The 130,873-nt window shown below is 45.4% G+C and overlaps 3 protein-coding genes across 3 annotated transcripts; 1 reads left to right on the top strand and 2 right to left on the bottom strand.

Annotated features, from left to right (window-relative positions):
• Window positions 1-64,608: 64,608 nt before the first annotated feature.
• LOC135366986 (histone-lysine N-methyltransferase SETMAR-like) lies at window positions 64,609-65,631 on the bottom strand. The gene has a single exon (XM_064600064.1). The coding sequence runs from the start codon at window positions 65,629-65,631 to the stop codon at window positions 64,609-64,611; it is 1,023 nt and encodes a 340-aa protein (XP_064456134.1).
• A 5,057-nt stretch (window positions 65,632-70,688) lies between these two features.
• On the bottom strand, window positions 70,689-90,781 carry LOC135400293 (uncharacterized). The gene is made up of 6 exons (XM_064632098.1): window positions 90,523-90,781; window positions 89,894-89,975; window positions 84,922-85,104; window positions 81,784-81,891; window positions 79,106-79,499; window positions 70,689-71,446 (listed from the first exon to the last, which is right to left on the bottom strand). Exons 2-6 carry the CDS (start codon window positions 89,954-89,956, stop codon window positions 70,833-70,835), a joined length of 1,362 nt encoding a protein of 453 aa, XP_064488168.1. The 5' UTR covers window positions 89,957-89,975; window positions 90,523-90,781; the 3' UTR covers window positions 70,689-70,832.
• Window positions 90,782-94,647: 3,866 nt separating this feature from the next.
• LOC135378372 (uncharacterized) lies at window positions 94,648-128,239 on the top strand. Its single transcript, XM_064611405.1, has 10 exons — window positions 94,648-94,842; window positions 96,126-96,333; window positions 97,828-97,934; window positions 98,159-98,358; window positions 101,926-102,097; window positions 108,917-109,088; window positions 109,564-109,664; window positions 110,122-110,266; window positions 113,953-114,207; window positions 127,649-128,239. Exons 1-10 carry the CDS (start codon window positions 94,720-94,722, stop codon window positions 127,771-127,773), a joined length of 1,608 nt encoding a protein of 535 aa, XP_064467475.1. The 5' UTR covers window positions 94,648-94,719; the 3' UTR covers window positions 127,774-128,239.
• The last annotated feature ends 2,634 nt before the right edge of the window (window positions 128,240-130,873 follow it).

Here is a 130,873-nt window from a genome sequence, read left to right as displayed (position 1 = left end):
GGCCTTTCTCAGTTCACTTTTCTAAAAAAAACTATCTTGTATTGTTACCTGGAGGATTGGACAAGTCGCTATGCAAATTATCTTGTGCAAAAGTTTGTAGATGAGGTAGTGTTCCTCTACAGGAGCCCTGATCGAAGATGGTTGAATGTCCCGGAGGGCCCGATGTCTTGGGAACCTCTTCAACCCGTTGCTTCACTTCAGCACATTGCCGATAGAACTGGCTGGCTTGTACCATGGCGCGCGGTAGTGGCGCGTCGTCGTCCACGAGTGTGGCAGTTGGTTTACTGATCTGCGATGGTCTATTCACAGACGAGATATCAGGGAAAAGTGACGAACGATGTGTAAACGCCTCCTTACGAAAATTTTCTAGGGATACTATAGTGGTCTTGAACATCTTCCAGTAAAATAGCAGGTGATATATTTCTGACAAATATGAGAAAACTAGCCCGTCTAGGTGGGCTAGTGTTCACACGTTCCGTAATCTATGTGCGACGTCTGACTAGAACGAAAAAAGAAAAAAAAAACACAATTTCACGCGCCAAAGAAATATTGCTTGTGCTTTTACTGGAAGACGAATATCCGTGGAAAATTTCTGGGTATCAATTGGGTTAAGGTCTTTGCTGCGGTTGAAGGCGCTCAACGACATCTCTAACACTTTCCTCTCCCCAGCGAACTCGCTCACCCTCTACGCATCTCCAACCTTCATCCTCCATTCGCCATCCGTCTTTTTCTTTTTTCCTTTTTTTTTTTTGGCTATAGTCGTGACGACGCCCACTTCTGTGTGGCCAACAACGGCAAGCCGATCCTGCCATTATCCCCCCCCCCCTCCTACGCGCTATGTGGAACACGGCCTGAATTCTTATTTATTAAAATGCAGTCGCGACTCGATAAACAGATTTACTAATGCAACTCCTAGTAAAGTTTACAGATGATGGTGGTGGTGATGGAACTGCTTGCAGTAGTCGGCTATGCTTAAAGTTTACTGATTTCTCATAAAAGCAGACGAGTGAACCAATACAAGCTGAGACGCAAATTTTTGGATTTGATTGGACGGGATAGAATAGCAATAAAATCAGGATGACGATTCCACATATGTGGGGCCGGCTATTCCAGAGCACTTGAACACTACCACCTGGATAGAGAAAGCCTGCTTAGACTCGTCAACGTGACGTAAGAACTAAGAGTCAGTCAATCAGGATCGTGTTTTCAACGGGCGTAGCCAATCACGGACGTGCTTTCAGCTGTCGTAGCCTAGGAGACGAGCCACTGTCAGCCGCATGGGCGGCCACTATCGTATGCGAGTATAGTGAATATCTCCGATGACTAAATGGGAAAACAAAATAAAACGCAAAACGGTCCTTTTTTTATTTTTTCAAAACTGATTTTCTGAAAGCGTGTTGCACTTTTTGTCTACGGATTCAGGTCTACGGGTTCCAAGTTAGCTTCAATCATTTGCGAGTTCTTGAATTCGCAGGACGGCGAATCGCAGTAGCAGACGAATCATGACTTGATATGTCAACGTGGCGAAGGAGGGAAATGAGGCATTAAGCAGGCATTCTGTATCTTGGTGGCGTTGACTTGAAGCTGACTGCTCAGCGGCAGCTTGGCGTTGAGACGTTAATAATGAAATCACAGGAGAGAAAATCAGAAAGCGAACCAATAAAAAAGGTATGAGACAGCTCATGCGTGTGAGAAGTTCTACTTGCATCTGATGTCGCTATGCGGCAAAACTTGGTGTCCGCTTGTATGTCCCGGAAATATTTGACAACGGCGCAGGAACAGGAATTACTGCACGAACGCGAGCACGCAGGTTCCCCTGATTTAATGGCAAACGTTCCCGCTACGTCACTTGCAGTGGTGCACGTACGTTCGTATGACAGTACTGAGGTTGAAGCTGGTGCTTTGACAATATCATCCAAGTTGTGTATTCCATGAAGCGAGACGTCCAAGTGTCCACGATTTGGGAGCACAGCACCTGAATACGAGATTAATATGATAAGCAAAACATGTGCATGCCAAGAAGAAGTTCGAAGCCTGCGCATCAAGATGTCTGCCGCCGTGTGTCAATATTGGAAGCTGACATGTTTCCACTTGAAGGGTGTACAGGTTATGCGGGCAACTTCCTGAGTTTCCTTCCTTCAACTTCCTCAGTCCTGATCGGGCAACAGCTGAGTATATGGCGAAGTAGCGCTGCAAACTCGGACTTCACAAAAGCCTTGAGGCTTAATTGTCTGTCGACGAATCTCCCTCACAGCAGATGCTAGAGCATCTAAAGTTCTTGATGACATGCCGAGCCTCATCTGGCTGCAAGAAGTACAAGCTTTGCTCGCAGTTCAGTTCATGGTGAGTGATTTCTACCAAAACACCCGATTGCTAGATCACCACGCCATTTCCTTTGAACAGCAAGCGCTTCAATCCAAAATAAAGATATATTTTACGTACTTGGCTCATGGAACTTTGTAATATAAAGTGATGGGTGCAACTTTACAACTAGAAAGGTATTTTCGAAATGCGTCAGCCAGCACCTAATTTGTCTATACATCTGTCCGTCCTGACCGGGGGAGACCGACATGAAGTTCTGTCGCCGCCTGGAGGATGTCTTGAGTTGCTGTGTGTTTTCTGTTCTCTCTCTGTGGTGCGTTGAAAAAGCTGGTTAGTGTGGCAGTGCGACTTTGACAGCGGAAAGGTCGAAAAGTTCGCCAGGCAAGGTGGCCGGAGTACGCCAGATCAGCCGCGACACCCGTGGTCCTCCTTCAAGGAAGAGCGCAAGTTCAAGAAGGTGCTGGAGAGCAGTTCTGCACAACGAGAAGTGCATTCTGTGGCTAATATCGAGGTCTTTTAGCCTCGTACGGTGTCTTTCGACCATTCCTGTCCTAGTGATGACATGACAGGATCCAAGAAAGTGGTAGGTGACTTTAAAGCCGGGAGAAGGCTGCTGGAAACCAGCGAGCGTAGTGCTGACGAAGGTCTGGGACGCTGTATCCGCCAACATGCTTGGACGGACTCGGGACTCCGTCTGAACCGGTCGACGAACGCAAGGAAATAAAAGCTAGGAAGCATGGACGGAGGGACGTGGTAAGGTCCTGGCAGGGTCATCCTCATTGTGGTGTAACCTGGCACCTCTAGGTTTGAAGTGACCACGAGTGGTGTGAAGGCGTGTAACATTTTGAAACTGCTCTGATGTTGCTTTGAAACGGCGGTAGTAACATTACCGGAAAGTGTGACAGAGACCGATGATATTGCCGATAATACTGCTTACTCTACAGTAGCAATGCAACACCTGAAAAACAGACAGAGCGGTGTTTTTTGTGAATTATTACCGTTTCACTCTCTAGAGTCATGTTTTAGCACTTACTTTGCGCATTAGTAAATTTATTGCTCTTCATGTAATAACAGAGCTAGAACATACGCATTTTGAACCAAGATTGCCTAAGTGCCCCGATAGTATGTCGTAAATAAATAAGCAAATAAAAAATAGCTGCATGTTAGCGCATTCTGCCAAGCACGTTTAAATGCGGTAGCTTTATAGGGATATTCCGATAACCGCACTCCTTTCGGCGCCATTGTAACTTCTTCCTTCATCTCTAATTCTCTCTCTTCTCTCTCCACAACTGTTACGGAGGGACCTACACGGATGTTGACGTTGGTGGGCCCTCTAAAGTTATCTCTTGAAATTCTAATGCCACCACCACTGACTTTGTCATTACCTAACAATCGCTATCACCTTTCCTGAACGAGCCGCAAATACTTAAACGATTCAAGGGAAAGCAGTCAAGAACTACATGAAAGAGAGAGAACGAGAGAGCCAAAGCGTGAAAGCGTCTTTGAATCAATCTCCACTGTCAAGTTGTGGTCCCGTGGAAAGGTGAGTCGTGGGATTCTACCGCCAACACGCCCGATAAGCCATCTAGTTATAGTCGTCGTTCCGATGGTCGACGCACTCGTACAATATCTGCTCCAATAATATTCCAACTGTGTCGTACATTAAAGCCCACTCATGCTTGCCAGCGGTGCCTACGACGGGCACCCACTTCAATGTGGGCAACCAAGACTGACCAAAACATCGAAAAGAGTGATGAATCGAGATGTACAAAATGTTTTGTGCGTCACAACTTTGGGCAAGCGCGACTGAAACGATGAGGGTCCAATAAACGCGCGGCTGCGTTGCAGAACTTACTCGGGTCGACCCGAGTGTAGGGAGTAGCTACTCTCCGCGTTCCAGAACCTACTCGATGACTCACGACCCCCGTTCAAAAAGGGAGTTGCCTACTCTAGAGTAGCTACTCGAGATCGACTCGCTCTGCTTCCCAGCAGACGGGGGTAGCTAAGGGTAGTGACGTCAGAGCTGTCGTCTGCATTGAAACCTATGGCTTTTGCTGCTGCTCGGCTGCATCATAGAGGACGAAGAAAAGTTCCAGTGCGGATATTGCGACCTGATGTTTTCTTCAGAGCAACAGGGACGGTACCATACGCACAACACACATGAAATCGTTGCATGTGAAGGTCGAAAGCTGCTTGCTTCTATGCGTTTTAGAGCTAGCTGCGGACCAGAACAGAGCTACTGTTTCTCGGAATGCGCGGTAAATATTCCTACTTCATGGCGTTAATGTTTTACGAACACACGCAGATGACCCCATACCGAAGTCAACACCGTCACACTAAAGCGAAGCAGCGGCTAGCGGTTCTGATGTCCCGGAGCCCAAATGTCACTGTCGTCTGCTGTCGCCATGTCGAGAATCGAGGCGCCCTTTCCACAACCTACCCGAGAGCAGGCTCCAACAGCTCCCCATAGAGCCCATGGCTGCGTCTACTAAAAAAGCGCCGACAGCACCGGTAGGGGGCAGCGTTAGCGACAGCAGGCGCTGGTTTAGTAGACAAGCTCGCTGGTTTTGCTGAAAATGGCGGTCAACGACGAGATCCCCGATGGTACCGCGCAGTCGATTACAGGATGTTCTTATTTCCGAAGCCTCCGAGACAGATGAAGAGCTGTGTATAACTGGCGCGCTTTCCGTCCTTACTACAAAAAGGCAAATAGACTAAGAATCCGAGGTCATGCACGAGAGCCGCCTTCAGGTTAGTCTCGCCGAAAGCGTATCTCGGTTCAACCCCTACCACTTCCAGACCGATTTTAGAATGTCACCAACATCGTTTGAGGTTAGTTCATGTATCCACGACCCGTATAGGCTGCATGTTAGCGTTGGGTAGCCACTGTGACAGTGATGAGCCCAGCAGTCGATGTGGACGCCATGTTGAAACTACGCGGCGGGCGATGTCGTCTGCTATCGTGACGTCACACAACCAGCAGCAGCGCGCTCAGCGGCTCCCGACCTGCTGCCTGCGCTGGCCAGCGGGAGCAGCGGCGCTGCGGCAGCACGTTGTCTACGAAACGAGCGCGCTGCCCTAGTAGACGGAAACTTGCCATCCGCTGACAGCGCTGGCAGCGGCGCTGCTTTAGTAGACGCAGCCCATAGTTTGAGATAATTCACACAACACTGGGCACACGACCAATAAGAGTGCAACGTTGTAGAAATTATGCAATGCCAGTCGGCCAATCAGGAGCCTTAACTTTGGCTGACCTTTCGACCGGTTCTGGCTACCATCGACTTCTACCGGATTTCACGCCTACCGCCGTTACCCGATATTCAAAATAACTGAAGCTTCTTTTGGCTAAAAGAAATATTTATTTGACACAAAGCACTGATTCAAAGATCTGATACATGGGTGCACTGTGAATACAAAGTCCACTGCGTTGCTGACGCACTTTAACAAAGTTCGAACTTGAAGCAAAACGAACACAGCTCTCGAAATCCGACGGGGCCCGCGCTTGTTCTTCACTCTCCAACCGCTCCAACTCACGGAGCATTCCAGTTCTGGAGTTGATAGACTGTTCGTGGGATAATAGTCGTGTCCAAGAACAGCACAACACACGTTGAATCACATCGACACATGAATAAACAAGCGAACACTTCTACAAACTGTTCTGCCGATTGACATCACCGAAACACGGAACACAACGGGACGCCTTGCCGGCCCATGTTATGATGAGCATATTCTTTCGTTGTTTGCGGAGCGGAAAAGACGCTTGTGTGGCACGTAATCGTAACCCTGTCTTTGTTGTCAGGCCTCAAAATCCGACGGCGCCCGAACGCGTTCTTCACGCTCCAACCGCACCAGCCCACGAAGCATTCCAGTTCCGTAGTTGGTAGACTGTACGTGGCATAATAGTCGTTTCCAGGAACAGCACAACACGCGTAGAATCACAAACTGTTCTGCCGATTGACATCACCGAAACACAGAACACAAGAGGACGGACGCCGTGCCGACCGATGGGAGCTATTTCGAAACTATGCTGAAACGGCCGCCGGGACGCTGCACACACATGCGCGCGTACAAAATGCGATTTCAAAACGTTGTCGACCAATCGGAGCGCGCACACAGTCTGGGCCAATGAGCTTGCAACGTTGTAGATTGGCGCAGTGGTACATACTCTACAGCCGCATCCTCGGTTACCTGAGGAGGACTGCCTGGCTGGTTTGTCGTCCCTTCAGATGACGCACCCCGAAAGTCGCTGGGGAGGCGTGTTAGCTTAGCTCAATTGGTAGAGCCCTGGACCGGTAATCCAGAAGATGTGGGTTCGATCCCTACAGCTGGCTAACCTCTTCAGTGACTTTCATCTTTCATCGTTGATTTCTTAGGCAATTTGAGGCTTTGTTTGTGTCTGTCCCCTCTATGTTGTTCCAGCCTCAGAACATCAGTTTATCTCTTGTTCCCCTACTGTCAGGGTCACATGTAGAACTCTGTCACGTGGCCAACTCCTACTCGAGAGTTAGTTGTGGAACGCTGCCCGCTGCCGCGTTAGCCAGTATAGGAAAACAAATGGAATGTTCCACGGTGGAGTGGGTTTACAAGGGGTCTACTCGATCACAATGGAAATTGATGTTCTGAGGCTGGAACACAGAGGAAAGGTCAACACAACACACAAGCCTCAACGGCCTAAGAACAATAAAGGTTCAACTATGTTCAACAGATGCCGCTTGCGTCGCCCTGTCGTAGGAATGGTGTGTGAGTGACAAAACATGGAAGAAAGTGGAACAGTGAGTGAGTGGATGTGCTTGTCCCTTCAAATGGCATATCCCTGGAAGTTGTTGGCCGGGGGGGGGGGGATGTTAGCTTAGCTCAATTGGTAGAGCCAATTGGACCGGCAAGCCTTCGGGTTCGAGTCCTACAGCTGGCAAACCTTTTCAGTGGCTTCCTCCTTTCATTGTGTAATCGCTGCTTAATTAACATATATTTGCAGACAATGATCTACAGGGCCTTACCGTATAAAAGTCTACACGCGCTGGCATGCTGTGCTCGCCGATTACTCAATGCAGGTGGGACATTGTGTTGTTTACATATAAAGCTTATAAGGATATTCAATCATGACAAATATCGAAGTGATTGAGCACCGCAATGCGAAGTTATAGCACAAAACGTGCGATTCCCGTAGTCAAAACAACCAAGATGGCGGTGTTGCGAAGCTCAGTTGACACGCAGCTCCCCAGATGGCGACAAAACAGAAAGGGCGCAGACAAGCTGGTGCATACTGAAGGCTGGAACCGGAGACACGCAAACGGAGGAGTAAGAGAAATTTGTCGTCTCCGTGTCTCCGGTTCCAGCCTTCAGTCCCCAGACGGCGACGTGTCGCTTTGGCAGGCAGAGACGTCTCCGCGTTATGTTATTTCACTGCCTTTCAGTATAAGCGGACGATTTCCCTTTTGGTTGTCGTCTGCTAATTATCTTGGCAATTCCCTTCCGCACGCTGCTAATTTCGGAAGAAAAACGCGACGCTTACACGAAAGCTAATGAAAACCGCAATTCCATCCGGCTGGCGGGATATGCGACACGTCGCCCTCTGGGGAGCAGCATGCCAACTGCTTTTCACAACGCCGTCATCTTGATTGTTTTGAGATACAGGAATTGCACGCCTTGCGCAGCGCCTTGCGCAGCACCTTGCGCAGCGCAGCTCGGTCGCTTTGGAATTTACCACCATTGTCCTTATCAGCTTTACACGTAGACGACACAATGTGCAACCTGCATTGAGTAATTAGCGAGCACGGCATGCCGGCGTGGGTAGACTTTTATAGGGTAAGACCCTGTACATAGTGTTGCTAGGATGTCTGCCTACTTGTCCCAAGGTAGCGTGTTCGACCCCGTCCGAAGATGCCAGCAACCTGGTGGCAGGGTACAAGTTGCTTAGATACGTGGCCTTCCGCGAGGGACGTTAAAGGTCAGCTACGCCGATTTCCCGATGTGTTAAAACGGTTGTGATATTCAGAACGAGCACGTCCAACTTCCCCCGAAACGCACCTTCGTTTCTAAATTGTGTCTTCCTATTACGAAAATTAGTTAATCAAAGAAACCAAAACAAGCCATGGGCGCAGCCATTTTTGTGACGTAGATGGGAAAAACCTGCTCCATCTACGTAGATAAAGAATCATGCTTCTGATTGGATGAAAGCTGAGGCCTTCTCCGACTTCCCTTGCGTCTTCTCCCGTTTGCGAGGAAATCCAGTTATGGCCGCAGGCTACGATGAGCGTTTCTTCCCAGGTAATCCCGAGAACTATTGAACGATGAAAACAACAACTGCGAACTCACCTCAACAACATTTTCGGCGTGAAATTGTGATTATGTGCTCGAGAACTTCGCAGTTCAATCGTTCTGCTGCCATTAACGTCGATCCGTTTGCTGCTTCCACTACAACTGCAGGGATGGGAGCGATTGAGCAACAACGTGAGCCTTGGTGGTCGTTTGAGCATATACCTGCAGAGGACTGGTCTTCAAAGAAAGAAGACCGTATTTCTGCCCATGCACATCGTGCGATTGCCAGGCTTGTTACACGAGATACATATATTGTGCAGCATCATAGCGTGACCGCAATGAACGATGTAGGAATGTATCGTGACCATTCGAACTGCATTCGTTCAACCATTCGTCGGTTATATGAAAGTGGTCATTAGAGTTGCCCCGCACAAAAAGTGTTGGATATAGTTTTGTAGTGTGTTGTTTATCCCGTAGAGCGCATCGCGGCATGTAGATCGAGAGCCCTTATACGTATTTTTTGCATGTTTACTTGAGTGTGCGCATTGTTCTATACCACACAGGCCATATTTCATTCATAATAGTTTCGCAAATAAACACGTACGGGTCGATCTCATACTGCTTTTGAGTTAGGCATAGTGTCTTCAGATGAGGGTATATGTATCCTGTTTGCTGGGCCCAACAGATGTTATTAAGGGTAGTGCAACATTTCCCACTTCTTGAACCATGCCAACATTGCCAGAATAAGGAACATTACACTGTGCTGTGTATTCCACACTCAGTTGTCTCGCGACGTAAACCCCCAATTATTATATTGTGTACTCCACATGTTCAACCAGGCAGCACTTCTCATGCCCTATTTTTTTTTTGTACATGTACTTAAAATTGCACAACTGTCACTCAAGTAACTTTGCCACCAAATTAGTCAGTGACAAAAGGTATATGTACTTCATCACAAATTTAATAACCTTGGTGGAAATGGTTGATGCTGTCCTCTGCCTTGTACGGTGCACTTCGTAGCAAAATACACAGAGTCCAAATGTTTTCCTTGTTCACAAATGCTCTGTCAAAGCTGAAAGACCCTTATCAAAATGGAGAAGCCCGGGCTTGCTTGTCCAGAGAAACAAATATGAAACTGCAGCGCTCAACGTAAATAACTGCAGGCTCAGCAACTAAGGCTGGTGATGCCGAAGACCTAATATTTCTAGGTTAAAAGGAACGAAGGAGAAAAGACCACTGCGGCGTATTAATGTTGTTTCAAAAGTATAACACCACAAAATTTGTGAGAGTCAGTTGGTGTATTTAGTTATGTTGGTCACGACCTGCACCACTTTTTAATAAGGTTCTATTGCGTTGCTACCAACCAGGACCTAAGCCTGACATATGATCTAATAATAATAATAATAGTATCTATCTATGACCTATATGGACCTTCAACACTAGTTTGGTCTATAGGTTTCACACGTGGCTTCTAGTGAAATTCGAAGCTGCTTTGTAGAGATGACAGGAGACTTGCAGAGTAGAGAATTTTTTTATTTATATTTTCCAAAGAACATGTAAAAAACAATGTGCTGTACCAACTGTATTCAAAGAAATACAAATATACTTTGTTTTAGCTATGTGCATGTTAGCAGATTACAGGTGACCGATGACACACAATGGGCGTCAAGGGTGAGAACACAAGAATACTACCACTGCAGGCACTGTCCTGAAATTCTAAGTCACCATTTGTCAGAAAGCAATGACCACGCACAGCCTAAGGATCATATTGAGCTCCTTCCATTATTCTTTTTGTTCACAGCATGTTGGCTGCCATTCTGTTCATGAAAGTAACCTTTATCGTTGAAAGAACGGTTCAACAGTAAGCGAGCTGGTGATAGTGTCCATGATGGCAAGACCTGAAGAGGAGATACACACACTATGTTGAGACATTGTGTATGTCCCTTCCTGTCCCTCGTCTCGGGGTTTTTCGCTATGGACCTTCATGATGTTTCCTTCCGGAAACTTTACATATTTTTATGTAGAATTATGAAAGTACAGCCAGGCGTTGTTAGCAAATCACACAGTACTTTTCTTGAAACAAGAATTCATAGAAGGTACACAGTCATCTTCAGCATTGCACACATCTATGGGACATGGTAATCACTTTGGAATGTCACAAACATGTCATGGAGACCGGCACATGATTAGTGGTGTTGAACAGACAACTATTTGTCATATTTTAGGCACAAAAAGTACCTGCACCTTTTTTGGCACCTGCATGTTGAGACAGATGTAGTATCTCTACATACTTTGCCATGACACAAATACATGAAGCAACAAATGTACTCTCTACTTTATTATGGTTATTAGTCAACACTGCCAAGAATGTGGCAACACAGTCTTGTACCACCAACACTCTTCAAAATGACCTTCACACATGATACACTGTAGGTAAACGAGACTCCAGAATGATGTCCTCTCCCTCTCCATTGGCTGAAAATATTTTTCTACTACTTTGTATAAGGGGAAGTTAGTACAAGGAACGCACACGTTCCTTTTTTGAGCAAATCAGTATTCAGAGCGTTACCATACTGTGGTGGGCCTGCAGTGCAATACGTGGTACAGCACACACTGTAAAAAATTTCATCGTGGAACACGTCCCTCGGTCGAATGACGGTCTTCTCCAGTTTTTCAAACTGCCATTTCCCATAGTGCTTTATGGTATGACACAATATTTCTAAATCTTTACTGTAGTTTACCGGTTGTAGCAGAAAAAGATACCACTGTTTCCGATCACAGGACGCAAGCCATAAGTGCTACGGCAACAGTACATGCTGCTGTCTAGCAGTTGTTCGTGTTTGGACATGGTATGGTGCATGCAGGGTAAATTCCATGGTTAAAATATCCAAACGCGAACAACTGTTAGATTACATGATGTAGAACGCTGTATAGTACAGTAAAACCTCCAAAGTCGAACACCTCCCTACCTCGGACAACTCCCCATGTCGGACAAGATTTCATTGCACGGGCAGGCTCCTATTGAAACTACATGGCGACGAAATTCTCTATGTCGGACACCTCCCTATCCCGGAAGTAGGACGGGGTTTTCCCTGCTAAGTCGGACAAAACCCTGGCCAAATTACCTCAATCTCGGACCATCTTTGCACCAAAAAGACCCAAAATGAGCCAGTGGCCTTGACTTTCGCCCCCCTTTTCCCCTATACTGGTCTCAGCATTTTGTTGCTTTAGTTTTTCGAGTCCAAAAACAAGTGCTGTCAGTCTACATTGTAATTCTTTGTGTGAGCACTTGTCTTCGGTTTGTCTACAGCCTTTGAACGCGCACTGCACCAAAGCAATGAAAAGCGGGCTGACGCTTCAGAGACAAGTCCTCGCTGCTCGAAAAGCTCCAGAGTGGAATCTGAACGGAATTGAATCTACCAAAATCAGTAATAATCATCAGTGAAGAGTGCGTAGAGGTACCACTACCACCAGGTACCACTAAGGACCATAAATTGAAGAAGGGGGACATTTCTGGCAACACAGCTGTGATCTTTTCCATTTTTTCTATCCCTCATATTCTGTAACTCCGACACCTTTATAAGTAGGACAATCTTGAACTAAGCATACCAAGGGGTAGGGCACCTGAGTGACAGGTTTATCTGGAAGTAAAAATGTAAATGTTAGCTGAAGTCATTGAATAATTAACATTATCAATAAACTGCTGAAGGTCATACCAACAATAGCACACAAAATGTTCCGATATGTTCTGCAGGAATGTCTCTGTACTCACAATATTAGTACAGCAGCTACAAAAAGACATAAAACAAGTTTTTGTATACATGATACCACTTGAATGCAACACAAGCTTCTGCTGCATTGCCAGAACACAACAGCGGACAGATTTACCTTACTCTACCTGAGAAAAAAAAAAAGTACTGTTGCACACATGAATATATATGTTGTTGTTGTTGTTGTTGTTTGAATGTAATCCTGAAACGTCTCGAAAAACACAATTTATGACCGAAACACATCAACTGGAAGATTTCGATTTACCTTACTCAAAACTGAGAAAAGGTATGTGCTGGTGCACACATGAAACTGTTTGAACTGCCCTTGAGGGCTCTGGTAGAACACCATTTGTGACCAAAATACAACAGCTGAGCCAACATTGTAATTTATACCTTACTCAAAATACACAAGATGTGTTGCCGTGCATATGATACGATGATACTACTTAAATGTACTCTGAAAGTGCTGGAGTAAGAACACAAACACCTCAGGCATGGTTGCTGTAAGCTAGCGAGCAACAGCAAGGGTATACGAACACAAAAAGTCGAGCACAAGTGATGCAATGCACTTGATTCATCAGAAAATGAAATGTCTCAGAACCAGGCGTCACTGTTCCGTCAACAAAAACAGATGAACTTTGAAGGGGCGTCAGGTTGGCACTGGTGACAGCCTTCAGCTTGAAACCCAGACGGTGATAGTTGAGATGTGGAGTGCAATCTTTTCGGTGGTGCCAGAATGCCCGCGAAATCATTTAACAAATAAGGCAATTCCAAATCTGTACTGAGAATACACTCGCTGGGGCCTAATCTCTAAAGGATGAAGATTTTTCTTTTCTATGTGATGGCATTTTCACCGTATGACTGACTTGTCTAACATTACGCGTCTTACCTTTATCTGCTGCCTAGTCCTGCCCCTGCAATCTCCTGCTGCAGATAAGGTTGGCACAGCATCCCGGACGAGACAGCTTCAGCTTCGTGTGAAACAAGTTGCGCATTGCTTCCGTAACATTCGTATGAGCGAACAGAACAAACATGAACATGAACAGATCAAATCGCTGCTTTCGAAGGTGGCACCCAGTCGGAGTTGTAACCGATTGTTGCAGTCAATAGCTTTTTCTTTCACCTTTCGGAAAGTTGTGGTTTGAAACATTGGAACTGCATGCTGAAGTGTTCTTTGAGACGGGAGCAAAACGCTCACGCATTCTCGGCACGCAGCACAGAACACGGCATTCCTTTGGTAGGCGTCACCATTGGAAAGTTGGCTTCACCTAACACTTCTGTGTACTGCGGGCAAGCCCACTTCAACGAACGCTTATTGTTGCGGGAAGGGAGTTGCCTCAGGACAGAAGCCGCCGATATTTCGAACAGAGACTGTTCTTCTTCTGGGCACCGTCCTCATCATTGGCATGGTATTTAAAGGGTTAGGTGTGACGTGTTTAAAGGTTCATGCGAATTGTGGGTCAACAGCCCGGAGGGAAGAAAGGTCCGTACGGGTTTTTACGGCGGGAGTGAATGGCTGCTTTGTTAGAGTGTGGAGGTGATTATGTGAACGTAGTGATCGTAGTGACCGGTTGCAGAAAAATGGAAGGTTCACGAACACGTGGACGAAACGGGACAACAGGCAAGAATTCGCAAGCATAGCGAAAGATAAGGAGGTTAGTGGTTACGTGGGGAAAATTCCAGAACGAGCATTTTTTATATATATATATATATATTTGTAATACAAAGTTGTGGCATGCAATAAAGAGAGCAGAAAGCAGTGGCCATGCAGAACATAACAGATGATCATGGAGGTAGATGGGAAAAGCATATTTTATTTGTGAAGTGTTTCTAGGGTGCCTTGTGATTTGTTGATACCGGACGGGTGAAGAGCGTTGAACTTGTATATGAGATAAGACTCCCTATCACGTCTGTCACGTGTGGATCTAAACCCGGTTTCTAGAATATATAGTTTAATGTTGTCAAAATTGTGACCAGGAACGTTAAAGTGTTCGGCGACTGCTTTGGGGAGTTTGTTGGACGTGTCGGTTCTGTGTCCGGTAAGGCGGTTGTTCATTTGTTGGCCGGTTTCACCAATGTATTGCATAGAGCAGTCGCCGCATTCAATGCAGTATATAACATTGGAGCTTGTGCATGTGAATGCGTGGTTAACGGGGTGGGTGTAATTGCTCGCAGTGCTTTTGATGGAGTTAGCGTGTTGAACGTGCTTGCATGTTTTGCAGCGCGGGAGGTTGCAGGGTCGTGTTCCCGTGTACGGGGCGCTCGTTTTGCTGATTTTGGCATTGACCAAGGAGTCTGCCAGGTTTCTTGCGTGTCGGTATGTCACCTGTATGGGATTTGTGAATATGTTGTTAAGTCGGTCACTGCTTTGGAGGAGGGGCTCGTGCTTCTGCAGAATGGCTTTGATGTTTGGAAGTGCGTTGGAATATCTTGTGATTAAGCTTATTTGGCACGCGTCGGGATTTTTTCGGTTTTCCAGAACCTCGTTTCGATCGAGTGTGAGTGCCTTGCGACTGTTGCGTATTGTTGCGCAACTCAACAATACGCAACACTACCTCAAACTGGACCATGACCCAACAAAGGAGTACACGGCGCTAATAACCCATACCATACAGGACCTCCACGAACGAAAGCTCATCACACGTGATGACCTCAGATATCTCACCCCATCAAACACAGACGCAGGTCGTTTCTATTTACTGCCCAAAATCCACAAGGTACACGCCAACGAGCTCTATACGGCTGACATCCCCGGCAGGCCAATTGTATCTAATAACAACACACCAACAGAAAGGCTCTCGAAATTCCTGGATCACTATTTAAACCATATTCCGACAACACTGCCATCGCATGTACAAGACACACCCCACCTCCTCAGAATAATCAGAGATATAAACAACACTCGTACATTTGGTAGGGACACAATACTAGCCACGCTGGATGTGACATCACTGTATACTAACATCCCACACAACGACGGAATCACAGCCCTCTGCAATACCCTTTCTACTACAAACACCAGAAAAGACACGGAAACCATACTCGCTCTAATGGACTTGGTTCTTAAACTGAACTACTTCGAGTTCAATGGCGAATACTACCTACAAGTACACGGTACAAGTATGGGCACACCTGTTGCACCCACATACGCAAATATCTTCATGGGGTTCCTAGAAAACAAAGTTCTCAGCGCCCTCTCATTAAAACCCACGGTGTACCTTCGATACATCGATGATATACTGATAATATGGGAACACGGGGAACATGAATTTCAAAAGTTCGTAGATCTACTGAACACCGCGCATAGCAACATAAAGTTCAGTCAACTCACTTAATTAACTTCCTCGACACCACGATATCACTAGACAACGGCAACCTCGTCACAACCCTGTACAAAAAGCCAACTGACAAACAACAATACCTTCACTTCAAGAGTCACCACCCGCGTCACTGTAAGGTTGGAATTCCTAATGGGCAGAGTGTAAGACTACGCAGAGTTTGTTCAAACGACACAGATTACGCTGAGAAGCTTGACGAACTCTGCAGTACACTTGCCCAAAGGGACTATCCAGACTCCCTCCTAACCGAATTCCGTCGCAAGGCACTCACACTCGATCGAAACGAGGTTCTGGAAAACCGAAAAAATCCCGACGCGTGCCAAATAAGATTCATCACAAAATATTCCAACCCACTTCCAAACATCAAAGCCATTCTGCAGAAGCACGAGCCCCTCCTCCAAAGCAGTGACCGACTTAACAACATATTCACAAATCCCATACAGGTGACATACCGACGCGCAAGAAACCTGGCAGACTCCTTGGTCAATGCCAAAATCAGCAAAACGAGCGCCCCGTACACGGGAACACGACCCTGCAACCTCCCGCGCTGCAAAACATGCAAGCACGGTCAACACGCTAACTCCATCAAAAGCACTGCGAGCAATTACACCCACCCCGTTAACCACGCATTCACATGCACAAGCTCCAATGTTATATACTGCATTGAATGCGGCGACTGCTCTATGCAATACATTGGTGAAACCGGCCAACAAATGAACAACCGCCTTACCGGACACAGAACCGACACGTCCAACAAACTCCCCAAAGCAGTCGCCGAACACTTTAACGTTCTTGGTCACAATTTTGACAACATTAAACTATATATTCTAGAAACCGGGTTTAGATCCACACGTGACAGACGTGATAGGGAGTCTTATCTCATATACAAGTTCAACGCTCTTCACCCGTCCGGTATCAACAAATCACAAGGCACCCTAGAAACACTTCACAAATAAAATATGCTTTTCCCATCTACCTCCATGATCATCTGTTATGTTCTGCATGGCCACTGCTTTCTGCTCTCTTTATTGCATGCCACAACTTTGTATTACAAATATATATATATAAAAAAAAATGCTCGTTCTGGAATTTTCCCCACGTAACCACTAACCTCCTTATCTTTCGCTATGCTTGCGAATTCTTGCCTGTTGTCCCGTTTCGTCCACGTGTTCGTGAACCTTCCATTTTTCTGCAACCGGTCTGTAGCCTAGATCACTACGTTCACATAATCCCCTCCACACTCTAACAAAGCAGCCATTCACTCCCGCCGTAAAAACCCGTACGGACCTTTCTTCCCTCCGGGCTGTTGACCCACAATTCGCATGAACCTTTAAACACGTCACACCTAACCCTTTAAATACCATGCCAATGATGAGGACGGTGCCCAGAAGAAGAACAGTCTCTGTTCGAAATATCGGCGGCTTCTGTCCTGAGGCAACTCCCTTCCTACATCTCTACCGGTTCGCTGGATTTCTACCCATCTACTTATTGTTGCGGAATTGTATGTTTCTTGTATGTATCTTCAGTGTCGGTTTCTGTATTTTGTTTATGTGATCTACAGGACTTGACTCCCATCTTCGTATACGAATTGTATGTTTGTAAATTTTGCGGAACTTTTCTATTCATTTATTTGTGTTGCGGGAAAGCCAACTTCAACCTGACATCATAGACATTGTTTAGAAATAAGTTAGGTTAGATTAGTGGCGGCTGTGGCAGCTTGAATCTCCCTCCCAACCTCATTACCGAAGCAACTTTGTGGGCAAAGCAAGCTGCCATGGCCCAATTAATCTAACCCAACTTCACTAAACTAACCTAAGACATCATGGACTTTGTTTAGTGATCAGTTAGGTTAGATTAGTGCGGCTATGGCAGCTTGCCTCGCCCTCCCAACTGCATTATCGAAGCGGCTTTGGGGGCAAAGCAAGCTGCCATGGCCCTGTTAATCTAACCTAACTTCACTAAACTAACCTGAGACATCATAGGCTTTGTTTAGTGATCAGGTATGTTAGATTAGTGCGGCTATTGCAGCTTGCCTCGACCTCCCGACTTCATTATCGAAGCGGATTTGGGGGCAAAGCAAGCTGCCATGGCCCAATTAATCTAACCTAACTTCACTAAACTAACCCAAGACATCATCAACTTGGTTATTACTGAAAATGAAGAAAAAATCAGCAAAATCACGCTAAACAGCGAGGAAACGAAGAGTTCAGCAACGCTCAGCGTTCGTTGAAATGGGCTTGCCCGCAGTACACTGAAGTGTTAGGTGAAGCCAACTTTCAAATGGTGAGGCCTACCAAACACGAAACACACCAGGAAGTCTGTATTGGCCTAGCAAATGCCTTGCAGTCGAAGGAAGCAAAACTCACGTTCCTCGTGGGTTCAGTGAAGTCCAGAAATTTACTGGCTCCCTAATAGCGAACTGTTTATCACTTCCCCAATATCAATCTGCGCAGCAGACGGCTCGGCAGAAGAAACTGGCCGGCTTGGCGGAAGAAACCAAGCCAAATGTCATGCCAAGCCGGAGCACGGCCAGACCACGAATGTGTCGTCGACAGAGGGTTTGCGGGCCACAAGACGGAATGTCAGTGAAACTAAAAATTCGCTTTTTCGAAAAACCGCGAGGAGTTTGGGATAACTATTTTGCACACATAATCAGTGTTCCCTTATGAACACATCGTGTGAGTACCATTCCATTCTGTAACACTCGAAAATCGGCATAGCTGAGCTTTAAATACGGTGTGTTGAGATTTCGGCACGCGTTATTAAAGAACACTTAAGCGAGAAAGTTAATCCAGAAGCCGGCCACTGTGGCACCGCTTATGATAGTATAGTTGCCTCGCGACTCAAAGCCACGACTTATCAATTATTATACAGGGTGTTACCCTATAAAAGTCTACCCGCGCCGGCATGCCGTGCTCGCAAATTAGTCAATGCAGGTGGTACGGTGTGTTGCCTACGTATAAAACTCATAAGGACAGTCCATCATGGTAAATATCGAAGTTATAGCGCAAAACGTGAAATTCCCGTAGTCAAAACAGCCAAGATGGCGGTGTTGTGAATCGCAGTTGTGACACAGTTCCCCAGACGGCGAAGTGTCCCTCTGGCAATCCATCCATCCGTCCATCCAGGCAGCGTCGTCCCCGCGTTATGTTATTTAACTGCCTTTCAGTAAGCAGACGACATCCCTTTTGGGTGTCGTCTGCTGAGTACATCGGCATTTTCGTTCCTCACGTTGCTTACTTCTGAGCAAAATATGACAGTTACACGAAAGCGAAATGAAAACTGCAGTTCCATCCGGCTGGCAGGATATGCGACACGTCGCCGTCTGGGGAGCGGCATGTCAACTGCTCTTCTCAACCCCGCCATCTTGATTGTTTTGACTACGGGAATTGTACGTTTTGAGTTATAACTTCGTGCTGCGGCGCTCAATCACTTCGAAATTTACCAAGATTAAATGTCCTGATGAACTTTATATGAAGACCGCACAATGTGGCTTGCATTGAGTAATTGTCGACTACGGCATGGCGGCACGGGTAGACTTTTATAGGGTAACACCCTGTAGAATGCGGTAATCAAGAGACACGTCGACGACCATGTAAAATCGTCAAGAGTAAGATATGTTCTGGAGTTCGGGATAGCCTGCGCTGCCTACGAAAAGTCAGATAATGTTGTGTCTTGGTTGCGAAGTTGTCTTAGTTACACATTGGTCTAGCCTTGAACCTGCCGAAGCCTTTCCTGAAAAAGTCTTTCTGGCATCGCTACTGCAGATACTTGTTGCTTGCTTGCATACTTTGTTCTGGTTTGTTGTTGGGCACAAGGCAAAGAAGCAAGCCAATGTGCATATATCTTACGAAAACTAATTTAAGATTTGGTATAGGTAGTTCAGGAGGACTACCCACCACAGAAAACATGCGAGCATCCCTCAGTAGTCTTCATTGGGATGCTCCCTGTACCACGGTAACCGCCAGGATTATTGGCGAAGTTACCCCATGAACCTTCGGTGTCAGCCGCACACGGTCACCATAGCTCGTCGCAGTCCTTTGCCTCTGCTGTGAAGTAAACGGTACCACAAGCCGCACGCAAACTGCCCAAGGTCACAGGACGACGGACCCCTAGTTCTGCCGCACAGTCGCCCCACGTGTCCGAGGGACAGGACACCATATCTGGCATAATTGTAACAATGCTTTTCACCGCCTTACGAGCCATTGTCCACCAGCTCCCACCAGCAGCACACTTACCTGCAGTCCAAGCTGTGCTTGCCCTCGAACCGCTCCTACGCAAAGGCCCATCCCATCATACGTACAATGAATAACGGTCGCCCTCGCATTACACTAGCCCACTACCAGACAAGCACGATATTTCAATGGAATTCACGCAGCTTGCCCTCGAAATTATCTGACTCCCGCCAGTTCGTGTGGGGCCATAAATTCCCGTACTGTGCACTTCAGCGTGTGTCATTTTGGGCAGACTTTCGTCTCTCAAACTACCTCACGTTTGTGTCTGAGCCTCGTGGACGGACTAGTCGTGCCGCGATTTTGTCCGCGCCGAGTGATCCAACGTGATCTGCAGATGGATGGCGTCGGGGGCTATATCTGCTGCTTGGTTCGTGTGGGTTCACTTGACCTCACCATCGTCTCTCTATACATCACAACATCAGTCAGATACAATATGGCCGAGTTGGGCCTCCCTTCACCTTTCGTGCTCTGCGGGGATTTTAATGCACACAATACCGTCTGAGGCAGCACGCGTACGGATACCCGCGGCCAGCGGCTTGCAGACCTTTTTGCGGACAGAAACATCTGCGAATTAAACGACGGCCCGCCAACCTTCATCCATTCAACCTATGTCTTTCCTCCTGCCTCGACCTCACCGTCGCGTCGGCGACCCTAGACCACCGGCTTCACTGGTGTGTCAATGCGGACGCTCTTGCCAGCGATCACTTACCTGTCGTAGTTGGTATCCCACGCGCCCGCCGCTCGCCTATCTCTCACTCCGTCAAGCGGACCGATTGGCACCCCTTCGCAGGGGCACTCGAGTCAACCCTTTCAAGTGCTGTATATGGCACTGCTCGGGACTTCTGCCACATTGTATCAAGCGCAACCCGAGCAGCTACCAGGACCTACCGTGTCCCACTTCAATTCTCAGCTGTTGATACAGAATATGAGCGGCTTCGAGCCCTTCAACGACGTGCCGAACGGCGGGAACGACGCACCCTCCAGCGTCAAGACCGGCAGGCGCAAAACGCATACAAAGAGCTATACAACGTCGTCTGCAGAAGCTCACATGGGGCAGCTGGCGTCGATTTACGTCGTCCCTTTTGCCCCGTACCCCTCTGTCGCGGATCTGGGGTATGCTTAAAGAACTCTCGACTCCTGTAGTACTACTTAACCCGTTCCGCTCCCTCTCTTTGGCCATGTCGCGCACGGAACTGCAAATTGCGGAGGACTTCTGTGCCCGCCTCACCTCTTTGCCTGCGTCAGCCAAGCTGTTCCTGATGTAGTGCAATGTACGAGCAACGCAGCCCTAGACTTGCCGTTTACTCTCATGGAGTTGGATGCCGCACTAGGTGTATCACCACAGCATACCTCCCCAGGGACGGACCAGATCTCGTACAATGCACTTCAGCATCTTCCTTATGCGGGGCGACTATGTCTGTTACGCCTACTCAAAGACAGCTAGCGGCAAGGGCGATTTACCGAGGAATAGAAGGCCGCAATGGTAGACTCCTTGCTCAAACCCGGCCAATCTCCTCACCACCTGGACTCCTTCCGCCCGATAGCCCTTATCAGCTGTGTGGGGAAGACCCTGGGACTAATGGTCTTCATCAGGCTCAGCTGGTACCTAGAGAGTACCGGCTTTTTCTCGGTCACAATGATAGGGTTTTGCCCAGGCCGGTCGTCACTTGATAGTGTCCTTACCATATGGTCAGTGAAGTGCAACAGGCTCGTGCGGATGGCTTCCTGTCAGCCGCTGTTTTCTAAACGTTAAGAAGGCGTATGACAGTATACAACATAATGCAATTTTGCGAGCTCTCCAAGGTGCCAACGTAGGAGGTCTCTTCCCTCCATGGCTCCGACTTCCTCACAGACCGTTCTCTTTCTGTACGCACTACGGAGGGGAATACTGCTTCGCACCAAGTTCAACGAGGTGTCCGGCAGGGCAGCGTACTCAGCCCCATATTGTCATGGCCTCCCTGCCAGCACAACTGCCAAATCACACTCACGTCACACTCTATGCGGACGATATTTGTATTTGGACGTCTGCTACATTCGTCGTGATGCGATCCAACGTCGTCTGCAAGGCCCCTTGGACACAATATTTCATTATCTCGCCGACCGAGGCCTAACGATATCACCTACCAAGACTGTAGCCATGGCCTTTTCACGAAAGTCATTCCACAAGTACCCACTATCCCTTGCTGGATCGCCCATCACATCTGTCTCAACCTGCCGTTACTAGGGTTTTACCTTTGACCGAGGTTTGACATGGTCTCCTCACGTGAAAACACTTGTTGCTGAAGCTTCAAGCCTGGTTAACGTCCTTAAGCGTGTCGCAGGTGCGTCCTGGGGCCCCTCCTGCCGCGACCTCCACCGAGTCCATACGGCTCTTCTCTTGGGCACGCTACGGCTAGCCTCCCTCTCCTCAGTGGAATAAGCGCTACCCAAGACCGAGAGAAGAGTGTTATTCCGTTGAACGCACAGCCTTGGAGGTACAGCCTTTGTTGTGTTTTTCGGGACGTGTCTGGGGACGGTATGCCCGTGTTTACTGCGATGACTGTGGCGTTCTACTGCTTTTGCGTGTTTCATTCTCCCTGCCCTTGCCCTCCTTGGTTTGATTGTGTGCAATAAAATTTCCTTCAGTTGCGAGTAAGCAGTTGCGTCGTCTACTTGTCTCCTTGTTTCGTGTCTATGCTGCTTTGTGCTATAGTTTCATTATGTCTGTCTACCAACTAACCGGCCTTCGTACGCTTGCGATATTATAAGAAGGCTTGATCCACCTGTCCTAAGTCTTTCGACCATTTTGAGGAGCTCTGCTTGTACTGTGAGAAGCTTGGCCTCTATTGTGAGGAGCTTTGATTCGGTTGTACTGCACCTTCGGAGAAGTTCCATGTGCGGATGGTCTTCTCTAATAACTTCAAGCTCTCTAGGTTAAACCCCTTCTCAAGATTCGGCGATTGTCCCACCAAACACAGAGCCCCGGATGTTGACTGTATCAAGAATGTCGTCTATTCCAGCCCGTTCTCATGTGGTGCCAAATATATCGGCCAAACCTCCACTTGCATCAATAACGGACTCCGTGCACACAAGAGTAACGTAAGGAACAACTGTAAACCGTCAGAGGTCGTTACGCACCAGGGACGGCGGTACTTTTCCCAATTCAGGGCCCAATTGAGGGACTTTAAGATGAGTGCTCTCTGTGCCGCCCCCTTTGGCGGGAAACCACTATTGTTTGCCGGGAGAGCAATGATAAGAAACGTGTCTTCCGTGAGGCTGCTGCCATTGGGACCACCGAGGAGTGCGTCAGCATAGCCTCGATCTCCATCCCAAGGGCGCTGCAGGAATTTGTTCGACTTGGGTGACCTGACCTCAATGAAGTCAGTGCTGGTTTTGAGCCCTGTGTGTGTGTGTGTGTGTGTGTGTGTGTCTGTGTGTGTGTTTGTCCTCTCCGTCATCAGGCTCAAGGTTTCTCCTGATGCATCTACACCAGCTGGCCGCCATCCTTTCAGTTTTATGTACTGCACCTTGCTTCATAAGTGAGGGGTGTGAGTTTGCTTACATTGTGATGACCCTGGATTCTATGTGATGTGGATTATAGTGAGCTTTGCTTCTTTTATATAATACCTTTGATCGTATTGTAAGTACCCTGGGCTTTATTTTGAAGAACCTTCCTCCTATTATGAGGAGCAAAACTTCTATTCCAATGAGTCTTGCTTGTTTTGTGAAGAACCTTGCTCCTATCGTCAAAGCTCTGCTTCTGTGCAGGCCCATGCTTTTATTGCGGGAATTCCAGCTTTTGCTGTGAGGAGCCTTCATTAGCTCGTGGCCAGCTTTTCTTCTGTTGTGCTACCGTTTCTATCGTGAGAGTCTTTGCTCATATATTGTGAGAATCCTTGGTTCCGTTATGGGTAGCCTTGTTTCTATGCCGAAGAACCTTGACTGAATTGTGGTTAACATTGCTTCTATTGTATATAGCTTTGCTTCTGTGGTGAGACTTCTTCATTCACTTGTAGTGAGCTGTGCTTCTATTTTGAGAAGCCATACTTCGGTTCTGAAGAGCTTTGTTTCTGTTGTAACTTGCTTGGTCCCTGGCCACGTACAGCCCACCAACGCTCTGCCCTCAAAGCTCTCTTTACCTTTCTAGATACCATGGGACTTCAATCCTTATTGTGAAGAGGCTCATTATTTCATTCCCCGCGTCACCACCAGCATAGGGGTAGAGTATCGCCCCTGGTGATGAAAGTACCCATTCATCATCTCACAATAAAGTTGTTGTTGGCTCCTCCGTTGTGAAAAGCCACGCTTCTATTACGAGAGGTTTCATTTTATTGTAAGGATCCTGTGTTACATTGTGATGAGCCTTGCTCCTATTGAGATAAGCATTCTATTCTGACAAGCCATGATTCGGTTATGCTTAGGCTTTGTTCTTTTGCGGGTAGCCATGCTTCTCTCGTCAGGTGCCTTGTTTCTATTGTGAGCAGTCATGGTTTTATTGTGAGGAGCATTGCTCTAATTTCGAGTCGCATTGCTTCTGCTGCAAGGAGTCTAGCTTCTGTTGTGCGGAGTCTTGATTCGCTTGTGGTGAGCCCTTCTTTGGTGCCCTTCGAATCCCGGTGCCGGCTGTGCTGTCTGGGGTTTTTCCTGGGTTTTCCTCAGACGCTTTCAGACATATGTCGGCACTGTTCCCTTAGAAGTCGGCCCAGGACGCACATTCCCCCAGGGCGTGAGTCGTGACGTTGCCCACACACGTGAGGCCGACAACGGCAAGCCATATCACCACCACCACCACCACCACCTTCTATGATGAACAGTTTTGATTATATTGCGGGGATGCTGTGTTTTATCGTGACGAGCATTCCTTGTATTTTGAGAAGATTTGCTTCTGTTGCGAAGAGCGAAACATGTATACTCATGAACGATGAACGGATCGCGAGGAGCCCTGCTCCTGTTGTAAGGTGTCTTATAATGAGTTTGCTTCTGTTGTTATCAGTCTTATTTCGATTATTGTGAGATTTGCTTCTGTTTTTGACGAGCTTGATCCTATTGTGGGGTGCCACATGCGCCTTTAGTGAGGTGACATGTTTCTATTGCGAAATGCTTTGCTCATACTGTGAGGAACCAAGCGAATATTGTGAGAAGGCTGGCTTTTACTGTGAGTGGCCATGATTCCTTTTGAGTCCGTTTTATCACCGCGACGCAACTGTGGCTGTGAGCGATGCACAGACGTGGACAGACGGAGAGAGGACAGCAGGAAGGAGTGGGGGGGGCAGGGGGGTTAGTATGCATCCTGGGCCGACATCAGGAGGAATTGTACCAGCTCCCGTGGCATAGTGGTTAGGGTGGTCGCTTTCCACGCCGAGAGTGGTACGTGGCACGGGTTCGAATCCTGTCACCGCTGTGCTGTCTGAGGTTTTCCCTGGGTTTTCCGAAGACTTTCCAGACGAATGTCGGCACAGTTCCCCCTGAAGTCGGCCCAGGACGCATACTAACCTCTCTGTCCCCCACTCCTTCCTGCTGTCCTCCCTCCATCTGTCCACGTTTGTACGCCGCTTATAGGCACAGGTGCTTCGCGGTGCTAACACGGAATGTGCCGACATTCGCCTGGACAGTCTGAGGGAAAAGCCAGGAAAACTTCAAACAGCACAGCCGGTGGTAGGATTCGAACCCACCACCTCCCAGTCTTTAGAACGACTTTGGAGTAACCACCAACGAGTCGACTCTCATGCTTCTATGGTGAGGAGCCTTGTTTCGATTGTGAGAAGCCTTCACTGCCTTGTGGCGACTCTTGCTTCTGTTGTGAGCAACCTGCATTTGGTTGTGATGTGCCTTGTTTCTGTCGTGAGGAGGTTTGCTACTATTGTCAGGGTTGTTGCTTCTATTGTGATAAGCCATGGTTCCAGTGCGAGCAGCTTTACTCCTATGGTGAGTGACATTGCAGAGGAACTTTGCTTGTCCTTCCATTGTGAAGAGGCGAGTTGCCTTGATTCCGTTGCGCTCAGCCTTGCTTCTACCCTCACGAACCATTGTTCTATGAGGAGATTTGCTACTCTTGAGACGAGTCGCGTCGGTATTTCAGGTTCATTGATTCGGCTGTGATGATAATTGTTTCTATTCTCTGGTGTGCCATGCTCCTATTGTGAAAAATTTGTTTCGGGAGCCGTGCTTGCGCAGAGAGGAGCAATGTCTGTATTGCACCGTTGCGGATTTGAAATCCGGATTTGGATGCAATTTGGACTCAAATTCACATGACAGAAACGTGGATTTGCTTTAAATTCGACTGTAGACAGATAGAATATGGATACAGATCAAAACTTTTATTTGCACATAAATACGAATTGCATCTTTTTTTTTTCTTCATAAAGGGATTTGAATCGGGTTTCTGCAGAAGGGGCGTAGACTTTTGAGTTGAAGCACCTTGTACATGTAGACTTCAGTTGTATGACTTCGATTCGTATTATAATCCACACTGTCCTATTGAAAGTATAAGGTTTTAGGCCACTATCTTGCTAGACCCACTGACCGGATGGAGGCCTATACAGCTGGGTCTATTTACTGTTGTTGTGGGGTGTCACGAAGACGACCTTCGGCCGAGTAGACGATACGAGTACATTGGTATCTAAGCAGCGAATGCGTCTCGTACATTCTGCTTACTTGTTTCTGCTAAGGGTAAGAGTACTATAATATTTTTCCAGTGGTATTTCGTGGCTCCAGGGAAACGCTTAAGGGACGGTTTCGACCCCACATGTAAAGTAAATAGGCCTTATCAGATGAGTCCTTATATCTTTCCGAGCCACCATGTCAAACATGTCGTTTACATTTAGCTCCGAGAATTTGTAATGCAATTTTCAACTTGCATCTTTTGCCGCCGTCTGAAAGCCGCACTTCGAACAGTCGTGACGCCAGGAGCGTTCTCTTCCGGCCTTTGCGACGTCTGCTTGGCTCCTCTCCGCGGGCTCTGTGTTGTGCTTTGTGCGTCGCTGTTCCTAGTTCCTGTACTTTCAATATGCATGGCATTCCTGCTTTTCATTAACGGTGACTGGTTACTGAATATGTGACGGTGTTGTTGAGCTATGAGGCATAGGTGTTGCTTAGTGCATCGTGAGAACAAGAAGAAAAGTACAACATGCGTGTCGTTTTTCGGATTTGCGGAGACCGAACCCCTAAAACAGTTGCTGATACCCAGTATTCAGCGTCCCGGATAAAAGCTCGGTGCAGTACCAATGCCTTTGGAAGAGACAAGTAAGTAGGTAAGTTTTAAAGGGACCGAAAAGTGAATATAAACCTATCGAAACTTTATGTTCAGCGAAAAGCTTGAACCTTCAGAAGTTCAAATGTCAAAGAACTCCGCTGAAATCGCTGTAGTTTTTCTGTAATCGAATTTTCCATAATCGCATGTCCAGGGACCTAGTAGGAAACCGAGCAGTCTGTCAACAATGGCATGACCCCGCGCCATCTGTCGAGGACGCATGTAATACGCGCACTTCCGGGCGCTAATCCGGCGAAAACGAAAATGGCAGTGGGCATTTGTGACCGCTTTCTACGTCGAGAATGTCGACCCTCTTGGACATAAGTGCGCTGGAATTCCGCATTCGAGAACTGCCACTCACACAGAACTGTTGTTCGTGCGTTAGCGTGCTGGAAAGTGTGTTCTTCGCAGCAGAAGATTCCTCGTCCAGAGATTAATCGGAGTCACATTCGTCCTCAGGGGTAGCTCACCGTGCCGTGAACATGGACTACTTTGTGAAATTTCCATGTATCAGGGAGAAGCACTTATGTAAGCCGAAACAAGCGCTGTTTTTTCGTCGTGCAGGTGTTCATGTGTGAAATGCAAACCGACGGATACTACGGTGGATACTACGGTTTTTGCTGCCGAGAGGTAGAGAATGCGTGTGAAAAGCAGACAGACGATTGCATCGGAAACTAACGAATATTCCGAAATACTGTGCTTTGACACCGAAGTACTGAAAGTGTCTTTTACATACATCCGAGAAACCGAAGAGCATGGCAACGTACACGGCAGCGCCATGTGGTCCTTACGCGCTACTTGAACGGCAAACTGGACGGAAAACCCTTATTTCTGCAGGAAATTCCGTTTTACCACCCGTTGGCGATTCACAAGGATATGGGGCTTCCGTGAAAATACAATAGAAAATACTCCACTGGATCTGCGTCATGCATGCTATTAGGGATGCTTTCCCATCAGTGCGCTGACCTGTAGAACTGTTGTCAGCACATTTTCATTTCTTGTTTGCTGCAAGTTTTTCTCATTGCTTTTTCTTTGCTGTCACAGCATATTATAATTACTAGTTTGTACCCGGAAGGTTAAGTAACCTGTGGGCATAGATGTATTTGTAGGTTATACTCATGTCTCACTTGTATATGTGAGGAGTAAGTAGGACAATTTTCATCAGTGTCATTCAGCTGAATTGTGTTCATAACCTTTTAGTATACTTCTTAGTGACCACGTTTCCAAATGTCAACTAATAATTGAACCAAGATTGGGATTTAACACTTAATTAACTCTGTTTTGCTAAACGGAGTACTTGTAACTGATTCATTATCACGTCGCCAACTAACATTTGTAAAGAAGGACTTGAGGGCTGACTTCAACTATTATTAACCCTTGATCTGGGTTCAAAGTTAACAATGCACCATTGGTGTGCATAGTACTCCAAAATGGCTAAATTATTTAGTGCATAAGTTCTCTGTTACTGTACTTGAGATGTACTTTTGTAAGTACTTTTGACAGCCCTGCAAATTGAAACTGGCTTCACTGTACACTACAAATGCATCGTAACATTTAATTGAAATATAATATAAGAGCAGAAGCAATGTTTTGTCCCAATTCAAACTATATCTTTCTTTTTTATTGTCCAGGGATTTAGGAAATAGAGTAGGACTTCCTGCCCTCTGATGTTTTGACGTACTTGAACGTACAGTTGTAAAACCTACAACAAAATAAACAAGAAAAGTATAAACAGTTTCGTCTTTCCCTTTTGAATTTAACAAGCTAGTTATATTTTACCATTTGTTCACTTTTGTATTCTCTGTTGGTGAAAAGATTACAGGAAAAATGATGCTGCAGATCAAACAATGACCTGTCATCTTGATGAAGATCAGAACATTTCTTCAGGCATGCTAAGTGAGACAAAAGAAATGTACAATGAAGGTTGTATAAAAACAGCAAATCTCCATCGACGATAACTTTATATATGTGGATGTTACCACATCGTGTAGTTTCCACCCAAAAGTAGGACTAGGCAAGGTTGTTTGGTAGTTGTTGGGATGTTGATGTGCTATACTGTTAGAGCACATCAATATAGATGAGGGGCAAACACAGTAGACAGCGTAATGGCTGCAAACTCAAGTGAAGATTTATTCAACAGAATAAGAAACCGAAAACATGAGCAGAGAAAGGCAGTGCCCATGCAGTGTATGGTGAACCATATTCATTTCTGAGAAGGTAGGATCGGAAGAGCAATAAAGAGAAATGACAGTTGCGTCCGAGATAGGGGAACTCTGCAAATTTTGGGACCAATATGATGCGGTAACCTTGCATGGCTCACTGCAGCTCTGACACACATTGAACAATTCCAGTAGTTGCGGCTTCAAAGACAATGAACGTTTGCTGTTTCACTGGGTATTCAAGTGTAGAGGATGCATCTCTAGAAAATTAATTAGCGTTCCTTAGTCATAAAGTCATAACTACATCTCAACAGGAACTATTCTCGTACCCTTCCAACAAGCTAGTAGTTCTCATCGGTTTCTTCTCCTCTTGTTGACGTCATACTAATGTTCTGCACCTGTCCAAAGACTAAAAAAAGAAAAAAATGTCACAAAATCTGCAACACGTAACAAATCTAGTGCTTCCATCTGTGGACTTTGCATACCTGCTTTCAGTTATTTCTGTCATGTCAACTTGAGTGCCTGGATCACACATACGAAGCAGTCTTGCGCCACTTCAACACTGGAAGGCCCCTAAAATTAAATTTGTTGATGTTGAGAAAGTTGAGTACGGGACAAGTAGGATAACATAAGTTAAATGGAATACGTCGTCGCTATATTATAACTTATACGTGTGTGACGCCTGTACATACCTAAGACGTTGTGTTGAACTCGTCACCTCGGTGAAGCAAAATCACTGGATACTGAGCATCAGTGTGCTTCGGACGTCTTCGCAATTCGCCTTCTACGGCATCTTCGTAGTCATCGGCAGCAAAATGAGCTCAGCACATACCACACGACTGCTACATCTAATAACCGAGTGCTTTGAACCACATTCGTTTTCGCGCACTCTCCTGTTGAATCTTGTGGTAGAAACGCCGGCCGCCGATGGTGAACGAACATGATTTTTGCATCCCCGAACACAAAAACCACACCACTCATATGTAGGTCTCTCGAATAATAGACACAACAACCACGAACATATCATTCACTTCTCTTCGCGCGACCAACACGACCGCCCACGACGTAAACAATAAACGTGATAACACAGACGACGTTGCAGATGGCGCGGCGGATCGTAGCTCGTAGCGGCGAAGTAGCTGAATCTAAATGCTTTATTAACGTAAAAGCTATGGAAGTGAGCGTCATTTTTAAAATAGTGTTTAGCTGTACGATAATGTGCGCCAGCTTCGTTCTCTACAAAATTAGCTCTCACGTGGTAAGGGTTGACCAATCCCTGGGAGCCCTGGACCTGAAACCAAAGTTGCTCTTTTTCGCCGTTCGCTGGCAGCACCGTCCATGTTCCGGCAATCTTCAAAATATTTATACGTAAAAAATATGCCGAATTGAGAAGTAATGCTTTCTGTGTCTTATCAAACAACGATGTTGTGCACGACAGTGGGCAAAAATATGGGGGTTATTTTTCACTTTTCGGTCCCTTTAAGTGTCGACCTCGTTCGCGTGACAGATTTGGCCTACGCAGCATAAATATTTGTTAGGTGCGTCCCTCTGAGTTATAGTACCAGCACCTGCATAACCAATGAATAACGTAAGTTATTAAACCAAACCGCCAATCGCAATTGTGTCAAATCTCACCTGAAAACCTCACTTCCTGCCTCGACCAAGCGCCGATTATTGTTGTGCCGTCTTGCACAATTGTGACGTGGGAACAACGGTGACATCACGGAGAAACCGAAACCGGATATGGATTAACTGTAGGATTTGATTGATTTTTCTCTAAAACGGGGCTACCGGCCTCGGTGGCTCAGTCGGTAGCGTGTTCGCCTTCTGATCCCGAGATCGCGGGTTCGAACCCGGCCGAGGACGCCAGCAACTTGGTAGCAGGGTACAAGTTGCTTAGACACGCCGTCTTCCGCGAGGGACGTTAAATACGGGGTGCCGTGTGATGAGCTTTCATCGCACGTTAAAGAACCCTCAGGTGGACAAAAGCAATCCACAGACCGACCGCTGTGGCGTCGCTCATGATCTCAGTTGTCTCGCGACGTAAACACCCAATTATTGATATTATTATCTAAAACGGGGAAGCTTTCACCCTTTCTATTTTACGTGGATGATATACATGTGGAACACACACACACACACATAAAGATAGGATGATGAGATGGGGCTGATGCCGGCCAGCAGGCTGGGCGCTGCCCCAGTGCCACTTGTACGTAATGAGAGATGATGATGTAGATGATGAGTATTCCGATAATCACAGCAGGGTGGAGAGGCCTGTTGACGACAGGAAATCCCAAAGGTAACGGAGACCTTGGTGCGTATGAGCGGTACTGGACCATGGGCCCAACACCTTGCCTATGGTAAATGGGCGGTGATGGATTGCATGCAGTCCGTGCTGCAAGATCTCGCGCTTCCGCTGGTAGCCCGGGCAGTCCATAAGTAGGTGGTGCAGGTCAGCGCGCACATTGCACGATGCACAAAAGTCCGATGGCGCACGGCCAAGACGCTGTCTCATAGCTGGTGTAAATGCAACATTCCGCCGCATGCTGTGAAGAAGGGATGCGTAGTGTCGCGGAAGGCGATGAGGAAGCCACAGTCAAAGAGACGGATCCACTCCGTGGAGCGGAGAGTAGGGTTTAATGTCATGCAGCCACTGTGAATCGACACAGAATCGAACGCAATCGCAATCCAAATACGTTCTGGAGGGCCGGACTGTCGCTTTAAAAATGAGCCTTTTTGAGGTCCATTTTACATAAGCTCTAGCTTTAAAGGTACTCTGACCAGAAATTGTGGGAGCTCTTTCGTACTTGCAGTCGATAACGCACCCAACAAGGACTCTCCATGCGAAAATTCATGCATTAAAACCCCACGGTTTCTCTGAATTCGAATTTTAAACATTCGACTTCATCCGACTGCAGCACGCCTAGCGTCAAACCGAGAAAACATACGTTTATACAGAATATCCACACCGGCCCACCATCAAGGTGACGTCAACACGGAGGCCACTCGCAACACCCACAATTGGCTCAAACGCATCACGTGGTCACGCAATACCTGTCAATTTCCTTCATGAAATGGCATTTCTACGTTAATATGTTTTTGTTACAGAGCCTCAAAAAGAAAAATATACCCTGCATTTATCACCTGCAACAGTTTCTACGATTTTCTTTTCAATCTGTACACGGCGTTCCATATATGCTTCCGTATCCGGTCAGCTGTAATGGATGCCGTATGTCGAGCTTGCGAACTGCGAACTTGTGTGACTCCCGGTTCATCCTCTTTGTTCGGGTCATTGGGTTGGGGTTGGTGTTGGAGTTGGTCGCCATATTCTGAACGTTTCACCTATCGTTGCCGTGTACTGTTCTTGATCTGCTGCGAAGCGACGCACCGCAACGGCAGTCACTCGCCTCAGGGAAATTCTGTCTGCTGCATCTCAAAGGAGCATGGGGACCTGATGATACCTTCAACCAAAGAAAGCAAGTGTGCTCTCGTGTGGTCCTGACGGAAAAGTAGTTTCAACAAGGTTGGCACATTTATTTTTCAGATCCAAGTCTACGTACTGAAAACCATGCAAGTGCAGTCGATCATTATCGTAGCTGTTGTGTAACGCGTATGCTTTCTTACGTATCCCACAGAACCCTCCACTTTTTCAACCAAGTTATCATTATGAGATCCTTCTGATGGCTTCTTACTAGGCTATGCCGCTCCGAAGCATTGAGATGACGAAGCGTCGTGGTAGCTGCACTTCCGCTTTCGAAAGGTGAAACAGTCTTTCCACACTGTGCTTACTGGCTTTGTATGGGCACCGTGCACTAGCTGGAGGGCGCTCGCTTGATCGACAGAGACACCCGTGGCGATTTCGTGCGTAGCGGTCTGGTACTAACGCTGCTAACGCCGTATCGGCGCCTTCGCGTATGTAGCTTTGGTGCGTACGGGTGGTTTCCCGAATTTTATACAATCCCAAAATTCGCGGTCACCCCCCCGCCGGCGCACTCCGTCACTATACTCAGCCGCTATGCGGGAAGCTGCCTTACAGGATGTTAATTCAATGGGAGACAGCGTTTATGCCAATTAACAGCAAAACAGAATAAAATTTTTAAGATGTCATCACCTAATAGAGAAGAACACCATGTAAAGAACCCCTGGAGACATGAAAGGCACCAGCAGAATATAAGCCTAGTGCACCCTGGCCAAATGAATTTTAATGCATTGCGCCTATGGGGATTCCGTCGAGTTTTGCACATCGCCCATGTTTAGACTACGATTTTTCGACAAACGCAGTGAAATTCTGCAAATGTCATCGCCTATTTTCGTTCAGTATGTCCTCCAGGCGACATACCAACCACGGCACGATGTGTGAGTGTTAATCCTGATGCACCCAGGGCCTTCAAAGTTGCGACTCAGACAGGGTTCCCCTCCTAGGCGCTCGACGGACTAAGTCCCAGTATTATCGTAATACGCATGCGCTGAGACTGTACGGCCGGTCTGAAGGAGTTCGAAACGAGAACTGTCATTTTTTTCCAGAACTTGAAGTGGCTGACAGAACACACAGCTTTATTTTCAGTGAGTAATATACAAATGATACCGTCTTGTATTTTATATCGCTTTTATATTAAACTATACAACTTGATAAAACTGTCCATTTCGAGTGCAGTTTTGGAAGTGATTTTGTCAAACGTGACCTTTCAGGGTGCAACAGGAGAACAAGGTACGGGGCTCAAACCCCGTGATCGTACTTTCACATATACATACACATATACATTACATTATATAATCAGCTTAGGATGATGAAATTCGCCATTTGGCCGTTTTGGAAGCGATTTTGTCAAACGCGACCCTCAGGGAGCAACAGGGGAAGATACGGGGTTCTAACCCCGTGATCTTACTTTCACGTATACATATTATAATATCGGCTTAGGACATCTTTAATATTAATTTTATATCAAATGATAATAAGCCCCGACGTTTACGAAATTGGCCACTTGGCCATTTCGAGTGCCGCTTTGGAAACGATTTTGTCAAACGCGACCTCTCAAGGTGCAACAGGGGAACAACGTACGGGTTTAAACACCGTGATCATACTTTCACGTATACATATTACAAAATTAGTTTAGGACATTTTTAATATTTTTATATCGAATGATATTGAGCTCCGAAGTTGACGAAATTAGCCATTTGGCCATTTCGAGTGCCGTTTTGGAAGCCATTTCGTCAAACCCGACCTCTCAGGGTGCAACAGGGGAACAAAATACGGGGTTCAAACCTCGTGATCTTACTTTCACATATACATACTACAGAATCAGCTTAGGACATCTTTAATATTATTTTTATATCCAATGGTATTAATCCCTGCAGTTGACGAAATTCGCCACTTTGCCATTTCGAGTGCCGTTTTGGAAGCGATTTTGTCAAACGCGACCTCTCAGGGTGCAACAGGGGAACAAGATACGGGGTTCAAACCCCGTGATCTTACTTTCACATATACATATTACAAATTTAGCTTAGGACATCTCTAATATTATTTCTATATCAAATGATATTAAGCCCCGAAGTTGACGAAATTCGCCACTTTGCCATTTCGAGTGCCGTTTTGGAAGCCATTTTGTGAAACCCGACCTCTCAGGGTGCAACAGGGGAACAAGATACGTGGTTCAAACCCCGTGATATTACTGTCACATACACATACTACAAAATCAGCTTAGGACATCTTTAATATTATTTTTATATCAAATAATATTAAGCCTCGAAGTTGACGAAATTTGCCACTTTGCCATTTCGAGTGCCGTTTTGGAAGCGATTTTGTCAAACGCGACCTCTCAGGGTGCAACAGGGGAACAAGGTACGGGGTTCAGACCCCGTGATCTTCCTTTCAGATATACATATTACAAAATTAGCTTAGGACATCTTTAATATTATTGTTATATCGAATGCTATTAAGCCCCGAAGTTGAGGAAATTGGCCATTTGGTCATTTCGAGTGCCGGTTTGGAAGCCATTTTGTCAAACTCGACCTCTCAGGGTGCAACAGGGGGACAAGATACGGGGTTCAAACTCCGTGATCTTACTCTCACATACACATACTACAAAATTAGCCTAGGACATCTTTAGTATTATCTTTATATCAAATGATATTAAGTCCCAAAGTTGACGAAATTGGCCACTTGGCCATTTCGAGTGCCGTTTAGGAAGCGATTTTGTCAAACGCGACCTCTCAGGGTGCAACAGGGCAACAAGATACGGTGTTCAAACCCCGTGATCTTACTTTCACATATACATATTACAAAATTAGCTTAGGACATCTGTAATATTATTTTTATATCAAATGATATTAAGCCCCGAAGTTGACGAAATTCGCCACTTGGCCATTTCGAGTGCCGTTTTGGAAGCGATTTTGTCAAACCCGACCTCTCAGGGTGCAACAGGGGAACAAGATACGGGGTTCAAACCCCGTGATCTTACTTTCACATATACATACTACAGAATCAGCTTAGGACATCTTTAATATTATTTTTATATCCAATGATATTAAGCCCTGAAGCTGACGAAATTCGCCACTTTGCCATTTCGAGTGCCGTTTTGGAAGCCATTTTGTGAAACCCGACCTCTCAGGGTACAACAAGGGAACAAGATACGGGGTTCAAACCCCGTGATATTACTGTCACATACAGATACTACAAAATCAGCTTAGGACATCTTTAATATTATTTTTATATAAAATAATATTAAGCCTCGAAGTTGACGAAATTTGCCACTTGGCCATTTCGAGTGCCGTTTTGCAAGCGATTTTGTCAAACGCGACCTCTCAGGGTGAAACAGGGGAACAAGGTACGGGGTTCAAACCCCGTGACCTTCCTTTCAGATATACATATTACAAAATTAGCTTAGGACATCTTTAATATTATTGTTATATCGAATGATATTAAGCCCCGAAGTTGAGGAAATTGGCCATTTGGTCATTTCGAGTGCCGGTTTGGAAGCCATTTTGTCAAACTCGACCTCTCAGGGTGCAACAGGGGAACAAGATACGGGGTTCAAACTCCGTGATCTTAATCTCACATACACATACTACAAAATTAGCTTAGGACATCTTTAGTATTATTTTTATATCAAATGATATTAAGTCTCAAAGTTGACAAAATTGGCCACTTGGCCATTCGAGTGCCGTTTAGGAAGCGATTTTGTCAAACGCGACCTCTCAGGGTGCAACAGGGCAACAAGATACGATGTTCAAACCCCGTGATCTTACTTTCACATATACATATTACAAAATTAGCTTAGGACATCTCTAATATTATTTTTATATCAAATGATATTAAGCCCCGAAGTTGACGAAATTCGCCACTTGGCCATTTCGAGTGCCGTTTTGGAAGCGATTTTGTCAAACCCGACCTCTCAGGGTGCAACAGGGGAACAAGATACGGGGTTCAAACCCCGTGATCTTACTCTCACATACACATACTACAAAATTAGCTTAGGACATCTTTAGTATTATTTTTATATCAAATGATATTAAGTCTCAAAGTTGACGAAATTGGCCACTTGGCCATTTCGAGTGCCGTTTAGGAAGCGATTTTGTCAAACGCGACCTCTCAGGGTGCAACAGGGCAACAAGATACGGTGTTCAAACCCCGTGATCTTACTTTCACATATACATATTACAAAATTAGCTTAGGACATCTCTAATATTATTTTTATATCAAATGATATTAAGCCCCGAAGTTGACGAAATTCGCCACTTGGCCATTTCGAGTGCCGTTTTGGAAGCGATTTTGTCAAACCCGACCTCTCAGGGTGCAACAGGGGAACAAGATACGGGGTTCAAACCCCGTGATCTTACTCTCACATACACATACTACAAAATCAGCTTAGGCCATCTTTAATATTATTTTTATATCAAATAATATTAAGCCTCGAAGTTGACGAAATTTGCCACTTGGCGATTTTGTCAAACTCGACCTGTCATGGTGCAACAGGGGAACAAGGTACGTGGTTCAAACTTCATAATCCTAGTTTCAGATATACACATTAGAAAATCAGCTTTGGACATCTTTAATATTATTGTTATATAAAAATATATTAAGCCCCGAAGTTGATGAAATAGGCCATTTGGCCATTTCGAGAGCCATTTTGGAAGCGATTTTTAAAACGCGCCCTCTCAGGGTTCAACAGGGGAACAAGATACGGGGTTCAAACCCCGTGATCTTACTTTCTCATATACATACTACAAAATCAGCTTAGGACGCTTTTTGCTTAGGGGGTGTCGTTTCGGAAGCAGTTTCTTCAAACGCGACCTCTCCATGTACGGTCTGGCACCAGGATTAAAGGGGCTTCGCACGTTTTAAAGGGCTCGATCTGCTGCCGAGCGTTGCGGTATCCTCTGTTACAATCCCAGTACAAGCCGTTCATAGTATCTTTTTGGCACAATGATACAAGTCACTTGAGTCATTGTAAAGGGCCCTGCTGCCGCCTTTTCCAAATTTTGCGGTGGTTTCCGATGCAGTCACAGGAGAGGGGCATAACATAAGCCGTCGCGTCTTTATAGGTGTGTAAAATGTCGGCCACCATGATTAAAGGGGTTTTTGTCCGTTTTAAAGGGCTCTGCTGTAGCCTTTTATGGAGTTTGCGGCCGCATCCGTTATAATTCCAGTAGAACGGCAATAGCATGCATAACCCGTTGCGTATACTTATATGACTTTGGAACTATGATACGAGGGGTATCGACCGTTTTAAAGGGCTCTGCTGCCGCATTTTCTGTATTTTGCGGTAGTCTCTGTTACAATCCCAGTAGAACGGCATTGCACAAGCCATTGATGACATGTCATCGGCAGCATGATACAAGAAGTCTCGCCCGTTCTGAAGGGCTATGCTGCATCCTTTTCCCGATATTTGCGGTCGCCTGTGTTATGATCTCGATAGAATGACATAGTATAAGTTGTTGATAATATGACTGTGACAGCATGACACAAGGGGTGTTGCTCGTTTAAGAGGGCTCTGCTGCCACGTTTGCCGAATTTGGCGATCGCCTGTGTTATAACTCCAGCAGAATAGTATTGCACCAAGACACTGGTAACTTTCTTTCTTTCGCTCCATGATACAGGGAGTTTCGCCCGTTTTATAAGGCCTTGCTGCTGCCGTATCCAAATTATGCGGTCTCCTCTTGCGCAATTCCGGTTGAAAGGCACAGCGTAAGCCGTCATTAATATGCCTTTGGTACCATGATACAAGGGGTTTCGTACGTTTTAAAGGACACTATTGCTGCCTTTTCCGCATTTGGTGGTCGCTTCTGTTGCGATCCCTGTAGAAGAGCATCATAAGCCGTTTATAATATCGGTTTGGAACCATGATTAAAGAGGTTTTGCCCGTTCTAAAGGGCTCTGCTGCGGTCTTTTACGGATTTTGCGGTCGCCTCCGTTACAATCCCAGTGGGAAGGGCAATAGCATAAGCCGTCTTGAATATGCCTTTGACACCATGATACAAAGGGTTTTGCCCGTTTTAGAGGGCTCTGCCGGCGCCTCTTCCAAATTTTGCGGTCACCACTGTCAAAATCCCAGTACAAGGGCCTAGTATAAGTTGTTGATAATGGCTTCGCTATGCAGAATACACCAGTGACTCTTTGTGGTGTATTCCATGGGTGCCCCTGCCATCATCGGGGTTGCAGAAAGGTTACTTTTTACTTTTCTCAAAGAAGTTGGCAAGTGATGTAATGTTTCAGAAGGATACTGTGGTGGTGGTGGTGATGGTGAAAGGGCTTGCCGTTGTCGGCCTCACGTATATGGGCAACGTCACGACTGACGCCCTAGGGAAATGTGCGTCCTGGGCAGACTTCTAGGGTCACTGTGGGTCATTTCTTGCAGGTCGAGGTGTAAGCATACCATGGACTTGTTTATGCGTGCTGCACTTCGAGAAAAATTGGTTGATTACCATGAACAGTGAAATTCAAACGGCTTCGTAACGGATATGTTCTCAAGCGGTGAACCACCCCAGGCCATAGTCATGAACTATTTGTTGTTGTTGTAACGGATATGTATTTTCATCTATGATGTCTTTTCCTCAGACTTTAGCACCAGTGCTCGTAGGTGTCTGTTGCCGTGTAAATGTTCGGACTGCCGGCGATTTGCTGTGCAAGTTCACTTTTGTGCCCCGTATCTTGGCAAGTTTTTTTCCTTGCCGTCGCGGCTCTCTCACGCTGAATTCAAACGGAAGGTATCAGCCTTTGGTCCGTTGCGCAACTCGTATCAGCAGCGAAGAGGAACGACAATTTCTTCTTTGTCATTGTTGTTGCGGCTGGCACTATCATCAATGCGCATATAGAAGCCAAGATGCGGTACCCGGCGTGATAAGATGTCTGCGTGATTTCGAGTGGAGAGAACCATAGGGTGGTATATCTATATGGATACATATCTATGCGTATATGCATTGGTGGCCAAGGTGTATCGGGAAATCTCATGAATTACAGGGGAGTGGTTGGAAAAATTCAGGGGGAGCGTACACCTCCCTGGGGGGTGGGGGTAATCACCCTGGAAAGGACCGCAATTATAGCAAAGTACCTTAGCGTAAACAGCTGAGCGGTATAGTTATTAAGCATTCGCATATACAATTCGTCAATGAGAAACTTCACTTGACACACCAGCAGAGACAAATGAGCTTCTTTTCCAAATTAGACAAATTTGAAAGGCGTTGCAAGTTCTTCGTACATAGTTCTTCACGAACGATTATCCCAACGTTCAGGAGCACTGAAATTGTCGGTTTACGCACTGTATTGCTGATTTTGCTTGCATTTTCAACGTGAAAAAGAAAAAGGAAATCAGGGAAAGAGAAATAATTAAAAATAGTCACACAATGACCCTCGAACATAACTACTCCATCTATTTTTTTTCTTTTTTTTTCACTGCGCCTCTCTGTGCTCAGTATACAGTTTTTCGCGCATGATATCCGGAGAGGCTGCTGCTATGCTGTCGGTCCATAAACTAAGTGTAATAATTAAGATGATGTCATTCTCTGCACTTGTCTCCACTATAACTTCTCAATTATCATATTACTTGCAGTGTAGCTTATCAAAATGCACGTTCAGACCAGATCGCTAATCGCTATAACTACTAGCTGAGGTTCATGAGTCACAAGAACTGCTCGAATGTGAATGTCCTTCCTAACGTCGACAGGAGCAACACTACATCGAGCAAGGGTAAAAACAATGCCTGAAAACCTGGTTTCATTCCCACTTCTTCATTATTGGTGTGCGTGCGTGTGTGTGTGTGGGGGGGGGGGGGGGTAGCTCTGTGGTCAAGAGCCCTCGGGACACAGAATAGCTGACTGCAAGCCATGCACATGCGGCCCGCGTGTGTGAGAGCCCTGATTGCCCTGATCTAAGCATTACTTCATCTTAAGCGAGAAATAAATAATGTACTCGAGGGCGCGTAGCACTTGTTTAGCGTTATCTCCAAATCTGGTATTTAGTTCTGCTCCAAAATATCTGGTCCAAAGAAGTCGCGTTTGATCAAACTATTGCCACTCGCATCGCCACAGCACTCGCAGACGCCAAACTGTCCGTATCTTCCATTTCATTTAGTAATAATTCTGGATATAAACGTGATATCGAAGATGTCATCACTTAATTACGTAGTCTGTGTATCCATGCTTAATAGCTATGAGTCCGCGACCCATACCTGATTCCCTTGCCAGAGCCCGCGAAGTAGCGTTTGGTCAAATCATTCATTTTCAAGCGACCAAAGAACAAACAGGAGACAAGATCAGACACAAGTCGCTCTGTTGTTGTTTCGTGTTTGTTCTTTGGTCGCTTGTGGATTTACACCAACCAGCCCAATCTATATACTTCAGACATTTTGCCAAATCGTCGCCCAAGAGGCACTCACTGGCACCAATTTGTCAGTTTCCTCTATTTTAGCTCGTAATAACTCTTGATACCAATTTGATACTGATGGTATCATCATAAAATTACGTAGTCTGTGTATCGTCTGCGGACCGTAGCTGCTGTCCTTGCTGCACTCTTAGAACTCGCATTCAGTGAATTTGTCGTCCAGACGGCTATCACAGGCGCCAACCTGCCAATTTCATCCGGCAATCTCCCGATATCTGGAAAGTCTCATGCTCGTTCCCACAGTTATACATCAAGTCTTATTCTTTATCTTACGCGTAATGCTCCCGGGCGTGTTATCGGTGTTGTTATCAGGTCGGGGCGCGAAAAGGGAATTGTTCGCCTCAGATATGTCCTCCTCTCCCTGCCCAGATCTGTTCTTCCTCACGTACTCACGCACCACCCTGTAAACTTAGCTTCCTTGCGTAGTCCTCTGCTATCAGGTCAAGCCGGGTTTCAGAGGGGGTGTCCCTGAATGCTGCTCTTGAGTCGGCTTTGGGGCTTTGGCCTCATTAACCCGTGAGACTACTTGTGTGGAAGTGGTTTGTAGAAAGGGCATCTGCTCTGCAATACGAAACACGTAAAATGTATGCGAGGGGGAAGCTTTTTGCACGTAGAACATTATGTGTCTATGCACAATCTGTTACACAGTGTGTAGCACAGACAAGCGTGTAGTATTTACGTGAAGTTAAGTGCATATTTATCCGGCAGGGACTACCAATTATTGACTACAGATCGGAGGCCAGCTACGTCCAGTACCTGGGCTATGAGGATGCAACTCTCGCACTGAAGAATTCACACGAATAATACAGTCAACAACAAATAGGAATATATGAAGATAGCGGAAAAAACTTTTTCGTTTCTTTGTCATGCATAATCCGTTAACGTGATGATGCACTGTGGTGGTAAGTTTCTTAGTCAACTTGTTCCCAATCTTGCATCATTCTACACATATCTCACACAGATGTTGCTCAAGGCAGGAGATGCCCTTTTAGCCATTTGTGCCTGCATTTGACACACGGTCATATAATAATAAAAATCAATCAGCCAATCAAGATTGATTCAGGATATAAATAAGGCCTGTTTTTGTTTGTGTGTTTGAAAACGGATATGTAGTGATAATAACGTTTTATTAGTGCTAAAGAACAGCCACAGCGGCCTTCGTATAGGAGTACATAGCATCAGACACATTGTCGCAAACTGCATCATAGAAGTAGCCAGCAATATCATGCAAAAGAAAAGCACGACATAAACTATGCTAAAAAATGAAACAGAAATCGACAAGAGTTAAGAAGAAACAGATATTTGCTGTTCGACAAACGCATTATTACTTTTTTTTCTTCTTTTTTGACGAATAGGAAGCAGCAAAGAACGACTTGTAAACCGAGATCGCATGATTTGGCAACGATAATAACATCATAGGGACAGAATGCACCTACATAAAATTATGACGGGTTTCAAAACGCAGCTCGGGGAGGACAAATACTTCCCATAATATTATAATTGCCATAAATATTCCCCTGTGTTCGCATGCACGCTGTATATTGAAGGAACACCAGGCTTCCAAAAGCCAGTCTCTGCCGACACGCCACAAAATTAGGGTCCGAGTGAAAGGGATATATACTGTCTGACACATAGCAGACCTTATTTTAAGCCAAGCTCCACTATATTCATTGGTCATTGTATTTTGCAATTATTTCACCCAAGCTTCTGTGCTATAAGTCCGCATCGTGACGCTCAACTGGTCACTGACAAATATACTAAATGCACGAAATGAGTTAGAAACAATTGATTTTTTTCGTTATAAACAAACATAAACAAACGGATTGAGCAGGAAGTTGGATGGGATTACCGTGAAAGCGCTCTCTCAAATACGTGGCCGGCGGGATACAGCGAGAAGGACGAAAACTTGACGGCAAGTTGCCTCTCTTTCACACTAACTTGGTCGTCGTGACAGATTACAACATAGAATTAGTTTCCATTTTATCTTCTTCTTTGACTTTCTATGCAGGCAGCTTCAATTTCATCACTCCTTTCCAACGGCGAAACTGGCACACTGAAGCACAGCACTGCTAGACGCTGCTGTCTGGTACCAGGGCATGACGCCGCGTTTCCCCTCGAGGGGCCGCTGCCGTCGACAGAAAACTCTAGCCCACGGTGCCGATAGAGTCTGGCAAATCCGGCAGATCTGGACTGCCTTTTTCAAGAAAGTTTGAAATGTAAGTATGTGTATATTGGTTTCACATATCCACCACATATTGAGCGTGTGTATGATTGTACTTTATATGCTACAGCGTATCAGCGTACATTATTATTCAACACGTAGTGTGGCAAACTCGACATCAGTCACACAAAGCCAACAATTGCCTTTTCTTCAATTGCTTATTTTTATCATATCATGTTTTTGTCTATATCTCAATTTACCAACCAACAAAGTATATTATTTTAGTATAATTGTCTGATATTTAACAAGTCACAGTTTTACCATGGTTTTGGCGCACTATAGCCCGAGTTGCTTATGCGCCATTAAATTGAATCATCGTCATCTTCAACTGACATTATTCAATTGAAGTGCCAGGTGGATATAATGATATGGCGAGATAAATTTTTAGCTGTCATCCTCGAATTGCTCATTTCAGAAGAATATTCACCGTGAAGTTTGTTTTCGTTTTCGGAAACATTAAGAGGACTAAAACCAAACACTTTTCTTTCAGAGCATCCCTTATGCACCTGCATCTCAATTCCAATCTGTATTACAAGAATGACAGACCACTCAACAGAGATGAACATCTGAAAGTCAAAGAGCTGGAACGAAGATACGTTAATCTGTGTGAAAGGTGCTTAGTATGTGTGTGAGTTGAGGACAAAGGTCACAAGCTAATTCCTGTCTTCAGAAGAGGTGACAGCTATGCTCCTTCTATCTACTAACTAGCTCGACTTTTTAGGGTTCCCTGTAAACTAATGGAGCACATCATGTGCTACCACGTTGTCAACCAAGTTGAGTCTGTCGGTTTCTTTTTTTTTTTTTTAATTCCAGCATGGCTTTAGAAAAGGGTATTCAGGCAAAACTAACGTAGTGGAATTCGTCCACAGCATTTTGAACTGTCTTGATTTCTGGGTCCACGTAGATGTAGTATTTTTTTATTTTGTAAGGGCTTTTGACACTGTGCTCTATGCTCGCGTGTTGGCCAAAGTAGCCTAATTAAAATTTGATCCTGTTACCTGGATATGCAGTTTCTCAACTAACCGTAACCGTGGCGACAACTCGTGAGGAGAACCTATTATATCGCCACCATGCAGCATTTGTTATGTTACAATCGCTTCACATTTTAATCTAGTCAAAAGCAAGGCCTTTTGGTGATCGGTCTTGTATGATTACATGCCCCTCCGTTATGTAACCCCACACTGGGTTCATCAACCTATGAGAGAGAAATAAATATATTGCCAAGTACATTGTTTACAAGGCTCGTTATTCCATTTCACCACACTACCACAAGCAATTGTTAGAGTTCTGGCCCAGGGTATGAAGCTCGCCACTAATCATCATTCAAACAAAGTTCATAATGTAAAATCATTTACTGAGAACACCGGCTTAACACAACAATTAAGAATAAAGAGAGTAAACGTTTCATTGCCTATCCAGGTGGCATCCTCCCTACAACAGAGAACAATCAAAAACAACATCAAAGGAGTCAAATCGGTGGTGCGCATTCCTTTCATCCAACGTATTTCATACGCTATTTGGAGGGCACTGTGCCCATCAGGCATTTTGACTGTGCATATCAAGTTGAGTGCATAGAATGTGATGCAACCTACATTGGCGAGATAGACAAAAGACGTGGGACAAGACTAAAAGAGCACACAAGGGACGTTCCCAGGGCTACTAATGCTTAGCTTAACTAACCAGGACTGAATTAGTCTACCATTGCTGTCCTAAGGGACATATATTTTGATGGTGCAGTAACCATTGCACATGACTAGCGATGGGGCCCTAGAAAGTTATTAGAATCCTGCTTTATCAGGCGTGATGCTTCAGCCTGTAATACAAACCGTGGCCCCCTATCGGATGTGTATGATGCCCTCTTAGATAGGCTGATATGCTCGTCTTTGGCCTCTGTTGTACTGATGATGCCACCCGGATGGGCGACAAAACGTTTACGCTCTGTTTTTAATCGTTGTGTTGAGCGGTGTTTGCAGTAAAGGACGCTACATTGTGAGGTCGTCACCCGGCATTTGGAATATATTTTCAAATAAAATTGTTGTTTTACAAAGCTCAATACATTGTAGAAATCATTCTTATTGCCTATTGTTTAGGGGATACCGTTCTTGCAGTCACATGAAACACTGAAGGGCCAATTTCAAAAGTAAAGGCAATGTGATTGATGTTCTTGCTGACATGGCACAGCGTATGCACGAGGTAGCTCCATTTCAGGAGCCTGAGAACACTCAAAGCAATTAGTGTGAAAGCATTAGATATTGTGTGCAGCATTACATATTTGCTTTTGCTAGGGCAACTAAGAAGGGTGGATAGAAAGACAGTTACAACCTGTTTCCACAAAGGACACTCAGATGCATTAGCAATTTCCTGCAAGAGAGCTAAGACTTTTCCAGATTACTAGAACATGGGTACCTGATCGTAGATAACAAGAACTCATATACCAGAGGTCAGTGTTACACACACCCTGCTTTCCATCAAAACTGTTAAAAGGCGTGACCCCCTAAAACCTGCACAAAATTCCTGGAGTGTCTTCACTGGGCACTGTCGCTGTTCCTATCATAAGGTGCTCTCTATGAACCTGACTCCCAGTTCTGGATGCACCGCCTGAGGTAACTTCAGCATGTTTTCCCAACATGAACGGTCGCAACTTCTATGAGCAGTGTTGTACTTACTGAAAGCAATATGAAATGCTGTACCTTGACAGGTAATGTTGATATCCTTCTTAAGACCGTAGAGAGATGTTCCTTGCTCCCTTTATTCCAAATCGTACTATCAGATGCAAGCTCACTTGCCACCAAGCCAACGAGTTGTGCCTCACAGTCAGTGCAATCAAGAGAATCTATCACTGAGGCCCAGAAAAGCTGTTTTCCATCCGGATCTGATCCAGGACTGAGCCGTGAGTAGCCCTGTGAAAGCACCAGGGTTTCTTCGAATTCTAGATGTGCCAGCTGTTGTTTTCCTCCCCCTCCTTCTTTTTATGTAGTAGCTGATTACTTCAGCCTTGTACTGCTTTGGAGATTGAAGATGTGGAGATGATGTAAGAGGTGGAACTAGGCTTTAGGCAAAATGAAGCAAAGTGTGACTATGTACAAATCTTCTGAGAATGTTTATGTATCATTCACACAAAGAGAGGGTAGGTGTTACATCTTTTTCCCGTTTTGATATTTATTTATTTATGAATATAACTCAAAGACCCTCGCAGGCATTACATGAGGGGGGACATCAACATGTGTCACTTAGCAAGTACGGAAGTTACAAGGAACATACATATTTGGAAGACAGACTATGTTTTTCGTTCATTCATCAGTCTTGCTCAAGAGAAATTGTACACTGTAGCAATGGTACACAATGTCACGAAAGGAGTGCTCATCGATCGTTCCGCAAGACTCATTAAAAAGGACTAGTGTCGTGTTTCAACACAACATATTGAACTCATGAACCATGCATCATCCTGAGAGCTATAAATCATCCTAAATACAGATGCTGAATTATTTTGAATGCGATAGACGAGCTGTGCGAACAGGTACCTCCAGTTAGGATCTTGGGTACTTGAAGCCTGTGGCATTTTCTGTGGGAAAGGCTTGCAAGACCCTCTTCATTGCACAGGCTGGGATGACCATGCTCTTGTTTTTCCCAAGCTTGTGCCATACTCACCTTGCAAACTGGCAATACGCAGTGTATCTGCATCGTCTACACAGATGTACATAAAATATAGTTTAGGCAAATACCGGTTACAGTACAGTGTGTGTGTAGTGTCATTTCTACATGTACCTGAGAGCAACTGCAGTTTACCTGGCAACGCCCTGTACATTACTACACATGCTGTGTTCTTTTAGAAACCAACATTGTTTTACTTTTCACTGAATCGACAATCAAGAACACTCAATATCGCTAAAAACCTACGCTAAAGCCTTATGCACAGGGGAATACATAAAAGCGTGACTCAGGACACAGCACACTGACAATTACAAAATTGCCTATATTGGTTTTCTCCAGTTCAGAGTTGTGCACTGTAATAGACTTTTTATGTGCTGCGCCCTGTACTGGAGTTTTTAACGACTTTAATGCAGGACCAAACCAGTTTTGGGCGCCCGAATTTTAACATCGTTCGACAAGGACACATGTGACTTACTTGTGAATATCATGAATGGGACTGAGTCGCTCATAGGTTCGCGCTGCCCACGGAGTTCAATAAGCGACCTTCAGGACAGTCATATTGAAGCATAGAAATATTCGTGGGTTGTAATGCACTGATACTGCAGCCATTCGGCAGTGTTTTCGAGCTCCTTGCAGCACAAGCATTCGATCTCCTTCGGCATTATGACACACCAGCCACACCGGCACCATGAACAGCAAGTGCGCATTAAATATCAGAACACAAAATTTCAGAGAACGTTTGCATGTTCGATCACAGTGTGCGTTAAAAAGCTCATCGCTTACCTGTCTGTCGAAGACAGGCGACTCATGCTGTTTGCTTCATCTGTGACCGATGTTCGTAGAGCTCTATCTTCGTCTCGCATTCGCGGCATCGGAGACGTTTCGAAAGCCTACCGAGCTGTTCAGCACGCAGAATTTTCTTCTCGATCGCAGAAAGAAGTTCCGGGCTCGAAGTATCCGCATTTCTTTCTTCGACGTCCATATTGAAGATCGCTTTCCGGACGGATGCCGGCGCTCTCACAAACTCACTAACAACAGAACTTCCGGTCCGTGCGCCCAGTGAAACGTGGACCTCGTGCTTTCGTCACGCACACGGAAATTGGCGGATGTCCACTACAAAGAGGCTAGATTTTGACCCCGATTGCGGGAGTTGAGGATGAAAAGCGAAGCCGGTTTTCAGCTCCCCGTTTGGCAAACTTTGCCGCCGCGCACAGCCAAAATATTTCGCGTGTGGCTTGGAGGCATATTGTACCTTCGTAATAGATGCAAACGAAAGATTTGTCGAACTTCTGGTCAGAGTCCCTTTAAGCGGTCTTCTGAAAATGGATGTAGGAAACCCCACACGGTGCTGTACACGAGCCACTCCTAACGCATAGCATACCGGTTAGGAAATCAGAAGCAAATATGAAAGAAGTTGAAGATAATCCCTCGCCGTCTGGAATGTTGACTGGAGAAACAAGGTGATTTCCCTCGGGGAAACGACTACATCTTGCCATCACCGAAGCTCAACCGATTCACATCTTGACCACATGTCTACCACTCACCTGCTCATCGACGGATAGCTGTGGCTGTGTTTCTTGATATTAAAGGAACCGAAAAGTGAATATGAACCTATCGAAACTTTATGTTCAGCGAAAAGCTTGAACGTTCAAAAGTTCAAATGTAAAAGAACTCCGCTGAAATCGCTGTAGTTTTTTTGTAATCGAATTTTCCATAATTGCATGTGCAGGGACCTAGTAGGAAACTGAGCAGTCTGTCAACAATTGCATGACCCCGCGCCATCTGTCGAGGACGCATGTACGCGCTTCCGCTCGCTAAGGGCCAGTTCTCAGCGACGCCCGACGCGGCGTCGTGGGCGGGCGGCGGAAATAGACGCTCATTTCCGGAGTTGGGAGAGGAGAGACGTCGAGCCAAAAAAACTGCCATGCCGGCCTTCTTTCACGACGTCGGCGAGAGCTGCCGAGAACGACAGCTGCCGACCAATTAGGTGGCACAGAAAGGCCACGCCTCCTGATTTTTCGTCTGCTTTGGACGACGGAATGCCACTGTGGTGGGAACATGAAAATCGTGACCAGCTCCGGTGGCGCAGCGGTAACGCGTGCGCTTGGAGACTGGGAGGTCCCCGGTTCGAATCCGCGGGCCGGCTGTGCCGTCTGGGGTTTTTCCTGGGTTTCCCTCAGATGTGTAATAGGCGTATGCCGGCACAGTTCCCCTGAAGTCGGCCCATGGACGCAGCTATCCTCCCCCCGAGCGGATTCCGCTCGGTCTTCCACTTCACCCTTTCCTCTCCTTCTCTCCACCACCTTTCCCTTCCCGAGAAACATGCCGCCTAATCAGGCAGGCAGACCTCTCGGGTTCCTCCAAGGGTTCCTCCCAACGACACTCCTCCTCCTCCTCCTCCTGAAAATCGTGCGCGCTGACGGGGCGGCGGAAACGTGCCTCTACCTCCACCGCTCGCACACGCCGCCGCGTCGGGCGTCGCCAAGTGAGAACTGGCCCTAATCCGGCGAAGACGAAAATGGCAGTGGGCATTTGTGACCACTTTTTATGTCGAGAATGTCGAACCTCTTGAACATGAGTGCGCTGGAATTCCGCATTCGAAAACTGTCGCTCACACAGAACTTCTGTTCGTGCGACAGCCTGCTGGAAAGGCCGTGCTTCGCAGCCGACGATTCCTCGTCCAGAGATTTACCGGAGTAAGATTCGTCCTTACCAGTAGCTCACCGTGCCGTGAACACGGACTGGTTTGTGAAATTTTCATGTATCAGGGAGAAGCACTTGTGTAAGCCGAAACAAGCGCTGTTTTTTCGTCGTGCAGGTGTTCATGTGTGAAATGCAAACCGATGGATATACGGACCAGTGTTTTTGCTGCCGAGAGGTAGAGCATGTGTGTGAAAATCAGACAGACAATTGCATCGCAACTAACAAATATTTCGAAATTCTGTGGTTTGAAACCGAAGTACTGCAAGTGTCAGTAGTAGGGGGCCTTGTCCAGGCAACTTGGGGTCCAGTTAGAGACATGGGTGTCTGGTTCGAACCCCACAGCGTCAGGGACACCGTCGCGTGTGCGGAGGGCGCGGCGCCTGTGCGGAGGGTTGTCCGAGCGCTTATCGGCGGGGGGAGGGCTGCGTGCGCGCTTACTAGCTCACATTTTTCAGCCTGGGCCAACTTCTTTCGTCATTTTTCAATCTGCGCCGACTTTTTTCGCGCCTTTTTCCCGTGCGCGACAGGCGGCGCTCGGGTGAAGGCTCTTACCGGTGGGCGGAGCGTGGCCGGTGGGTTGCGTGAGCGCTTACTTGCTCACATTTTTCAGCCTGGGCCGACTTCTTTCATCATTTTTCAATCTGTGTCGACTTCAATCGCAATTTATTTCCCGCTACAGCAGGTGTGCAGTAGGCGATTTACATGCAAAGGATAGCCATACACAAAAGTACAAGTGAAAATATATTTATTAAAGTAATTAGTGTCAGGAATTATGTTATGACTCCATGTGAAGGAGAAAAACTCAGCCAAAAAATCTGATGCAATAGCATTGATGTGGTATTTTATTAGTGATAATCACGCAAGTTTTCAATTAAACAGAAGGAGTAGCACATTTTAATAAAAGAAAATATTTTTAATCAATATGATTACAATCAAAATTAAAAGTTTTATTATAAAAAGTCTAACATGACCACCATAGCGGAGTTTTAATTACATAGTTCTAATATGTAACTTCATGCACAACAGCTAATATTCCATTATGATACATTTAATCAAAGAATATATTTTTAATCAATATAATTACAATCAAAAATTAAAAGTTTTATTATAAAAAGTCTAACATTATTATACGTGACCACCATAGTGGAGCTTTAATTACAAGTGCCGATAGATGTATGTGAACAGCAGAGAACCTGGAAGACCATGGGACATGAACACAAGAGGAAATAAAATCTATAACACTACAAAGAAGATATTTTAATCAAAACAACAGAGGAGGAGAATAATCTATCATTTTAACTATCATAAAATCATCCTCGTGACTTCCCCATACAATTTTCGTTCTAAGAGACACTACAAACCTTACTTTGTTTTATGAATTCAACACAGAAAATATATTAAAAAAATGAACTTCAACACATAGCACGCTCCTAGCCAACAATCAGCTCTAATAATATCTGCCCTGATTTGTTGAAGACGGGAGGCATACACCTGACAGCTATGAACATTTTCGAGCACAATAGGGAAGATTATTCCAACATTACACAATTAATCAATTTCTTATTAAGTAAACAGCATAGACATACGGAAATAATGAGAAAAACGATCAACAGGTAATAGAGAACCAAAACACATCACATAAACAACAGACACATGCAGGAAAATAAATGAAAAATAATCTATCAAAACGATCAACATGCACGGATGAATGGCAGAGAAACACTTTGAACAGTACATGATGAATAATTTAATACAGCACAGAGCTCACGCTGAATAGCAGAGAAACAATCTAAACGGCACATCTGCCAACATGTAAACAACAGACAGGAAAATATTACTGAAACAAGATCAACAGCTAATAGAGAGCCAAAAGGATAAATAGTTGAAGAACAATCTAACAAAACAAGAAACATGCACGGATGAATAGCAGAGAAACACTCTAAATGGTGCATCTACCAACGGTAAACAACAGACACATGCAGGAAAATAATTGAAAAAGAATCAATCAAAACGATAAACATGCACGGATGAATAGCAGAGAAATGCTTTGAAAGATGCATCTGCCAACATGTAAACAACACACCGGAAAATAATAGCGAAACCAACTATCAAACATTACAATTTGAAATAATATATCTTTTGAACTACCATAAAATCAACCTTGCGAGCTAACAATATAGAATTTTCACCCTACTCAGGCACTATAAACATTACCTTGACAGAGCTATCCAAACATGCACCACAGCTATGCTTTACAATAATTACAACCAGACTTGAGACCAGGCGGGGTCACTCTCTCCCTCTATGCAGCCCGGTGGGGTCACTCTCTCCATCTATACAGCCCAAGCATGGAACCTGTTGTCAATCTGTGGCGGTGGGGAAATCCTCTCTCTTTTTCACATTCTTTTCTCCAAAAGGAAATATTTTTAGGATCGGTGTACAGAGACGAATTTTTTATTGATCGCCAAATAGACATTGGAATTTATTCGACTCTCAAGAACACAATAAGAATTCTATCAAAAACAATAGAATGCAAAAAATCTAAGAATAGACTTTCTAAGCAAACGAGAAAATATTATCGGTGCAAACAATACTCAACGAGAAACGTTGCATTTAATGTATTTCAGATCAGACACAACTATTAGACAATCATTATTCTCAACTCACAAAATATCAATCGAGTGAAAGTCAAGTTTATTCAATGACAGAAGCAATACTCATTCGAAAACGAGAATCAAATTTAATCACGTCGTTTTATGTTAACTTTGCAATACATGCAGAAGCCACAAACAACTCATCTGAAATGCAAATTATTGTGTTTGCTATAGCGGAAATCACCGCACACAACATTCCAATCTAGTAGAATATTTTTATTAATATCAATCGAGTGATCATCTGAAACATAGTCAAAGCAGTAATTAATTTAGGCAAACATTTTCCTAACCAAGTGTGCAAATACATCACAGAAACACATCTTTTTCATTGAGGACCCAATAGTGGAAACAAAATATCAATCGAGTGAAAGTCAAGTTTATTCAATGACAGAAACAATACTCATTCGAAAACGAGAATCAAATTTAATTACGTCGTTTTATGTTAACTTTGCAATACATGCAGAAGCCACAAACAACTCATCTGAAATGCAAATTATTGTGTTTGCTACAACGAAAATCAACGCACACAACATTCCAATCTAGTAGAATCTTTTTATTAATATCAATCGAGTGATCATCTGAAACATAGTCAAAGCAGTAATTAATTTAGGCAAACATTTTCCTAACCAAGTGTGCAAATATACATCACAGAAACACGTCTTTTTCATTCAGGACCCACTAATGGAAACGAAGTGAGAGAGTTCCCGTACACATTCGTTTAGGTTACGCCCTGCAGGGAGTAGGGGAATCCAAACAACGGTCTTGGTATACAAAGCTATAAACCGACTCCAGCAAGTCAAGTTAGGGAAGGATGGGCTCTAGCGCTGTCTTGTACATAGAATCACTGAAAGCAAACATTTTTTTCCTTACACATCACATCTTTTTGTAAATTGAATTTCATAATTCTCACGGCAGGTGGAACATTCTAAACGCGATGATAAATTTTTAATAAATAAAATTACCACCAATATGATTTAATTAAATGTCGAGGCGCACTACAAAACAGAACAGACAATTGCTATACATTGAAGAGATGGACGGATTTTGTACTCGTTACCATACGTCATGGGAGGACCTGATAAAAAGCTGCTTCGAAAAGGAGGAGCCGCGAAACGATTCATTTATCGCTGCATTTCAATAGGGACTGTGCGACAAACTGGTGGCGCCGCGATGCGGCCTCCGGAGAAAGTACCTTGCGTGATAGCCGCCGGGTAGCCAGCTTTGTTTACATGTGAAGTGTGGGAGTCTTTTTTTGCCACGCTGGAACTGTTGCATCGCTAACTGTGCCAGCACCTAAAAGAACTCTTCATTAGGGACCAGATGTTTCATTTCTCGTGATTTCTATGCTTCCAATACCACCGAGAGCACTAGACTCGCAGCGAATAGCGTTTGTGACGCGCGTTCGGCCATTGCATAAGGTGTGCACAACATGAGCGAATATATTCTATTTCTTTTGTTCTAGTTTCAATGAAACTGAATGAGGACCTGCAAAATGATCAATGATTACAGCTGCCACTTTCGTGACGGTGAAACGCCGCTGGATACTGTATCACCGTCAAATGCACCGACCAAACGGCAACCTATTTCGAGATAATGATTGAGGTGTTTCATCGCCAGTGCCCAGAGCCGATATTGCTGCCGGTAATCTGGTTGACGAGTCTCACAGAGAGAACGGAAGTTCTACATTGTCCAAAAGGTTTAGTATTTACGCACCGACCATTTCACAGCTGCCGTGCCGCAAGCCTACGGCGGTATAGCCGAGGTATAAACTCATATAATTTCTTCTTTGAGGATCTCTTTAGCGTTATTGTATCTGAAGATACTGGAAAAACTGCAGTACAAGTTCAGACAATAAGTTGTGACCTTACGTGTTTATTTGTATGGATAAAACGGAAGCACGATGTAGATTTCAGTGACGAAGCTGTAAAGTGTGCAAAGAGGACGTAAGGAATACAAGACGCAGTCAAAAACATGATATTACAAATGGCTGGAGTCAGAGAAATACACGTATATAGCCTTCACGAGCAAGTCAGGATTTTGTGAGGCGTCAAATAACCATCCTCTCGACGTAGCACTTACAGGTGTTTTGACCAGACGGACGCGAGTGGCTGTTCTCCTTACGCACTGTTACATACAAACAACAACTTTATTTTCGGCCTTGAAGAGTGGGGAGTTTCATCGCAACAGGCGATACTCTACTGTTACATACATTATAAATACGGTGGTTGCTTCTGTGTAGTTTGTCTCCATTCTCTTCGTTCGCGCCCCAGAAAGGTTCCACATTATTTGCACTTCGAAAATTAGCCCTTCTAATTACGGCGGTCGCCACGCAAGCTACGGTTCCACTTGAGAATGCATAGAACGGGCGGCGTGGTATCACGTCGGATACTTCCAAGACCGCCACTGGCGGCGCTGTCGCGACGGAGCAGCGCGCCTCCTTTAGGTGTCGCACGGTCCCTATACGTCCTAGACATGGTCGTATTCGGAGATATGGCACAAATTATGGAATTCAAGATGCGAGAACTTGTATGTCGAATCTACAATAGTTATAAAAATATTTGCACGTCAACATCGGAAGGACCGTTTGGATTGATGGTGGAGTTTTTGAGGTTTGCTAACGAAGAATTGAAATACACTAGACCAAACGTAATTGTAATCATTGCAATGGGCATTGCATTAATCAAGAAAGCAATCAGATCAAATTATCATATACAAGCAGTCTATATCGCACGATTCATTACGGATTTGTTGAAATTACACCTAACGGTTGAAATGGAAAGTACATAAAAAATCTTATCACGTGGTATATTCCACCCTAGAACCTCTATACATTTATTTTATTCTACCAGTCAAGGATGTCGAATGAACAGAAGTTCAATATTGTCGTGCAAGGTCTGATGTATCATCACTTATTGAAACTCAACAAACATATCAATTGCGGTGGGCCACCGGACGATTTTCATCTAATACTCTCTTGTACGCCATTCAAGAATCTTCATACAAAGAAAGGAAGCATCAATAAGAGACTGTGCAAGTTCGTCGCAACAAAGTGCAAGTTGTTGAAGCAATACAAACACGGCGACAACATATCACCTGCGTTAATCAACGCTGGATTCAAGCGCCCAATAATCAGAATAAATTACTTGATGTCTTCGGAATTCATCAATCAAGACAACAAACGAAAACTTCGGAGTTTGGAATAGAATTGTAATTTATCGAAATAAACAAGTGTGTAATTGAAATAATAATTGTATTCTTTGTCATCATTGTAATGTATTCTACACAGCACAACGAAAACAGCTTATGACCAGGTTGAAGATTGCTAAGGAGACACTATGTACAAGGATCTTCGCATGGAATCAGCGGTGGCAATCAAAGAGATTTTTACACGACCACACTCTATACAACACCGACACCCGAAGGAAAGAATTGTAGAAGAATCGATAATAGAAATTTAGAGGCATGTTACATCAATCTTTGTTTACAAAGAGGATCACTAATATTTTGCGAAAGCTTATTTTACGAGTTAAATTGCACAGTGTATATATTTTCTCAAACTATTGGACAGTTGACAATACCATATTGAAAGGAATCTGTTATCAAATGACGCGAAGGCGGAGTCTACAATTCTAATCATCATAACATGCGGCACACAATTCCAATAAGATTTTGGGAGAATCGAATCACACAACTGTCATCAGAAATGTTTAATTGCTATACAATGAAGATGAGCAGTATGCATAAGATATGTAATTATAATAAGTAAATATTCCTTTTGCAAACTTAACCAAAGCAGCACCCATAAACAGAGCTCCAATTCACAGAATGTATCCGAGGTTTTTCATTAGCCATACTGAAAAACTATGAGTCTATTCATTATGTCACGGCATATGAGGCACTACAAATGGGAAGGGCATACTTTAATTTTAGAAGATTTTAGCTCATAATGAAACAAAACGCAAACACCAAAGGTTCTTGTTAAAATTTCAAAGTCAAAACTGTATACTCTTTCTTACAATTTTTTAATATATAGATTAAAAAGCTGTCTATATAGTCACACATTGTATACAATATATTTGTTTGTACATTAATGGATAAAATTTATCAGATCACATTCCGGAGCAGTGCTGACTATCGGTAAGTGTTTAATTAAAACTTGAACTGCTGCTGCAATTTACGAACTGAGTTGTAGAAAGTGTAATTTCACGGCTTTAGCTGGCTCACTTTGATACGCGAAGGTTTTAAGAACTCTTTCACGATGACAAAGAATTTAATCGAGTGTATTGTAAAAGTTACGAATATTTTTCGAACGAAATTTACTTAAAACTCGAAGAAATGGTCATCCGCGTCGTCGAATGCGTTTCGGCAACACGCCGGGCCGCCTTTCCCGAATGCCGTACCCGAAACCGAACGCGATTCTGCGCCCGACGCGTTAACACGGTACCGCACGCTAGCGTGTTGCTTTCTTCCGGAAACGGGTTCGACGACGCGGATGACCATTTCTTCGAGTTTTAAGTAAATTTCGTTCGAAAAATATTCGTAACTTTTACAATACACTCGATTAAATTCTTTGTCATCGTGAAAGAGTTCTTAAAACCTTCGCGTATCAAAGTGAGCCAGCTAAAGCCGTGAAATTACACTTTCTACAACTCAGTTCGTAAATTGCGGCAGCAGTTCAAGTTTTAATTAAACACTTACCGATAGTCAGCACTGCTCCGGAATGTGATCTGATAAATTTTATCCATTAATGTACAAACAAATATATTGTATACAACGTGTGACTATATAGACAGCTTTTTAATCTATATATTACAAAATTGTAAGAAAGAGTATACAGTTTTGACTTTGAAATTTTAACAAGAACCTTTGGTGTTTGCGTTTTGTTTCATTATGAGCTAAAATCTTCTAAAATTAAAGTATGCCCTTCCCATTTGTAGTGCCTCATATGCCGTGACATAATGAACAGACTCATAGTTTTTCAGTATGGCTAATGAAAAACCTCGGATACATTCTGTGAATTGGAGCTCTGTTTATGGGTGCTGCTTTGGTTAAGTTTGCAAAAGGAATATTTACTTATTATAATTACATATCTGATGCATAGTGCTCATCTTCATTGTATAGCAATTAAACATTTCTGATGACAGTTGTGTGATTCGATTCCCCCAAAATCTTATTGGAATTGTGTGCCGCATGTTATGATGATTAGAATTGTAGACTCCACCTTCGCGTCATTTGATAACAGATTCCTTTCAATATAGTATTGTCAACTGTCCAATAGTTTGAGAAAATATATACACTGTGCAATTTAACTCGTAAAATAAGGTTTCGCAAAATATTAGTGATCCTCTTTGTAAACAAAGATTGATGTAACATGCCTCTAAATTTCTATTATCGATTCTTCTACAATTCTTTCCTTCGGGTGTCGGTGTTGTATAGAGTGTGGTCGTCTAAAAATCTCTTTGATTGCCAGCGCTGATTCCATGCGAAGATCCTTGTACATAGTGTCTCCTTAGCAATCTTCAACCTGGTCATAAGCTGTTTTCGTTGCGCTGTGTAGAATATATTACAATGATGACAAAGAATACAATTATTATTTCAATTATACACTTGTTTATTTCGATAAATTACAATTCTATTCCAAACTCCGAAGTTTTCGTTTGTTGTCTTGATTGATGAATTCCGAAGACATCAAGTAATTTATTCTGATTATTGGGCGCTTGAATCCAGCGTTGATTAACGCAGGTGATATGTTGACGCCGTGTTTGTATTGCTTCAACAACTTGCACTTTGTTGCGACGAACTTGCACAGTCTCTTATTGATGCTTCCTTTCTTTGTATGAAGATTCTTGAATGGCGTACAAGAGAGTATTAGATGAAAATCGTCCGGTGGCCCACCGCAATTGATATGTTTGTTGAGTTTCAATAAGTGATGATACATCAGACCTTGCACGACAATATTGAACTTCTGTTCATTCGACATCCTTGACTGGTAGAATAAAATAAATGTATAGAGGTTCTAGGGTGGAATATACCACGTGATAAGATTTTTTATGTACTTTCCATTTCAACCGTTCGGTGTAATTTCAACAAATCCGTAATGAATCGTGCGATATAGACTGCTTGTATATGATAATTTGATCTGATTGCTTTCTTGATTAATGCAATGCCCATTGCAATGATTACAATTACGTTTGGTCTAGTGTGTTTCAATTCTTCGTTAGCAAACCTGAAAAACTCCACCATCAATCCAAACGGTCCTTCCGATGTTGACGTGCAAATATTTTTATAACTATTGTAGATTCGACATACAAGTTCTCGCATCTTGAATTCCATAATTTGTGCCATATCTCCGAATACTACCATGTCTAGGACGTATTGAAATGCAGCGATAAATGAATCGTTTCGCGGCTCCTCCTTTTCGAAGCAGCTATTTATCAGGTCCTCCCATGACGTATGTAACGAGTACAAAATCCGTCCATCTCATCAATGTATAGCAATTGTCTGTTCTGTTTTGTAGTGCGCCTCGACATTTAATTAAATCATATTGGTGGTAATTTTATTTATTAAAAATTTATTATCGCGTTTAGAATGTTCCACCTGCCGTGAGAATTATGAAATTCAATTTACAAAAAGATGTGATGTGTAAGGAAAAAAATGTTTGCTTTCAGTGATTCTATGTACAAGACAGCGCTAGAGCCCATCCTTCCCTAACTTGACTTGCTGGAGTCGGTTTACAGCTTTGTATACCAAGACCGTTGTTTGGATTCCCCTACTCCCTGCAGGGCGTAACCTAAACGAATGTGTACGGGAACTCTCTCACTTCGTTTCCATTAGTGGGTCCTGAATGAAAAAGACGTGTTTCTGTGATGTATATTTGCACACTTGGTTAGGAAAATGTTTGCCTAAATTAATTACTGCTTTGACTATGTTTCAGATGATCACTCGATTGATATTAATAAAAATATTCTACTAGATTGGAATGTTGTGTGCGTTGATTTTCGTTGTAGCAAACACAATAATTTGCATTTCAGATGAGTTGTTTGTGGCTTCTGCATGTATTGCAAAGTTAACATAAAACGACGTAATTAAATTTGATTCTCGTTTTCGAATGAGTATTGTTTCTGTCATTCAATAAACTTGACTTTCACTCGATTGATATTTTGTTTCCACTATTGGGTCCTCAATGAAAAAGATGTGTTTCTGTGATGTATTTGCACACTTGGTTAGGAAAATGTTTACCTAAATTAATTACTGCTTTGACTATGTTTCAGATGATCACTCGATTGATATTAATAAAAATATTCTACTAGATTGGAATGTTGTGTGCGGTGATTTCCGCTATAGCAAACACAATAATTTGCATTTCAGATGAGTTGTTTGTGGCTTCTGCATGTATTGCAAAGTTAACATAAAACGACGTAATTAAATTTGATTCTCGTTTTCGAATGAGTATTGCTTCTGTCATTGAATAAACTTGACTTTCACTCGATTGATATTTTGTGAGTTGAGAATAATGATTGTCTAATAGTTGTGTCTGATCTGAAATACATTAAATGCAACGTTTCTCGTTGAGTATTGTTTGCACCGATAATATTTTCTCGTTTGCTTAGAAAGTCTATTCTTAGGTTTTTTGCATTCTATTGTTTTTGATAGAATTCTTATTGTGTTCTTGAGAGTCGAATAATTCCAATGTCTATTTGGCGATCAATAAAAAATTCGTCTCTGTACACCGATCCTAAGAATATTTCCTTTTGGAGAAAAGAATGTGAAAAAGAGAGAGGATTTCCCCACCGCCACAGATTGACAACAGGTTCCATGCTTGGGCTGTATAGATGGAGAGAGTGACCCCACTGGGCTGCATAGAGGGAGAGAGCGACCCCGCCTGGTCTCAAGTCTGGTTGTAATTATTGTAAAGCATAGCTGGTGGGTGCATGTTTGGATAGCTCTGTCAAGGTAATGTTTATAGTGCCTGAGTAGGATGAAAATTCTATATTGTTAGCTCGCAAGGTTGATTTTATGATAGTTCAAAAGATATATTATTTCAAATTGTAATGTTTGATAGTTTGTTTCGCTATTATTTTCCGGTGTGTTGTTTACATGTTGGCAGATGCATCGTTCAAAGCGTTTCTCTGCTATTCATCCGTGCATGTTTATCGTTTTGATTGATTCTTTTTCAATTATTTTCCTGCATGTGTCTGTTGTTTACCGTTGGTAGATGCACCATTTAGAGTGTTTCTCTGCTATTCATCCGTGCATGTTTCTTGTTTTGTTAGATTGTTCTTCAACTATTTATCCTTTTGGCTCTCTATTACCTGTTGATCTTGATTCAGTAATATTTTCCTGTCTGTTGTTTACATGTTGGCAGATGTGCCGTTTAGATTGTCTCTCTGCTATTCAGCGTGAGCTCTGTGCTGTATTAAATTATTCATCATGTACTGTTCAAAGTGTTTCTCTGCCATTCATCCGTGCATGTTGATCGTTTTGATAGATTATTTTTCATTTATTTTCCTGCATGTGTCTGTTGTTTATGTGATGTGTTTTGGTTCTCTATTACCTGTTGATGGTTTTTCTCATTATTTCCGTATGTCTATGCTGTTTACTTAATAAGAAATTGATTAATTGTGTAATGTTGGAATAATCTTCCCTATTGTGCTCGAAAATGTTCATAGCTGTCAGGTGTACGCCTCCTGTCTTCAACAAATCAGGGCAGATATTATTAGAGCTGATTGTTGGCTGGGAGCGTGCTATGTGTTGAAGTTCATTTTTTTAATATATTTTCTGTGTTGAATTCATAAAACAAAGTAAGGTTTGTAGTGTCTCTTAGAACGAAAATTGTATGGGGAAGTCACGAGGATGATTTTATGATAGTTAAAATGATAGATTATTCTCCTCCTCTGTTGTTTTGATTAAGAATATCTTCTTTGTAGTGTTATAGATTTTATTTCCTCTTGTGTTCGTGTCCCATGGTCTTCCAGGTTCTCTGCTGTTCACATACATCTATCGGCACTTGTGATTAAAGCTCCACTATGGTGGTCACGTATAATAATGTTAGACTTTTTATAATAAAACTTTTAATTTTTGATTGTAATTATATTGATTAAAAATATATTCTTTGATTAAATGTATCATAATGGAATATTAGCTGTTGTGCATGAAGTTACATATTAGAACTATGTAAATAAAACTCCGCTATGGTGGTCACGTATAATAATGTTAGACTTTTTATAATAAAACTTTTAATTTTTGATTGTAATTATATTGAATAAAAAATAATTTTTTTATTAAATGTATCATAATGGAATATTAGATGTTGTGCATGAAGTTACATATTAGAACTATGTAATTAAAACTCCGCTATGGTGGTCATGTTAGACTTTTTATAATAAAACTTTTAATTTTGATTGTAATCATATTGATTAAAAATATCTTCTTTTATTAAAATGTGCTACTCCTTCTGTTTAATTGAAAACTTGCGTGATTATCACTAATAAAATACCACATCAATGCTATTGCATCAGATTTTTTGGCTGAGTTTTTCTCCTTCACATGGAGTCATAACATAATTCCTGACAGTAATGACTTTAATAAATATATTTTCACTTGTACTTTTGTGTATGGCTATCCTTTGCATGTAAATCGCCTACTGCACACCTGCTGTAGCGGGAAATAAATTGCGATTGAAGTCGACACAGATTGAAAAATGATGAAAGAAGTCGGCCCAGGCTGAAAAATGTGAGCAAGTAAGCGCTCACGCAACCCACCGGCCACGCTCCGCCCACCGGTAAGAGCCTCCACCCGAGCGCCGCCTGTCGCGCACGGGAAAAAGGCGCGAAAAAAGTCGGCGCAGATTGAAAAATGACGAAAGAAGTTGGCCCAGGCTGAAAAATGTGAGCTAGTAAGCGCGCACGCAGCCCTCCCCCCGCCGATAAGCGCTCGGACAACCCTCCGCACAGGCGCCGCGCCCTCCGCACACGCGACGGTGTCCCTGACGCTGTGGGGTTCGAACCAGACACCCATGTCTCTAACTGGACCCCAAGTTTCCTGGACAAGGCCCCCTACTACTAGTGTCTTTTACATACATCCGATAAACCGAAGAGCATGGCAACATATGCGGCAGCGCCGTGTGGTCTTTACGCGCTACTTGAACGGCAAACTGGACGGAAAACCCTTATTTCTGCAAGAAATTGCGTCACCTGTCGGTTATTCACAAGAAGGATATGGGGTGCTCTGAGAAAGTACGATAGAAAGTATTCTTCGTACCTGCTATTAGGGATGCTTTCCCCACCAGTGTGCAGACCTCTAGAAATGTTGATTTCAGCAAATTTCCATTTCTTGCTTGCTACAAGTTTTTCTCATTGCTTTTTCTTTGCAGCCACAACATATTATAATTATTAGTTTGTTCCTGGAGGGTTAAGCAACCTGGGGGCATATCTGTGTTTGTAGATTACTTACGTCTTGTATATATGAGGAGAAAATAAGACAATTTTCCTCAGTGTCATTCAGCTGAACTGTGTTTATAACCTTTTAATATACTTCTTATTGACCGCGTTTCCAAATGCCAATTAATATTTGAACCGAGATTGGGATTTAACACTTAATTAACTCTGTTTTGCTAAAAAGAGTACTTGTAACTGATTCATTATCACGTCACCAACTAACATTTGTAAAGAAGGACTTGAGGGCTGACTTCAAGTATTAGCAACCCCTTATCTGGGTTCAAGTTAACCATGCAGCATTGGTGTGCATAGTACTCCAAAATGGCTAATAATTTATTGCATAAGTTCTCTGTTACTGTAATTGAGATGTACTTTTGTAAAGTACTTTTGACAGCCCTGCAAATTGAAACTGGCTTCAGTGTACACGACAAACGCGTCGTAACATTTAATTGAAATATAATATAAGAGCAGAAGCAACATTTTGTCACAACTCAAACTACTATATCTTTCTTTTTTATTGTCCAGAGATTTAGGAAACAGAGTAGGACTTCCTGCCCTCTGATGTTTTGACGTACTTGATAGAGTCGTAAAACCTGCAACAAAATAAACAAGGGAAGTATAAACAGTTTCGTCTTTCCCTTTTGAATTTAACAAGCAAGTTATATTTTACCATTTGTGCACTTCTGTATTCTCTGTTGATGAAAAGGTTACAGGAACAATAATGCTGCAGATGGATCCAACAATGACCTGTCATCTTCATGAAGATGAGAACTTTTCTTCGCATGTGCTAAGTGAGACAAAAGAAACGTACAATGAAGGTTGTACAAAAACAGAAAATCTCCGTCGACTAAAATTTGAGATATGTGGATGTTACCACATCATGTTCCACCCAAAAGGAGGACTACGCAAGGTTGTTCGGTTGTTGTTGGTAGGTTGCCGGCATGTTGATGTGCTATACCGTTATAGCACATCAATATACAGGGTGTTCCACGAGAGAGTGTCACGGATTTTTTTAAAAATAGCTGTGCATCCTAAAAATCTGGAATCAATTGGGAGAAGCTTATAATCGTTTTTGCCACCTACTCCAGTGGTTTTCATTAATGGGCCTTCTTAATTAGGTTAATTTTGTCAATTGAACTCGAAAATTTGCCAGGGGAATGCCACTTTTTTCTTCCTGATTTCGAAAGTACGGGGTTAAAATACACTACTCCAGTCAAAAGTATGCTTCATAACTCAACATTACAAGGGATATTTGACTGCCGAAAAATCGACGGGTGCGGAAGCGCGCTCGCTGTACTTGCGGCCGCGGCAGTGCTGGCCCCGCCCAGTCGCCCACCCTCTGTACGAGAGGGAAAGCGAGATAGATGGAGATAAAAAAAAAAAAAAGAAGTCTGCATTGAAACAAGTTCCTCAACCAAGTGCCCGTGTTGACAGCTACAGATAACGTCGGGCCTTGCGATAAGGGCTTCGATTTCAGTAGACCGTTGTATCAGCAAAAAAGATGGTTGTGTCAGGAGACATTTCATTTCCTTTTTCATTTTGAAGCGACAGGGTATTTATGCTAATAAGAACTGCTCGTTTCTTAATATGAGTGAAAGGGATACAATGCAAAGAGTCGTTACGGACTCCTTCGTCAGCGGAAGATAGAAGCAGATCGCGTAATAAAGGCACAAAAAACGTAGCACAAAATGAAACGCATGCTCTGACAACAGGTATTTGTAAAACATGCTATAACATTTTATTTACACGCTGAGACAATTAGAGCAGATGTTCAAAATGTTTCCCGTCCTCGCCGATGCAGAGCTGACAGCGGTATAGCACACTCTTCGCGGCACTCTGAAGCTCCTTTCGCGAAAGGCATCGACAGAAGCTGGTGATCTTCTCTTGAAGTTCTTCTGGTGACCTCGATCCGCACTGATACACTGAGTCTTTGATCCTGCCCCATAGAAAAAAGTCCAGGGGAGTGATGTCAGGGGACCACGGGGGCCAGGGCACGGGACCATGGCGACCGATCCATTTCTCGCCGAAGTGACTGCGCAGGAAGTCTGTGGCCTTGGAAGACGAATGCGGTGGAGCCCCGTCATGCTGAAACCACACTCTGGAGCGTTCATTCAGAGGCAGCTCATCCAGAAAGTCTGAGACTGTCTTCATGAGAATCTCCTGTACATATCGTTGTCCAGTCAGGTTCTCCGTGTAGTACACAGGTCCAAGCATGCGGCCATTGAACATTCCTGCCCAAACGTTGAAGGACCACTTCACTTGGTATTTTCCTGCACGTATCCAGTGAGGGTTTCCGGTACTCCAATAGTGGGCATTATGCAGGTTTACCTGCGCGTCTCGTGAAAAATGCGCTTCATCTGTCCATAATACATTTTCAGAGAAAGTGCCCTGTGCATCCTGCATATCCAGGACCCAGTTGCAGAACTCGATGCGCTTCGCAAAATCATCGTCGTGCAGGGCCTGATGCAAACTCAGGTGGTACGGATGATATTTGGCGCGATTAAGTACTCTCCATACTGTTGTTGCAGCCACACCAGTTTCATTGGAAATACGTCGCACACTCTCATGCGGGTCTTGCGAAACAGCTGCAAGGATTGTGCCTTCATGCTGGCTAGGTCGGCGACGCTTTACGGGTGGCGTGAATGAACCACTTTCGCTGAGCGTTTTGTAGACCCGTCGGATTGTTCTAGCGCTTGGCGCATTCTCGCTCGAAAATCGTTCGCTGTAAAATGCAGCAGCAGCGTCGAAATTCATGTTGGTAGCACCAAGTGCCAATATCATGTTTGTCTTCTCCTCAATGGAGTAGCGAATCCCCGATATTACACTCTTTAAAGCGGCACCGAAGTGTGCCTGCACAAAGGAGGTTTTGGAGACAAAGCGAAACCTTCCTAGGAAGCCTAAGAATGAGGCACTAAGACGCACGAGAGTGCAAGGACATTGATACTGGCAATCCTTTCGCCCGAAGCTCACTGATAATTTCAGCTGGAGCAACAGAAAAAAACAGGACGAAAAGATAAAAACGTGCTTTTATCGCTTCCCGTTAAACTTGTTGCCCTTTCCTCACTCCCCCTCCCCAGGCGGGGCCAGCACTGCCGCGGCCGCAAGTACAGCGAGCGCGCTTCCGCACCCGTCGATTTTTCGGCAGTCAAATATCCCTTGTAATGTTGAGTTATGAAGCATACTTTCGACTGGAGTAGTGTATTTTAACCCCGTACTTTCGAAATCAGGAAGAAAAAAGTGGCATTCCCCTGGCAAATTTTCGAGTTCAATTAACAAAATTAACCTAATTAAGAAGGCACATTAATGAAAACCACTGGAGTAGGTGGCAAAAACGATTATAAGCTTCTCCCAATTGATTCCAGATTTTTAGGATGCACAGCTATTTTTTTTAAATCCGTGACACTCTCTCGTGGAACACCCTGTATATGAGGAGCGAACACAGTAGACAGCGTGATGGCTGCAAACTCTCAACTGAATATTTATTCAACAGAACAAGAAACTGAAAGCATGAGCAGAGAAAGGCAGTACCTATGCAACACATGGAGGACTACATTAATCTCTGAGAGGAGCAATTAATCTTGGGAGAGCAATAAAGAGAAATTACCATTGTCTCTGAGATAGGGCTCTGCAAATTTAGGACCAATATGATGTGGTAACCTTACATGGCTCACTGCAGCTGTGACACACTTTGAACAATTCCAGTATGTTGGCTTCAAAGACAATGAACTTTCGCTGTTTCACTGGTCATTCAAGTGTAGAGGATGCATCTATAGAAAATTAATTAGCGTTCCTTTGTCATAACTATACCTCAACAGAAAGTATTCCTCTACCCTTCAAAGAAGCTAGTAGTTCTCATCGGTTTCTTCTCCTACTGTTGACGTCATACTAATGTTTCTGCACATGTCCAAAGACTCTAAAAATGTCACGAAGTCTGCAACACGTAACAGATCTGGTGCTTCCATCTGTGGACTTTGCATACCTGCTTTCAGCTATTACCGTCGTGTCAACTTGAGTGCTTGGATCACACACACACGAAGCAGTCTGGCGCCACTTCAACACTGGAAGGCCCTTAAAATCAAATTTGTTGATGTTGAAAATGTTGGGTACGGGACAAGTAGGATAACATAAGTTAAATGGAATTGCTATATTATAATTTATACATGTGTGACACCTGTACATACCTGAGACGTTGTGGTGCGCTCGTCACCTCGGTGAAGCAGAATAACTGGTTACTGAGCGGCAGTTTGTTTCGAACGTTTTTGCAATTCGCGTGCTGCGGCATCTTCGTACTCATCGGCAGCAAAATGAGCTCAGCACACACGACACGACTGCTGTATCTAATAGCCAAGTGCTTCGAACCACATTCGTTTTCGCGCACTCTCCTGTGGAATCTTGTAGTAGATATAAAACGCCCGTCGTCGAAGATGAACGAAGATGATTTTTGCATCCCCGAACACCAAAACTACGCCAGGCATATGTAGGTCTCTTGAATACGTGACACAGCATCCACAGGCATGTCATTCACTTCCATTTTCTACTTCGCGCGACCACTTTGACCACCCACGACGTAGACAATAAACGCGATGATACAGACGGCCTTGAAGATGGCGCGGCGGATCGTAGCTCGTAGCGGCGAAGTAGCTGAATGCTTTATCATCGCTTTATTAATGTAGAAACTATGGAAGTGAGCGTCATTTTTAAAATGGCGGTTAGCTGTAAGATAATGTGCGTTAACTTTGTTCTCTACAAAATTAACTCTCACGTGCTAAGGGTTGACCAATCCCTGGGAGCCCTGGACCCGAACCCCAAGTTGCTCTTTTTCGCCGTTCGTTGGCAGCACCGTCCATGTTCCGGCAATCTTCAAAATATTTATACGTAAAAAATATGCAGAATTGGGAAGTAATGCTTTCTGTGTGTTATCAAACAATGATGTTGTGCACGATAGTGGGCAACAATATGGGGGTTATTTTTCACTTTACAGTCCCTTTAAGCGCGCGTATATATCACCGTTTCGCACGTTTCTGTATCGCACGCTTTTTGACCCTGGAGTGTCAGGCGGAGATGTACACGTTACTCAAAAAAGTAGTTGATTACAATTACTGTTACTACTGCGCGAAAAGTAATTATTTACCGTTACAAATTACTTAATCAAAAATGCAATACGTTACCGATAAAAAATGTAACGCGTTACTTTTGCCTTTACTTTTAAATTGTGGGCCATAGCAAAGCCAACAAGCATGCAGTGTGCAAACATGCAGCTCTTGTTGCAAATGCTAATGAGACACCAACATACATGATAAGTGAAATTCACAAATACATTTGAAAGCAACATACAAAACACATACACGCGTTTATTACAGATTTATATACACATTTAAAACAACATCGAGACATCCGCTTCGTTTTGTTACTATTGTTATGTTCAGCCCGCACAATTTATCAATACAGTCACCTATTTTACTGTTGCTCCAGTAGGTCGCGGTTTTAAGTGATTATCATATTAGTGTGGCGTGCATGGAACACGTGTGGACTAGAGACGGCCGTCGCAGGGACCTCTGCGTCGTTGCTTCAGTCAAACTCGTGGTGGAACAGAAGAACAGATTGGCTTGCTGAAAATGGTTGTCATTGTTGACAGAAGCTTAAAAAAGTAATCGATTACTCAGTAATTGATTACCAAAAATTGTAACCATATTACTTGGAAAATTACTTGCTCACAAAATTAATTGATTACGTTAAAAAATTACAGAAAAAAGTAATTGATTACTAGTAACGCGTTACGTACACCTCTGGTGTCTGGTCGTTTCTTCTAGTGTTTGCAAGACTTTCTTGCGCACCGATGTAGCTGTGTCCGCACGACCAGTGGATGCAATCTAAAACATATGGTCTTTCAAGGAATGCCTGCAAAGTGAGTATTCTTAGAGCAACGCACTTCAACGTCGCGATGGGTGGCCTTAAATCGAGAATTCAAACAGGGATCGCATTAATACACACTGACGGACGCACGGATGGATGGATTTGGATTGAGAGAAAGGGAAGTACCTTCCCAGGGAGCTCCGCTCATATAAAGTGAGAGAATTCGTAAATCGGGGTCTACTGTGCACGCAGGCGCACTAAGAAAAAGGACTTATCCTTCTACATATCGTCCTTTGCGAGATATTACCCTCGAACAGACTTCAGCGTGAAGCTCTGACGTCACGGGATGGAGAACTTCGGCCATTGCCAATACTTATGGTAAGCACGTGATCACGCTGCCGCCGCATCACTGGCGGATATGCGTTCCATGATGTCAGAGGAGGATAAGTTTCAGCATGCTCGGTGCAGATTTTCTACGCCTCGATTGCACTACTTGCTGTAGATAAGACCAGAATTTTAGCTACGAACCAGCCCGAACCAGAACTCCCCGTACTCTCGACACAACGCGCCACCTGCGAGCACGTTCGGCGCGGGGACTGTGTGTGAAGCTGTCGGAATGCAAGTTCACTGTAGGCGCGGTGTTGTTTGTGGCATTTTCGTACGACCTGGATTATTCTAAATCAACAACATATGTTTATCTGGATGACACTGTTCTGTGGCTGATTCTACGAAGAATAAACGCAAGCAAAATGGACGGGATTTATAATACGAATGAAGGCGAAAGGGCTATTGCATTGCATGTACACCAGCTGCACAGAGTCCTCACAGCGCTTGAAAGGCATCGGGAATTCGAACCGCTGTCATGTTGACGCACATTATTTTACGTAGTCACCCAAAAGGAAATTGTGGTGTATAATAACGCGTTCATTTTGCCCGCGTCCGGCAAACCGTTATTTTGAGTCCGAAGATTGTCCCATTACACATTTCAATGCAAAATGTGTACACAACAGCCAATGCCTTCACCAATTAAGCTTACGGTAATAGTTGTCGTTGTTTAAAGTTCAAGCAAATTTTAACTGAGGATCCACAGCGAACTTCCCGGTGTTCATCGCAAACTACGAAATTCCTAGTGGTGCACAGCATAAACAAGTTTGAGTAAGCAACCCGGAAAATGTAATTATGAAAATCTTGTTCATGCAACGTAACAGAGTTAGCAAGCATTTTAAATTCCATATTGCGGATTAGTGATACGAAACTTTTAAACGCTATCGCTGAAGTTTACTAGATGCCACACTCTTTGCTGACTTCGGTTTTTGCTCTGTTTTATTTCTAAGTCTTATGAAACGCAACTCATATGCATAAAAATATACACTTATGCTTCTGTAAGGGCAAAGGGGCGCCTGAACAACGATCCATATCCCGAACGTACAGCTTCGCGAATGGACTGAACCGAAGCGCCCGCAGGAAATACTCGCACGATGGCGCCACGGTCGCTACAAAATGGCCGCGCAGTGGAGACTCCGAAAATTCTGGTCTATAACAGCAGCCTTTTACATTTATACGACATGGCGCCGCAGCTGCTGTTGGGTAATTTGGTTCGTCATTTGCAGGTGACGCTCCTTTCATCATTCACAACGTATGCTCTAGTAGTGTATATGTAAAGCTCGTGAGCTGATGACCTGCATATCGAAATAACCAGTAAACAGCACTGCGTTCCCCCACAGTGCTTTGCAGTCGGACTGCAGTTCGATATTCAGGATATTGCCTCTTGCACTAGCTTCATATTGAATACAGAAGTCCGAGATGGGAAGTCCACACGATAACTCATTTACATCGCGCACACACTGATATAATACGCGACTTACCTCCGAATATTCGGGGCCGAAGACGCCGTACGCAGGCTGCCATGCAGAGGTAATACGAACAAGATAGATAACCCTCTGGGGTACTCTCTCTCGAGGAAACACATACGAAACCCGTTCCGATAACAATGTACTTTATTAACATTGTACCGACGCCCACGATAACGGCATGAATGTACACATAACGGCAGCGCCATTTACAGAGTCCTCAGACGAGAAACATAAAACCATGCACCAACATCCACATACTACCTTTTACAATGTCCATCATTTTTTCTTCTTTTTACTTTTCTTGCTCTTCTTGCTGCCTTTTTTCTTGCTCTTTTTGCTTTTCTTACTCTTCTTGCTTTTACTGCCTTTCTTCTTCTTCTTTTTCTTCTTCTTCTTGCTTTTTTTGCCCTTGCTGCCCTTTTTCTTCTTGCTCTTCTTACTCTTACTACCTTTTTTCTTGGAACTCTTTTTACTCTTACTCCCTTTCTTCTTCTTTTTCTTACCCTTCTTTGCGCCCTTCTTTTTGCCAGGACTAGCGGTCGTCTGAGTCGTCACACTGGTATCTGTCACTCCGGACGTGGTACCTGGTGTCGTGGCGTCTGTCGTCGGCATGGGCGTGCTAATTGGGGTCTCTGGACGTTTGAGAGCGCTCTTGATTGGCATTTCACCTCGGCCTTCCACGTTGATGGGGATTATGTACTCTTTACCCGTGGGCTTCTGATTGAAAATTTCTTCGTCCCCGGGCAGAAATGTGTCCGTGTACTTGGCGTATATTGTTCGCCTGGTCGGTCTCGTGTCCTGTTCCCAGGGGTCATCATCAAGATCATAGGAGCGACGGTGTCTCGGCTCTGGCTTTGGAGGTAGCAGGGACTCGTTTGTGTACTGATTATCTGCAAACGTCAAGTTCATCATCTGTGAGCATTTTTTTTTTATGGTGACAGAGTACGCGTTGAAGGATAGAACAAAGAAAACTAACTAGAATTAACCTACGACAGCACTCGAACTTTGGCCCCTTCGCATATCCTGAGGGGTACGCTACCGATTACACGCCATCGGCACGGCTCTTCCCTGCCCAGAGCACACTCTTAAAAATGAACTTCACCACATAGCACGTTCCTAGCCAACCACCATCCCGAATGACAACGTTCTCGCCCTAGATTTGTTGAAAACTGGAGGAGGAGCCTATTTTGTGCCCATTATGCACGGCACAAAATAGGCTCCTCCTCCAGTTTTCAACAAATCTAGGGCGAGAACGTTGTCATTCGGGATGGTGGTTGGCTAGGAACGTGCTATGTGGTGAAGTTCATTTTTAAGAGTGCAGGGAACATGAAGGAAGGAAAGAAAGGGGGATCCCTACTGGGCCGAGACGTGCACTCTAAGAAAAAAGGGTGTGAAAAGGTGGTAACTTCTATAGGTACCACCTACACTGTTAAAACAGAACTTCAGGACATAGCACGCTCCTAGCCAACCACCATACCGAATGATATCATTCTGTGTCATGATTCGTTCATAACAGGGGGAGGAGCCTATCTGGGACAAGCATAATGTGCCCCAGATAGGCGCCTCAGATAGGCGCCTCAGATAGGCGCCTCCTCCTATTTTCAGCAAATAAGGACACAGAATGATATCATTAGGAATGACGGTTGGCTAGGAGCGTGCTATGTGGTGAAGTTCTGTTTTAATAGTGTAGGTCAACGTAGCGTCTGATAATGGGCGTGACGGGGTGGTAAAGGAAATTATCACATATGGAAATTGCTACAAAAAGGCGTACGCCCCCTTCGCTCACCGAATCAGACGCGATAACCCTATCATTGGTGGCAATGGTTGGCGTACACCGTGTTATGCGGTGTTAGCAGGGAGGTAGCAGGTAGAACTTTGCATCCTTTTAGACGCAACATATGGACAACCATTACCTCCTAAAAGGTGTAACTGCTCCACCCTTTTTTCCAAGAGAGTGACGTCAAGATTGGGAGCTACTCAAGTGTCGTCACCGCTCGCTTTCCGGTTTCGGTTACATACATACATCTAAGGGAGACCCCAACGCCCAGTTTCGCAATACTTGGAGAGATGTGACGGTAGCGTCCCGAAGTGACCCCCAGTGTGACGTGTGCAAAGCGACCTCGTTGAACTATTCACGTAACGTGACGCCCCACGTGGCTGCAAAGAAGCTACAGCTAATCTCCTATCCTTTCGTCACTTGCCCTACGCTTTTCTCTTCTGTCGAAGAGCCGTTAGGGCGTCTCCTTTCTTTCTTTCCTCCATGGCAGGGAAGCAGGGAATGGGATCAATGGTGCAGGTTTCGTCAATTTTCGCAAAATGCAAAAAAAAAAAAAAAACAGCGGCCAAATGTATTATTTTTTTAATATTCGGTTCGATAATTACGAATATGTGCCCTAAAGTTGCGCACTGTATTCCGAATAGTATATATTTTTTTATTCCGTGTTCGCGCCGCGAAGCAACCTATGAAGCTACGTGACGGGCGTGCAGATGTGTACAGGGTGTACAGGTGGAGAGGGGACAGCAGGAAGGGGTGGGGGGACAGGGAGGTTGGAGCGAGTCCTGCGCCGACTTCAGGAGGAACTGTGCCGACATCCTTCTGAAAAAGTCCGCGGGAAAACCCAGGAAAGCATCAGACAGAACAGCCGGTGGTAGGATTCGAACCAAACACCTCCGAGTCTTCAGTACGACATTGGCTACCGCCAACGAGCAGATGTTTACCCCAACTCGGCCATTCCGCGTGTCGGGGAGAGGTTCGTCAAAACTGTCAGAAAAAGGAAATCATAATTTTATGTGCCATTCTGAGAGCATAGCTCCTACTCTCATCAGTTGGGGGGGGGGGGTGCTTATTGTTTCTGTGTCGGATGAAGAATTACCGGTGACACCGATAACAGACCTCGGCTCCTCTCATTTGTCGCCCGTACACCTTAGAGTCACTAAATAGGGAGCAGAGTAGCGACACTGAGCCACGCCGACGAGCGAGCCCGCCATCTTGAGTCAGGCGCGGCTGCGTCGCCTAGCAATGGGACCCCGATCTCCCCCTTCGGCGTAAAGACCAACGGCGCTGTCGACCCAGCTCACAACCCAAGAAACCGGTTTTGTGTGGCGGTGACTCAACATGGACGGCGAGTTCTTGGAAGGAGAAACCACGTGACACGATCGGGCCCAATCGCGGACACCGAACGGCCGCTCAGGCGCGGATAACGAATGCGATGCGATACTCTGCGATACCTATTTAGTGACTCTAGTACACCTGTCCTCTCCCGTCCCGTTCGTTTTCTCCCATGTGAATTGGCGGGTCAAAAAGTATTGCTCCTTGGAGCAAATGTTTTGCCTCTTCTCTACCAATGGAACGGTATATACCCTCCCTCTCTCTCTTCGCTCTTAACTCGGAACTCGCCCTCTGCGCCTGACCTGGTTCTGCCAAAGGAACATTTTTTTTGCAATCGTACCGAAACGAAACTTGCCAATGCTGTTGGTGCTCTGCCGATTGAATTCTAATGCGAAATAATGACATTTCGCTGTGGGAATACCAGAACCCTACCGTATCAATGTTGTACATCGTGGCTAGGGTTTCCGGTTTTCGGTGCTTATTTTTTTAGAGAAACGGTGAAAAAAAAAAAAAAAAAACGGTGGTTATTCCGCTCACCACGAAGTGTCCCTACCCGGGTAACCCCCCGGGTTACGCACCACGTGACCCGAGTGAGATGTCACGTGACCTGTGGGTAGGTACCCCCGTTGAGAAATTTTCGCCCATTACGAGTTACGCCCGTTTCAGCTAACATGGCGGCAGAGGCAGACGACGTTTTGGACGAGGACATGCTTGTAGAAGTTGCGGCACTTGTGCTGCTTGATGCATTTGACGGAGAGGAAGATGATGACGAAGGAAGAAAAAGGCATGCATCCAACCAACGATCCAATGAAACAACAGTCGTGCTAAAGCCACCGAAATATGCTCGCAATCCGAAAGTTAAAAGACGCGGGGCTCTCACTTGACGTCGTGTGACGTCATAACCTCTGCTACCCACCTGCTGAGCTGGGTCAGTGAGAGTAGGTACCCAGAGTAACCCTCGAGCGACGAGAGTTGAATTTTCGCCGGTAGGTTATGACGTCACTTCCGTCACCCTCGATTTTTCGCCCAGTAAGGGTTACCCCCGAGTTACCCTGGTAGAATAAAAAAAAACGCACCCTTCGATGGAAATATCTTAAACGTCATGACGTTCGGTGAAAATAGGCGAGAAACGACACTGGCGCTAGCTATACACTCTAAATCTTGTAACATTTAACGTTACCTTCAAAACAGGATAACTTTTGAAATAATGTTACCGTCTTCGAATGTAGAAGTTACATTTATTAAGAGTCATTTCGGTGCTGCTTGGGCGCCATTCAAGATTACTGGCATATAAATCAGGGTCGTTACCTCTAAAGATGACGTAACCCATAACTCTACTCCCTTCCTCCTCACTCTCTTCCCAGACAAGAAAGAGTGTCGAACGAGTGCCCATGAAAGAAAGGTGTTGCGATTTGAAGCAGGTGCTGCCATTGTCCTGCATGGCACAGTGGATAAGACGCTCCGCGCGAAGGACCCCGGTTCGAATCCCGGACCACTTCTGCTGCTTCAAGTTTCTCTAACGTTTTCAGATCCCGTGAGATCTCTCCGACCGAAGCATGCTTACACATGCCAGGTCACATTCGGTACTCCCTAACAAAGCAGTTCGTGAGTGTATTTGTGAACACACTATCTGGAACTACACCCCAGATTTCGCCCCCGTGGAAAGCTGAGTGAAGTGCAAAGGCACAGTGATGTGCATAACCGTCGTTTTCGAGTGCTGGTTTGCTTTGCCCGTTCCAAATTCCCTTCTTTGGTGCAAAACCGAGCAGCCTGAGAAGGTCATTTACGGTAGTTATCGGTGCAAAATCCGTTTGCACCGAACATGAGAAAATTTTACTGGCGTAAGTTTATCGGTGCTTTTCGGTAACCCTAATAGTGGCTAACAAAAGAACTACCCCTGTCACACGGCACTTTCAATGCGCGTTTAATCCGATCCGCATCGAGTTTCTCAAGACTTTCGGTGCGCGATGCTGCTATACCATCCAACTCAATGCGTATTGAAAGGTTGGCATGTCGACAGGCGGCGCTAACAGCCCCGAGACAGTACGCTGAGATTGACACATATGTTTACCTAAAATATATACCTAAATATATCAATACAAAATAAACGAGACGAGAACAACGAAAGTAGGAGTATTAGGTGATAAAAAATTATTATTAATTAAACTAGTTAATTAAAAAGCGTCAAGGGAAATTTACATTCCGTCTACGTTACGGCGGGAGCTCCTCCTTCGTCAGGACAAAAGTAGTAAAGGAGGTAAGAACTACTATCTGTATTTATGTAGTTACGAGTGTAATAGGTGTAATATTGTTCTTGTATGCTACGTAATTCTATTTACAATTTATTGTTGAATATTTCTCCTTCATAACGTGTGCAGCCTTAATACAAAAACGCACCTTTTTTTTTTTCGGATACGGGCGAGTAGATGCACCGCCATCCAGATACCTCTATCCATTGTTACGTCATCTGAATTGTAGCACCCAATGAGACGCCAACACAGAGGTACACATAACGTTCTGCTCTACACTCTTAAAAATGAACTTCACCACATGGCACGCTCCTAGCCAACCATCATCCCGAATGACAACGTTCTCGTCCCTGATTTGTTGAAAATGTGAGGCTGAACCTAGTTTGTAGCCATAATGCAGTACATAATGGATACATAGGGTAAGGTGGGGCAAGATGAGACAGAAATTTGAAATTGAATATGGAATTTTTATTTTTCATGTTTTCCAAAAAAAACTAGCCATAGGCACATTCTCAGAGGTCTAGAGCTTCTGATCTGTAGATCAGAACGGACGTAGCCGGTTCTGAAATAAACACAGTAAAAGAAATTCAAAAATGCAGGTCTAATCTTGCCCCAACCCTCGGGACAGGACAAGACATCACGTGGACCAAGATGAGACACGCAGTGGTAATGAAATATACAAATTAGTTTTTGCAATCCAAGCACCTACACAGCTCCCTTGAGCCCCTGGCCCACATGATGTGCAATAAAACCACAGAAAACCCGGTACTATTTTGCTCTACTGTCCTTTGCAAACAAGTCACCGCCAGTTTGATGTGTCGCTGCCCGCTCGCTTTTGAGTGCACTTCTGCTTTGCTGGAAATATTCCAGGAAACAGAAAATTGCTGGGAAATACTAGGCAATATGCAAAAAAGAAATTTCTGAGGAACAAGCATAAAGCTACCTAATAGTTGACTTGTCAGTTTCTAAATTACATTAAATTTAAATTGCATTATTTTAAATTGTCGCTTCTTGCCCCGTGCATAAAATCATTCATTAATTTTTCTGTTAAACGCCTGGTAACCAAGAATGTTCATATTTTGCATATATCTAGATGAATTAGTAGTAAAGAAATAGGATATGGACTTACATTGACAGAATAGTCTTGCGAAACGCTGCTGCACAGATGACAAGAAAAAGGACTACAGAAAATCGCGCCTTTTTGCGGGTCTTTACATTCCATGCACAAGTAATCGATTTTTTTTCTCTACAATGCAAACATCAATCCGGATAGTACTCACGCGCAATAAAGCGGACATACAGAGCCACCTATGAGTAAAGTTACAAGCGCATGAAGCAACGCGTCTCTGCGACAGGCGGCGTTGAACACCAAATGTCGCGTCTTGCCCGGTGTCTCATCTTGCCCCACCTTACCCTAATAGGCTCCGCCTCCCGTTATCAAATTGGAAGCGAGAACGTTGTCATTGGGGATGATGGTTGGCTAGCAGCGTGCTATATGCGGTAAAGATACAGATCTATCAGATTCATTTACAGGGTGAATTTGGCAAAGGTTACACATTTCGATCGCGTCTTAAAAATAGAAGGTGACGTCTCTGGCGCTTCAAACTTCGCACAGTTTTATCAGTATTTTTTTTTCAAACGGTATCATTTTGTAGAAAAAAGTTAGAAACCAAGATAATTCTCATCCCATGCATTTCCTACGGCCTATACCGCCCGAAAACTGCCATGTTTCCTTCTGTCTGCTTCAGGTTCACATCACCGCGTATAGGTGGCACTGCCTCGAAACCCTGCATATGGGCCATCCGGTTGTTTATTGTTCCATAGGTTCTCCTTTTGCTTCGTCTCTAGGCAGCGCCACCTATACATGGTGATATGAACCTGAAGCAGGCAGAGGAAAAAATGTCGCTTTGCGGGCGGTATAGGCCATAGGAAATGCATGGGGTGAGAATTTGCTTTGCTTCTAACTCTTTTTCTACAAAGTGATAGCATTTGAAAAAAATAAGGGCAAAACTTAGGGCGAATGACTGTCAGTCTGCAAAGCTTGAAGCGCCAGAGGCGTTATCTTATATTTTTACGACTAGATCGAAATGTGTAACTTTTGCTAAATTCACCCTGTATAAAAAAAAAAGGTGCCACAGCCAACACGTTAAAATCGCCGTTTGGAGCCGACACCGTCAACGGGCTAGCTTGGTAGAGTTCATAGCCCCTTTAAGGCCTTAATACTTTTGTCCTGACGAAGGCGGAGCTTCCGCATTGTGCACTCTTAAAATTGAACTTCACTACATAGCGCGCTCCTAGCCAACCATCATCCCGAGTGACATATCGTTCTCTCCCCTAATTTGTTAAAAACTGGAGCCGTACGCCTTTTTGTGACACTTATAGAGAAATGGCAATTGTCACAAAAAGGTGTACGCCCCGCGCCTTTCAAAAATTAAGAGTCATAGAGGTATTACTCTGTACAATGGCGGGCCTTCAGCGTGCTATGTGGTAAAGTTGTTCTAAGAGTGTGCTGTTTACTAAGCCTTTACGGGGGCGCGGTGTCGAGAGTGGTCGAGATTAAACAAATTAGCAAGCGCAGTCGCCCGTCATACACTCTTAAAAATGAACTTCACCGCATAGCACGCTCCTAGCCAACCATCATCTCGAATGATATCGTTATCTGTCCTGATTTGTAGAAAACGGGAGGCGTACACCCTTTTTGTGACAATTATGAACAGCATAAGTGTCGCAAAAAAGGCGTACGCCTCCCATTTTCAACAAATCAGGGCAGATAACGATATCATTCGAGATGATGGTTCGTTAGGAGCGTGCTATGCGGTGAAGTTCATTTGTAAGAGTGATACTAAAACTGTAACCGAGAAATTCCATGGGCTTGTATAGGATCATTTGCAAATTAATGTAACTTTTTGTTTACTACTACAAATTCACCGAGTTCGAGGATGCCAATGGTGGTCTTCAAGCGGTCTTGAGAATTTCAATCCCGTTTAACGAACTGGATCGGGTTAAGCAGGATCGGAGTTTGATCCTGCTCCAACGTGTCCGTGTAGCAGCGCCGGACTCGCATTCAGCTTGATGAGTATTGGCTCAATGCGGATCGAATGTGTCCGTCACCATTATGAGGTGTGTGGGGTGAACGCCCATTATCGACGGTGAACACATATGCAAGCAAAGAATTTTCGTATGCGACCTACCTGGTAAGCCTGAGAAGCCGGTGAGCAGCGCTGGACTCGGTGGCGGAGTTGGTCGAAGCGCCATGTAGTTCAGGTGCTGCATGACATAGTCAGGATCCATCTTAGCCAGACGGCTTACCTGCTCCATTTGTTGAAACTTCTGGTACGTGTCCGTGTCTCCCTTGGCGAGGATATCACGTTCAGTACGCACACTCGGGATAGGTCCAACGATATCGACGCCAGTCAAGGTAGAAATCTTTCCTTTCTTCGCGCCCTTTTTGCTTCCCTTCTTTTTCTTCCCTTTCGTCTTCTTGAACGTGCCGAGTTTACTCTTTTTTCGGGGTTTGAGGCAGCGTGGTTCGTAGCTAATGCATAGGTTAAACATGTACACAAATGAGTTGGTGATGCTCAGGACCTGGGAAGGAAAGAAAGAATTGCTATAAGGACATTACAAGGAGCTTTTCTGCAATGAAACTCCGCTCCGGACTGGTAATCTCGACTGTCCAGTTCAGTTCTCGAGGCCGTGTGTCCCGTACTACTGGAATCATTTTGGTGCCGAATTTCTAAATTTCGTACTTTGTGGAAAATAGAACTTCACTGTGTAATGTCCCAGTTGCACGGGCAGTCTCCAAGGATAATTGAAACCAACGGCCATTGAAGATGACGTAGCGCCACCAAGCCAAGTGTCAGCTACTCAAGGAGCATGGGATCGAATGCTCCCCTGCCTGGTTGACACGTTACACGCTTGGTGGTGTTACGCGCATGTTCAATGCAGAGCCGTGTATAGGGAAAGTTTGGCCATTCTTTGATCTTTTGCCGCCCGAGTTGGGAGGCGCATCATGACGTAAAATGCGTCATCGCTCCGCACAATTACTCAGAATGCAAGCTGAGCCACGGTGTTCTGACCGGTTCCAAGAAGGCCTCTGGTTCAACGCAGAGCCGTTTATAGAGAGAGTTTGGCCATTCTCTTTTGCCGCCTCGTGGGCGGAGCCTACTTTGACGCCAGAGTTGTCGTTGCACCGCCCAAAAAGGCTGAATCCAATCGGAATCCGTCAGCCATCTGGTGGGCGCCATTTTGATGTTGCCCGCCACGTCGACACGTGCTTTGTCGCACTCAGTTCTTGTTTATAAACTACCTGTAGCTGACGACGATGCTAGGCCACGCCCTCGTGACCAGCCAAGCTCGTCGGCACGCATCATCTTCACCCGCGTTCATTCTAGTCGCGCTCTTGCCCAGTAAACTGGCTATTTCTCCTGCTGCCTGTCTTCGACTCTTTTCTTCACGTCGCGACAACCTTGTTTACAAACTCAAAGAATTACAAGGACGAAGTACGCACGTGTCTTCCCTCCTTGCGTCATAAACAACGCTCAGCATCGATATGGCGTCGGCAACCTGCTGACGACGGGACAACAAGCACGGAGAGGGAGATCCTTCAGCCGTGACGTCGCATGGCGCGTGCTTCAAGTTAGGCTCCTCCTAATGACCAAACTCTCTCAATAAACGGCTCTGGTTCAGTGGCTGTTGGTTTCAATTATCCTTCAAGACTGCCCGTGTAATACCCTGGTTACACGGGCAGCCTTCAACGACCGTTCAAAAAAACTGCCTTGAAAAACGCGCGTAGCGCCAGCAAGCGTGTAATGTGTCAACTTCTAAAAGCATATTGAATCCCATGCTGCTTCACTGGTTGACACGATGTGCGCTTGCTGGCTCTACGCGCGTTTTTCAAGGCGGTTCGTTTCAACGCGGTGGTGGGTCGAGGAAGCTTTCCGCGTCCAAGTTCTGTTTTTAAAGGGGCAGTTAAATGTCCACCACAAATTCATTTCAAATTACGCCAAAGGCTGCGTTCATTGCTAAGTGGGTGTTATGATTGAAAATTTCCATTCAGTTACGAAGTTGCAATCAAAATCGTACCGAATTCTTTCTTCTCTAGGCATCACTCCGCGATCACCCCTTCACTTCGCGAGTCGGGAAGTTGCACTACCGGATACGCGTGCCTCACTGCAGAGTGGTTTCGCCTTTTAAAGAAGTAGTGCGACAGGTAAAACGGAATAATGTCGGTCTCTGGATCCTGTAGCTGAGATTTATAGTTCCCTGTATCAGGACACGTTAATGCAACCAATGGCAAGAATGTCATTTTTAAAATGCAGCGATGGGCATGAAGCGGCGTACATGTACGCGATCACGGATGGATTATGTACGAAACGCACGGATACACCACAGGATCGCGAGCGCATGTTCTGTTGCCCGATTGGCTGGCGCTGTTCCTGCGACTTGAGTATCCGATTGACCGCCACCAACGACGGTTGATGTTTCGACAGCGTTATTGTGACAAACGGGAGTGATTAGAGAGTTTTAGTACATCGTACCCAAAGGCGATGGCATACGTTACAAATTGCGTTGGTGGTTCTGAGCACTGCGCGAAGCTCTCTTTCTGTTATGGGCGTGCGCAGAACCTTCAACGCTATGCCTTTCGTACGCGAAGGCGATAGCATACGATGTACTAAAACTCTCTATTGTAGCGGTTGCAAGCGCTATCTGTGTGTGTCGTCTTTGTGTTCTTTTAGCGCTTGTAGTAGTGTGCTGTACCAACAGGCCCAGTCGGATACTTTGAGAACAAGTTGTATTTTGCATTTAGTGCTCCTTCAAACTGTATTCGTGTGTTCATGAGATTGGCACGTTGAGAAATAAAAATACTCACGCCTCCCGCTATGGTCTGGTTGATATCACCATGCATGTATTCTTCAAAAATGAACCCGATGGTGAAGGGCAGGTAGGTGACTGTGGCAAGGAGGTAGTTGATGCGGTACTGGAAAATATGTCAATAGGTTGAACGTAACTTATGCGGAACGGATTAACGAAATTAACTTTCCTAATTACACGTTTAAGCAGCGATTGAGAATGGCTAGTGTCCAATGGAAAATTGAATAACTTGGTACTTTATTAAAGGGGCACTAATGTGCAAAATTTTCTCCTCGTGGAATGAAAGATGCCGGTTACCTTGACGCCAAGGCAAAAGAAACGGAAGTCGTCGGCTACGTCGTTCATAAGTTACGAGCGAAAGAAATCATAATTTACGCTTTCCTTCTCCCTCTCGTTCTCATGAAGCGCGACAATGCAATCCTCAAACGATCTCCCACGATGATTGGACAAATCGCCCCATCAATCAATCAATCCAATCAAATGGAGAGCCCGCTCCGCATTGTCCCGCACTCTTAAAAATGAACTTCACCTCATAGCACGCTCCTAGCAAACCATAATGTCGAGTGATATCGTTATCTGCCCTGATTTGTTGAAAACGGGAGGCGTACGCCATTTTTGTGACACTTATGCTGTTCATAATTGTCACAGAAAAGGCGTACGCCCCCCGTTTTCAACAAATCAGGGCAGATAACGATATCACTCGACATTATGGTTTGCTAGGAGCGTGCTATGAGGTGAAGTTCTTTTTTAAGAGTGCGCTTCTTGAGAAGGAGTGGGAGAGAGTGAAAGCGCGCATTCTTTCGCTCACAAATCACGAACGACACAAGGGATGACTCCTGTTTCTTTTGTGTTATTGGTGTCAGTGTAATGGCATCTTTTATTCAGTTTTCAACAGCTTTTGTGCTTTAGCGCCCCTTTCAACCGTTGAGATACAGAAAGCACGTCACGGTTCGTTTTTCGTGTGTCTGCATACGTGTGAGAGTGCGTGATTATGAATGAGCAATAGGTTCCAGTTTCTACTAGCGCAACTTCACCACATAGCACGCTGAAGGCCAGTCATTCTACAGAGTGATACCTCTAGCTATCACTCCTGGTTTGCGGAAAGCGCGGGGCGTACGCCTTTTTGTGCGCATTCGATACCGTCCTGAAAGTGATTTCCATCGCGTAGCGCAGAGGACACGCGCCACGCTCTCACTGGCTTCATACCAAAGGACATCACACCGCCGAACGCCCCCTGGTCTCTGTCTGTGCCACCCACCTTCGCACGTCTTCCGGACCTCCAGGACCGCAGAGATTGCGTTCCCCCTCAAGTCCTTCGAGCCCATTTTTATGCTCTGGTAGACGCGAAGTTTTCTACCTCTGCCGCAGCATACACCGATGGCGCATCTCGAAATGGCAAGTCCGCGTCGGCACTCGTCGTCCCATCCGGAGGCGTAGTGGAAGGACGTCGCCTTTGGCATCAAACCTCATCCACAGCTGCGGAACCCTATGCCATGCTTTTCTTTCTGCAGCACGTCGTTCACTTTACCCCACGGGATTGGGTCGTATTCACTGACTCAACATCTGCGCTGCAAGCAATCGAAAATTCTGGCATCCGAGGCTCATCCGCATTGTTGGTTATGGACGTGTTAATGCGTCTACGAAGCAGGGCACTGGCTGGTTCTCCAATGGGTTCCAGCACATTGCGGTGTCGAAGGCAATGAACAGGCCGACAGCGCCGCAGAAGCAGCCCTCTCGTCTCGGCGACGGACGCGTAACCCACTGCTGAGAGGAGATCGTCGGTCTGTACTTCGACGCCACGTGACTCCTCTGGCTCCCCGCCAATGGACTGCTGACATTCCCCCCCCCCCATACCCCCACCATGATGAGCAGAGTTGATCCAGCGCTCGATTTCCGCATGCCTCAACATATCTCTCGTCAAGATGCAGCATTAGTTCATCGAATGCGCCTCGATATGGCTTTCACAGCACAGTGACGTCACCGCCTAAGGCAAGTTGACTCTCCCCACTGCAGCCACAGCGGCGCTGTTGAAGATCTAGAGCACAGTCTTCTCCATTGCCCACACTACCAACCTTCCCGAACCGTACTCTCCGGATCCCTTGACGAGCTAGACTCTCGCCCCCTCTCGCTCACAAAATTGCTTGGTCCCTGGCCACATCTAGCCCACCAACGCTCTGCCCTCAAGGCTCTCTTCACCTTTCTGGACACCATAAGGCTTCGATCCATATTGTGAAGGGGCTCATTATTTCATTCCCCGCATCACCACCAGCAACGGGGTAGAGTATCGCCCCTGGCGATGAAACTCCCCAGTCATCATCTCGTAATAAAGTTGTTGTTGTTGTTGTTGCCTTTTTGTGACAATTAACGTAACTGCATAAGTGTCACAAAAAGGCGCGAGTACCATGTCATTCGGGATGATGGTTGGCTAGCTGCGTGCTGTGTTTCAAAAGTGTAAGGTATACGCTCTTTCTTTCTTTATGAACATTTTATGAACAGAACTATGTGCGCCGTGTGATGTTAGACACTGTGCAAGCACGTTGATACTCATTTCGCAGCCCTCGAAACCCATTGGACGTGGTGAAATACATCTTACGCATTGCAGGCTTATCTCGTTGCGTTACGCAGCAGACGACGCCAGCGAGTTTATGGACGGTAATTCTGATGTTTTCATTAGCAGATATGAGGAGCACACAGCTCTCGTAATTCTGCTGCCTTCACATGGAACGCGATTGCAAGTTGATGCATTCATTTTTATCTCGGTCGAATGCAGTCACAAAGTTTGTCGAGTTTTCGTGCAGTGTTTTGTCTACGTAAGCGAACAAATAGTAGACAGACTACTGTTCTTGCCCATTAGGGCATCATCTGCAGTGCATGTGTAAGCAACGTTTGAGGAAGAGGCGGTGGAACCGTGAGCCTCACCAACTGAAAGTCTCCTTGGAGTGAAGAATACAAGACGTAGCACGGAACGTGGGAATCTCAAAATGTCACTGTGGGGCTATACGTAATGAAAATTTGCTTATTAACCACGATCAATTAATAAGCGACTGGTAGAATTTGAGAGAATGGTACGTTCGCGAGTGAGTTTCTCAAAGCGTTTCTCTTCACTGGATCGCTATGGTATGTGCTATAGGCTTACCATTATAGAATTTGGCAAGTCTGTCTCGCCCATGATGGTGCACATGAAGATGAGCGCAGAAGTGAGGATGAAGGTGAACACGGTCATGGTCATGAGAAAAGCGTCGATCCGGAGCCTGTACAGCCCAGTGCTGGTATCATAGTGACCCGCCATCAAGATCAGCATCAGCACCAGGCCGATCAGCTAGAACGACAAGAAGAAAATATCCACTGGTCAAGTAGACATACCGAGGGTAGTTTCTTCGAGGTATAGTTTCTCGTGCAAGAACGCATGATAGCCTGTTTGTCGTACGACGCCACGCCACAACCACCTAGGTCTTAGTATTGGCGCATATAGCATCAAAGACATTGTAAATACAGCTGCAACATTCAACAGACAGGCAGCAATATCATACGAAGAAAAAACGCGACATAAACTATGTTAGAAGAAGAAAACAAAGATAGACAAGGCGTTACTCAAAGATGAAAGCATAAAACAATAACTATACAGGGTGTCCCAGAAAGCGTGTCATTTAATTATAATAAAAAAAACTACACCACCTAGTGTCATGCGGTCAATGGCATTTGTTCTTACTGGGCTTTTGCCACCTCCTCATGTGTATGTCGTGTAACGTAAGTTTAATTATGTAAATTTTTGCGAGCTTAAGTCGGAAATTTGCCTAGTAAAGGTCACTTTTTTACCCCACCAATGTGAAGAGCGTGTCTAATTTAGTCAAATTAATGATAATTGACAGGGATATTCAGGAGCTATCCCATCGGAAAAAATAGCCGGACATCATGGTCTACGGAGGTCGCACAGAATAGCGCACGCTGAATTTTTCAGGGCAATCTTTGTCAGTCCGACGAAAGGAGGTTGGAAACCCAGCCCTCCCCGACAACGCAGAAAGAGATAAAACAGGCACGGCTTATCACGTCCGACTTTCGCTGGGATAATGCTTTCCCTCTCCCAATTTTAGGAACTGTTACTTTTTCTACTATCACCCTGTGGGCTGGCTTCGGAACCTCCTTTCGTCGCACTGAGAGCGATTGCGCTCAAAAAGTCATCGCGCGCTATGGTCCGATGGTCCGAAAAGCATGATATTCTGCTATTTTTCCCGATGGGATAGCTCGTGAATATCACTGTGAATTATTATGAATTTGAGTGAATTCGGCACGCTCTTCATATTGGTGGGGTAAGAAAGTGACCTTTACTTGGAGTTCAGTTCGCAAATATGTACATAATTAAAGTTGGAGTACATGACATTCACATTAGGAGGTGGCAAAAACCTAATAAGAACAAATGCTCTTGACCGCATGATTCTAGGTGACGTAGTTTTTTTTATTATAATTCAATGACACGTTTTCCAGGACACCCTGTAGAACTTCACCGCATAACACGCTTCAAGCCAGCCAACGATTTGCCCAATCATCGCGGGAGAGTAGAAGAGTGTAGGTCATGTGTCATAACAATAATTTAATCTCTTCGCACACCATCTCGCGGTGTCCAACAAGTCCAGAACAATTTGTAATAGATAGCGGCCCTTGTGGGTGCTAGACTCGTCGCGAAGTTCACAACTGAACAAAGTTCAGCAGATGCGAAGAAGCACTGCGATTGGACGCTCAGCGTGGCCCATGTGACAGGGCGTGACTGTCAATCAAAACAAGTTCAAAAGCAACTGGAACTGAAAATATGTCTTTTGAACTTTTGGTGTGACGTCAAAATGACGTTGCTGAACTTATTTCAGGCTAATAAAACTCCAACACCGGATCGTAGCGAACATCGAAGTTCATAAAAGAAGATAGCGTTGCTTTTGCTGCATTGTTTTTCCGCCGCCGGCGTGTTTATTGTGACCATAGCGACGCGTTCTAAATGCCTGACCACACTTTTCGGCAGCATTACCGGTTGTCACAGGGCACTGTGTGGTGGTTGGGCGACCGTCATCGCGCGACGCCGGAGGTTTGCGCAGGGTACGTTCCACGCCGTGGACAATGACTGTGGAGCAACAGGTTCATTGTTATCTTCGGTTCTTCGGAACGGGAAGTTTTCAGGGTACTGTGGCCACAGATCGAAACCTGTCTGTGTCGCAGAGAACTATGAGAACGGTTCGAGTGATTTCCGCAGCGATTGTAGCGGAGCTCGGCGATGAGTGGGGGAGCTTCCCACTGTATGCTGCTGGCAGAGCGGCCAGCAAGGACTCCTTTACGCGACGGCACTTACGCCTCGCTGGCTCCGTAGCGGCAGTGGATGCAGCAGTGATCGCAATCCTTGGGCCACCGGACACTTCTGGAACCATCAAAGACGCCTACCGGTGCCGCAAGCGACACTATGCGAAGCTTCAATTTGTTCACCACGTCGAGCCCTCGGCCTCCGAGGACGACGGTGGCGCCCCCGGGCTGACGGTGCTGGGGACACGGCAAGCGGAGGTGAGGGGACTCCATGCGGAACCGGCTGAGAAAGCACCGGCTAATCTACTGAAATTTACAAAGAATTCAGAAACACGATTGTTGCACGATCGGTATATTCTGAAAACAGAGCTTCAGCTCATAGCACGCCATAACACACCAAACTGTCATACAGAATGATGTCGATCTTTTTCCTGATTTATTCAAACCGGGTGGGGGTGGGGGGGGGGGGGGCGCAACCTTTTGTGACAATTTCGTTAGTGGTAATTTCCACTAAAAGGCGTACGCCCCGCTCTGTCCTCAAATCAGGTCTAAGCCATAGCCGTGTCATTCGGCGCTGCGGTAGGCAAAGGCCTTGTTGTGCGGTAAAGCTCTGTTTTTACCAAATGTATCATGCATTCTCAAAACAACTTCATCACATAGCAGACTCTACACCAATCATTGCGCCGAATGATGCAGTTCCCTCTTCTGATTTGAGGAGAAAGCGGGGCGTAGACATTTTTGTGAGAATTAACATAACTCAAGGAAAGGCGTATACCTCCCATTTTCAAGAAATCAAGGGAGCGAACGATGTCATTTGAGCAGCGTGGTGCCATGCGGTGAACTTCTGTCAGAGTATGTCGCATAGGCATTCTTGCCTGCGACAGGGTCACCGACAATGTTCGAGTCTGTCAACTGCCCAGTTGTTAATTCCATTTCGCCCACTGCGTCTCTGCGGCAACTGAAATTTTGAGAATTTTCAACACTTACGAGCACAGATTTACAAATGAGTGTCATTAAGCAACATATTAGTGGACATCGTGCAGTCATGCTTGCCCTCTGTGGGAGCCCGAGCACAGGCGCCCTGGTCCAGTCAACGGCACCACGGCCGACACCCGATAAAATTCGCTATTCGACGTCCATTACAGATGCCGAAGGACAGACTTCGTCTGTTCCTTTGCCGTCATTACGAATTTTCGCCGTTTTTCTTTTTTCTTTCTTTCGCTCTCCGCACTCTACCCCAGAGCTGCTGCCACTTTGCTTCGTTTTTCTGCACTGTCCCGGCAGCGTTCACGGCGTTTACAAGCTGCTTCCATAGGACACGCTTCTGGTCCTTGGTGAACAGCGAAACGGGCTCAGAGCAAGGTCTTGCCATGAATTTGTGCTGCTGCATGTAGTTGAACAGCACCTCCAACTGAGCGTCGGAAGCGCGCGGACCCAGGGTCTTTCGAAGCTTCGCCGGAGGACACCGCGAAGCTTCCGTCATTTTTCCATAGCTGTCTGCTATGTCATCGTAATTAATACACTCACATGTGCTCAGTTGTAAGGATACACGATTAGGATAACTGCAGAGAAAAGCGGCGCACTTTCTCGTTCTTCACTCTTTCACTCTACCTTCTCGCATGCCATTGGGCGTGTCGCTCACCCCAAGCAGCACAATGTACCGAAAGTCGAGTGCAATGGGGGTGGACGGTATGTGTTTTACCAATGCTCTTTAGTTTCGGGGGTCTGTTCACGGCCTTCCACATACCCGTCCACCCCCATTGTACTCGACTTTCAGTACATTGTGCTGCCTGGGACGAGCCGACCTTTTATTTATTTATTCCTTTATCGGTGCTGACGTAGGCCCAACTTCAGTGGCCGAGAAGGGGAAACATTTCTGTTGAACTTCGCGAAGTTCAAAGCTCCTCCTATCTGAACGAATTTATATTGAATATATATCTCAATATTGAACTTAGCTCAGCGATGACGAGGCTAGCACCCCACTTCTCAACCCGCGTGTGCAAGAAGGAGCGCGCTCCACAGAGAGATTAACAGCCGTCCCTTGTTAGCCAACGGCACTTAGTTGCGATAGTCGTGAACAACGGAATGTTCGAATGTGTAATCGTAGGTTCTGAAGAAAAAGACTTCAAGGAACGGAAATGAGTGACACGCTTTGAAGCCCTCGGAAGGTGCGACCACTAGTCAATCCATCACTCGCATTGCCCTGCTCCAAAAAAAGCCCAACTAACGGAACTCGAGTAACACACTCTCAAGGAGGTCAATCTAGTGAAAGTTCAAGTACATGAGGGAGTCTGGCGGGGCTTCGTTTCATAGACCTGTCCAGGAAACAAGCAAAAACCTCCGTCCAGCCCTACGCATTCGCGCTCAGTACACTGCGTGGGGTGGATCAACGTTCATAGTACAACCTTGCAGTTGATTCAACGAGGAGTTATAGGTGAGAAGATAAGATGAGCGACACATTACCCCACAGCAATACACTCTTATCGAACTGAAGAACAATGCCGATTTTGCCATCTTTTCATAGTTGACCTCGTCTCGGAGCGAGCGATATGGATCGCTCTGGAATGGCCTCCGAATGAGGTCCCTCTGCTGTAGCTTAGCGACCACGTGCCGTTTCGGAATATTTTTGTCCAGGGAGAAGAAAAGCAAGAAAAACTCGTGACGGATTGCGATGTATATACTTTGTGTAAAGGTATATCATTTCGTATAACAAAATTAAAGCATCAGTTCTGGCGTGGTTGTTATGTCTTCCAAATGCAGAACTCTACGGTACAGGAGTGAACGATCGCACTTGGGTATGAGTTAGTAGCAGAAGGAGTAAGGCTTACGATCTGAATCATTTTGAGGAGCCCACCTGGGCTCCTCACAAAGCCTGTGTAATAGTAGGTCATCTTAATCGCACGTCCAGTTCTGAAAGAGAGAGAAGAAGAAAAATACAATTCAAGAAGCACAACTTGAGGAATGAAGAAGAGCACTTTGTTAATCGCAATTAGGTCCGTAAATGTCCCCATGCGTCTTTAGAAATCACGTCATAATCACAAAAAATTTATTTTGTCGTTGGCATTCACATTTTGAAGTGTATGTGCGTAAACGATGGTTCGCACAGGACGGGGCATATAGGCAGACTTCATGGGAACTATCGCAACGTCTGTCTGAAAGCGCATGCAGGAAACCAGGAACTTCACACGGGTACCGCCGGGGCCTTGAATTAAACTCGGGCCACCACACAGTCTCTATGCAGGAATTGCTCATCCTAACTACTGGACCACGAGAGCCAATATGTTCAGCGCGAGTAAAAAAACAGCAAGTCAAGTGTCGTCGATTCTGGATTAAATTTAAGTGGCGTCTGAGCGTAAACGTCCTGATATGATGGGTGCTCTGTACATCCATTAATTGTTGCACGAATACGGGTAACGATGGCTCTCAAAATGATATCTTTCTGTTTGCTTATGCTTACCGGTGCGACAGTCTTCGAAATGGAAGTTAGCCTCAACGTCCATGTCGATGGGAGGAAGCTTTCCCTACTTCCCGCGCTCCCTCTTATGAACGTCTAGTGCGAATGAAGTCCATTGATAAGAGGTGTAGCGACCAAGTCCACTACAATAGCACCATCTCCCCCTTGATACAGCAGCTGGTGATTCCAAACCGTGCACTGATTGGCAGGCGCAATGACTAGGTGCGCGTATTGCTGCTTCCTCTTTTTCTCTTTGCTTCCCTTCTGGGTGGTACTGCTGTTTCGGCTGCGAAATAGGATTAAAAGGCACTCACCAATATGGCCAAAGTCAACATCGAGACAGCAGGTAAAATGACGCTTGGCACCAAGCAGCACCAAGGCCTCCGTAACGGTGCGGTAAAGCGTGTATTTACGAACAGCCACGGAATAGAAAGGCATCAGCGCGTCTGTCAGCGAGACGATGGAAATAGGAAAGACGTTGTTTATGTTCATGCGCATGACAACAACAACTTTATTGCGAGATGATGAATGGGGAGCTTCATCGCCAGGGGCGATACTCTACCCCATTGCTGGAGGTGATGCGGGGAATATTCATGCACATAATAAGAATTCTGCACCGAAAAGAAAACAGCAAAAATGTGTATTGAACGGAACATTAAATGGAACACGATTTCGAGTGCAAACGTCGGAACGTAATGTCCAAAAGTACCTATCCTTGTTATGCGAATTCAATAAGCTTGGTTCGCCTACATGACGTAGTACATGACGTACATGACGGTATCATTTTACGTGGCATATGTACGCTGTTTCAAGGCAAGGGGTACTAAATATAGGTAGATAACCCGGTGCAGCGTTCCATTAACTCGTCGTATAACTAACATTTATTTTCTGGGAAACAATTTCACTTTCACCTTAGACAGCATGCTATTAGAATACACGGATTAAAACAACCGTTTCTTTTCATTATTTATAAGCAGAATTTTTTTGAAGATATCCGCGACATCCCCGGCCGGCACCATTCCCATTCCCGCACTATTCCTTTTCTGGTTCTACACACATTGGCTACGTAAGAAGAGGTGTGTGATTTCCAATAAAACTAATGGAAATATGATTTCCGTAGCACTGTTCACTCTCTCCAAGCGTTATTATTTATGCCGAGTTGGTATTGATGAGCGTTAGAGTGTTTCCTAGAGAACTATTTATTGGAAGTGAAATGGGGAAGTAGTCCCAATTCTATGTACCTTTAATTAAGCGCGTATTACGCTTTTAAAGATTCCCCCCCCCCCTCTGCAGCCAAGCTAGAATGACGTAAGCCAGGCACACGAATGGGAGCGCAGCGCAGGTGATTGTCTCCGATCTCGTCTGCTTTACGTTCGCACCGCAACATACTAAGTGAAAATAGAGTTTTAGTGTACCGTGCGCTATCGCTTTTGCGTACGTAAGGGATAGCGTTGGTGGTTCTGCGCACTGCGCGAAGCTCTCTTTCTCTTATGGGCGTGCGCAGAACCACCAACGCTATCTCTTACGTACGCAAAAGCGATAGCGTACGATGTACTAAAACACTCTAATGTCTCGGTAAATACGCCAACTTTCGCTTACCGGTGTGAGTGCTGACATGACCATGTTCCGCTCCTGGCTGTACAAACACGTACGACGCTAACCAAAAACAGCAATTCACGAGACGACCTCAAACCTCACCGCGACCTGCAGGCAGACGCCATCACTCCCGCCCGGCGCTCAGGCGCCAAGGTCTCTCTTTCACTCCCTGATTGGCCTTGTCCACGTCAATGGGCGCCCACTGATTGGCCTTGTCCAAATGGCGTTTCCAGATAGGGAATTCCGGAATGCTCTCAACATCTGTCGTCTGCTCTTGCCATGCATTACATGAATTTGCACAGAAACAACTTCACCAATTCGCGTCGGATTTTCGGCGTTATTGTAGGTGATGAACGAGGAGTAAAATGGCATTGTATAGTTTCGGAATCGACCGCGACGGAGCACACGGCGCACATTGCTTAGCCCTTCTTGGAGAGTTCGACGTGTCCAAGCTGCTTGCACTATGCCACCGCACTTCTGACGTTCATAGCTGGGATCAGTGAGCTGTCGCCCTATGAAATAGCCAAGGCCGGCCCTCTTCATTTTGTTGAGCAACATATTCTTAGCTACAAAACCCCCGGATTCTTAGTGTAGGTCTCCACTGGACAAGCAAAAAATAAAAAATAAATAAAGAAAATAAAGAAAAAGCAATAAATACCTACCACGTGTTTCTACTACTGCTACGACGGCGTTCTTTTTATCCGTTACACTTTCTTTAAGCTCTGAGAATAGCACCTATTGCCAGTTTTGCGGGCGGGTTGCGCGGCCAGGCGGACGTCCTGTGGGGATGAGCATGTAACTACTGGACGACTAATTAACTAAAATTATGTCATTAACTTTTTAATTTCGCGAAAATGCGAGACAGCAGAATTGGAGACGACCATTATTTGAATCCACCTTCTTTCTCCAAAATTCTGCGTGCACGTACTCTGAAATAGTCAAACTTTGGTATGCAAATGAGGCGAAACCAGAACAATGCGCTTCTCGAGCGCAGAAACGACATTCCTTCGGCTTATCTGGCCCGGAAAGCGGTCTACCTGGCCAACAGATCAGCGTTTATCCCAATCAGGTTGATCGCTACAGAACATGTGGCCGTCTGGCGTGAACGCCTTTTCCCTCTTCTTGCGCTCGAAAAGCGCGCTGTTCTGGTTTCGCCTCATTTCCATACCAAAGTTTGGCGATTTACATCTCAAAGGACCGTTGCTCGTTTCAGAATTTTTGAGAAAGAGGGTGGATTTAAATACTGGTCGCCTCCAATTCTGCTGTCTCGCATTTTCGCGAAACCATCTAATTAAAAAGGTAATGAATTTTAGGTAATTAGTCATCCACTAGTTATGTGGTCATTCCCACAGGACGTTCACCACGTCACGTAAACCTCCCGCAAAAATGGCTCTGCAGTGCTGCTCTCATGGCTTGTTTTTTTATCAATAACGGATAACAAAAAACACCCTGTATACACCCCCTATGCAAGCGCAACGTGAGCGTGAAATCACAATCTCGCTGATATCCTGATATCAGTAGCCTCTACATATTTTCGTTCTGGCTTCCAAGTCGGCGGACGTTATAAACAAAACATACGCGCATTCTGGCATATGGAAATGTAGTTGCGATAATTTTGACTGCGCTATATCAAGCACAAAAAGGCTATTTTGCATACTTCGAACTATTTCACGCAAACAATTGTGCGTAAATGTGTAAGTAAATTCACTCCAGAATCCGCTAGGGGACCCAATGTTGCAGCAAATAATCACAGAACTGGCCAGTGCTTTGCGAGTGCAGAGCCGGTGATAAACAGTTAGGAAATTTGGATAAGCTTATGTGAGAAACGTAAGCAGTGCCTTTGTAAGGACGCGCGTAGTGTACGGGACTATAAGGGCCAGTGGAAAAGACACTAAGGGTATTAAGAGCTGTCATTGTAGAACACAAAAATCAGTACACAAATTTGTGCGCTTGGTAGATGCACTGAACAAACAATATTCGTCTTTCATCGTCACGTTTGCACTTGTCTTTTTTTTGCGCACAAAGTTTAAAACGTGGCATTATGTGACTTGACTTAGAGGAACTACACGTATTTTGGATATTTGGATGATGAATACAGCCTTCTGCTCCAGCTTTTCTCGCGAGTACACCTTTGGGAACAGAAGCGCTGGACACGGTGTCGCTAAGCGATCGTCAGAGGTACATATAGCGAATCCTCGTCCTCGCGTCGCTTTCCAGCTTCCGCTGTAAAACTTGCTCGTTTGGGAACAGCGTCGTACGTGTACCTTCGTCCCATCCTGAAGGATGTTCTGTTGCAATGGTTCGCTGTCAGTGGACGTAACACGCAAGCGCAACCGTAAACGCAGCATTGTGAATCAACCTTTACAGTAAGCTGGCAGTGATTATACAGCAGTGAGCAGAACAGCGCCCAGATAACGGTATCTGTACAACCGCGAGTCATAAAATCACAAGGGACATATTCCTTTGTGTGCCACTTCATCTCACTCTCTCTTTCTCTGTCTCTCTCTTTTTCTCGGACTATAACCCTATAACCTTCGTAATAAAAGCTCGGGACCGAGGAACAGCGCAACGTGCTTCACATCTAAGATACGTCCGAAGGGTAAAATGTCTGCTGTCATCGTCGACAACGTGATCAAGTCAACGGTTCGTAATGTACAGTTTCCGAATGTTGATGCTGCGGAGTTGTTTAAAGATGTCTTCATCAAGTTCAAGGACAAAGTAGCGCTGGTAAGAAAATACTGTTATGATACAACGTAACAGTCGTGCAAGAAGATGTATAACATGTTGGTTGACTTGAAACATGTCGAAGCAGTAAGAAACAGTCCGTCTTTGTCAGTTTCACGTAGCTTCCACAAGTTTCAACATAACATTGGTGTGAAGCTGTGTCTCTTTATCGAACCTTACTTGAGGTGCCAGAAACGTCGTAGCCGCATGCTGTACCTTTCAACCACTTAGTTAGTCCCGCAAGAGTTAGCTTGTGTTGTGCAAGAGTTACAGCCAAACCACATGCCGGAATGGACAAATTGTGTAGCTATATGTTGGTGAGAGATTAAATGGACAGAGCGTGTATGACGCTGTATGTTCCGAAATATTCGACGCAGATTTAGATATAATTCGTGGCTTTACGTCACGAGACAGCTGTGCTGATCGAAATTGGTTAAAATGATTTGAAATTGATTTTTGTTTGTTTCCCGGCACGGGGTTTCTTATCGCTTTTAAAGTACGCTGATTATGCGACACCACAGTGGTCTTTCCGTGTTGAATTTAGAGATTTAGAGATACACTCTTAAAACGGTCACTTCTATTAGAGGTAAAAAATGTATATGCGTTTTTACCTCCACAAGTAAAAGGTACACTCTTAAAACGGCACTTCTCACGTTACCTCTGAAAACGGATAACTCCAGCTGTAGAGGTTATGGGTAACGAGGTTAGACGAAACTCTCTGGTGGTCGGAGGTTACAGGCAGTGTCATATGTAAGCCGTAAACAAGCTGTTACTCGTAAATAGCTAAAAACAGGTAACGTTTATGAGGATTTATGTGCACTGTGTCAGCGGAATACTTTTAGATTTGTGCCGCGAGACAAAGTAGTCACACCTTACTTCATAAATATCTGCGCACAAACATTACCGCGTACAGTGCAGAGAAAGAGCAGATTTGAGAATTAATTTCAATGTATTTTCGGCGTGCTTTCGATCTTGACAGCCAACCACGTTCCAGTATTACGCGATGTTGTGCAATGCCGTGTCAATTCTCGGTTAGCGTGTTAGAGGTTATCCTATACCTTCTACTTTTAGAGGTAAAAACGGATAGACATTTTTACTTCTATTCAAAGTGACCATTTTAAGAGTGTATAGAGTAGCCTCACCTTAACGTATCTTGCATCAACGTGAATAGCTGATAGTGGTCGCATTTATCATCTCCTAATAATGTTGTTGTTGTTGATTGTGGTCATGTACAGCGATCAATGGTCGAAGGTACTTTATTTAAATCACCGATATACCATATCCAGGTGCACTGCACTACCGGTGTGAGTTTGACATTCGGTGAGCTGCACGAAACGGCGCTTCGTATCGCTGCAGGCTTGCAGAAACTGGGCTTAAAGCCTGGGCAGAAAGTGGGCATTCACAGTGGTAATAACCTGGATTGTTTCTTGGCTGTCTACGGCGCCATTTTCGCCGGGGGTCTCCTCGTGTTTGCACCTGCACACCTTACGCATCGTGAGTATAGCTTTACACCTTGGCGCTTGATTTCCAATTGCGAGGACTAACTCTGAGCTCACGTTCTCGACCGCGATAAGGACGTCAGTACTGTAGGACTGGGAATATTCAGATTTTTTTTTCTACCAAAGCGAATAATTTTATGTTCGATTCGATTTTGGATCGAACATGTAATTTTATTAAGATAATGCAGGCCAGCTGGCCGACGAGCGCCGTCATGGACAAAAGCCTGAGGGAAAACAATGTGCGTTTGCTGCGTTGCCAAGACTCAGGCTTTTTGTCCAGGATGAATGAGATTCGATATTGGAATTTTGAATCGAAGCGACGTCTCGTCCACATCGAATTTTTTCTAATAGTACCGAAGCTGCTCTCGTAAGCTCAAAAGCGCCAAAAAAGAGGGTATAAAACAAAGCGAGTACAGTTTCATGGGAAGGTCAGTACGCGAATATCACGATATATGTGCTGTGTATCTGTAAATATTCTGTACATGTGTTCGCTCGATTACATAACTATTTGCTTCGTATATTTTTCGTTGCGGGTCCGTGACTATCCCATTCGAGTATAAACTATTCCTTTCGGGTATTCTATTCGGTTTTAAAATTATGCGCGCAGGCCTACGATTCCAAGTAAAGGGGCAACTGTTAACACAGCCATTAAGACAGACACAGAGAGAAAAGAAAAAACAAAACATCTCTCTGTATGAAAGGAGATGATAATAAGAAACAGACGACCATGCAAATTGTAACAGTTGTCGAACTGGAACACAGGCCGATCCCCCCAACTTAGCAAGTGCTGTAAAGAAGAAAAAGGAGAAAGCTTTTCTACTCAAAACAGGAGACTTTACCTCGATAACAAATTCGATCGAGAATGCGACCACAAAAAGGATAAAGCTTACACACAGCACAAGCGGAAAACCAACTGGGACAAAAAAACACGAGTTAAAACTGAAACTGACGGCATCCGTCGCTCATTATTGCGAGAACCGTCGTCTTTTCTGCCACTAACCCGTATATAAGTCCAGGATCCACATTTTCTCACATTTTTTTTTTAAATGTACCCATATCCTTGCTTATACGACATGTATTCTATATGTTTAGAATGAAGCCTATAGGGACCAGGAGCCGACATTATGGACAGAATCCGTTCTTCAGTTGAACACAGTCCTTATCACGGGCATTGTATTTGAACTGATGGAAAAAGGGGTCATTTTCCAACACTGTAAATGGACAGTGCCCAGTAGAAGAGCTGTCTCTGTTCGAAACACCGGCTCCTAACAAGGGGCTTGAATAATCGAGTTATCATGAGATTATTGTCTTCACGAATCGACTGGCTGTAATCTTTCCTCTTTTCTAATAAATATTCTCTCCCCACCCACCCCGTATCCCTGGATTTATTTATTTATTTTTTGCTATCATCTGATATATTTTATGAGGTTATGAACCGCGTAACTACGTGGGGCATATATGTTTACAACAAACATAATGTACTTTTCAGATGAGCTACGGTACTTGTTTGGGGATTCCCAACCAGATTTTGTCTTCTGCGACGAAAAGAATGCTTCAAAAGGTCTGGAGATTTGCAGCACCCTAGAATGTGTTAAGGTAACCTCGTCTTACTCTAACAATTCTCGAGGAGACGTTGAAAACAATTAACGCTTCATTTGAAAACGATCTCTGAATCTCGATTCTATCTCAAAAACCATGTTCTCTCCTGTATCCCTCTTTTCCCACAAAGGGAATGTTACCTTACTTACATCTACATCAGATTGCTTGCATTGTACTTTGCGTTGACCGGATACTAATGTTCTCGCATATTTTCCCAACAGAAACTGATTGCGCTTGGCCAGTACGATGGCTTTATATCCATAAATGAACTCAAGTCTACGTCGCTTGAAGAGCTCCAGCTAGTAGCGAAAAAAAGGACCGACGATACACTGATGATCATCTATTCTAGCGGAACCACAGGAATGCCTAAAGGGATTCTCCTCACACATGGGAACTTCATAGCCCAAATGATCTTGTCGGGGTGAGTCATGTGATGTTGCAAACGGGAAACCAGCACTATTACGCCCCGTTTTTCCTAATCTAGAGGCGACCGCCCTCGTTGTCCGCGTAGCGGTACTGGTCATGTTACCTGCCGTTAATTATTTGTCTTCACAATCTGTCGAATTCCAAGTGGCCGAATGCATTGAAGGCCGGGAGACAGCCTTAACACTTTGACCATCAACCTGTGCTGTCCCAGCCATAGACTCACTAGGTGGGTTTTTAAGGACTCTATTATGGAGGAAACGCGTGACGCACCCAAGCACACGGAGGAAAGAAAAGGAGGCGCCCCAACGGTTCTTCGACAGAAGAGGGAACCGTGGAGTAAGTGACGTAAGGATAGGAGGATGAGCTGTAGCTTCTTTGGAGCAACGCGGGGGATCACGTTACCTGAATAGCCCAATGAGGTCGCTTTGCACACGCCACTTTGGGGGCTACTTCGGCGCGCTGCCATCACACCTCTCGAAGTATTCCGAAACTATGCGTTGGGGTCCCCATAGAGATGATGTAACCGAAACCGGAAAGCTCGTCTTCACTTCTCGATGCCCAAAAGGGCTCGTCCTCTCTTTCTTTCTCCATGACGAAGTCAAAAGCTTGAGGTGCCTACTTTCACTACAAATGTATCATTTTCCTGTGCACTGCAACGGGCGCTAAAATTTAACGTTGGGCGTAAAACATCACATAAATGCGATAATAGACCAAAAAGACCAGAAAGGCAGTGGCGTTTCCCTTCTAAGGGCCAGCTCTCACTTGGCGACGCCCGACGCGACGTCGTGAGCGGGCGGCGGAAACAGACGCGCATTTCCAGAGTCGGGAGAGGAGAGACGTCGAGCCAAAAAAAAATTGCCATGCCAAACTTCTTTCACGACGTCGGCGAGAGATGCCGAGAACGACAGCTGGCGACCAATAACGTGACACAGAAAGGCTACGCCTCCTGGTTTTTCGTTTGCTTTGGACGACGGAATGTCACTGTAGTGGGAATATCAAAATCGAGTGCTCTGAAGCCCAGTTCTCACATACGACAACGGCGCACGGCAACAGCAACGGTGACGTGCCGTTGCCGCCGCCGTGCGTGTCGCCGTCGCTCCACCTCGCCGTGCTGCCGTGTTCACGTGATATCGAACATCACGAGCCGCGGCGAGCAAAGATGGATTTCCACGTGTTCTCCTTGCACGTGTTCTCTGTGTATCTTTAAAATCAGGATGCGACAAATCATACAAATAAGGAAACCTTCTCACAAGTTCAAATAATTTCTCGGCATCAAGCTGAAAAGCCGCCATCTTCATTGGTGCGGGCCGTTCATTGGTTGGATGTGATGTGGGCGGGACCACGGCACGGCAGAAGTTGAGCATGGCTCAACTTCCTTTTGCCGTGAGACGGCGGCCAGAACGGCGCCATTACGGCCTCGGAATGACACAATTTGCCGTGCCGTTCGCCGTTGCCGTGCGCCGTTGTCGTATGTGAGAACTAGGCTTCAGAGCGGGGCGGCGGAAATGCGCCTCTCAGGAAAAAGGAAGGAGTGGGGGACAGGGTGGTTAGTATGCCTTCTGGGCCGACTTCAGAGGAACTGCGCCGACATTCGGCTGGAAAGCCTACCTGAAAACCCCTTCGTTGCCGTGTGTCAGCGGCCAGAAACGCCGTTCGAATGGGTGTTCTTCTCTGGAAAGGCCTTTAGAGTGCCCCTGGATATAGGTCTGTTGCAGCGGAGTTTTCCAAGTCGAACGCAGCTCCACTTCGGACCCAAGCAGCCACGGATCCAACAGCAGGTAGTTTCATCAGCGGGTTTTGCATGGTGTTTCAAGTAATGGCGCCAAGGAAAGCCCAAAAGCTGTGGGAAATCTACAGGAAAAGCGGTGCATCTAAGTCCGAATAACTGGAGACCATATGTGTTTGAAAGTGCCGCCGTCGTCTAGGGAACTACCGCGCGTAGCATATTCGCGTTTTTCGCCAAATCGACGCCGGGCAGCGGTGAAACTCTGGACTAGCCGATCCAGGTTCTAACGGCCGACCCCGCGTTCATCTGCGGAGAAGTTGCTGCTTTTCGCACGGGGTCGCAAGAGCCGTACCTGTATTTTGCTGTTGAAATCATGGATGAAGGAAAGAGTGCACACACCGTCCAGAAAACTAAACCAAACGACTTTTGTTCTGTGCCACAATGTGACTCTGCGCACCGAAGGGACAGCAGGTCTTTCCGCGTTTTCTTCCTTTCCACACATGGAATACCCTTAACTTTGACGCAGCCTCGGAAGAGATGGACTGAGCGGCTCGAGATAGCAGACCTGTTATATCAGCAATGCTTGTGTGTGTGTGTGTGGCAGAGCTCTTGGAGCGGTGCAGCCTACATGTCTGATGAACGTTCTTTCTTTTTTTTCTGAAGCACACTTCTGTGCAGTTCACGCGAGGAAGAGAAGCAAAACAGAACACGTTTGTTTGAAGCTTGAGTCGCCATAATGTGTACGAAAGCGCAAGGGATAGCGTGAAAACGTATATCAAGTCAGTTTTGTAACTGTGCATTTGAATCAGCGCGTCAAATCACTTGGGAAAGGATGCGAAAGAATGCGACGTTTCGTTAGGTTTCTCCAAAACATGCGTACCAGTGACACACGGGTGTTGCAACATCACCCTGTAAATTCTAAATTACATTCGTACACGCGCTACACACTTAAAAGATTTTATTTGTAAGAGGGCATCAGCACAGCTGTCGTGTGCTTGCATGTCTTGGACATTCCTGCAGAGCAGGACACTCGCTGCTTACTATTACGGCCTCGCTAAACGTGAAATTCGCCTTCACGAAGTGTGGCTGATCAAACACGTCGGAACCTCGCAAATAATACGCGGCAACTATAGGCTTCTCTTTGGACAGCTCGGTTACGCCTGCTAGAAGTGTATGAACAGCGTTTAATACTCGTTCGCCTTCAACACATTGAGAATCAACAGTGCAGTTCAGAAATCTCGAAATCGACACTAAGTAACAACCTGGATACGTCCGCCATGTTGGAGTTTAGATGCGCCGTCTACAGGTCATGCAAAACGCGAATTTTGGGGCGCAGACGTTGCTGCTCACTCACGTCACCTGACCCACAGAAACAGGTGTTAGCATGGGCGTACCCAGAGGGGGGCAAGGGGGGCCGTGCCCCCCCCCTGGAGCCCCAAGGTCGCTTGTGAAAATAGTGCACTCTTTAGTCATAGGTCGTAATTGTTATACTCAGATGTCATAATAGGAACCTCTGAACACCCACACAGTTCGCAAGGTCCGCCTCCAGAAAAAGAGGTGGTAGGGGAGGGGGGTTGCACCTTGCCCCCCCCCCCCCCCGGATGCTGCCCCCCTTGGAAAAAATCCTGGGAACGCCCACAGGTGTTAGGTCGCACACGATTGTGCGGAGTGACTTGTTCGCGTTGTTTCTCATCGCGTTTACTGTAAAATCGCTAGGGCACCAGTGCACTATGTGGGACATGTGGCCAAAATAATATATCCGGCAATGCTTGTTTTGCATATGGTCGCGACGGGGTTATCGTGCATCTCTCTTTTAATTTGGCACTTGTCTTGTAGCTTTGCAGGGTTCAACATGGTCACTCCGAGTGACGTCATGTTATCAACTAATCCTTGCACGCACCTTTCGGGCATTTGGATCGGCGGTGCATCCCTCGCAGCGGGGACAACAGTGGTGTTGGCGCCGAGCTCCGAACCAGATGTCATTCTTCCAGCCATTGAAAAATACAAGGTAAAGCGGCGATGTAATCTTCCTCTAGACTAATTGCGCATGCTTTTTTTAAACTTGTAAATGGCGATTTTGACACACACAGCTTGACTTTAGACGTCGCACTGCTGTCATGTGCTAACGTACTGACTCTTCAGAGTCTTGAACACATGTGAGTTTTGACAAAGCCCTAATTTGCGCACGTAAGACGCGTAAATAGTCTTAGGCTCGTTTTCACCAACGCCAATTAACATTCGAACCGAGATCAACAGTCCCTTAACTTGAATTTGATGCTCAACTCTGCTTTACTAAAGCGAGTTATTGTCACCGAAACATTCATCACGTCACCAACTAACGATTCAAAGTTAACCAGCGTTGGTGAAACCGGGCCTTAAAGAGCTAGAGCGCAAATGTTTCAAAAGTGCGATCACGCTTACGCCACTGGGCATTTTGCCCGCAAGGTACGCGTGCCCCTGTATTTCCGTCTCCTCCGCAGGCCCCCGCCACACCCACATATTGCGTCAGCCGCCGTAATGACCATGTTAGCTAGAATCCAGAATACAGCCTATCTGGGTTTGGCCACTTGGTTGCTATAGGTTTATTACTCACCGAGTTATCGCGTCACGAAATTCGGCGTAATTCCGTTGCATGGTAAATTTTAACATGGCGACCAAATCGAACTTACACACGTTTTGACGTCAAAAATGGAGATGTAGGACGCACCAATGCGACCAGCTGCTCCATGACGCTTGATGTGTGTTAGCAGTAAACACTTAGCACTCAGCGGCGACCACTGAGCTCGTCTTAAAATATGGCTTCAGCCTGTATGTCGTTGGAGGGAGACTTGGGAAGGAAATCGGTTGCAGGCTTGCGTTACTATTACGATTATTGACATGAATTCGAACGCAATTACGGAATATCTCGGCTGAAAACGGCGCAGATGTCACAAAAATTATATTTAAAATGTGAGGAGCGGTCGCTCTGAGCCACCGCTGGAAGAATGCCTTGCAAGCAACACCCGGCCGCCGTCCTCGGAAGGTGAAACCACGGAGGAGACCTAAGATGACCGAACTTCAACAAAGTGTGATGCCCCTAATTGCTCCAACCTTTCGCCGCCGCGGGGCGGCGCTCAAAGGGGGGGGGGGGGGAGATATGTTCAATAACAAAAAAGAAAGAAAAGGTCAGCCAGACGGAGGTCGGCTTGTTATTCCAAAAAAAAAGGATAAAAGGTGAAGAAGAAAAAGGTAAAGAAAAAGAAGAAAGGAAGAAGAAAAGGAAAGGAAAAGGAGAAAAGAAAAGTAAAAGTAAAATAAAAAAAGAAAAGGAAAAGGAAGAACACAAAACTAAAACTGAAAAGTCACACACACGGTCACACAATCACAAGGCGTTGACAATTAAGGTTCGAAGCGTGGAGAAAGCGGAGGTGAGCAGTGGTGACTGCTCACTGGGTCGACTGATGAACAGGACCCAGTAAGGTAGCCAGGGTCATAGTGCCGTAGCCAAGTTGGGATAGACGACGACAGAGGGCGTCACGGTGCAGAAGGTATTGCCGGCAGTGTAGGATGCAGTGGGGAATATCACCCACCACGCCACAGCTAGTGCAGAGGGGTTTGCTAGATTGACCCATTTTGAACAGCTCCAGCGGTGTGCGGGCGGCGCTTGGGTTACCTTGGAGGCAGAGCCGTATATTAAAAGTGAGTCTGGCCATTAATGGGTCATGCCTATACCTGTAGCTCCACCCACTTTTTCAGCTTTCTGACCAATGGAGTCTTGAAATATGGGGCGCTATCAATCAACCTATCCTCACTATTTGTCCCCCTAACCAACATGGGCAGCGCCATTTTGGGTGGCAAGTGGATTGGATGGGGTTGAAATGGATACTTCTCGCAATCTGCAGAACTAGTGGATTTTTGGTGCAAATTTGATGAGCGCACCTAGGGAGCGTAAGGCACGTCGGGAGTTGTCGTCTGCTTCCGTCGTTGCACCGCTGCCGGCAGAACCACCTGCTGGGACACATTCTGTCATCGGAATAATAATAATAATTGGGTGTTTACGTCGCGAGACAACTGAGATCATGAGCGACGCCACAGCGGTCGGCCTGTGGATTGTTTTTGCCCACCTGAGGGTTCTTTAACGTGCGATGAAAGCTCATCACACGGCACCCCGTATTTAACGTCCCTCGCGGAAGACGGCGTGTCTAAGCAACTTGTACCCTGCCACCAAGTTGCTGGCGTCCTCGGCCGGTTTCGAACCCGCGATCTCGGGATCAGAAGGCGAACACGCTACCGACTGAGCCACCGAGGCCGGTTCTCTGTCATCGGAATGATTTTTAAACAAATCTACATGAATAGTTGAAATATAAAAGGCAAGAATGTTTATATCCATGAAATCCAGCAATTAAATATAATATTGTACAGTACAGTGCCGTTTTTGTTATGATTTCGCTGTGATCGCCGCGATCGCTGTGTTCACTAGACCTAACATCGGCGACAAAACGTATTATTTTCGATTAGATATCGATGGATGAGCGTAAGTTACTGATTTCTGAGAAACGTATATGAGAATGTGCATTTGCAGCGTAAAATCAGAGTAGTCTGTGAAAAAGTTTTGTCACGAAATCCCCGCTTCACTGTGTTTGTTTTCGACGCCATTTTTGGTGGCAGTATGGTGTCATAGCGACCGCCTTGGTAAAAAGCAAACCAATCAGAGGAGCGAGACTGTGATTGACAGGTCGAGCCTCTTTTTGTGACTCCTCCCAATGGCCAGACTCCCTTTTAATATACGGCTCTGCTCGGAGGCAGAGCCGTATATTAAAAGGGAGTCTGGCCATTAATGGATCATGCCTCGATGATGATGGGTCGCCTCGAGATCGAACGTCGTCGCCACCATGCGGCTGCTCCGTGAACTGCCTTTAGTGGGGATGCGCGGCTTGAGCCAGTGCTTTCGCTGTGCTCATCGCGCTCAAAAACGTGCTTGGAAGGCTCAATTTCAGGACATTTGTGCTTTTAAAATCGCTTCAAAATGAGTGAAAATGACTTGGTGGAAAACTTTTTTGAACTTTTCTAGTTCTCTGCACCAGCGTACTTAGCAGGGAAGAAAACTACAGAACGTGCATATGTTCCAGTATGCGGATTCCACTCGGCCCTTGCTATATTATATTTGTCACTGCGGTTCTGTGTGTCAAACAAAATGTACCAAGAACGAAAGTCAATGTTGTAACAGTTTTTTTTAATTGTAAGTATAAAACTATGTCACAGTTATTTATAGAATGGTTTCTCTGCTAGCTGTTCTAAGTTACTTCACAATGCTCAGTTACGATATTCTGCACGCGCTAGACACAAGTTGTATCGAATGTATTAATATATAGAATATATGAATGCATGAATATATATATTTATGACACGGGTGTTTTTAAATGTGTGGATTTCAAGCTTTCATCTCATTTCATCTAACAGTATGACAGACTAGACTTTTATCTTTCACATATGTAATCATTGGAACGCACGCATTCAAGGTAAAATGCTATCACCATCCCTGAACGTAATATGTAAAACACGCGTGTTTTTTTGGGTATGGAGCACGTGTGCAACAGCGTGTTTCAGAATATATACCTGCCGCTGGAACCAAAAACTTAGTTTATATGTAGTTATTAACTGACCGGTAGCACCCCAAAGTCAAGTCCACCACAGAAGTGTGGTCATCTCGTAACATATTTTAGCACCATTTAGTGAATGCCCGCCCAGGAGACGAATCAAACCTCGAACCTCTCCTGTACTCACTCGACGCAAAATCGCAAAAATTGTAGCGATGGGCTTCGATACTTACTGGGCTATTCTGCCCTTATGTTACATTCTTGCACATTTGTACATTTAGATTCATTGTTATTGTTGATTAGTACATTGTACATTTAGATCAGTGGAGACAGGAATTTTGAGTGAGTCTTTTTTTTTTTTAATCCTTGTTGTCTCGACGTAAGATAAAAAGGTACAGGGGAAGACAGCAATACACAAGCGACGAATAAATATTCGAGCGAGAGCTGCAAAAGACAAACAAAATCACGCTTGGAACAAAGGAGGCAGTGTTTCCCTTCAAAAGCACACAGGATATTTTCTTTTCACAACTTCGCGACTTGAGCGTTTCGCAGTGCAGCAATATTTGTCAACTTTCACACCTTATCAGCGTTCTAAGTATCGCATTTCAACACATCTGCAATATGTGAGGCACTGACAGCAGCATTTCATTCAGAAACACTGCGATATCTGCGTAGAAAAGCCAGAGCCTGCTGCGTCCGATCATGCCGTATCCCCACTAGGGCATCCGCCGCAGCGCCACCTACAGTTCGATCTCGAGGCGAATACCTGAAGCTCCACCCACTTTTTCAGCTTTCCGACCAATGAAGTCTTGAAATATGGGGCGCTATCAATAAACCTATCCTCACTATTTGTCCCCGTATCCAACATGGGCAGCGCCATTTTGGGTGGCAAGTGGATTGGATGGGATTGAAATGGATGCCTCTGGCAATCTGCAAAACTAGTGGAGTTTCGGTGCAAATTTGATGAGCGCCACCTAGAGAGCATAAGGCATGTCGGGAATTGTCGTCCGCTTCCGTCGTTGTACCGCTGCCGGCAGAACCACCAGCTGGGACACATTCTGTTGCCGGTATGATTTTTAAACAAATCTACATGAATAGTTGGAATATAAAAGGCAAGAATGTTTATATCCATGAAATCCAGCAATTAAATATAAGACTGTACAGCACACGTCCGTTTTTGCATTGATTTCATTACGGTCGCCGTGTTCACTAGGCCTAACACCGGCGACGAAACGTTTTATTTTCAGTTAGATATCGGTGGATGAGCATAAGTTGAAACTGATTTCCGAGAAACGTATATGAGGATGTACATTTTCAGCGTAAAATCAGAGTAGTTTTGTCACGAAATCCCCGCTTCACAGCGTTTGTTTTCGTCGCCATTTTGGGTGGCAGAAAGGTGTCATGGCGACCCCCTTGGTAAAAAGCAAACCAATCAGAGGACCGAAACTGTGATTGACAGGTCGAGCATCTTTTTGTGACTCCTCCCAATGGCCAGACTCCGTTTTAATATACGGCTCTGCTCGGAGGCAGAGCCGTATATTAAAACGGAGTCTGACCATTGGGAGGAGTCCCGAAAAGAGGCTCGGCCTGTCAATCACAGTTGCCGTCTCTCATTGGGTTGCTTTTTACTACGGGGGCCGCCATGACACCTGACTGCCACCCAAAATGCCCAAAGGCCGTCTCCTCTCCCGACTGTTGTTTCGGTTTAGATTAACTTATATTTCCGCATAATACATCGCGTGAGAGGGAAACCATGCCAGTAGCCGGTCTCTGGGGTCCAATTTGTACTACAAGCGCACGGACATTTTTTTTAAAGATCGTTCCGAAGTCTTCAAATTAGATAGATCGCCAGAGCCACGGTGTAAGATAAAGATAAGAGGTGATGACACCCACGCCAGCGGTGTGTCCAGATAATATTCGCTTTCCAGGCCCCCTCGCCTGATCGCCATCTCTCGGCGTGCAGTAGGACTGACAGGACCGCCAAAGGTTACCTATGCCTTTGTAGCAGTGCAGCACCTTCATCCACATCGCTGGTCTGGTCATCCACATCGCTACTGGTGCGAGGCACCATCTCACGAGCACAATCATTAAACCATCAGTTGGGCTCTCGCCACTAACCGAACAGGTTGTCGTTATTTAGAGCTCCCAACATTGGTGACCCGAACAACGAACACCATGTTCGGCATAATTCCGCCAAGCACCATCCCAAATTACTGCAAGCCCACCTCCGAAGGTACGGTGCAACGTTCTACCGAGGAACCGCTAGGCGACGACGTCAATTCACCGCGGCTCCACTCATCGCAACGCACGGCCGCGCAACACCATGGTTCTACACAGCTCGCTCATCTACTCAGCTCGCATCGTCCCTGTACTGCGTGTCGCCCGTCTTCCTCCTCTTCCTGTATCGACGCGGAATCTCAACCGCCAGCTCTACACCGCTCCGCGTCTGAGGGGGGGAGTGATGTGGCGGCCCGTGTGTGATGACGAAGACGTGCCTCTGCTGCCACGCGCTACGGCGCTGGCACGGCAGTTCTACCGGCACCGTCCTAGCGTGAGGCCACGGCCATCTGCCCGCTGGGACATCCCATCATCGCCGGTCAGGACTCATGTAGAGGGATACCACCTCCTCTACATCTTTCTTGGCGTTGCAAGCGAATGGCTTCTGCTCTTGGCCTCGGCAGCTATGCGCACCGTGCAGCTATGCAGCTGTGCGCATGTGCGGCAGCTTGCGCGCAGCTTGGCGCGGCAGGTATGCGCGCTTTCCAGGGGGCCTAGAAAGCGAACATTATCTGGACGCCGCCTTCGCATGGCGAGACAAGAGAGTGTCATCACCTCTTATCTTTATCTTACACCGTGGCCAGGGCACACAGCGCGGATTGTCGGTGCTGTTCGAACCATCTCACCGGCACTTTCTCAACGCGGTCGATAATCTAGTTTATCGAGGGTGTTCTTCAATGCTTGCACACTGCAGTCGTAGCGTCGACAAGTGTACGGCACGTTCTCCGTGTCTTCCAGGGTTGCGCATGTTTAATCCGTATGACAGCTCATCTCGTACATAGTTGTACATTTGTTCACGCATTGCATATTCACGCGATTTCATAATTGTTTGGTGCAGTAAAAGTTTTTGAGTAAAAAAACATGCTAGCTACTCTCTCACTTACATACTCAACCACAGAAGGAAACAACGGGACACGAAGTCACCCTCTCAGCTACCACTACGTTAGATGCTGCCTTGTTCCTATTGTGTGCAGGCCACTACCATGCTCCTGTTTCCAACGTACGCCCTCAAGTTGCTTCAGAGCCCACTTCTTGGAAAAGTGGACACGAGTAGTCTCAAAACCATTGTCGTTGGTGGGAGCACTGCACCAGCTGTAGTTGCGCAAGGTGTCATCGAGAAGCTCAAGTTGGTATCTTATATGCACAGTACGTATTCGTTGAAGAGCGCGATCAGACTCTTACACACACAGGTACTGAAGTGTGCGGCCCATCTCTTTCGTGTGCCCCAGAGCCGTTTATTAGGAGTTTCGCGATTGAGAGGAGCCTCTCTCAAAGCGCGTCATTTGACGTCGCACGACAGGCGACGCCATTTTGCAACAGAGCTATCACCTTGAAATCACCTATTCTGCCATTTTGGAGCAGAGCCACAGCCTTCAAATCCCCCAGTGCCGCCGCGGCTCGCCTTTCATCCCGGTCAAGTGGGCGGAGCGATGACGGCTCTGACGTCACGGCGGCTTCCCATCTCCAGGCGGCAAAAGATCACAGAATGGCCAAACTCTCCTCATAAACGGCTCTGGTGTGCCCCAGCACGGGGTTTTTAACAAATTACAGATGGGGATTAATTGCCCAGCCTTAGAAGCTTGCGTTCTGTTTCTTTCCTAATTTATATGTTTTTTGTCAGTGTACGGGTTAACGGAAACAACAGGGCCTGTAACCATGTCTCCCCGTGGTCAACTTGATTACATAAGTACTGGAGTGCCGGTAGCCATGAGCGACATGAAGGTATGAGGATCTTCCATGTTGTACAATGCGACAAACGACCCAACCACGTATAGCGGTCTAAGTCATGACATGGCCTATATTGATGATTTATGACAGCGTTTTGGAGTAATAATTCTTCAACAGAAACGCTGATTGCTAATCATTTGTGCTTGATGTGATTCAGTGTGAGGCGAAATATATTGATTATTTATCTAGTTCAATTCGCTATTTATCGTGCTTCCAAGAAGTGTGTAAGCATCGTGGATTTAATGAGCACTAAGCAAAAATCTAGAGCACTAGAGCAATCATGCGGGTTTTCCTTTTTTATTATACGTATATGTATATTTATATATATATGTGTGTGTGTATTAAAGCGACTGCTACTACGATGCTTCAAACAAATAAAAGAAAGAAAGCAATATGATTGCTAATGGCTGTTCCATAGTCGCCGATCGCTTATCTTCTTGCTCTGCGGTAGGTGGTGGATGTCCACACTGGTGAAAAGCTGGGTCCTCTCAAAGAAGGCGAAGTATGCATTCGGAGTCCACTCTGTTCTCCTGGGTACCTAAACAGGCCGGAAGCTACCGCAGCTCTTTACGACGCTGAAGGGTTCTTGAGAAGCGGTAAGTCCTGAAAGCTGTGACGACTTCGTGAAAGCTTATAGTACATTCAAGGCTCTTCAACAGTCGCGGTGAGAGAACCAGAGAGAAGAGGGATATTCCGGGAACCGGCGCGCTACATATGGTCGATCGGTCGGTCAGTGCGTGGTTGGAGCCGGGCCAGAGAGCGCTTTCGGGAACCGGGGAAAGAAACCACTACGATACATGTGACGCGCCATCTTTCGTCAAAAATAGAAGAGACAGAGGGATAATTCTGTGATACTTTACATTGCGTAGGGAGACTGACTATTTTCTATCTTCTATTTTTGACGAAAGGTGGCGTCACATGTATTGCGTTCTCATCTCCCTGTCCCCACTCCTTCCTGCTGTCCTCTCTTCATCTATCCACGTCCGTATACTGCTCATAGCCATGGTTGCTCCGCGGCGCTAACGTGGACTCAAAACAGAAACAACAAACAATAAATGAAGGAAGGATAAGTGAGAACAACACGGGATGCTTCCCCGCGGTGGTCGCAGGACCCTACCCGACTTCAGAGAGATTAACATGAGAGGATGAATTAAAGGGGAGCGCGAAAAAGATGGCAGGTCGAAGTTTTGTTTAGAGCTCTTCGAGGAGGCCGGTAGCTTGAACGAATGTAAAGAGGGAACGAAGAACCCGACACTGATAGCGCAGAGGTGCTCCATGGGCCAAGGACTTTGGACAAGCTGAATTGGTCTGTGGTCCAGGAGTTCAAGTTGCCGCCGAAGCACCCGTGTCTCGCACGTGTACCGGTAGCAGTCCTCGATGATATAGGGAATGGTAGCTGGGGTATGGCAAGTTGAGCAGAGCATCATGTTACCGTAACCCAGCTTAGCCCGGGACACAGGGATGAAGGCGACGTTGAGTCGTAAACGATGCACAAGTGACGTAAAGTTGCGAGGAAAGTCACCTGGCATCTTGAATGATAATAGCGTTGTATCCGTTACCGAAATAGGGTATCGCGATACCGATACTCGTTACTTGAGTAAAAAGTATTGAAATACCAATATCGGACTTGGTCGAAATTTTTGAACTACGAAGGGTGTTCAAGTCAAACCGGTACTTTTCATTTTTCGCAAAAGTAAAATGATACTCACAGGCGAGAAATTACTTTTATTTTTCAACGTAATCTCCAGCTGCACTAATCCCCTTGTCCCAGCGTTTCACGAGGGCTTGGATGCCAGCAGCATATAAATCCTTACCGGCTCGTAGCAGCCATCATCGGACCGCATTCTTGACCTCATCGTCGCAGCTGAAGTGGCGGCCCCCAAGAAACGCCTTCAGTGGCCCGAAGAGATGGAAATCGCTGGGGGAGAGGTCTGGACTGTAAGGGGGATGTGACAGCAACTCCCAGCCAAGTTCCTATAAGGTGCGTGTCGTGAGATGCGCGGTATGCGGGCGTCCATTGTCCTGTAGGAGGAGGATTCCTTTGGTGATGAGGCCCGGCCGTTTTTGCTTCAGCGCCTTATGCACATCCCTGAGAATCTGGCAGTAATATGCAGTATTGATCGCACTATATGCGCTATTGATATCGAGACATGTTATCCGTCGGTCCTTGAGGATCAGGCGCTCCACAAGTTGTATGTTCTCAGGAACTCTGACACTGGGCTCTGTGCCGCCCCGGCCGGGATCGTCCTGCACTGATGTACGGCCGTCTCGGAACCGTTTGCACCACTCATCCTTTGCTGCGGCTAAGTGTATCGTGGCCATACTGAGCCTGAAGTCTTCTGTGAATTTCAGATGACTTTACGCCTTCATTCACGAGAAACTTCATGACAATTCGCTGTTCGCTGTGCGCGCTCAAGTCGTTATCGGCCATCTTGTCTAGCACGTGCCTTTTGTTTTGTAAAAACTTTGGACCACCACGTGGTGAAGGCGGAGGCCTGTCGCGTGTGAAAATGACAAAAAAGAAGTAGCGCAAGCCATTTGTACACTCAGGAGACGGAAAGTCCCGGTTTGACTTGAACGCCCGTCGTACATGTTGAACTCCACCACCATCTATGTTCTTCTCTAGTCATCATCTCATCATCTGTTTGTACCTTCTGTGTGTAAGCGTACTGGGGTAGCCAGTTCGACGTCGTGGAAACTGACATCCCCATTTTTCCATTATCACATCACCATCACCAATATCGGTACTTCTTTTTTTCAAGTAAAGGAGTACCGCTACCTAAAATAAGTAACGCGATACCGTTTGCCCGACACTTTTGTTGGAATACGAAGACGATGTAACATAGAAATGTCGCTTGCGTGAACACCCCATTTGTATAATAGCAAATTGGGAGAAGACAGTTTTGCAGTAAAAAAAAAAAAACTCGGCATATTTAGTATGTAGCTGAGACACTTTGCTTTATCAATAGCTGGTTCTCAAAGTCCTCTACTGTCACACTAGCAGGCCGTGGTCTCTCCGGCACAGTTGTTTATCCAGAATCGCAAACATTGGAGGTATCACAAAAAAATGGGTCGTCATTACAGCTATGTCGTAAAGAAAAAAAATGGGGGGGGGATGTTGCGAGGCTTTAAGGGGGCCTGGATAAACCACTGCTGACAGAGGCCAATATGATAATTACATTAGTGTCAGGCCCACACATACCGTGGAGTGCGACACGGCAGCTTAGCAGTGGAATCCAGAGTGCACTGTCAAGGACTTGACCTCTGTTCGCTGACCTCAGCTCGTTTGTTGAGCGCAGCACGGTTATTTCCTCCAGGTCCGAAGAAAAAGTGAACATGTGTTTGGTATAATTCCCGTTACGCGCATGTGTTCACAGGCTTCTTGTCGAGTGCTATAGGCGGACCAGCGACAACGAATAAGAATAGGAAATATGGCCGGTGAAGAAAGGGTGGGACACTAAAAGAGTATAGGTAACGACACGGAGAGCGCGTTATCGTAAATTTGTAACGGAAATACTTTTCCCATACCGACTTAAAAAAGTATAGCGATCCGCACTCCGATACCGAAAAAAGTATCGATTACTGTAACGGCGTTCCTTGTAACTGCGTTACGTACAGCACTGAATGATAATGACGTGTCCACTGCACAGAGGTGTGACCGTTGAGTGATGTCATGACACCATTGCTGGCTGGCCAAGGGTAACACGAACGCAGACAAACGGGAGAACTTATCTCCATTGGAGCGGAGGATGGGCACGGCGCTGCGGTTACGGTGAGCCGCGGCAGCCTTCAAATCTATCACCTGGTTGCCATGAATGCCAATGTGTCCGGGGACCCGCTGTAGGGTCAACCGGTGTACCTTTTCCCCTAGAGTCTGGAGCAGCGTGAGGATACTCACAATCACCGGGGCCAAAGAGCCGCGGATGCCCATGCTTCCTACACAAGTGCAGGGCTGACTTTAAGACTGTGTATATCACCCATGAGCGAGGGCGGTCATCCAAAGCAGACTTTAGGAAAAGCAAGATGGCATACAGCTCCACAGAGCTAGACGAAGTACGATGTTACAGGCGAAATCTACATGCTCTTCTGGTAAAAGGAAGGACAGCACGTTTTTTCGTTCGAGATATCTATACAGGAATAAATTATCGACCTGGAGGAAGTTTATTATAAAAACACGTTCTCAGAGTGTCAGACCACTATCACTAAAAACGCGAGCCGAATCGCTCCCACCCAACGTCACCAATAAAAACGCAACTACAGTGGTACCGGTGGACACTTACAGGTGACATCGGCTACTACGACGAGAATGGACGGTTCCACATCGTAGATCGCCAAAAAGAGATGATCAAATGCATGGATCTGGCGGTGTCACCCGCAGAACTGGAAGCGCTTTTGCAACAACACGCAGCAGTCAAAGAAGTAGCCGTTGCTGGAGTGCCTCATCCAGAATATGTGGAAGGAGCCAGGGCGTTCGTGGTGCTGCACAAGGACTCGAGTCACAGTGTCACCGAAGACGAATTGGCCAAGATTATCTCAGGTGCGTGTTTGCTTCTTTATCTCTACATCGTTGTAGCCCGTGCGGCCCGATTGAGCAGACTGGTCTGCTGCGTCCAAGCTGTGCGTCGTTTTATGCATCGCTGTGTGCGGGATGACTTTGTTGTAAGGGTGCCCACGATAAATGCTTGCTATCACAATGGTCCACACGCAGTTTAGATGCACCAATTCGAAATACTGTCAGCCAAAGTCGATTGCCGGCACTGTAATGATGTACATTTGTTACTGAAACGACGCGAGTTCCTTGACACAGGTTCCTTACTTGATGACAATGCACACTTATGCGCCCGTCAACAGGAGCATGGAAGGAATCGAAGAATATATATATATATATATATATATATAGGTATTCAATAAAGATCAGAAGTGGAGACGGTGCTTCTACAGGACAAGGAATAAAAGGGGAACTTTATTAAAAACTAAGAGGGAGTATTCGACGTTTCGACAGCAGCGCTGTCTTCAACAGGAATGGGATCTTATGGTGACGCAAGACAATTGCAAAGAATGAGAGGGGAATATGTACAAGGGGAGAGGGCAGCACACGTGCTTTGTCAAACAAAGGTAAAAGGGTACAATGAATCACAGGCAGTCATATTCTTCGCCGGAGGGCAATGATTTCATGGGGTGACCAACCGGGGAGTCTGAAAGAGATACAAAAGGGTGTATGTATTTTGAGAGAATATATATATATATATATATATATATATGTGTGTGTTTATAAGTCCCAAACGTCGCCACACCAGCATTGGACAGCTGTCTCGGCCTTATTGGGCCTTCATCAGCAATGCGTAGGTGGGCGACGTTTGAGCGAGTGGCGCCGGAAGGTCACGTGGAACGTGATGTCCTCCCGTCAGGGTGAGTGACTCACCTCTGAAAGCCCAGTGCGAAGCCAGTAAAGTATTAAATGAAGAAAAATAGCATACGCTCTTTGGCTGCACGTTGAACATATGTTTATAAGTCCCAAACGTCGCCACACCAGCATTGGACAGCTGTTTCGGCCTTATTGGGCCTTCATCAGCAATGCGTAGGTGGGCGACGTTTGAGCGAGTGGCGCCGGAAGGTCACGTGGAACGTGATGTCCTCCCGTCAGGGTGAGTGACTCACCTCTGAAAGCCCAGTGCGAAGCCAGTAAAGTATTAAATGAAGAAAAATAGCATACGCTCTTTGGCTGCACGTTGAACATATGTTTATAAGTCCCAAACGTCGCCACACCAGCATTGGACAGCTGTTTCGGCCTTATTGGGCCTTCATCAGCAATGCGTAGGTGGGCGACGTTTGAGCGAGTGGCGCCGGAAGGTCACGTGGAACGTGATGTCCTCCCGTCAGGGTGAGTGACTCACCTCTGAAAGCCCAGTGCGAAGCCAGTAAAGTATTAAATGAAGAAAAATAGCATACGCTCTTTGGCTGCACGTTGAACATATGTTTATAAGTCCCAAACGTCGCCACACCAGCATTGGACAGCTGTTTCGGCCTTATTGGGCCTTCATCAGCAATGCGTAGGTGGGCGACGTTTGAGCGAGTGGCGCCGGAAGGTCACGTGGAACTTGATGTCCTCCCGTCAGGGTGAGTGACTCACCTCTGAAAGCCCAGTGCGAAGCCAGTAAAGTATTAAATGAAGAAAAATAGCATACGCTCTTTGGCTGCACGTTGAACATATGTTTATAAGTCCCAAACGTCGCCACACCAGCATTGGACAGCTGTTTCGGCCTTATTGGGCCTTCATCAGCAATGCGTAGGTGGGCGACGTTTGGGTGGGGCGAGGTGGGCGACGTTCCACGTGACCTTCCGGCGCCACTCGCTCAAACGTCGCCCACCTACGCATTGCTGATGAAGGCCCAATAAGGCCGAAACAGCTGTCCAATGCTGGTGTGGCGACGTTTGGGACTTATAAACATATGTTCAACGTGCAGCCAAAGAGCGTATGCTATTTTTCTTCATTTAATACTTTACTGGCTTCGCACTGGGTTTTCAGAGGTGAGTCACTCACCCTGACGGGAGGACATCACGTTCCACGTGACCTTCCGGCGCCACTCGCTCAAACGTCGCCCATCTACGCATTGCTGATGAAGGCCCAATAAGGCCGAAACAGCTGTCCAATGCTGGTGTGGCGACGTTTGGGACTTATAAACATATGTTCAACGTGCAGCCAAAGAGCGTATGCTATTTTTCTTCATTTAATACTTTACTGGCTTCGCACTGGGCTTTCAGAGGTGAGTCACTCACCCTGACGGGAGGACATCACGTTCCACGTGACCTTCCGGCGCCACTCGCTCAAACGTCGCCCACCTACGCATTCCTGATGAAGGCCTAATAAGGCCGAAACAGCTGTCCAATGCTGGTGTGGCGACGTTTGGGACTTATAAACATATGTTCAACGTGCAGCCAAAGAGCGTATGCTATTTTTCTTCATTTAATACTTTACTGGCTTCGCACTGGGCTTTCAGAGGTGAGTCACTCACCCTGACGGGAGGACATCACGTTCCACGTGACCTTCCGGCGCCACTCGCTCAAACGTCGCCCACCTACGCATTGCTGATGAAGGCCCAATAAGGCCGAAACAGCTGTCCAATGCTGGTGTGGCGACGTTTGGGACTTATAAACATATGTTCAACGTGCAGCCAAAGAGCGTAAGCTATTTTTCTTCATTTATATATATATATGTCAGGAGAAGTAGAAATTACGGCTAGAAGGCCCTGGGATGTACATATATTCGCACAAGAATATGACAGCAGCGCGCAATAGACCTCTACCAGAGAAACGTCGTCATGACGTTGGTAGACGGACTGAAACCGAAACAAATCGGAAGCGGAGGGCTCGGTTCCACGAATGGGCACTTGTTCGCTGCCTCCTATTGAAATAAAAGTGGGTCGGTTTCACGTCAGTTCAGGCAGGGAGGTCCCATCGACCTCTTGGATTTTCATTATTTTTTTAATATTTAGAAGCTCATCGTACATGATGACCAACAGCGGTAAAATGAATAGTTTCTACGGAATAGTTTTCACGCAAAAAAATCCAGGAAATCCGGCCCTGAATTCGACTGTTTCAGTTTCGCCGTGTTTGCACGCGTATATCTCCCGAGTCTTAAATGATACTGCAGTGAATTTTTTTACGCTTTAGTATACCTACAGGCCAGCAGTCCGAGCGCAAATTTTGGCGCGCAAAAGCAACGCTCTGTAATATAAAAAAGGGCGGATATGCTCTCTCGTGCAAGCAAGCAAAGCAAGCTTCGCAGGAACGTGCGGGAACCCTGGAAAAAGCAATTCCTAACTCGAGATTTATTTGTACAGTATTGGTATCACCGTGTACGGAGCTTGCAAGAGTGAGGATTTACCTTCGCTGACCATTTTTGACCTATATAGCCTTTGAAATACGGCTTTACGGCGACGTAGGATCTCATTCTGATGCTTTGTTGGCAATCACTAACTCCCAGAAGTGAATTATTTCTTCAGAAGGACGTCAAAAGTTTGCCGACGAATAGCTCAGGTAAGGCTAAGGCCAGACAACCTTGCTCAATCAAAGGGAGCATCGACACGAGGCCCGCCATCCCGCGGTACAGACATCCGGGCTCGCTCTTTCTGCGCTCAAGTAATGCATAGTTCTGGTTTCAGCTGATTCGCATAGCTAAATTTGGCAATTTATATATCAAAGTACGTTCGCTTCTCAGGGTGCCCAACAAGGACGATTGATATGAACAATGACTGGCTCCAATTCTGCTATCTCATATTTACCAGAAAACATCTAATAATTAATTAATTAATTTTAGCTAATTAGTGGTAGTAGTAGTTACAAACTCTTTCCGACTGGACGTCCACCCGGCCGCATAACCCGCCTGCACAAATGGCATCTTTGCCACTCTCACAGCTTATTTATATATTTTTAAAATCTGTAACGACTAAAAAAAAACACCCTGTATGTTCCAAGCGCCTTCCACGCTCATGTACCCGGGAACCGTTTAAAGGTGGTAGCTAACAAAGTTACACAGACCGCGATCTGTTTCCCGTGGTAACATACGTTAACTCTGGTGCCTGTGTACGGCCAGTCAAATGGATCCGAAAACATGTGAGCCAAAATCCACTGGTTGCACTATAGTACAGCAGGCGCTGTCTGTTGCGCTCCAGAGATAGTTGCTGTAACTTCACTAACACAAAAAAAAAAAGGAAGACGGGTAGATAGGATGTCGCTATGCTGTTAAATCCTAACGATGGTAAACCATAGGTAAACCCTAACGATGAAACGATCAGATGGTGACAAAGCAGAGACGTACTTGTCTTTCTTTTTCTTTTTTCGTTATATAACATAATCGAAGTGCCGCCACTGTCCCCCTTGCAGTATCTTATGCGCGCAAGTCAAGCAGGAACTTGCCGTTCATTTCAGCATATTTCAAGGCAGACTTCAGAACGATATTTGCAAAAAAAAAAAAAAAAAAGTTGCAGGAAGCTTTTAGTACATATTGGCCCCCATATACCGGCTATGGGCATGGTTTTCCTCTTCCGCGATGTATTATGCAGAAATATAAGTTAATCTAAACCGAAACCACAGCCGGGAGAGGAGGCGGCCAAAACTTCCCTTTCCCAGAGCGGCCGCAAGAAGCCGACGCATGACGTCACCGAGTATGTAGAATAAGCAGAAGTACACCTGGGTAGCGGGGGGAGGGAGGGTATATGTTTATTGTGTAGCGGCCAGTCATAGTGGCTTAGCAGCAGTGTTCCGTCATGGGTTCATGCCATTGCCGCCCTGTAGGCTTTCCGACGAGCGCGATGGATTCGGAGCCGCAGAAGGACGCAGACAGCAACCTCCGTGTCGCACGGGTATTCGCCGCGTATGACGAGTCTTCCTTCAGAGCCTCATCTATACAATCTATATATTTTTCGTTCTATCAGACTTGTGTCGATTATCAAAGGAGGTAATATCAGCACCACCTTGTACATTCGTACCTCTTTGAGTCTTCTTTATGAGTACGCGCCCCGTTGAGTTGGCGTATATAGAAGCACCCAGGACGAACGCGCGGGAACAGCGTGGCTCCGCAAAACTTTTCGTTCTTGGAAGGCTCCTAGCACGTGCATCAGACGTGCTCCGATGTCGAACATATCCGATTCGAAATGATCGGAACAGATTTTACTCTGTGTCGAATCATTTCAGTCTTTCGGAGCACTGCACTGCCTCCTACTCACGGCTACGCGCTTTTCATCACTCGGGAAGCGAAAATAAGCAACACCCGACGTAGAGAAGTCGACTTGTTGCCGCAGGTTTTGGTGCACCACCTCGCACCACCTCTCTTATTACTCATTGTTGCAAAACGAAAAGAAAAAAACGAGAAAGCTACAAGGTGCTGAATGCACACAAGCACACACTGTCACATACCAAGCGGACGCACACCCAGTGACACAGGGCGGCCGCCCAGTGTTGCTTGCAACACGTCCTTCCAGCCGCGGCTCAGAGCCGCCGCTCCTCACATTTCAAAAATAACCTTTGCGCCGTCTGCACCGTTTTCAGCCGAAATATTCCGTAACTGCGTTTGAAACATGCCAATAATCGTAAAGAGCCTAACAGAAGTTGAGTAACCAAAGTCCGCAACCGATTTTCTTCCGACGTTTCCCTTTAAGATATTTAGTTTCATATGGGTTCATGGGTATATGTCCCTACACCTCCACGTTTTTTTTTAATTTTTTTACAATAGAGGGTGCTTTTTTTTATTCGTTGCAGAATTTTTACAAAAACTAGAAGAACAAAATAGATGCCGTTTTTACAGTTGAGTTATATGGCCAGGCGAACATTCTCTCGATGAAAGTACGTAACTACAAGATCAGTAATTACCCAAAATTCATGATTTAGGTCTTTAATTAGGGGATTTCGCGCGAAAGCGAGTTAACAGAACGGGAGATATTCCTCGTTGAAAGCCACTTCATGTATTGAAAAAAACCTTAAACGCGCACGTGTGTTGAAAAATATAGCTGAATTTCGCTATACAAATGAGCCGAAAGAAGAACTACGCACTTTTCTATAGCGCAGAAAGAGCGACAGGCAATCCACGTGAGAGGGCCAATAGACCTCTACCTGTTTGTAAACAAATGACGTCATAATGTTCGACAGCGCCACGAGTTTGGTAGAATTGAACTACGTTCAAAGCTAGTGGCGAACAAGGTCGCGCCCGAAAGCCACGATCTTGAGGGGATTACGATGGTCTCTGAAAAGGACGCGACCTTCGCTCCCACTTTTCTTTCAATGGGAGGCAGCGTACAATTGCCCATTCGTGGAACCCAGCTCTCCCCTTCCGATCTGTTTTGGTTTCGGTGTGTCTACCAACGTCATCATGACGTTTCTCGGGTAGAGGTTTATTGCTTTGGAGCACGACCATCTCTATAATACACGACCATAACACTCGCCCGTTCGCCTATGGGACTTCCGTCCGCGCCTCGAGGAGCGGAAGTGCCGTATTTACGCGCGGAGCGCCCGCCAGGGGCGCCACTTGCGGGACCCCAGAAGAGCGTTTGTTGTAGCTCAGCTGTGTGCAATATGAGTGGTCCTTGTGGTTAATTCTTCGTGCGTACATGTTTGTGTATTGTCGCAGGTTCTCTGTTCATGTAGCGCTAAGAGTTCTGAAACTAAATACTCAGAAATAGGTGAACTGAAGGGGAAACTGAAAGGAAACTGAAGCGTAGGTGGCATGTAAAGCTGTGAAACGCCCGCTCTATGTGCCGTACATCGTACACATAAACTTGGCAGCAGCACCTTGTGTGTTGGGCCAGTTATCATGCGTTTATGATTGTCAGACGCAAGCGCGTTCAGACTTTACGTTTCACGTGAGAGGCGTTCCGTGTTAACATACAGGGCAGTTACAGAGAATGGGTGAATGCGACCGTAAGAAGAAACTGTTCCTGGCAAAGAGATGACTGACACCTGTTACGACGTCCAACAGAATTTGTTGTATAAGCAAGAACTTCAGTTTTAAATCAGCAGTTGCTTGTTTTGTTTTCCTACTTATTTACTTTTATTATATTTATTTTATTATTTTTTATTATTATTTATATTTAGTTTTATATTATTTATTATATTTATATTATTTTATTTACTACGCTTATTGGTCCCTTTTATTTTACTTTTACACTTTTTTTTTTCTTCTTTTGCGGTTTGCCATTACAATGCTCTGCTAACCTTTATTATGCTGTTCGGATAGAAGCCACTCTGAGAATTTTTCTTGATGGTGGCTTTTCTGCGACGCTACCTTTTGGTGCCTTTTTTGTGTTCGTTTTACACTCCTGGGAGATGCAAGCCTGTGTAATCTTCGTGATCACTAAACGTATGTACCGTAGCCACGGTGCCATGTCCGAGAATTTTGCGCTTTGCGCCGATGCTAAAGTCTTCGGGCTTGAAATGCCGAGAACACGCAGACTTCGAGCTAGCATGCAGGCGAAAAACGATTTTAGATGGAGAGTTTTTCGCTGTTGTTGCAGACAATGGTCGCGGCTGATTACTTTGTTGTACGAAGCATCTTCATCAAATTTAATGCAAGCCTTTGCTCATCGGCACCAGTGAAGATGCTGTTCTCCTCTGCGAATCTGATTGTACGGCCGAACACAAGAATCCTAAGTGATGCAGTCAAAAACTTCTAATATTAAAATTACCGTGATAATCTAACAAATAAATGCTATTTTTCCTTGCTGACTTGTTATGTTCATCGTTATTTCTGCAATTCCAGATGACATCTTCATCACAGTATTTATAGTTACGGCATTTAAATACTGTATATTTTATATTTAAATACTCAAAAAGTGCATTTATGTCCACCGCTGGTCGGAGGCCACGGTTCATTATTCGTTTTTTTTTTTTTTTCAGAGAGAGATGCGTAAAAGGTACTCAGCTATATTAGATAAAACTATTTATGGTACACACTGCCATCCAAAAAGTGCACCCTATATGAAATGAAACAATCGCAATTCGCAATGAAGTTACTTGTGTCAGGACGCCGCGATATATTTCGAGCCACTTCTCCAGTAAGACAGCATTTGAGCGGAACGCGTGGAATGAAATACTTGTGTTCGACACTGCTTTCTTCGGCTTGCAAAGCGGGACGGTGCAGTACACCATCACGTCTGCACCATGCACAAACCATGCACTGGAGACAAACACTGTCCACCGCGTGAAAAATAGCAAAAACCAAACGCGAATGACGGCAGCAACGGTATCCGCATAGCATGCGTCGTCTACCGAGGGTCCCGTATTCAGCGCCACAAACGCGCGGCGGCCGCTTGTCGAAACTACATCAGTGGCGCTGGGGCTAGGTGCGAGTGTGAGATGGTCGTGCTTTGGAGCGATGGAGCTGATTGGTGTCGGAGCTAATCCTTTGGGCAGGTAGACCGCTCTCCGACCCAGATAAGGCGAAGGTCGCTTCATTTCTGCGCTCGAAAAGTGCGTAATTCTTGTTTCGGCCATTTGCATAGCGAAATTCAGCAATGGATAGTTTAACAGACGTGCGCGTTTAAGGATTTCGTTTTGTTTTTTTTAGCATGGAATTGCTTTCTCTGGTAATATCTCCATTTCTGCTACATCGCTTTTGCGCGATCTCCCCTAATTAAAGAGTTAATTCATGAATCTTAGGTAGTCAGTGATGTTGTAGTTACACATTTTCTCCGAGAGAATGTTCGCCTGGCCATATAACTCAACTGCAAAAACGGCATCTATTTTGCTCTGGTAGTTTTTTTTAATTAAAATTCTGTAACGAATAATAAAAAAAAAACTGTATATATACACCTGACCTTCATATCAGAAGATAGTTGCAGCTCGACAGCAAATTATTCTGCAATGTAACGAACTATAAAAAAAACGCACCTGACGCGGGTCGCTGGTAAAAAGGTTTCTCTACACGTCGATGCTGCGCATATTATTGTCGCATAACTACGATGTTATCCCAGGCAGATTGTGTAGATTTGACATAGGCGGCAGACGTACCGAAACCCCATAGTAATAAAACAGGACTGAGGATGGGCACACAAAAACACGAAGGCAGCGTTGACTTCGTATTTTTTTTGTCCACACTCAGGCATCTATTAATGGAGTTTGTCTACCAGCATGCTTACATTTGCGCAGAATGCAGATCATCGCGACAACCCCGTGCTGACCCATAGCCCATAGCCCCACAGCAGACACCCATAGCGCATCCTCTAAAAATAACGTCAACATCGAGTGATTTCCGAAAGCTTTGCTACGACAGTACGTCTCTGCGCATAAGAGAAAGAAAAGGTTAGAGAAAGCACGTGAAAAGCGTCTGTCCATTCAGAAAGCAGCAATAAGGGAGTATTCACAGGGGGGCCACAACACTATGGTGAAACAGATGAAGCAACATGGATCTCACGTACAGTTGTTGGGGTACCTTATTTGAGAGAGATCCAATGACACCGTTCTACGTGCGCGAGGGGAAAGGGAAAAGCTGAGGGACTGCGCGAAAAGCTGACCTATACTTTGATAGCGTATAAGAAGAAGATACTGCAGAGTGTTAATTTGCGCGGAATCGAGTTGCAGAACAATGAAAAACTCAGCGTCACATGATCTATCCAGACATTGTGATTGTGAAATGCATTCTAGGAAACAATATCCAAATCTCATACGATTCTATAACGCAGCGGAAGGCGCGTGATCACAATAACAGTAGCCGTTTAAACATATCAGTTTCATCGTTCGTATGCCGGGAATCTCCGAATATGCCCTGTGGTGGCGGGTGTTCATTTCCGGTTTCTGACGAGATTAAGCCCTTACCTTTCATGAAATCTAATATCCTTCATTCAACAGACATTCTCGAAAGGTCCCTTTGAAGAATAGATTGCTAGCAGGATGTGTTACAGACGTTCGTCACCCCCTTTCGCTCATGCGATTAGCGTGATATTTCGGAAGATGATACAAAGCTGTACAAGGAATATACATTCTTCACTCGCACCGCATGTCATCGCAGTCAAAGTTCAAAAGTAACACATTTTCAGCACACCCATGAAATTCTGGCGTAGGTGTGGAGTTAAGTCTAACTTTTTTGTCCATGTAGTTTTTGAGGTGTTCGCTGCTTCGAGGTTGAATTCCTCTTTTTCGTCCTTTGTATGCTTCGCCCGAACCTTTAAAAAAATTGGTGTTTCGAAAAGTAACGTGGTAGGGTTAAGTAACGACATAATAATTGATTTTTAAGTTCGAGCTTGCAACAGAAAATCGTTGCCACAGCTTGCACGCCGCCTCTGAAAATCTGAATCCGCGAGGTTATACGAGGACGCACGCCTATGGACACAGATAATGATTTTCTCGTATTCCGAAGGAAGTTCTAAATGTACGCATTATCATCAAACAGCATATGCACACAAAACGTACATTGCACGAAATAGCTTCGGTATATGCGCAGTTCGATTTAGACGAGCGAAGATGATGTTATCGGTCTATCAAACGGCTTCTGCCGGACGATGCACAAATCATGCGCTCTAAGTGGCAATGCGTGTGACTTATGTTCCACATTGTCTTCGATGGCACACTGAGAGCAGCGCCACACATGGAAATTCACGATATATTGCGAGTATCCTTTGGCTTCTTACACTCTAAAACTGAACTACAAGAGGCATGTACGTGTTGTGAGGAAGAAGATACCCGTCAACATCATACTCCACCCAGTCATCATTATCATCAGAGACTTCATCCTCTGAGCCCGTGCCATCGAGCTTTGGTTCTAGCTCATTCCATTAAACGTTCCACCCTCACTATACCCCCTACGTCTATCGTAATCCTCACAGTATGTATGTATGCACGAGTGAGCGGACTCACCTCACGTGTAGCCGAATTCGGCGTGTGATCAATCCAATCTCGTCCTTTTTTTTAACACCAATACCATCACCACCTTACGTGTAAATCTACTCCCAACCGTTATTATGTATGTATATGAGGTGCATTCAATAAGCTCTAGGACTTGCATAGAAACGAGAACTCTAGGAATTTTTTTATTTTTCAAACCCCCCCCCCCACACACACACAGACACACACACACACACACGTATATCATTGCACTTCACACATCGCTTCCCAAGATCTCTGATTCCTATATAGAAAAGAAACTTTTGTCGTGCCCCGTGGAAATAGCGTTCATCTGCCTCTTTGAGCTCATCATCGTCGAGAAATCGCTATCCTCGAGGGTGCCTCTTCAAATGCTGAAACATGAAGAAGTCACTGGGGGCAAGGTCCGGAGAATTGTCTGGGTGGTTCGAACCTGCATTACCCTACAGCGTCTGATGCAACGTGGGACGTGCGGGCTGGGGCATTGTATTGAAGCAGCAAAATTATTTGCTCAATTTTCCCCGGCGCTTTTTTTTTATGGCCTCACGCAACCGACCCAGCACTTGGGCATCTATTATCGTAGCTTTGGGTGGTAGGTAATCAGTCAGCAGAACACCATTCTCATCCTTAAACAAATGTCACCATGATATTTCTCGCAGAGGTTGTCTTAAATTTTACGGGCGGAGGAGAATTCTTGTGCTTCCAGGTGATGCTCTCTTGCATCCCCAGTCACCAACTGCCCGTAAAAGCAGCTCTCATCAGCGTTCTCATGGCTAGCATTTCATGACAACATGCCACTCGATTCTTCTTCATTTTATGTGTCAACGCTTTGGGCACCCGACGCGAACGGACTTTGGACATATCTAAATGTTCGTGCAAGATATTTTCTACGAACCCGGTACTAATGCCCAGTACCATAGCCACCTCAAGAACTGTCATACGCCTATTGTTCACTATATGTGTTCCGTTTTGCGGCACATTTCCTCAGCGATGACTTCAACCGGGGCGACTAGCCCTGTGTCGTTTTCCAGAAACTCCCTGCCATGCCTAATCTTTTGACAGTCGCATACGACGGCGCACAGTCCGGGTACACATTATACATGCGCTTATGAATACAGGCAGACCGCTCTGCCCAACGTTCCCCACCCCCTCATGAATACTTGCCGGCGCATTTCCTTCTTTCGTCAAAAATTCGGTGACTGCACTATGCTCGATGCTATCCTTCGCTTCAGCCATTGCGGCCTATAGAGACCCTCAATGCGGCGCGACGCGAATCGAATGAGGGAGGGAGCCACACGATTCGCAACAATGCGATACCGTCAGTCTATTGCACCATACTTAGGCTTCGAACTTATTGAACGCCCTTCGTATGCAGGTTTTCTTAATGCATATGACTTTGCCATACGGAGCGTTGTGCATAGCTCAATCAGAAATCATTCTGTGCATATTGTTATTTCTATCATCAAACTGAAACTCAACTCATATTGTTATTGATTTTATATATTGTGTGGTAGTGTTTGTTCATTTAGTCCGCATGAGTGCTCATCTTTTGTACATGTGTTCACGCATTGCATGCACGTGCTTCCATAAGTGTTGTGTGCAGTAAAAGTTTCGCGAAAACAAAACAAGGCGGCATGGCCTGAGTGGATACAACACTCGCCCACTTGTTGTACCTTCAAGGTAATCCAAAAAACTAGGAGGTGGTGGGTTCGAATCCTTCCACCGACCGTGCTGCCTCAGGTTATCCATGAATTTTCTGACATACGTTTCAGACGGATGTCAGCAGAGTTTCCCCCTGAAGTCGGCTCAGCACGCATACTAGCTCCCCACTCCTTTCCACTGTCCTCTCCACGTCTGTACGCCACTGATTGCCACGGTTGTCTCGCGGTGCTAGCACGGAACAAAAAACAAACAGAAAAGGAAGCAAAGAAAAACCCCGGATATTCATCACATACGGCGCTCACGATCAACCAGCACTCAGAATCATATCGGCCTGTCTTCTGATTGTTCAAAACGGGAGGCGTACGCCCTTCTGCAACATGCTTATGCAAAGCGTTACAAAAGTGGCGTGCGCCCCTCGTTCTCATCAAACCACTGGAGGCAGGGCGATATTATACAAATGCTGGTTCACCATGCACGTCTTGCGCGATGAAGTTCTGCCTTTGCAGCGTAAAATACTAAAACACGCTCATTTATATTTGCATAAAGGTGACGTAGAAGCAAGTGTCGGGGGACAATTCGATAGCATTTCGAAAAATGAAATCATCTCTAGCCTCTCTTCATCTTTATCCGACTATAAACTTCAAAGAGTAAGAGCGCGAGCGCTTCAAACTTCGAACACCCGTACATTTGAAATGAAATACGTGGAAACATCTTCATGGCTGTTAAAATGTTAAACTTTACCGCATAATGCGTGGTATAGTTTGCTGTCAATACTCTAGTCATCTTCCGCGTAAACTGGTTGAGCGCTTGAGCAGTCATCTACAGAGGTTTGTATACACAGTAAGCACCGTTCCCTAGATATGTGAAAGTGTTCCTTTTCTTCTTGTTCACCTTCCATACAAAGAGTTCTTATTTGCAATCTAAAGTCGAACAATAACGGAACAAACATCTGAACTGGATTTTTGCAGAGCGACTGGCTCCCCACAAACATCTTCACGGAGGGGTGGAATTCGTGAAAAGCATCCCGAAGTCGGACACCGGCAAGTTCCTTCGTAGAGCTCTGCGCGACAACTACTTGAAGGCGAAAGTCTAGACCAAACTTTTTCTTGGAACGTCCCAATATATTTTCAATACCCAAATTCAATACGCCAAAATCTCCTGTGCTCCTTCTGAAGGGATTTCGGAGAGATTCTAACGACCAGGCATCCTTGCCGTTATGTGGCATGGCCAGCAAACCACGTCTTCCCTGGTTACGTGCCATCTACTCCATTTTAATCCAGAATGCATTCTGCAGAGAAGGAGTGAACTCCGGAAAGCGTGTGTCCGACCGTCTGCGCCAGGTGGACCTTTAAGAGCCATTTATTTCGTGTGTTTTCTTCCTATTCGGCGCGTTAAACGTCGGCGGCAACCATATGCTGGCCCATTGTTATCAGCATAAAAAGTACCGCACCCAAATATGGGCAAAAAATAGAGCTTGTCTGGATGCATTGTGCTCCGAAGTTGGCTCATAACGGATTGTAGTAGTGTGCTACGAAACCAATAAAGTTCAATCTGAACCACGTCGTGATCTGAATCGCAGCCGCCGTAGCCAGAAGGGCTAGAACGCTTCACGGTCGGCTTAAACCATTTATAAACGGTTTAAACGTTCCACAGGAACGATGAAAAGCACGCCACACTACTCATAGTCGTCTCGAATGGTTTTATTCACACACATTAGAAACTTTTATTTATTAGAAATACTGGAAACCACCGCCTGGCAAATCTGGGACACAATATAGCGGCTTCCGACATTTGACGGTGGTTCGCGATAAGCTTGAGGCACTCGAGGGGCTTAATCGTTTTACACGTCTAACCAGCTAATGAGGGGGTGTGGGGGCACTCGTCAAGAAGGGCTCGTCATACGTCACGTGCCCCGCCCCTTGTTAGCCCGAGCGATTAAGCCTACCCACCCGCTGGGTTGCGCGTCTCTCCATGGCAGTGTCAGGTGATGCACTTGTGATCCTTTACGTCTAGAAACAGTACAAGCACATCGGACCAATAAAAGGCGTAAAATTTGTCGAAAGTGAATCGGCTTACTATACACTCTAAAAACAGAGGGGTGGGGATTGGCAGAATCGGCTTGCTAAAAACAGAGCTTCACCGCATGGCACGCTCCTAGCCAACCATCGTCCCGAATGACAACGTTCTCTTCCTTGATTTGATGTAAACGGGGGGCGAACGCCATTTTTGTGGCAATTATGAATTGCATAATGCCACGGAAATAGCGTACGCCCCCCGTTCCAGTAAATCAGAGGGAAGAACGCTGTCACCCCGATGATGGTTGGCTTAGGAGTGTGCTATGTGGTGAAGTTCATTTTTACAGTGTAGAGTGGAGACCAAAAACTATCCAGGAAGATAAATATGCAGAGATACACATAAGCTTGGAAGTCGAACCCAAGTGCGCAGGGAACAGGGCCGGCGATAAGGGGGGGGGGGCGAGTAAGGCGATCGCCTTATAGGCCCCACGCTTGCATAGGCCCCGCGCACGAAGCTCTCAACCAGGGATTGCTTTTTTTTAGATATCAAGTATTCACTTAATCGTGTGAAACAGGTCCCGCGATGTACCTTTGCCTCAGGCCCCGCACACCCCTAGCACCGGTTCTGGCAGGGATTGAAACCGAAACGCATATCGGTTCGGTTACGGTTCCGCGATTGGCCGTTTTAATATTTGCGGTTACCGGTAACCAAACAGTTGAACCGGTATTGTTTCGGTTTTCTCTAAGATGTATCTGCATGATGCGTGGATGTCGCAAAATGAGCTCCAAAGTGCAAACGGGTAAAAATGAACGTACTTATCTGTTGCAGGAAATTTGATTGCAAAAGCCTAACTGGACTGGACTGCAAGTATATATTAGGAAAACGTCTTGAACTGTTTCCCCTTCACTTAGAGGAGAAATGTAGCCATCGAAGAGTACAACGTATCATATCTATGCAAGAAAACATCATTTTGTAACGTACAAAAATAGCATAATTGGCGTCAGAACAGTCTGCCAAAGGGAAGCACATACATCGTTCTCCATATACGGCAGGTTACAACGGACCTTCATTATGTCCTGAAGAGTGTCTTGAGACAGGTTTCCTCTGTGCTCTGTGTGGGGATATGATGTACTTTAGGCTTGAAAATGTCCTTTCAACGCTCACTTGCGTTGCCGGCACTGCTAGGACAATGCTGGCTAAGTTGACAAAGTTCCGGCATTATGAGTTTTTTAACAAGCTAGGCAAGAAAAACTGCGCGCATTCAGCGGTTAAGCAAACAGAGGTGGAAACAAACAATGTGCAACGCTTGGTATCTTAAAGGAGCATGGAAGTCATCCCCAAAATATTTTTTTGTTTTTTCGCTGCGACGTCTTCTACAACGAATAAAATGAACTCCTGCGAAAGAACGATGAGCGCAGGTAACCTAGAGAGCACGCGCAAGGCTCTGTTCCGCACACCTTTAAAATATCGTACCACATGCAAAGAGCGCATCGGCGAACGAGAAGACGTCGTGACGTATCACGGGCTCCGGCACCTGACCAGTGACGTCCAACGGCTCGTGTCTCTCGTCCGCGACTGCACTCTCAGAAAAAATGGTGGAGCAGTTACACCTTTTAGGAGGTATTTGTCGCATATGTTATGCCTAAAAGGTTGCAAAGTTCTACCTGCTATCTCACTCTCTGCCACGAATGATAGGGTTACCACTTCTGATTCGGTGAGCGAGGGGGGCGTACGCGTTTTTGTAGCAATTTGGATATATGATAACTGCTTTTACCACCAATTTACGACCTTTATCAGGCGCTATGTTGTTTAGTTGGTAACTATAGAAGTTACCACCTTTTCACACCCTTTTTTCTTAGTGTGTTTTCTTTCTCCTACTGTATTCTGTAAATTTTATTGCGCAGTGACAATACGCCGCAGAGCGAAAATATTTTGCGTGGTGACTCCTGGCGGACAGCTTCACAGATAAAGCATGGTTTCGAGTCATGATAAATGTCACTGAACGAAGTCCTCAATGGTGACCAGCGACTGGGGAATATCATTCCAGTATTTTATATTCTGAGAAAAAATTAATATGAGTAATGCTGAATTTTGACAGGGAGACGCTTGATTTTCATGTTATGGTCAACACTCAACCCTACACTCTTAAAAATGAACTTCACCGCAGAGTACGCTCT

This window comes from Ornithodoros turicata, chromosome 1, assembly GCF_037126465.1.
Source record: "Ornithodoros turicata isolate Travis chromosome 1, ASM3712646v1, whole genome shotgun sequence".
Lineage (NCBI taxonomy): Eukaryota > Metazoa > Arthropoda > Arachnida > Ixodida > Argasidae > Ornithodoros > Ornithodoros turicata.
The sequence above is the reverse complement of the archived record's forward strand: the minus strand, read 5'-3'. Positions and strand labels throughout refer to the sequence as shown.

What these genes read in the sequence shown, in the direction of transcription:
- LOC135366986 (XM_064600064.1), bottom strand. Translation starts at nt 65,631, where the DNA reads ATGATATTGGCACTTGGTGCTACCAACATGAATTTCGACGCTGCTGCT.
- LOC135400293 (XM_064632098.1), bottom strand. Translation starts at nt 89,956, where the DNA reads ATGACCTACTATTACACAGGCTTTGTGAGGAGCCCAGGTGGGCTCCTC. An exon ending in ACTTGCCAAATTCTATAATG is followed by an intron (nt 81,892 to 84,921) that starts GTAAGCCTATAG and finishes CATATTTTCCAG; the next exon opens with TACCGCATCAACTACCTCCT. An exon ending in ACCAGACCATAGCGGGAGGC is followed by an intron (nt 79,500 to 81,783) that starts GTGAGTATTTTT and finishes TTTCCTTCCCAG; the next exon opens with GTCCTGAGCATCACCAACTC.
- LOC135378372 (XM_064611405.1), top strand. Translation starts at nt 94,720, where the DNA reads ATGTCTGCTGTCATCGTCGACAACGTGATCAAGTCAACGGTTCGTAAT. An exon ending in GCACCCTAGAATGTGTTAAG is followed by an intron (nt 97,935 to 98,158) that starts GTAACCTCGTCT and finishes TTTTCCCAACAG; the next exon opens with AAACTGATTGCGCTTGGCCA. An exon ending in GTTGGTATCTTATATGCACA is followed by an intron (nt 109,089 to 109,563) that starts GTACGTATTCGT and finishes GTTTTTTGTCAG; the next exon opens with TGTACGGGTTAACGGAAACA.